General features: G+C 40.9%; 4 protein-coding genes across 7 annotated transcripts; 2 read left to right on the top strand and 2 right to left on the bottom strand.

Moving 5' to 3' along the window:
- Nucleotides 1-862: 862 nt before the first annotated feature.
- On the top strand, nt 863-57,178 carry LOC124149506 (rhophilin-2-B-like). 3 transcript variants are annotated; one of them, XM_046521322.2, is made up of 15 exons: nt 863-990; nt 35,803-35,918; nt 43,936-44,064; nt 44,866-44,941; nt 45,590-45,667; nt 46,216-46,340; nt 46,662-46,770; nt 48,024-48,173; nt 49,014-49,109; nt 49,752-49,908; nt 51,289-51,408; nt 51,820-51,940; nt 53,139-53,289; nt 53,611-53,760; nt 54,154-57,178. In XM_046521322.2, the coding sequence occupies exons 1-15, from the start codon at nt 922-924 to the stop codon at nt 54,514-54,516; spliced, it is 2,010 nt and encodes a 669-aa protein (XP_046377278.1). In that variant the 5' UTR covers nt 863-921; the 3' UTR covers nt 54,517-57,178. The 3 variants fall into 3 exon arrangements, with proteins under 3 accessions (XP_046377278.1, XP_046377360.1, XP_046377198.1); XM_046521404.2 differs by lacking the exon at nt 863-990 and adding an exon at nt 7,025-7,228; XM_046521242.2 differs by lacking the exon at nt 863-990 and adding an exon at nt 24,155-24,742.
- A 7,492-nt stretch (nt 57,179-64,670) lies between these two features.
- On the bottom strand, nt 64,671-83,037 carry LOC124149354 (GMP reductase 2-like). 2 transcript variants are annotated; one of them, XM_046520929.2, is made up of 7 exons: nt 82,762-83,037; nt 77,931-78,050; nt 76,532-76,615; nt 75,452-75,625; nt 73,624-73,812; nt 72,655-72,857; nt 64,671-67,867 (listed from the first exon to the last, which is right to left on the bottom strand). In XM_046520929.2, exons 1-7 carry the CDS (start codon nt 82,846-82,848, stop codon nt 67,669-67,671), a joined length of 1,056 nt encoding a protein of 351 aa, XP_046376885.1. In that variant the 5' UTR covers nt 82,849-83,037; the 3' UTR covers nt 64,671-67,668. The 2 variants fall into 2 exon arrangements, with proteins under 2 accessions (XP_046376885.1, XP_048253354.1); XM_048397397.1 differs by lacking the exon at nt 82,762-83,037 and adding an exon at nt 80,688-80,780.
- Nucleotides 83,038-86,823: 3,786 nt separating this feature from the next.
- LOC124149285 (cysteine desulfurase, mitochondrial-like) lies at nt 86,824-102,708 on the bottom strand. Its single transcript, XM_046520806.2, has 13 exons — nt 102,532-102,708; nt 101,980-102,077; nt 101,552-101,668; nt 101,102-101,239; nt 100,512-100,610; nt 100,121-100,214; nt 99,150-99,284; nt 97,532-97,689; nt 97,054-97,159; nt 96,858-96,939; nt 95,280-95,363; nt 94,002-94,091; nt 86,824-90,621 (listed from the first exon to the last, which is right to left on the bottom strand). The coding sequence occupies exons 1-13, from the start codon at nt 102,626-102,628 to the stop codon at nt 90,558-90,560; spliced, it is 1,362 nt and encodes a 453-aa protein (XP_046376762.1). The 5' UTR covers nt 102,629-102,708; the 3' UTR covers nt 86,824-90,557.
- A 1,921-nt stretch (nt 102,709-104,629) lies between these two features.
- Nucleotides 104,630-109,002, top strand: LOC124149205 (pyruvate dehydrogenase [acetyl-transferring]-phosphatase 1, mitochondrial-like). Its single transcript, XM_046520682.2, has one exon. The coding sequence runs from the start codon at nt 104,749-104,751 to the stop codon at nt 106,303-106,305; it is 1,557 nt and encodes a 518-aa protein (XP_046376638.2). The 5' UTR covers nt 104,630-104,748; the 3' UTR covers nt 106,306-109,002.
- The last annotated feature ends 22,580 nt before the right edge of the window (nt 109,003-131,582 follow it).

Below are 131,582 nucleotides of genomic sequence, written 5' to 3' on the forward strand. Positions count from 1 at the left end.
ACCTAGTAACATAATCGGGGCGAACCGGGATTCGAACCCACAATCATAGGTTTCTGGCGTGCCCAAGGGACGCAACTATGCACAGCGAATCGCGGCGCCTTAGACGACTGGACCACCCGTGCCCCCGGTAATGAACAAAGAAAAGAATAGGCTATACTGTCTGCATATAGATCGTTCCTTGCAAGACAATATTAATCACAGCAACAAGTGCCAGTTTTTAACCGTCTTCAGGCTCTACCACTAGAACACGGAGGCGGTATAATATATAAATAATGAGGTTATAATATATTTTCATGTGGTTATCAACTTATTCCAAGATATCATTACAATAAGACCAATATCTTATGGATAACAGTGAGTGAGTTGGGTTTTATTCCAGTTATATCACGGCGTAATATGGGAAGAAATCCCTACGTGTTACGGGCCTCGAGCGTTTATCACGAGCACGAGCATAATGCTGACAAACCTTAAAACGTAATCGGGGCGACCCTGATTCGAACCATCGTTTATAGGTTCCTGGCCCATGGGACGCAACTCTGCACAGTGAATGCGGTGCCTTAGACAACTGAGCCACCCGTTCTCCCTTATAAACAAAAAGGGGCGGTCGGGTAGCCTAGTGGTTAAAGCGTTCGCTCGTCACGCCAAAGACCCGGGTTCGATTCCCGACATGGGCACAATATGTGAAGCCCATTTCCGGTGTCCCCCGCCGTGATAGCTGGAATATTGCTAAAAGCGGCGTAAAACCATACTCACTCACTCACTTATAAAGAGAAACTATTTGCAGGACAAATGAAGTGTTGGAATATCTTGACTCAAACATACAAACATCTCATACTGTTGTATCTAAGCCGCTGTGCTATGCCCCCGACCTACATGATCAAAGAGAGCACTTTTCGCCATCTTTGAAATACTCTTTCCTGCATGAACTGGGCAGCGAATGGTGTACTAGAAATGTACTGGGGTGTACTGGGATACACCACTGACAACGAGGTAAATTGCATATATTTTCATATGTATATATCCGAGGATAGATACAGTCCTATTGTATAGTGTACTACATATTTTAGATATTCAGTTAGTCTGGTTTTTGTAGGGCCCGGTGTCCGAGTGGCGCTGTGAAGAGTTGCGGCTTCTATAGTTGTCAGGATCACCTAGTCGGGGGATCGAAACCTTGAACCTTGATCTGGCAGCACCATATCCGTCCTCCTGCATCGTTACAGAGAAAAAAAACTATATACGGTCCGTTTTCTCCAACATCAACTAAATACTGCCTACCTGCGTTATACACAACTATCACACTGTGCCATATACTTCATTGCTTTACGACCCGTGAAAACCTGGGTTGGTCTTCAGCAACCCATGCTTGCCTTAAAGGGCAACAATGCTTGTCGTAAGAGGCGACTAAGCGGATCGGGTGGTCAGGCTAGCTGACTTGGTTGATGCATGTCATCGAACCCAATTGCGTGGATCGATGCTCATGGTGTTAATCACTGGATTCTCTGCATGATGTCAATCACTGGATTGTCTGGTCCAGACTCGATTATTTACAGACCTCCGTCATATACCTGGAATATTGCTGAGTGCGGCGTTAAACAACAAACAAACAAATCATTGCTTTACAGGCAATGATAAAATATCAATGTGTGTATTTGTTAGCATTTTAGGAGATATAACATCTTAAGAACCGGTGTAAATAGTTTACAGCGCACTGATCCCTGCATACCACACATAGAGGGCCTGACTCAGGTAGGGCGGGAACAAAGGTGTGCTGCCCTCGCTGATCTAAGAAGAATGCATGTGACTCAGACATTTCTACCTGTGATTATTATGTCTCAATTTACGTGTCTAGATTACATATCGTTAAACGAGGAAATGTTGATTTAAAAGATAGATAAGTATGCTTGGTGGCGTGGCTTAAGATAACCTTCCTTATAAGGATTAAATTGACCCACGGTCGTGAAATAAGGGCACTTTGTGTGAAAGTCCCCGCTCTATACCTAACATATACAGTGATATGCACAAGACACATGCATACGTACAGCTGGACCCGCGTGGAGCCATTGGTGACATGCATGTACAGATAACACACACGTACCCATGTCTTCACATATGTGTTCACATATCCTTCCATCCATCCACCCTTCCACCCATCCATCCTTCCATCCATCCACCCTTCCTTCCATCATCCACCCTTCCTTTCATCATCCACCCTTCCATTCATCCACCCTTCCACCCATCCTTCCTTCCATTCATCCACCCTTCCACCCATCCGTCCTTCCATTCATCCACCCTTCCACCCATCCTTCCTTCCATCATCCACCCTTCCACCCATCCACCCTTCCATCCATCCATCCATCCTTCCATCATCCACCCTTCCTTTCATCATCCACCCTTCCACCCTTCCATTCATCCACCCTTCCACCCATCCTTCCTTCCATTCATCCACCCTTCCTTCCATCATCCACCCTTCCACCCATCCATCCTTCCATTCATCCACCCTTCCACCCATCCTTCCTTCCATTCATCCACCCTTCCTTCCATCATCCACCCTTCCACCCATCCACCCTTCCATCCATCCATCCATCCTTCCATCATCCACCCTTCCATTCATCCATCCACCCTTCCATTCATCCATCCACCCTTCCACCCATCCATCCTTCCATCATCCATCCATCCTTCCAACAATCCATCCACCCTTCCATCATCCACCCTTCCACCCATCCATCCTTCCATTCATCCACCCTTCCTTCCATCATCCACCCTTCCTTCCATCATCCATCCATCCTTCCAACCATCCATCCGTTTATCCACCCTTACACCCATCCTTCCATTCACCAACCCTTCCATTCATCCACCCACCCTTCCATCCGCCCATCCATCCTTCCATTCAACCGCCCATTCGTCCGCCCATCCACCCATCTATCCATCCATCCTTCCATCCATCCACCCTTCCTTCTATCCACCCATCATCTACCCTTCCACACATCTTTCCATCCATCCATCCTTCCACCCACCTTTCCGACCATCCATCCATCCACCCTTCCATCCACCCATCATCTACCCTTCCACACATCTTTCCATCCATCCATCCTTCCACCCACCTTTCCGACCATCCACCCTTCCACCCACCTTTCCGACCATCCATCCTTCCACCCTTCCATCCACCCATCATCTACCCTTCCACACATCTTTCCATCCATCCATCCTTCCACCCACCTTTCCGACCATCCACCCTTCCACCCACCTTTCCGACCATCCATCCATCCACCCTTCAATCCGTCCATCCACCCACCCTTCCATCATCCACCCATTATTCACCCACCCTTCCTTCCATCCATCCACCCACCTTTCCACCCATCCATCCATCCATTCACTCACCCATCCATCCGCCCATCCATCCACCCACCCAACCACCTTTCCACCCATCTATCCATCCATCCAAACTTCCATCCAACTATCATCCACCCATCTTTCCATCCATCCATCCACCCACCCACCCACCTTTCCATTCATCCGTCCATCATCCATCCATCCATCCATCATCCACACTTCCATCCACCCATTCATCCATCCTTTCATCCATCATCCACCCATCTTTCCATCATCCATCCATCCATCCACCCACCTTTCCATCCATCCACCCATCCTTCCATCCCTCCCTCCACCCTTCCATCCATCATCCACCCTTCCATGCACCCATCCATCCGTCCTTCCATCCATCATCCACCCATCTTTCCATCCATCCCTCCATCCATCCATCCACCCACCCACCCACCTTTCCATTCATCCGTCCATCCCTCCACCCTTCCATCCATCATCCACCCTTCCATCCACCCATCCATCCATCCTTCCATCCATCATCCACCCATCTTTCCATCCATCCATCCATCCACCCAATCCACCTTTCCATCCACCCACCCACCTTTCCATTCATCCGTCCATCCATCCACCCTTCCATCCATCATCCACCCTTCCATCCACCCATCCTTTCATCCATCATCCACCCATCTTTCCATCATCCATCCACCCACCCACCTTTCCATCCATCCACCCATCCTTCCATCCATCCCTCCACCCTTCCATCCATCATCCACCCTTCCATCCACCCATCCATCCATCATCTATCCAATCCTCCGTCTATCTATGAAGCCACCCCTCCATCTGCCTAATAATACACCGTGCATGCATAGAGGTCAATGTACAGGCACAACGCGAGTTCATATGCAGCTTGAAGTATAACTGTATAATGTTAACATGGCATATAGAGTCAGCTATATGACAGGAGCTATATGCACGACCCGTTCCCCACCACACACACGTAAGTGCAGGCTTCATTTTCAGGAATATGATGATGAGTAATGCATAAAGAAAAGAAAAAGTTGGAAAAACGTATATCTTGCTTTTTTCCAATATATGCACAGCTGATGGACCCGATCAATAATGCCTGTATCCCACACGCGGCAGGAAATTGTGACGCACAACATAGTAAATATTGTGTTCTACGTCAATCACGCTCTTTAACGCTGTCTGTAACAAAGTTACAACAATGTTGTGAAAAAGGAATTAAAATGTGGAAACATTTTTTACAATGCTTTTTTCGTACTCACAACATCCTGTCGATTTGTCGCCTCTTCTCTAGTTATTTAATTTGCGACTTGTCTGTGTATTTTTTTTGTTTCAGTGACTTAGGTCATTGTCCTAGCCAAACAGGAATCAACAGGAAAAAGCAAAGTTTGTTTTGGAGTTTCTGTCTTACGAAATAAAAACAACTTCGACGTTTACTCGACACACTACTGATAGCTTATACGAGCTCAAGTCGAAAGTAATGTAAGAATTAACAGGAAAACATTCCTAGGTGAAAAAATCAGGTTGCGGTTTTAACTTCGGCGTGGTTGTAAGCCGTAGTTAAACACACACTATTTAGCGTGGACCGACGTGTTACGGGGAATAAACTGGTCCACTGCCCTTGGTGCGCGCGCTCGTTCAGAGCGAGGAGTATCAAGGGATCGGAACCAGTCTACAGAGGAAATAAACAACTGGGCGAGGTTTATCCCTACATTCCAACCTATTAAACTGTAGTTTTTTATGTCGTAAGTGAAACATAAATTCATGAATTTGGTTTCCGGAAAATTCTGTTCATTTATAAAAGGTTACTAACTCGTATAGAGAAAAATATAAACAGTTTTAAAAAAAATACGATCACATACAAATGTTTACGGCTAAAGAAACGTATTTAACCAAGGACACCAATGTTAGTAAAACCCACGCGGTAAGCTGTGAAAAATCGTTAAAGTACTTTAGGCCTGTGATTACGTCAGTGTTGCTTGGTATTAATGATGACTACTGACTAATATTAGGTGACCTTATCAGAACAGTATACGACTGTCAGTACAGGTATGTTTGAACATGTATTTATGATAATTCCAGCACATGTATCTCAGGCAATGATGTCCACGGTGGTGTTTAAGATATAAGGATTATCTGTTGGCAAATATACCTCCTAGTTCGAAGCCCGCAGCTGGGTGTTAAAGTAAATAGTTGCACTATTGTGTTCCGCCGAGGAGGTGAATCAATTGACCTAATCACACCTATATGTCTATTTATCTTTGCGCCAAATTAAACACAATATAGGACAAAAAGAGTGTAAAAAGATTTACATTTTAAGTCATGGGAATACAAAAAGGTTTATAGGTTAAAAAACACCTGGGATATTTTTGTTTTTTCATTAATAATTAAAAACTTCTGAAATATTCATTGCACGTCCCTATAGCCAAATAAGTTAATTCCAACTCACGCAACGAAATCTTATATGTCTCAACGGCCCGATCGAACATAAAATGGTCTAATTAATAATGCATGGTCACAACAGTAAATATATTTTAATTCAGCTCAGGCTCCAAGTGGGATTAATTTCAGACGACACATTGTCTGTGTATAAATATCGGAATTCGCAGAATTCGAATGGAACTCGTTTTTTGATTGATTGTGTTTGAGACAGGTTTCCGTACACATGTTCTCAATGTTTAATCAGTGTATACCAACACAATGGTGTTGCGTTGCTCGTACAGATGATTTTTCAATGATGTACAGAAACCAAGAGCATTTTTGTTACACCATGTGAAGAGTACATACTTCGAAACAAGTATAACGAGCATAGTTATTTCACACCCTAGTTTACGAAAACAGGTCCCCGTCATTCATTGTTGATTTCACCTCATATCCGTGCATATCTTCCGTCTATCCCCGGCGATGAACGTTGTTATCAATGAAAACACGACCCCGGGCAAAGAGGACCTAGCGAAATGTACGAGCACCTATTTCAAGTATGTGGGGATATTGTGACAAGTTTGAAGGCCGCTATTCAACAAGCTCTCGGAGTGCCGATGACATAGCTTCCGCGTTTGTCATTCAACAATATTGGGATAAGTTAGTCTTAACTTTTATGCTTATGTCATTGGGGCGTGAATTTATCAACACTCAATTCTCGTAAAACTCGTTTTATGAAGTAAAGTTAACTGACTTTGTTGGTAACGCGCAGATAGAAAATCTCAGTCCAATTTGATGTCCTTATACACATAAACAATTATGTCTATTTCACACGCCAGAGGTATATAATGAATTCATGTTTCTGTCATGCCTATCACACATTTCCTAAGATGAATTCAGTGTGAGATCCTTTAACACCACTTTATGAGATATTTACTACATATAATAAGCCATTTTATTCAGCATGGATGTAAACATCTTGTTAAAACTACTAAAGCATCGTACACAGTTTTTGTGTGGTACATGTTTTATGCAGTACGACAATGGTGCGTTGAGATATCGGAATACACAAACCTACGCGCAATACATTCCCAAGATACAACACACCCCGCTATGTTTTCCTTGTTAGCCAGTCTCATGCATGTGTATTATTAAAATAATACCTGTGCATCGTACGATTGCGTGTTTTATAAAGGAGAATTGTAATCTAAAGCGGACACCTGTTACAATAACGTCACGAAGCGAGCCGGTGCGTGACGTCACACAGGTCAGAGGTCAGATCAAGACGAAGCAGACATTTTACGCAGCCATGTATATTTAGTGTGGAGAGGAACGGTGTTGAAAATGGTGTAGAATTCGTGTGTTTTTCGACAGTGACAGTTATCTCAATAGCTACAGGATGAGTTTACCACACAAGAGTGTTCTACATGTGATGAACAACTATGAAAGACACAATAGAAAGGTCAGTGTTTTGAAAATTCTCTCCTTCTCGCAGGATGAAGACTGTCAAACGTTCATATCAAGTGATAGTATGCCCTGGCCTCTCGGGGTTGGATGGTGGTGAAGAGGTGTGCGTATTTTGATGCTCACCCCCACATCTCTTGTGTATGTGCTATTATGGTGACAGTTTGCTTGCCTATGTTATTGGTGTATTGTTATTGTTAGATCTAGGTCAATATTCCATCAACGAATTTTAGTGTTTATGAAATACGCATTGTTCCGTTTGAAAACATTTTGAATGATGCATTTCTTGAGCTCGTGTGTTGAATTTGCTTCTCAGACGACCCATAAGATTAATGTGTGTTGTGTTAATAAGAAATGATCCTCGATAATTTAGACTATTCTGGTTTTGTTTAGCCAATGTGTAACATTGTGTTATTACTTCGGGGGGGGGGGGGGGGGGGGGGCACATGAACTTGTTATTGGTCAGTAAATAAGATATGTACTCCCTATAAGTAATCAAAGAAATTAGAAGGTACATATTTTATTACTGACCAATAGGTTCCTGTGATGCAGGGATACTAGGGGATTAGCTTGATAAACCAACCCCAAGTGATATCTTCTATGTTTCCCCCTTAGAAAGCCTATCTCTTCCTTAGGCCTAATTCTTATCTGTACGGGCGATAGAAACTAAAAGTTTAGCCCACTAGTATTTATAATGATAACTGTTTTTCATATAGCAAATTTCTACTAGTCCTTATGATAATGTGATAACTTAACTATTAGGCAGTTTGGCAAGGACTGTGGGACTAGTGTCAATTTCTAACACAGTGTATGCATAAATTAATGGCCTTTAAATGCATATTTCTATGATAATGACAGTGAATTGTGTAAAAAATATCAGTGTTAAGATTAAGGGGGAGTGAGTGGGGGCATTGATGTTTTTTGTCATAGTATTTATGTCAGGGACCGCTTAAACATGCCAGATCTTTAAATAACGCATCGTATCCCAGTAGTGAGAAGAAACCAGTGACATTTCTTCCTAATATTGACACAGATTATGTACCCCATTAGTTAACTACCTGCTTTCTGTCCTTGATCAAAGAGGTAAAAGTGAGAAAATATAAAATGTGTATGCAAAGTAATTCATATTAAGTTGGAAGAATCATATGAAAGCAAAGGCGTGTCTAAATATACACAGGAATGTCGTCTGCTGATAGCAACCCACTGAACCGGAACAATTGCCCAATTATGTTGAAAATAAGGACATGTTATACAATGGTACGCGGTCATGATAGGGTGTGATATTTGAGATCAGTGGGTGAACAAGTGCATGTGTTTGTGTTGAGATAGTCGTTAAAACTTGATGATCTGTGTTTAACTTACACAAGAGGAACAGTCTTGACATGAATCATAATTTCAGTATTACTGCTGCAGCAATTGTAGGACATGACAGGTGTATAACATCCAAGCGGGATGTCGCTGTCTAGGAAATAGAGTTAACTGATTTTGATACAAGAAGGGACAACTTTGCATGTCAGTTAAGTCAGGGTATGAAACTTGAAATAAAGTTTCTTTCACCAATATCTGTCATGTTTATAGATTATAAATTTATAACCATTACATTATTTTGTGTTGTGTTAATAAGAAATGATCCCCGTTAATTAAAACTATTCTGGTTTCGTTTTGCCTATTTGTTACATTGTGTCATGATGTGTTTTTACTTCATGGGAGGGGGGAGGGGTCACATAGGGTAGGTGGTAGAAGCAGGCCATAGGAACTTGTTATTGGTCAGTAAATAAAATATGTACCCCCTATATGTAAGCAGAGAATCAGGAGGTACATGTTTTATTCACTGACCAAGAATGAGTTCCTGTGATGGGATACCAGCAATGTTAGAAATTGGCACTAGTCCTATAGTCCTTGCCAAACTGCTCAATGGTAAAGGTATCATAAGGACTAGTAAAAATTTGCCCTTTTTAAGGGTTTTGCTATATGTTATCATTATAAGGACTAGTGGACGAAAACTGCTAGTTTCTAACCCTGACTAGGGGATTGGCTTGTTAAACAAACCTCAAGTGATGTCACCTTTGTGCCCCTTCATGTTGAGAGATTATAATTTTAAAACCATTGAGCAGAATTAAGTTGTGACAAATTTGTACACATGTAACCTACCTTCATGTTATTTCCAATCAGAGAGTGACATGAACTCTTATGACTGTCAAGCTGACACGCCATGATAAAACTAGAATACTGTTAAAAAGGTGTTAAACCTAACTCACTCACTCACTCTTATGACTATCACTCAGTCTATCAATGAACACGTCTGTGGAAAGGGTGTACCTGGAACCTTTCGTATGTAAAGTGGGGACTTGGATGGCCCAGTCGTCTAAGGCGCTGCGATTTGCTGTGCACAGTTGCGTCCCTTGGGCATGCCAGAAACCTATGATTGTGGGTTCGAATCCCGGTTCACCCCAATTATGTTTCTAGGTTTGTCAGCACCATACCCGTGCTCATGGGTTTCACCGAAGTGGTAAACATCTAAGACCTGCATCCCTTCGGGCTTTCCTCCCACATTAAGCTGACATGCCGCGATATAACTGGAATACTGTTAAAAGCGGCGTTAAACCCAACTCACTCACCCACTCACTCACTCACATGTAAAGTCATTGAGTTGTCAGTCTTTCAATGTAAATATTGCAGGACATTATTTTCCAATCTGGAAATGTTGCTTGTGCATTGATTATATTTAGACTCTTAATCGCGTACTAAGTATTCACCTGATTATGTGGTAACCCTGAAATGTTTAAAAAAAATAAAGAAGTTGTTATCCACAATGTTTCTTGTCTTGATCATGTTCGGTGTGTAACATATTAAACACGTTGAAGTCTTCAGGCTGCTAACATGGTCTGTCCGCAATGCATGATTGTAATTATTGTAGGCATCAAATTACTGTTAATGCATCAGTTCTTAACAAGCCATCATGGTCAAACATTATTTTAAAAATTTAAAGGAGAAAAAACCCTCCCCACCGACCCATATCTGTTAGGTCTGTAAAAGGTATTCTTTTTCAGCTAATAGTAATGGTTGCCTGATGTACATAAACGACTAACACTCTTTCACTCATTTGCACTGAATGTTCACTTACATTGACTTTAGCATGTTTAATGCTGAAGAGGAGTGTTATACAACTCTGGAGTTGCAAGCTCTTTGAAATACCCCCAAGAGTTCTCTCAGAGCAATTTTCATGCATGGGTGGTCAGCTGACCGCGCGACATGGCTATTGTTAGGGGCACCTGTCTACACCTGCAGGTTATTGTGTCCAGGGAGCGAGTGGGAGTCACCACGCATACCACCACTGACCTCTGTCTGTCACCGGAGGCGTGTTGGGTTACCTCAACAGGTAGCATTTAGCTACCTGGCAAAATCCGTGAAGATTCCTGTTAAGAATCTGGCGACTTAGTAGATTCGGTAGTAGGGTCAGTGACTTGGTTGGGTAGCCTATTGGTTAAAGTGTTCGCTCGTCACACCGAAGACCCGGGTTCGATTCCCGACATGGGTACAATGTGTGAAGCCCATTTCTGGTCTCCGCCCCCCGTGATAGTGATGGAATGTTGCTAAAAGGGGCGTAAAACTATACTCACTCACACACTTGGTTGATTGGATGTCACCGTATCCAAATTGTGTGGATTGAGGCTCATGATGTAAATCACTGGATTGTCTGGTCCAGATTTCAGTATTTCCAGACCGCCATCATATAGCTGGAAAATTGCTGAGAACAGTGTTGAGGAAACAAACAAGCAAAACTTGGCTACAGGGTTACATCGACTGGTAGTTCGTTACCTGTTGGCGTGAATCGGTGATGGCACCTATTACCATTAACTGTAAATAAATGCTTCAATAACACATCCATTATGATAGAGATACAGGTATTTTCATGTGAGGATTACCTGAGGGGATGTGATGCACAATGTGACAGCTAATTGACAGATGTTACATTGATATTTTTAGACTGTTACAAGTTGTATGATTTTGAATGGAGTGAGATAGTTGTAACATGCACAGTTGCCAGTAGTGATCCGTAGTGGTCTGACGTTCATGTAGCAATTTATTGCAGTAATGATTCATGTATTGAGATTTGAACCACAATCTGTTGCATGCATTCTTTCATTAGTAATTTAAGAACCTAAATAAATATAATCCGTAATTTTGACAACTACGTTATCATGCATATAGGAAATCGATCGTGAATAGTTTCTCTTACATAAGACTCAGTTCCTAATTTTGAGTTTCATCCTTTCAGTTTTGACTTGTCACTTACATAAACTTGGCCAACTGAATGAAATATGCATGATTTTGAAAAACGCAATCACTTCAAGCTTTTCTCCTTCCTTAAACTGACATGCTGTGATGTGCCTGGAATACTGTTCAAAACGGCATTAAACCCTACTCACTCACTCACCCAAATATATTGTGATATGTATTAAATAGTATTACAATTCATGGTTTACTGGTAATACCGTGCACCTCTTGTTGCCAGTATGGTCTCAGTTGATTAATGCTTGATGTTTTATTTCAAGTAAGTCATTGATTTCATAAAAAAAGTTGCATATAATGAAATCAAAATATCTTTTACATAAACATGATCAAGATGGTGTAGATTTTATTTAAACATGACAGTTCAAAATGCAGCGATCGATCCCATTGTCAGAGCTACAGATAAGCAGCGTATTTGTGTAAAATACCCCCACAAAATATTTAAAACCCAATTACTTCCAATTAACTTGCATACAGAAATGCATGCAGAAACTCAAATGTATATAAACAGCTCGTGTAAATACCCAATGAACCTTTTTCAGCATCCGTACAAAGGAGCTTATTTCCAAAACACAATTACGAGCTAATTTACTTTCCAAGTCAAGCCTGTATATTTAGAACCGTTATATACATCTAAAACATTATTTCATTTTTTTTAAATCTTAAAATGTTCACTCATTTTGGGAAAATCCAAAGAGTGATGAATAGATGATTGAAAAAATATTGGTTATTCAATGAAAAATGTAATAACCCAATTAAAATAGAAACATTTGATTTAAATCTCAATTGCTCAAAAGGTCTGGAGCTCTGCATTGTACAACATAGTGCAGTGCGATACTGTGACAATTTGTAAGTTAAGGCCCTCTGTTCATCCATGTATGTGGTATATGTATTCTCATGGCCGGATACAGAGAGGGGGGGGGGGGGGGGGGGGGGGTGTGTGTGTGTGTGTGCTTATTTCTGTATAAATTACCACCAAAGACAATAAATAGATCTTAATTGTGCACCCCCCTTTTCAAAAAAGCTGTATCCGCCCATGATTCTAATTGATAAAATAAGTAAAATTAAGATTTGAGCACTTAAAAATTTAATTTTAGGACTAGCGTGACTAGTTTGTACCAACATTATGACTATGTTAACATGGGGGCACCAGCTGTCTGAGGTGCTGTGATTCGCTGTGCAGAGTTGCATCCCTAAGGCACGGCTGAAACCTATGATTGTGAGTTCGAATCCTGGTTCGCCCCGATTACATTTCTAGGTTTGTCAGCACCATACCCATGCTTGTAGGTTTCACGAAAGTGGTAAACGTCTGAGACCTGCATTGCTTCGGGCTTTTCTCACACATTAATCTGACATGCTATGATATAACTGGAATACTGTTAAAAGTGGCATTAAACCCAACTGGCTCACTCACTTTCTTAACACACTATTGACTGACAGCATGGTCACCAAATTCAGATGTATCAATGATTTATTTTGCAGAATACAAACTTTCTGTTTAGCACTCTAGTAATATCTCCTGTTTTCTACTACATGTATTTCGACCTCCCCCTCCCCAGCATACGCCAGGTATTGCAGGTACATGGACGTGTGTGAGGGTATTGAACAGGTGACTCCCCCTCCCTAACATACACAAGGTATTGCAGGTAAGGGGATATGTGTGAGTTGTAGCCCCAGCATAATGAAGGTATCGGACAGGTAACACCCCTCCCCAACATACACCAGGTACTGCAGGTACGTGGCCCCGGGGTGTGTTGTGAGGGCTGACCCCAGCATAATGAGGGTATCAGACAAGAACTGTGCCAACAATACTGTAGTTGCCTTAAACTCCCAAATGAATGCTGAGCCCCTAACTGCCCAGAGCTAATTCTTTCATTCCAACCATATTTTCCCTTTCATGGAATAACACAGCCTCTTGAACTGTTAGCATGCTTGAGTATTTCAGTCATTGTTGCCTTGTTGATTGTATGTGATGAAGGATTACGCAGTAGATTTCACATGGACCTATTGCTAGTGATATTATATAAAAGAGTTTTTATCTTTTATCACCTGACATGTTTGTCTTTAGCTAAATCAACGTGAGACTGATTGTGGTCCCAAAAAAATAATTTCTGCTCATCATGCCTTCTGATTTGAAGATCATCATTAAAGTAACATGTTACCATGGTTACTGCAAGATGCAACAGTAGATGTCTGTATTTAAACCACACATGACTCATTGACTTTTTAACTTAATCTGCACTTTTTGAGGTTGTTTTGAGTCAGCACAAAGAAGAATGCTTGTTCAGTTTATGTGATTTGAATCTGCAGTATACAGGCTGTTTGGCTGATGAGTCGCGTGACACTTAAGGACCTGCATAAATCGCCCCTATTCAATCTGCCTGGAACTTGAATGTCAGTCTTCAGGGTCAAGGGTCATGGGGCTTCCAGAGCAATTGTGTCATGTATCAATATGTCAGAAAGAGTTGTCAGGAACCATGCATCAACATGATTCATCGTACTCTATTTTATACATGGTATTAAGACTATTTTGATGGAGCTGTTATTCCCTAGATAGCAAAATATACAGTTATATGTTTACCAGGCAGTAACAGGTGTTAGAAATCATTATTCAAATTTCAATATTTGTAACACCTATCATGCTTACAAGATTAAATATATTTAACCATCTTGCATTGGATGTGATGCAGAGAGATTGACCTTGGGGGTTGACCTTGGGAGTCACCTGTCACAATATCATGAGTTTCATCCCAATTATATTTCCTGACTTCATTCTGTGGGAGAGCAGCCTCTTCAGTAAATACCAAGCTCAACAAAGAGTGTTGTACACTGTTTATGCCACTTCTGCCAGAGTCAGGGGAGACTACTTCGCAACTATGTATCCTAGATTCATCTTTGTTCTGGCGACAGCACCAATTCCATTTTGCATATTGAGTTTGCTATTCCATGTATTATTAATAAAAGCTGAGCATGCTTCATCCATTTGCACCTTAGACATCTCAGACCAGATTTCAACTTATTATTCTCTCATATAAAAATGCTTTTTCCCAGAGCCTTTCCTAATGGAAAAAAATGGTAATCCACCTTATTTTAATTTCAAACCCTGTTGTGAGGTTGTAGTCTTGAACACAATTTTCCTCGCCACAATGGTAACCATGGTAACTAAAAAAAGGTAAATAAATGTCTCCCTATGTTAAACAAACAGCAGCATGAACAGATGCTTAGAGACAGCAGTGTTGACGGCAGGATTGTAATGTAACAGTATGCAATATTTGAACAGCTGTATCTTTACCATCTGTTTTATCTAGTTTCCACCATATGCACCTTACTAACTGACATGGGTGGTAGGGTAGCCTAGTGGGGAGAGTGTTTGCTTGTCAACCCGAAGGCCCAAGTTTGAACCCCCACATGGGTACAAAGTGTAAAAAGCATTTCTGGTGTTCCCTTCCATGATGTTACTGAACATTTGGTATCAGCAGCTTAGAACAATACACTCACTCACTCACTCACTCACTCACTCACTCACTCACTCACCCGCTCACTCACTCACTCACACACTCACTCTGTGGGAAACTGGACCAAACTGTTGGACTTTCTCAGACTTCATATCACAGAGGGTCTTTTTCCTTTCTTTCCCTTTCTTTTCTTCTTTTCCCCTCTTTCTGAAACCTCCATTCTTCAAAGTATGTCTCCCACAAAAGATTCCCAAACATTGTCCATGCTTGAACTTCGGTCCTCAGAACCTTCTTTGTGCTTTACAAAGTGATCAAAGCAAAGGAGAAATGTGAAGACTGAAGAATTTCATGCTTGGCACATTCCCATGTTTATCATCTACCTGGATGAGACACTTACAGCATTGAGTAGAATTCTAATGGACACGGAGCACTTAGGATGCTTCAGGCTGATGTGGCTGATTTGTGCTGTTTGCTAAGGAACTTCATATTGGAGAGTTAATATGTGTACTTGATTCTAGACACCAAGCCACCAACACCATTAGAACAATGGTTATGTAGCACCTGTAAGATCCTTGAGGATGAAGAGCATTACATCATGTATTGCTACAGAAATGATGAGAGAAAAGTGACAATAATATTTTTTTTCTTTGTAACATCTCTCTCTCTCTCTCTCTCTCTATCTCTCTCTCTCTCTCTCTCTCTTTCCCTCCCTGTCTCAATCTCCCTAGTCTCTCTATATATTTCTATATATCCCTCCTTTCTATATATATTAAATTGCATATTTTACATACGTTGCTGGTTTTGAAGTGACTTGCACTGACATGCTGTTGATGAATTGGAGTTGACGCTGTGAAATACCTGGAAAATAGTCTACATTTCTCTCAGCAGTGTCTTGTCAGCTGTGTCGGGCATCAGGACAGGCTGTCTGATGAAAAACAATGTCGTGATATGAGGGTAAACAGTGAATCAAACAAAAATTCCCCACACTCAAGCATGTTTATTTAACAACTTTTACAAATCATTGCATTTTTTCAAATTAAAAGTAATGTTGAACACATATTTTACCATATTTGAGTATGGTAAAAAGTGGCCAATTTGTACCCTGATTTGTTTACGGACCTCACGTGAGTTGCCCTCATTCTATTAGAATTTATTCTTGAACAAATTTGAGTTGCATTAGCCATCGTAAAAAGTTTGCCACTGGTTACTTGTGAAAGAACTCTGTCTTGGAGCAGGTCGGTTTGCGTTTACTCAATAAACACATTGGGTAAACAAGAGGGGTACAGCAGGGAGACACTCTGCCACCTTCTTTATTAATATGATGCTCTGAAAGAGCTTGACAGTGTTTTTAGAAATGAAGAATTTTCAGCAGTTTGATATGAAGAAATTCTAAGCATTCATTGCATTGTCATTCATTCATTTTTACTTGACATGAGGCACTGTCCTGGAATGTAACCGCTTGTCTGTTTCTAACTTTGGAAATGAGTGTGTCTGTTTGGTCATGAATTTTAAGTAAATGAAACATCATTTCATGGGTAGGATTGCCCCTCAGGTTTGTTTAGACAACATTGCTCCTGAGTTCAGACATTGTTTCAGATTAGACATGTATGAAGGAACCGTTTAAACGAAACACTTGTCTACTAAGTGTGCCTGAAAACCCCACAGAATCTTATTATTGCCTTCTGTATTGGACAGTAGTGGATGTGCTCATCTGAATATTTTGAAAATATTAAAAATATATCATATATTTGTCATGGTTATAAATAACTAAAACTTCAAAATCATTTAACAGATGTTTTGCAATGTTATGTTAATTCTTAAAAGGCCAAGGTAGGGTAAGGAAACTTTTTGGAACATGAGACATAATTGATTTAAGAAGTGAGGTAAACCTCTACAAGATTTATCACAATTATCAGATGTGGACACATGAATGAGAATTACACTAAACGTTTTTTTGTACTATTGCATGTTTGGGATTTATGATGACATTAAAAGCACAGGTAAGGCGAGAATGTGTCAATATTAAAGGCTGATTTTAGAGGTTTTCGCGAAGTGTCTTTCTGATATTTGAACATAAGCAAGTCTTTGACCCATGCTGAATTTCTTAGGAGACAAAATGTATGGTAAAACTTCTTCTTGGGTCAAGAAGGACTCATTCCTCGATTTTCTCCTGAAGTTCGATAAATTAGCATTTGTCACTCAGTTTAGCCATTATGTAATTGATCATGCTAGAATTCCAAACATGTATGAGGTAGATAGAAGAAAAGGCAAGATGTCAGCCATTTGAACATGTCCGAAAATGTTCATACCAATATTTCAAAACGTTCCAGGTCTTTATGATATGACATTTACAGGGTCTCCATCCTTTCCCTCCAAGTATTGTTTGTTGGCAACTTCCCAAAAGCTCAGACAGGACCTCACAAATATATCTCTTCAAGGAAATATATTCAGCTATAAACCTCTGTTCCAAATTGCCAAGTAATGCACAACTGCAATAAAACAGACCTAGAAAGGTGGATGAACATAACTTGTCAAATATGCAGCCTTTGAACTCCGGATCCAGTTCTGCAGTTGATCAATTTATGGCCATCTTTATGGGAATAAATATGACTGAGATTGTGATAAGAATAAACTACCGGTATGTTCCATCAGTCCATTTATGATTATAACATTGCTGGAGGGTGGTCACTTTGACATGTGTGATATCATTCATACCAGGTACATACTTCATCTTGGTCTTTGATAGGGACAATATTGTCTATATCACCTGACCCATGGAGATTCTGGGTCAGGCCCAGACTGATTATTTACAGGTCTATATATCCTGTGGGGATTTGGACTAAGAATATAGGTCCTCGGCTACCTATGCTTGTCGTAGGAGGCAAGTAATTTGATCGGCTGGTCAGGCTCGCTGACTTGGTTGATTGCATGTCATGATATCCAACCCGTGTAGATAGATGCTAAAATGATGTCAATCTCTGGTGCAGACTGAATTATTTACAGACTTCCGTCATATAACTGGAATATTGCTGAGTGTGGCGTTATACAACTAATTGTAGTATAAAACATCTACTTTTATACTCTGAGGCCTAAAATTCAATGTAGTGGTCGCGAAAAAACTTCAAGATTCATATGGCTACTAATGAATGAAAATCAAACAGGTTTTAACAAGGCAAGATACCAAAACATTGTTGAACAGTGATGATAAGGTCTCATATTTTTTTCACATTTCACTTACAAAGTCGGATGAAATAATAAAAAATATTTATTCATTTTAAGGAGGGAATATGCTCCGATGCCTATTCTAGGTTTTCATGATCTGTGACTTGTGTCAACCTGAGATGTAATCTTTGTCAAATTAGGGTAATCACACACAGTTAGATTAATACACATCAGAACTATTTCGTGTACAGAGTAACAAAGTGTTTTTGTTATCACTCGACTCAAACTTGTTAGGGGGCGGTCGGGTAGCCTAGTGGTTAAAGCGTTTGCTTGTCATGCCGAAGATCCAGGTTTTATTCCCAACATGGGTACAATGTGTGAAGCCCATTTCTGGTGTCCCCTGCCGTGATATTGCTTTAATATTGCTACAAAGAGTGTAAAATCTCACTCACTCACTCAAACTTGCTAGGCCTGCCAAATTTGCCCGAGCTGAGCCCCACTTTAATTAAGGACCTTTTCAAAATGATAGCATAACTTCAGTACTGTTCTCAGCTTGACAGCGGAGTCTGTCAGGGACATGGGCACACAGTTCAATCCCGATTGATTCACTTACCCTAGCCTATATCCAACATGGCATTTAAATGTCAGGATGGGGATGAATGTTTTTTCACTCTCTGTTTGCTCAACTCATTACCAGGCAGTGCGGGACTGGTCTCGCCAGCAGGATGGCAGGAAGTGGGACTTAACACGCACTTCTGTAGACGACCAACAAGAGTCGGACAAATTAACTTCTGGCTACTACGGGAAAAGTAATACTGGGGATTTTCAAGTCTTTTCAAGGCGTTTGGAAGTGATACACATAAGGAAGAGAATTTATGGACGTCAACTTCTTTATTATGAGGAACACAATCTTTCCGAGTATATACTTACTACTTCATCATGTGAATGAAGGAGTAAGTATATACTCCGAAACGTGATCCTCATAATAAAGAAGTTGACATCCATAAATTGTCTTCCTTTTGGGGATTTTCAGTTGAAAAAATCAGGCAGAACGGCTTTAATCTGTTAGGAATTAATATTGAATTGGAAATTGATATCATATTTGAAATTGTTTGAAAGAAGTTTTGGGTGACCTGCCATTTTAGATGTGTCCATATGGAGGCCTGTGCCTGTTCATGATGATGTCCCTAATAGAAATAATAACAAGGCCATTTGTATATTGCGCTGTATTTCCACACCACACAGGAGCATGCTCACAGCATGACAGTATTATTATCTCACTGGGGGCACGGGTGGCCCAGTCGTCCAAGGCGCCGCGATTCGCTGTGCAGAGTTGCATCCCTTGGGCACGCCAGAAACCTATGATTGTGGGTTCGAATCCCGGTTTGCCCCAATTATGTTTCTAGGTTTGTCAGCACCATACCCGTGCTCGTGGGTTTCACTGAAGTGGTAAACGTCTGAGACCTGCATCACTTCGGGCTTTCCTCCCACATCAAGCTGACATGCCGTGGTATAACTGGAATACTGTTAAAAGCGGCGTAGAACCCAACTCACTCACTCACTCACTCACTCACTATTGTCTCACTCGATTTTCATTCTCAGCTTCCTGGGTAGTATACATCCCAAGCGGCCTGAGGCGCTATTAGGTGGGGACAACTTTTTAAAAATCCTCATCACAATAACATTACATTGAAAAGTTCATGTTAGTTCAGACCTAGTCCTGCACCATGACTGGAATATATTTATTTTATTGATTTTTTTTTTATCTAGAAACGTATACAAAAGCAAGTCTAGCCAGTTTTAGCTAGCTCTATTCCACATGATATAAGCACAGGGAAAATTATTTCGAGTCGAGAAGGGTATTGTATAATGTAAGATTTCATAGACTATGTTAGTCTAGTCAGACCATATGTTTTAAGATAGGTATGCACTTATTGCTCATTTTCTCTTTTTGTCATTTCAAGGAAATTCCAACGGAAATTCAGATACCACAAACTGAATGTATCATGTATATGTTAGGAATGTCAGTATCAGAACTAGTTGAGAACTAGTAAGCAGGTGAGCGTGAGAGGCAGTCGGAATGACAGCAACTGTATCTTAGTGCAAAGGAATTAGAGAAAGGCAGATGGCAGATAGCGTAGCTTCTGTCCTAGATTGTCGGGTGTGTGGGATATATGTGGGGACGGTGTATTGTATACAGCCAGAGGGATCTATTGTTGTCAGTGTGTTTAAGTTCTTGGCAAGGAGGTGACAAGATGGAGTGGTATTTGCCTTGGGGAACCGCTTAGATCCAGGCCCTATCACCTGGAGACAAAACCCACCCCCTCGATCCAGTGTAGCGCTGTTAGCCTGGGGGGAGCTTCCTATATTCAGGCCCTATCACCTGGAAACTAAACCTCTCTATCAGACTTATAACACAGCACATTCCTACCTCGAGGTGCTAGGGAGTCACCTTGCTGCCTGTAGATATACCATTCTCCAGAAGTTTGTAAAATGGTACAAGACTCTTGTATTGTATGAAGACAAATGTATTTTTGTTCAGTGTTGTGTTTAATGTATAGTGTTTAATGGGAGACAGGGTACCTTTTTTAGGTGTGTGTATACATTTTACATGTTCTGTTGTAATACACATCTCAAAAGGACCTGTGAAGATACGGGATAGAATAGATTTTCAGCACCCCATGCTAGCCGTAAAAGGTGTCTATGCTTGTCGTAAGAGGTGACTGACTTGGTTGATGCATGTTATCGTATCTGAATTGCAAGAATCGATACTCATGATGGATTGTCTGGTCCATACTCAATTATCTACAAACTGCCTTCATATAGTTGGAATATTGCTGAGTTGGGCATTAAACAACAAACAAACAAACTACTCAAAAGTAGCGAAGGAAGACCTGACAACATGACAGTTTAACTATGGTAATATGAAAGAATCGGGTATTGTTTAACTTCTGTTGACTGGTATATATCTTCAAGCACCTGCTGAACATGTCCAGGACCTAAGTTTGTTTGCTTGTTGTTTAACGCCGCGCTCAGCAATATTCCAGCTTTATGACGGCCGTCTGTAATTAATCGAGTCTGGACCAGACATTCCAGTGATTGACTTCATGAGCATCGATACACGCAATTGGGATACGATAACATGCATCAACCATGTCAGAGCCTGACCACCTGATCCTGTTAGTCGCCTCTTACGGCAAGCATGGGTTGCTGAAGACCTACTCTACCCCGGATCTTCACGGGTCAGGACCTAAGTGCTCTAACAAGCTAAGCTCATGACGAGGAGTGTGACATACTGAAAGAGATGTAGCATCTTCCTGAGGCAAGGGCATTAACTGACTATAATAGTCCTGTTCCCACCCTTGCCGAAGTAGGCTGGAATTCCGGAGTTACATTTTGGCTGGACTAACGAGTCTATGCATAGTCCAATCAAGATCGCTTAACAAAGTAGACATCCTACTCGTAAACAACATGGATTTCTACATGCAGATTTCGACTGCAGGAATTGCAAAGCATGTGAACTGCCAACTGGGCGTCGACAGATATTTTGCAAATCTTTTCATGTTGATCATCCATGTGCTCAAATGATCTGATGCACTTTGAGGGGTAAAACCTGTTTAATTACAATATACATATTGATTATCGATCAGATTGTTTTGACTGGGCGCCTTCATTTGAAGCAAATGCAAGTGATGTAAAGGATGGAATCTGATTGGTCAGTAGGAGGGACATAGAAGGGACATAACTCGTAATAGCCACTTGCGGGACCTCGATCAAGGCTGGAAATTCCAGCCTAGTTCGGCATGGTCGGAATTGGACTTTTGTAGTCTGTTCATGCCCTTGCCTCAGGAAGATGGAGTTGTAGAAGTGCAGATCAAGCTTTATCCCTGTTGGCATTCTGAGTTAGAGCTGATCCCAAACAACCCATGCTTTGATGGATCGGTGGTCAGATTCAGTGACTTGATTGTATGTTATTGTAACCCAATGGCATTTTATCATTTTATCAATGCTCATAATATCAATCACTATATTGTCTGGTCTGAACTATTTTCAGTCTGACATATATTGCTGAGTGCAATTCTAATCATTGTTAATCAACAAACAAACAAAAGTCTCAAATGTGTTTATTTCCTGTTTATCTTTGTAAACTATGTTTATAATGAACACGCTTAAAACAAACTGATGGATATAGCATGCTGTTTTTTGGTCCTGGGCATTTGCTGTGTATGTCCTTTATAAATGCTTATAACGAACTATGGTTATAACATGTATAACAAACTAAAATTAGTGGCCCCTTTGAGTTCGTTATACATGTTACTGTATCGCGAAATTAAAGTTCAAAAGCTGATGTAGGTGAGACCAGTGTGAGACTACAAGTACATGTACTTCAGTGGACTTGTGGCCGATTCCTTGCCTCATGTTGATGTTTAACATACCTTCTTCTCCAAGTGTACTTGATGTCCAGTTATTTGCCAGTGTTAAATCATTAATCTTACTGGAAGCTCCATGTTTGAAACCATGCTGAATACATTTACTTGAACCACAATTCAATCCTACATATTTACTCCTTAAATAGTGTTGTTATTTACCTTGATTAATGCTTTCTGAGGTGTGTGCAATATTACTGGTACATGTATATTGTATGTATACTGAACCGAAACAGTTAGGGATCATGAATATATTTGGTGATATATTTTTGTAGTGAGACTGATGACACAAGTTCAGATGCAATATCCCCCCAAATATGTTTGGTTCAGTATGCATACAATATACCAGTAATATTGCATTTGATTTACCGGTAGTAGTTCAGTGGCTAACAAAAAATATCAATTCATACAAAATGTTATTTTTGAAAGCAGTTGCCATTCCTTTGGCAATGCCAACATTTTACCACTCACACAAAACAAATACTTGTCTCTACATGATATGTGCTGATCTATGTGTACAGTAACTAAATGGTTGATGCATGTGATCGTATAACAATTGCGTGGATCGATGCTTATATCAGTCACTGGATTGTCTTGTCCAGACTTGATTATTTACAGACCGCCGTCATATAGGTGTAATATTACCGAGTGCGTCATTAAACAACAGACAATCAATGAATCAATATATACAGTCTTCCGTTGAACTTGACAAGTACTGTTCAGGGTTTGAAGAGCACAGTCAATAGGATAAATGATGCAGCATTGCAATAGACATAAAATGCAAGTGATTCAATGAGATATGATTGGCTTAGCAAGCAATATTATTTGCATTTGTTTCCATAAGCCAAAAATTAACTAGCTTCGGAGAGAAGCTGTCTATTGTTGGTAATCGAGGGGTCATCTCAACATGGCAGTTCGCAAAAATATCTCGTCGCAGTATTTTCTTTGGTGTGATATTCGCAATATTTTAACGGCGCAGAAATAAAGCTGTTTACAATAATTGTATAATACTACTACTGTTTCCTGATTGGCTTATGATAGAGTGGGTGGCACTTGGGTTGCATCATCATTGCTTTGAACAATTTCATTGATTTCGTACTGTTGTCTACATTGTTTGTGTGTTGATTAAAAAGCAGTCTGTTAAGTGACTGCTTATGTGTATATTTTTAAGAATTAATTATATAATCTTTTACATTTATACATAAATACTACAAATATTGAAGTCAGTTCTTAATTATTTGAAAACAAAGAGATTGGAAAAACATCTTCTATTAAACGATTAAGCTCTATGCATATTTAAAAAACAAAACATTTGCAATCTTGTTGTCCTGCTTGTACAGGGTTAGAAATAAATTTATTTTTCACTAGTCTACAGAAATTATATGCTACAAAGATGCCATCTACCTAATACCTGGTGGTCCACAAGGAAACGTGACTGGTCCTTCCTGAATCTTTCTGGACTCAGATTTAATTTCGAACACTGTATTCTAATAACATTATCAGTTGCTTACATCAGCTCGTGCAGAGGGCCTTGTTTACATATACCAGCTAACTTCCGTCTACCTTCCTTCGACCCCTGTACTAGGACCCTAAATCTTCAGCCGGCAGAGTATTGGCAAATTGTGAGCACTTGAAAGCTTAAATGTTATTCCGTTACGTGGGAGGACCTTCAGATAGTTTGCTGAAGTGATTTCTGTCTACAGAACGGCTCATATACCGGGAAGGAGTGTTTCGGCAGGGTGGCTACTTCTGATGGATGATATCTAGGTGTCAGAACTGACGTACCCGACACACGGAACGGTTAACGCTGCATAGTTCCGTCTCCATGGTTCTAGTTTGTGATAGCTTAGTCGGGGATCTACCCTGGGTTTTGTTGTCCTGCTGACTCGAGGATCAACGTGTCATGTGGACCTTTGGTATTGTTTCCTACCTGGAACTGTTGTGAGACGAGTGTGTGCGAGTCAGGCCATTGTGGAAGTGCTTCCTGGTCGTCGTAGTTCCTGCTAGACCTGGTTGGTGATGGTCGAATGCGTGTGAAGTCCTTGTCTGCATCGAGTGTCTGGTACTCTGGAGCAGGTCATGGAGGAGCTGATCCCCTATAATGTTTGTGATACGTTCATGGAGTGTGAAGGGAACACCATACATGAACCCTATGACAGATCAAGACGGTTTATGGTAAGGCAAGCATGAGTCTTCCCCAGTTACCAGCAGCGATGCACAATATGATGCAACAAGACTTTCCAATAGACTAAGGATAATTTTCCTGTCTACTACTATGAATTGTGTAGTACTACTATGTATGTAGTACTACTGACTCTCAAGACTGCCTCTGTGGTCTGGTGGAAGAGCGTACGCCAGGAGAGCGGAAGGTCCGGGGTTTGATCCCCGTCTGCGTCATACCAAAATATGTTAAGACATGGTACTTGTTGTTACCCTGTCTGTCTGTTACAAGGACTGGTCGGCTTGGAGTTGGTATACTGTGTCTGAGCAGGGTATTCATGTTAAAACTGCGGCATCAATAGCACTATAAATCGACATCAGTCCAGACTAGTACATCTTAGCAGCCACACACACACGCACGCGCGCGCACATGTGCATGCACGCCGCTATGTAAGTGCAATAATCTTGGACGCGACGTTAAAAACCATTTCACCTCACCTCACCTCACCAACTCTTAAACAATGTGATCTAGACAACAAGTTGTCTGACTTTAACTCTTAAACAATGTGATCTAGACAACAAGTTGTCTGACTTTAACTCTTAAACAATGTGATCTAGACAACAAGTTGTCTGACTTTAACTCTTAAACAATGAGATCTAGACAACAAGTTGTCTGACTTTAACTCTTAAACAATGTGATCTAGACAACAAGTTGTCTGACTTTCATTTTTTTTACAGTCCACCGTGATAGCTGCTGTGTTAAAAAAACAAATAAAGAAAACAAACTGATGTGTTTTCATTATAAAGCAGCACTGTATGTTGCCTGTGTATGGTTGTGTGGAGATTTCGAGTTAGAATAGGTCCCCAGCAACCGAAGCTGGTCGTAAGAGGTAACCAAATGGTGCAGGTGGTCAGGCTAGGTGACAGCCTGTCACATCAAACCGTGATGGTGTGGATTGTTGTTGACAATATCAATCACTGGATTATCTGGTCCAGACTCGATTCTTTACAGGTGGGCATCATATGATAAATTGTGTGAATATTGCTGAGTGCAGCGTTAAACAAGAAACAGAACTGTGAAGAGCCGTGGTAGAATAGGTCTTCAGCAACCCATGCCTTAAAAGGCGACTATGCTTGTCGTAAGAGGCGATCGGTCGGTCAGGCTCGCTTACTTGGTTGATGCATGTCACCCTTGCCAAATTGCGTGGATCGATGCTCATGATGTCAATCACTGAATTGTCTGGTCCAGACTCGATTATTTACAGACCGCCGTCATATAGCTGGAATATTGCTGAGTGCAGCGTTAAACAAGACACAGAACTGTGAAGAGTCGGGGTAGAATAGGTCTTCGGCAACCCATGCTTGCCATAAAGGGTGACTATGCTTGTCGTAAGAGGCGACTAACGGGATTGGGTGGTCAGGCTCGCTGACTTGGTTGATGCATGTCATCGTGGCCCAATTGTGTTGATCGATGCTCATGATGTCAATTACTGGATTGTCTGGTCCAGACTCGATTATTTACAGACCGCCGTCATATAGCTGGAATATTGCTGAGTGCGGCGTTAAACAACAAACAAACAACAAGAAAGAAAGAAACAAAAAGTGTGTTTGTACCACATATTGTAATGTCCGAGACAACATCAGGCGCCTGAACAGAACAGACTAATTCAATACAACAGTACTAATGAAATATCTCTCATTTACATGTTTTCTTCTAATACTACATGATCATTCATTATCTAAGCTTTTAGAATTACAGAGGTTATTTATGTTCGAGCTGGAGTGAATTACATTCAATCAAATCCCATCAAGACTTCACTTCCTCAAGGCTGATATCAGCTCACTCCATTGTTAACAAATTAATCTTCATTGTAAGCCAGTTACCTTGTACATGTCTGAGGTCACCTCCCACATTTAAGTATGATTCATCATGATTAGGAAAATTAGGTGTTCCTTTGAAATATTACACATGGGGAAATTGGGAAATTGGGCAATAAGGCGTAGGCTCAATTATCAATACAGAAGTCAAGTCTTTGAAAAGCATTTAGAAGTGATACTCATAAGGAAGAGAAATTATGGATGTCAACTTCTTTATTATGAGGAACACAATGTCACAACACCTTTTGTAGTCTTATCACTTTTGTTGTTCTTACATGTACATATATATGCTCTGTGTCTCATAGCTTTCATTCACCTCATGAAGGAGTAAGCATATATTCTGAAACGTTGTGTTCCTCATAATAAAGAAGTTGACATCCATAAATTCTCTTCCTTTATACAGAAGTCTTTGTGATCAGGAAAGTCTTGTTTGATCAGCCCTAAATGGCTGATATAATGCTGATTTGAGTTTAGATTTAATCACTAGTTTGTTCAGGGTATGTGCAGTATCTAGACACACAGTATTATCTTTTGAATGAATTTAACACTAAATAAATACAGGTATGATCATATAAATTTCAAAATGACTTCAACTTTATTTGGTCAGCAAACAATCTGTTATTCATGCTGTAAGTACGACAAGGCGTTGCCCATTGTGTAGCTCCAATCACCCAGTTTAAACACGCTATCGGTGGAGAGGTCTCGGCTAGGGGTAGACACAAACCCTTGAAGTCTGTACGATGATAAGCCAGGTATGTTGACTGCCATGTCAGATGCAGGACTGATTGTCAGCCAATGTAATCAATACAGGTATGTCATAATCCGCAGTAACATGCTGAACCTCAGGCCAAACAATGTACTTATGTTTCAGGAAACTAAATAGCCCTTCTAGATAGATAGCCCTTCTAGATAGATAGTCCTTCTAGATAAATAGTCCTTCAGATTGACAGGAGGTCAGCGACCCCGGAATAAAACAAAAAATGGTCCGCAATTTCTGAGCGACATTGGTCCTATTATTGCTGTTACGTGTTGCCATGAATACCTGACCCATAATTTTCCAAGCAGTCCTGCATCATGACTGGAATATGTGTATTCTATGAAAACAAAACCAATCTAGATTTATAAGACAACAACTTTAGCCAGATGTATTCCACAATCAGCGTCGGGAATTATTATTATTTTTTTTATGTTTTAGAGGAGAGTAATGTATTGTATCGACCATATGTTACTCTAATTTCCAAAGTGCGTGGTCATTTGACCAATATTCGATTCCCGACATGGGTACAATGTGTGAAGCCCATTTCTGGTGTCCCCCGCCTTGATATTGCTGGAATATTGCTAAAAGCGGCGTAAAACCATACTCACTCACTCACTCACTTGACCAATATTAATTCACATCAGTACATGGAGCATGTCAATCTGGCTGGTAGCATTCCACCAGATATTGTCCGGAGTAATGAATTACTGTAATTGCTGGTGCACATGACACGTATTAAAACCATACACTAGTTAAGTTTGTTTTCAGATAACGAGCGTGAGTGAACAAATTTTGTTCAACATGTGTGTTCAAACGTTGATGAAACTAAAATGTTTTTGATAATAGTTCCTGGGTAATAATTTATCCCTTCTATTCTGCTTTTTTCTGTAATATATGCTGGAAATCTTTGTCTGTCTTGTAAATTTTCGTACGAGAAGGGGATGCTTATATCATGTATTAAGATTCCTTACAGATTGTTTGGGTATTTTGTCAGGGGATGCTTATTGAAGCAAAGCGCTTATTGAAGCAAAGCACTTATTGAAGCAGAGCACTTATTGAAGCAGAACTCTTATTGAAGCAGAGCGCTTATTGAAACAGAGCGCTTATTGAAACAGAGCCCTTATTGAAGCAGAGCGCTTATTGAAGCAGAGCCCTTATTGAAGCAGAGCGCTTATTGAAGCAGAGCGCTTATTGAAACAGAGCGCTTATTGAAGCAGAGCGCTTATTGAAACAGAGCGCTTACTGAAGCAGAGCGCTTATTGAAACAGCGCTTATTGAAGCAGAGCGCTTATTGAAACAGAGCGCTTATTGAAGCAGAGCGCTTATTGAAACAGAGCACTTATTGAAGCAGAACTCTTATTGAAGCAGAGCGCTTATTGAAACAGAGCGCTTATTGAAACAGAGCCCTTATTGAAGCAGAGCGCTTATTGAAGCAGAGCGCTTATTGAAACAGCGCTTATTGAAGCAGAGCGCTTATTGAAGCAGAGCGCTTATTGAAACAGAGCACTTATTGAAGCACAGCGCTTATTGAAACAGAGCGCTTATTGAAGCACAGCGCTTATTGAAGCAGAGCGCTTATTGAAACAGAGCGCTTATTGAAACGAAGCTCTTGTTGAAGCTGAGTGCTTTTTGAAGTTGAGCACTTATTGAAACGGAGCGCTTAATGAAACGAAGCTCTTGTTGAAGCTGAGTGCTTATTGAAGTAGAGCACTTATTGAAACAGAGAGCTTATTGAAACAGAGAGCTTATTGAAACGAAGCTCTTGTTGAAGCTGAGTGCTTATTGAAGTAGAGCACTTATTGAAACACAGAGCTTATTGAAACAGAGAGCTTATTGAAACGAAGCTCTTGTTGAAGCTGAGTGCTTATTGAAGTAGAGCACTTATTGAAACAGAGAGCTTATTGAAGCTAAGTTCTTGGTGAAGCTGAGTGCTTATTGTGGCGAGTAAAGTATGGGTGGTATGATGTAATGTTACTTTGTATGCATTTTTCCAGTGATAATCGTCTGAATGTTGGTGTGTCTGGATTAACAGGGTCTGGTTTGATGAGGGTTCATCGTGTAAAGCTTTGTATATTAAGTGACAGTTAAAAATAATTAAATATATGCTTTTTGATGAGTTTTTCATGTTGAATCTGTACATGTGAAATGTCAGGCCATTCATAAAATGATGGGCTGGTCGGGTTAAATAATTTGGTGTGGATAGTCAGAGCCAATTCCATTCTACTATCATCATGTGATGTCTAATCGATACGGATTATAATGTTTAGCAATTTGAGTATGTTTGGTGTAGGTATGGGATATATATTCTTTTGTGATGTAATTTCAATAAACATGACAATAATCTGATTGTAGCAGTTGTCATAGTTGTAATCAACTTGTTTTTATTACGAAGTGGACGTTCATATTATTTTATGCTTAGATCGTCTCAGTAAACTGGGCTCTGTCTTCATATCAGCCTCAATCATTTCAAAAGAAGCATATTCCAATTGTCACATTTTTAAGTTGTGTTTTGGAATGTAAAGATGGGAATTTGAAACGATTACGATCGTTTACTGTTCAATGTGAGAGCTCCAGTAATTGTATGAATTTTCAGTGTGATAACCAGCATTAGAAACTGTTCATTTTTCTCGTTATGGTCTCACAGTCATATGTATATCACTGGGTCATGCACCCTGAGGGTCTGGCCTGGATCACTTTCATTCAGTATTAGTGATCTCTGTACAGACGTTATGTATGGAATGTGGATGGGTTGATCGGTTGATAAGAGCACGAGAGCTTTTAGTAGATATTGGCAATGTTGAACATGTTTTATGTCCATACAAGGTAGTTTCAGTAAGATGTATGGTTTGACTAGGCAAATAATGTTTGTTGGATGAGAATGGGGAAATTAAGCTCAATCACGATTATACAGGAAGGGATCTGTCAGTGGACTTGTCATTGGGATTTATAAATAAATTATGAAAGATTACTTTGTGATAATTAGATCATGCACATAAAGTAATTACCGGAAGGAAATAAAATGATGTGAGAAAAATTGTTTTCTAATATCTGAAAATATCCATATTGAGCATCATGGTTCAGCTCTAGTCCTGAGTAATATTTGTAGGTTCAGCTAGTAATCATGGTAATAGTCAATCTATCAACAATAATAATCACTGACGTCAGGCAGAAAAACAAGTTCAGCCTAGTAGTATAGATTTATAGATATTCCACCTCAAGTCTGCAGCAAATGTTGGTAAAAATTCAAAATTTGTGATTACAAATTTCCCATTTCATGTTATGCATTAATAACTAATGCTGTGTCTTTGTAGAAGTAACTTGCATTTCACTGACCAATTTGAGCAAAATAAATATTTATTCACAAATTGCCTACCAAGGGCACTTAGTATCCTGTCTTAATCCCTGAGTAGACAAAATATTTGAAATTGGATTTAAAAAATTGACCACCAACCTAAATGTTTTAGGAAAAAAATTGGTAAACCCAAAATAGGAAAGAGTCTGACCTAAGGTAGAGCCCATTGTCTACATTTGCTTTGTCAGATCTTCAGTGGTGACAGAGGAGGGTCCACCATGACACTATTGTGTCTCCATCCTACCTGTTTAACTGTGTTATCACCCACCTACAGAGTGGAATATGAATATACTGTGTTACAATGTAGCTGGTAGGGCTTGGATATTAAAACCTTGAGAAAAGCTGATAGGCGGTGAAGGCTTATTGTGATAAACCAGAAAGGATGCATTGTGGTGAAGAGGGGTTATTATCATGATTATGGGTATTCCAGGATGAAGAGGTGTGTAGGTAGACAAACACCGACATCGTGCAGCTGTGTGTAAAGATTCTCCAAGTCCAAGTCAGTTTAGCTTGTTGCTTGACAGATTTTCTCCGTCAAAATACAAGGGGAGGCAAAATAAGATATGAAAGATAGTAAATGTTGATTTGAGGATAATTTCATGAAAATATCTTGAGCAGTTTTAAAAGAATACAAACAAAAATGTTGACATGTTAAAAAAAATAACATTTTGCAAAAGATGCTGTAATTGTAATTATTTTTTTAATTTTGCAAAATATAGGTTAGCCTCATCTTAAAGATAAAATAGTAATAGGTCTGTCTTAATGAAGAAAATAACCTCAGGTTCTGATGTAAATATTCAGCATAATGGGTAAATGAATTTTTGTTTGTTTTCAGTGACACAGATTGTTTCCATTAAATCTGTAACAGTACCATAGGACATTTATAATGATGGCTCATGATCAGGTCTATTCATAGCGGTTCAGGTTGTGAATATTGGACTGCAACAGGTGCCAAATTGGTCTGGCACTTACATACGTGTGAATGCTCTTTATAGACAATTGACATATTCAGCAGCAAGGAAACTGTAGAGTGATGCATCCTGAAGCTGGACAAAGACACCACAGTAATGTCCTTGTCGCTGTGTGCCTGACAACTGTCTCCTGTTCGGCAGTAATGTGACACTAAAGGTTATAAGCTGCTTGTAGTTGAGGGACTATGACACATGCCCTGTGTTGCAGGTATACGGTTGACTGCAGTGTGGACGTATAACTAAAGTATTACAGCGTTAGAAATTGGCACTAGTCCTGTAGTCCTTGCCAAACTGCCCAATAGTTAAGGTATCATAAGGACTAGTAGAAATTTGCCATTTTTAGGGTTTGCTATAATGTTATCATAATAAGGACTAGTAGACGAAACATTTTAGTTTCTACTGCTGTATTACAGCATGTCTTAACTAGAGCTGTAATGATATCAACGATACCTATGATATCATCGATACTAAGGTACAGATGATATGAAATCGTCAGTTTGTGAGATCGTTATTCACTATAAATAGAACAGAAACTGATAGAGTTACCTCCCATAATGGCAGAAGTAGCACAGTGCAACTTTAAGCTTGGCAGGACACGAGGACGTGGTAATGAGGGCGTGCCCACTAGTAAACTATTGTGTTTTATAACCATCGCATAATTTAAAGATGTTTTGTTTTTGTTTTTGAGATAATAAGTAAATGTATGAAACTAGAGGTTTTAGAGTTAAATTTCAGTGATTTCATCATTTTGTACATTTTGTTGGTGTATCGTGATACCAGTGGTATCGTCAGTCTGTATCGTGATACATATTATATTGAAAGATACCAGGCGATACTCAGCTCTAGTTTTGACAGGGGTAGGCACAATTGGTCATATCCAACCAGTCCACAGCTCAATTCAGACTAGACAGGTTTATGTAAACTAACTTTATTTTGGATGAAAACAGCTAGTCTCTAAATTTAACTAGTCTTGGACTGACAGACTAGTGGCCATGTGTATGCCTTTTTTAAGAATACTAGTGCATTGCATATTATTTTTTCTGATTCCTTATAAAATTTCTTATTTTTGTAATGTTTTCAGCATGTAATAGCTGCCATTTCATACAAAACCCAAACTTTGTGCTGTTACCATGGTTACAGTTAGGGAATTGATATTTTCCAGTATTTATGTAAATAAGTCTGTAAATACAAAGACATGTTGAGTGTCATTGTGACAATGTGCAACTCATATATATGTCTGTACTCATGAAAACAGTCATACAGCCTGGAGTCTGAGCCTTTATTGAAGTCTGTTCCATGACAAGAGTTACTATAGTCTGGAAGGTAATTTAAGGTACCGACGTTTACTACAATATCTGAAAAACTATTGGACCTACTCCAGTCAAAGTTGGTATGGAATCACGCACGCACGAATACGGTGTTAGCGTTGGGCGTCTCAACGTGCATGATTCCCGTGCACCCTTTTGAGTTGATTTGATTGGTTCAACTGTGTCATATGGCCTTGTGACGCAGGGGTAGCATTATGCAGATGGCTGTTTCAATGAATGCTCATTCCACCCATGACGAACAGGTCTGGGTGTTGATGAAATATAGTGATAGCTAAATAGACAGATTTTTTATTCATGCACCGATTGTCTTTAAATGTAATATCCAGTTATGTATGACTGTTTAATAATCTCATACCAACTTTGACTGGAGTAGGTCCGATAGTTTTTCAGATATTGTAGTAAACGTCGGTACCTTAAATTACCTTCCAGACTATACCTACCGTTTGATGATGCAAAGTGAAAAGTATCACTGTTCAAACTTTAAGCCAACTCACCCACTATCTCAGATTGTTGCAATTCTTTGGCAATATGGATCTGGACTGTGGTCAACTGCCTACCATTAAACTGGTTGCACACAGGTCTATCGGGTTTTCCATGCCCCAGGGCACACTGATCCCTGCCCTCTCAGCTGGCAGTTAGTGTGCTTTATGGGATTACAAGCCCTCGTACTGCCCACAGCTCAACATGGGATACATCTCGTAACGCATTGTTGTGTTATATGGGATTCCAGAGGCCAGTCTTGAATAGGACATGCAGATACACCTTGTCGCTCAATACTTGTGAAACATTTATACAGCCTTTGCCTGTATCCTGTTCTTAGACATGGTGATTAATAACCCCATATTTAGAGGGATGTGTTTTTGTTGATTGTTGTTGGGAGACATTTATTTGAGGCTGACGTGTTGCCACATTAATCATGAGATCTTGTGTTTCATGTTGGCTTCAAGGAGTTTTTGTCCATTGCCGTGTAGTTGGTAATTGCTGTGAAGTATTGACCATTATGGTTACCTTGATGAAGTATGGCACAGTAGTTTATCATGTCAAGTCGAGTAACTAAAAAGGATTAAGGAGCAATTGTAATTGCTGAGTTGCCATGGTAACGGCTGACATATTGTTACATGATGAATTGATTGTTTGGTTTTATAGTTAGTTTTATGATTAAGTCTAAATTTGGTGAACTCTAAAGGCACCCTAAAAAAACAAGAAAAAACAAGATCAAATTAGTTCAATCTAAGTATTTAGACACCTAATAAGGTGACAGTGGAATAGGGTAGTGGTTAAAGTGTTCACTTGGCATGCTGAAGCCCTGGGTTCATTTCCCACATCGGTACAATGTGTGAAGCCCAATTCTGGTGTCCCTGAAGGAATATTGCTGGAATACTGATGGAATGGTTTCAAAAGCAGTATTAACCTGTACTCACTCACCCTTTCAAAATAAGGGGGTGGGGGTGAAGTGCTCTAATAGGGTCCTTGACGATTGCTGCCATAGTATTTGAACAAATTTAAACCTTTTGAATTGCATTCTCAGTGTTGAACTCTTCATACTGGCACGTCAACTGTAAGTGTGTCCTTTCTTGAGATGTTGTTATGACATGATTAGTGCAGAAACAGGTTCTAGAACAGGAGTATTGATGGATGTTATCTCAAGTATTTTATCAGATTGAGTTAGGCGTACAACTATGATTGGCACTCTAATGATGGTGTAATCGTGATGAAGTTATCACCGTGTGATCTGCACCACCACCAGGGGGCGTTCTGTGAGATTGATGACTGTATTATGATGTATAGACTCTCGTCACATCATCTGTGATTTATGTCGGATGTGACCTGCACTTCCAGTACGACGGCACGTGACAGCTTCGACACTACAGTGTTATTGCATCAAGAGTAGACTCTTTGTTACTTGTGTTATGCAAGTTATGCGTAGTTTTTGACAATTCAGTCATAGATGAATTATTGGTGAAGACGACAATGACTTATGGTCGCTGATAGAAGCATGTCTTGATCATTTTGTCTGTGTTCATTTAGAGTATCTCAGCATTGAAGATGAAGTTTCTTATTCAAAGGGTCAGTATGTTGTTAGTAGCTGATACCAGCTTTGGTGCCATCGTGAATGTTTCTAGTGGGATTAGAAGATGTTGCATTTAGGCAGCAGTCTCAGTGAATGACTTGTTTCAGTGGTGTAGATACATTGAGTTTGACCTTTCTTGTCCAAGGATCATGCAAGACTAGTTGTTTGGGTAGCTTCATGAGATTTTTACACTTCTTGATTTTTATTGGTCAAGGACTGGCAGATTCGCAGACATGTTTAACAGTGTTTCCATTTTCAGCTGCTTCTCCATGTGTATCTCATCAGTTTTCATCGAGAGTTCTTTGTGAATCCTGACCTGCATGTTTTGATCTACTTGTGTATTTTTAAGATTTATCTGAACAGCATGTTGTAACGTGTATGTGTTCAATCACTGATCTCTTAGGAGACATTTAGATAAGGCATGTAGATCTTATATTTAGCAAATTTTCTTGATATTTTGAGAATACATTTAGCATATTTACATTATACATTTGGCATCTTTTTATCATATATTTAGCATATTTTCCTCATATTTTGACAATACATTTGGCGTATTTTGATAATACATTTAGCATATTTTGATAATACATTTGGCATATTTTGATAATACATTTACATATTTTCATCATAAAGTTAGACTCCTACATTTCGATTGTGTAGACTGAAGTGCACAGATAGTGTGAGTTCCAGTATGTGACGTGTTGTGATGGTGTTCCAGGGTTCCGATCCGTTGATTCAGACGGCACGAGGCAAGCTGCAGTCACGCCGCTCAAAGCTGAATGACCAGATCAACAAGGAGCTCCGGATGCGGTCCGGGGCGGAGAACCTCTACAGGTAAGACTGAGTTCAGTGTTGAAAACATGCTACAAGCTGTGGGCATGGTGCAGCCATAGAAACTAGCAGGTTTAGTCCACTAGTCCTTATAATGATAACATATAGCAAAACACTTGAAAGGGGCAAATTTTTGATAGTCCTTATGGTACCTTAACTACTGGGCAGTTTGGCAAGGACTAAAGGACTAGTGTCAAATTCTATTGCTGTACTGTGAGGATGCTGAGCAGTTGATGGTGAGCGAGTAGATTGAGAGTGAGAGAGAGTGAGTGAGTGAGTGAGTGAGTGAGTGAGTATGGTTTTACGCCGCTTTTAGCAATATTCCAGCAATATCACGTCAGGGGACACCAGAAATCGGCTTCACATAATGTACCCATGTCTGGAATCGAACCTGGGTTCTGGCGTGACGAGCGGGCACTTTAACCACTAGGCTACCTGACCGCCTCTGAGAGAGTGAAGGAGGGAGGCGTGAAAATATGAAACACTGTCTGTGTGACAAGTCCACAGCAGAGTCCAATGGGCAGCGTTTGAAATTTATATAAGTCTGCAAGTTCAATTGAGGACATATCCTAGTGGATTACCACATTCACCATTAGGTAGATGACTTACATAGATATAAATTTATTTCTAACCAGGATTGAGACTGAAATGTATTTCTTACATTGTACCCAGCAAATGGGGAAGGAGTGAGTGAGTTTGGTTTTACGCCGCTTTTAGCAATATTCCAGCAATATCACGGCAGGAGACATCAGAAATGGGCTTCACACATTGTACCCATGTTGGGAATCAAACCCGGGTCTTCGGCGTGGCGAGCGAACGCTTTAACCACTAGGCTACCTGACCGCCCCACATGGGGAAGGAAAGCTAGGATGTAGACAGAAACCATTGGAGCACAGTTTTTAATATGACCACCGTCCTGAGGCTAGCGTCAAGTATTAGTTCACTACTAGCTTGTAAGGCCAGTTCCTGATGCATGTCATAAGACATTCAATAAACTAAAAGCTACTGAAACAATTATGCCTATGTGCCATACTTATGGCTAGTACTCAGCATGCTCAGTAGTTTTAAAAACTTGGAACATGGTGAGGTTAAGCCAACCATATGGAGACTTGAACTAGTCTCTAAGGAAATGGGTATTAGTTTTAATCGTAATTCCTAGATTATATAAATACAAAGAACAAGTTGTTCCTATAAAAGACTGGTATCCATATCTAGACTTGCTGATTATTAGAATAGAATTATGATACATCCATGCACTTATCATTCAGTAAAGACTTGAGCAAGGCTACCACATCCACTACATATGATGAAAGTGTATTTGATAATGAGTAATCATACTGCAACCAGGTCAACCAAAACACAATAGCTATGTTGTAATTAGTCCCATTTGATATCGGACTCATCAGCAGCACATCCTGTGCAGAGCTAGCAGCCAACAGGTGCCCCCTGCTCACCGAACCTCACACTGTTCCTCATGTTATGGTAATATACAGGTCCTGAAGCCTGTTGATCATGTTGGTTATTGCTTGTCATATTGGTGTTTAAATTGTAAGGGGCATGGGTGACCTAGTCATCAATTCACTGTGCAGAGTTATGTCCCTTGGGCACACCAGAAACGTAAAAAAATAAAATAATAATTGATCAAATACATAAGCCTGGCTAAATTGTATGAAAATTGTGAAGAGAAAGTCAAACTCTGAGCAAGACCTTGTCCCAAGATGATTTCTTTTGCTCTTATGTTCATGTCTTGTACCCATACATTGCTTCATGATAAACTAGTATTGAGTCTTGTAATGGATGACAACGTTTGAGAATCAGAACAGCAACGGTACTCTGTGTGCTTGGAGCTGAAGACTTCGGTTCAGTGGTTTTGTTGTTGTTTGGGTCATGTTCAGCCTTCAAAAATTAACGCGAGTCCCCTAGCCCGAAACTACTAAATTGTGCTGAGGACATGTAGACTTCCAAGTATTTAGCTGCCCTCTAAGGCAGTGCTTTATCGGCACCTAAAAACAGCTGGATGAACAAGAGTGAATTGGATTTGTCTGTTTGTTGTTTAATGTCACACTCAGATATATTCCAGCTATATGACAGTAGTCTGTAAATAATTGAGTCTGGACCAGACAATCCAGTGATTCACACCATCTTACGACAAGCATGAGTTGCTGAAGACCAGTTGATGACCCGGAGAGGCAGTCGGGTAGCCTAGTGGTTAAAGCATTCGCTTGTCACGACGAAGACCCGGGTTCGATTCCTGACATGGGTATAATGTCTGAAGCCTATTTCTGGTGTCTCCCGCCGTGATATTGCTGGAATACTTCTAAAAGCGGTGTTAAATCATACTCACTCACTCACTCACTCGCTCACTCATGACCCTGATGTTCACACATGTAACTGCACCTTGTGATGTGTTACTGTCACTTGCCCCTATCAGTCACATCAAATTAAGAGAATGAAGGACAACAACGTCAGGACAATGTGATCTATTCCTGCACACCAGATGTTCATGTACCGCAGACCCAATCCATAGGTTTAACCGGATACCTAGACTTTGACTAAATTGAAAGTTCCGATAACCTTTGTGCACTACATCGATGAAAGGTCAGTCGTAGCAGACCTCGGTGTAGGCCTGGAGCAGCTTAATGATGGGACTTAGCGAGCCAGCTGTTGTAGTACATTAACATGAGATGAAGCCCTTCCTACACGTTTTGAGACATTCTCCACCAGATTATGCAAATCGTTGATATTGTAACCAGATGCAGACATGGAAACCTTTCATCTGAAAGTCTTAAGACATCAACCCAGGTTAACTGCTCCATGTGTGATCTGTATGTAGCATGTACGTGAGGTGTAGTTAACTGTATGCATTAAGTCAGGTGTATGGCTTTATTGTATTTCTAGACCAGTGAAGATCCAGGTTAGAATAGGTCTTCAGCAACCCATGCTTGCTGTAAAAGGCGACTATGCTTGTAAGAGGTGACTAATGGGATCGGGTGGTCAGGCTCGCTGACTTTGTTGATGCATGTCATTGTATCCCAATTATAGCTGGAATATTGCTGAGTGTGACGTTAAACAACAAACAATCAAAAACATTGTATTTCAAATGAATGAGTTGGTATTGGTTTATCCTGCTTCTATCATGGTAGAGGGAAACCAGAAATGGGATTCATTGTACTTTTGTGGGAATTAAACTCAGTTTAGTGGTTGGGGAGTAAATGCTTTAACCACTGAGCTACCCCAGTGCCCCTTTAAGATGAACCATGAACATCAAGCGAATTAAACATTTCGTCATGGTTGGAGGTGCGATCAAAGGCATTGCCCATTACCTAATAGATAACAGATAGTGCTCTATGTATTGTGTGAACCCCATGTGAAAGATCAGATGAATTAACTTAACGGTATTCAGGTCACTGTGTCAGGGCTACTGTGGGATCTACGGAGTCTTGATACATATGACATAGTTACTGTGCCTGGTCACATGAATTATCATAGTGTAGTAACATGCTACAGCTTGTTTTATGAAGACAACTGACAGTAGGTATACATAAAGGTATGCCACTAGCTGCTACATTCTTAAGTTAGCTGAATAGCCCTGTTTGTGGTCATGTAATAGTCATCACATTTATAGTCTATTCAAATGAGTTATGACAATACAGACAATAACAGAATTGTAACGAAATGATTCTAGGCATTGTCTGGGGATGGGACATATCCCCATATATTTTCTCAAGTCATGCTTGAAGAAAATGTCACCAACAAGTTTGCCCCATGATTTGTTTAAGAAAGACAGTTTGCTGTCCCCCGTGTACAAAATACAAAATTAATTCTTTCAGTGCTCGATCCTTCTCTCATGCTGGTGACTCTCTATGGAACTTCCTTCCTTTCAGCCACAGTATCACTGTGTTTATGTCTAGACTTAAAACGTACCTTTTTGAACGCTGCAACTGAATGTGTATATTTTTACTATCTTACTGTCACGGGGCGGTCGGGTAGCCTAGTGGTTAAAGCATTTCATTGTCACGCCGAAGACCCGGGTTCGATTCCCGACGTGTACAATGTGTGAAGCCCATATCTGGTGTCCCTCGCCGTGATATTGCTGAAATATTGCTAAAAGCGGTGTAAAACCATACTCACACACATTCACTCTTACTGTTGTATATATATGTACAGATGCTGTGTTTTTGCGCATTGAACATGGCCCTCAGTGATGTGGAGGGAATTTTGTGCTATAGAAATAGCAATATTATTAATTATAATGATGACGACGACGATGACAATGATGACGATGATGATGATGTGAAGTATAGGTTTGCTCTGTATTAGTTTTGTCTAAGCACAAGGAGGATTACCTAAAAGACCATTAATGTCAGCAGACTGCATCACCTGCAGGCCATGAAATGGAGTGCTTACCGAGCTGCATGCACCATGTATCTGCCGTGAGTCGATGGCTTGGGGCGAGGTGACCTGCCGGGAAATGGTGTATGCAGTATATTGTTATTTGCCCTACACTGAGGAGGTGTGATTATGTAACGTTCCATGGATTGCCCATTCCTGTGGCCAGTGGCAGGCCAAATTCCTAGAGCACTGACTTTATCATGTTTGCAGCTGTTATGGCAAGGTCACAGTGGTTTATGTATGTTTGGGGTAACCCATGGTGTGGGAGTTGGTTGACACAATCTTTTAAAACTGTTTCACCCATGGATGCTGAGGATACCAACAACACGACTTTGGAGTCGAAAGGGATGTAGAAAGAAAGCATTGGGCCTAGGCTATTGTTTTGATTTTGTTAAGGAGGTAGACTTAGAAACTTTTAACAGGGCAATTGTCACCATTAAATTTTATTTGATAGATTTTGTTTTTTCTTCTTGTCAACACCATGGTGTGTTTGATCTGATTCATGGTGAGAAACTATTTAACTGAAAGATAAATGGGGCCACACCATCTGATTAGTCCTGCACCATGACTGTGGAATATATTTATTTTATGAAAAAAACCCAATCAAGATATGTATACAAAAGCAAGTCTAGCCAGCTCTAGCTAGCTCCATTCCACTTATGAAATCAGAAATGGAAAATTATTTTAAAAATGTTTAAATCGAGGAGGGTATTGTGTAATATAAGATTTCATAGACAACATGTTAGTCTACATCTTGATTGACTGGAATGATATGGAAGTATGTTAGATGGTAGATCACACGGGGGAGGTAATTTAAACAGCGTCAGACCGCAGGCATATAGCAGGTATATTGCTGAGTGCGACGTTAAACAACAAATAAACAAAACAAATCATATTAAAACACTAAGATCTACTGAAAGTGATATTCATGCTAGCAGACTCAAATGCTTTCAGCAGACTGATTTGGTCACAGGCTTGCTTGGTGTTGTTATCACTACATGAAGTTGTAGCAATATTCCAGCTATATGATTGGTTGGTTGGTTTGTTGTTTAACGCCGCACTCAGCAATATTCCAGCTATATGACGGCGGTCTGTAAAAAGTTGAGTCTGGACCAGACAATCCAGTGATTAATATCATGAGCATCAATCCACGCAATTGGGATCGATGACATGCATCAACCAAGTCAGCGAGCCTGACCACCCGATCCCGTCAGTCGCCTCTTACGACAAGCATGGTCGCCTTTTACGGCAAGCATGGGTTGCTGAAGACCTACTCTACCCGGGATTCCAGCTATATGAAGGCGGTCTGTAAATAATTGAGTCTGGACCAGACAATCCAGTGATTAATGTGATGAGCATCGATCCAATCGATTGGGATACGAAGCCAGTGAGGCTGATCACTCGATCCTGTTAGGCAATCACAGGTTGCTGAAGACCTATTCCACCCCGGATCTTCACTGATCCACTACATGAAGAGTAGTTGAGTGGCTTAGGTTTATGCACGGGGATGCAATAGTTGGCTTCACTTTAAAGCGAACATGCTCCTCTATTACTGCCTATCATCACAAGATATAGAGTTATATTCTGGAAGGTAATTTAAGGTACCGACGTTTACTGCAGTATCTGAAAAACTATCGGACCTACTCCAGTCAAAGTTGGTATGAGATTAATAAACAGTCATACATAACTGGATATTACATTTAAGACAATCGGTGCATGAATAAAAAATCTGTCTATTTAGCTATCACTATATTTCATCAACAACCAGACCTGTTCGTCACGGGTGTAACAAACATTCATTGTAACAGCCATCTGCATAATGCTACCACTGCGTCATAAGGCCATATGACACAGTTGAACCAATCAACTCAACTCGAAAGGTGCACGGGAATCACGCACGTTGAGACACCGAACGCTAACACCGTATTGGCGCGTGCGTGATTCCAGTACAACCTTTCGATCCAATAGTTATTCAGATATTGTAGTAAACGTTGGTACCTTAAATTACCTTCCAGACTATAACATTATTGAAATTCCATGATGTAGTGGTACAGTTGCCATGGAATCTGTTTAAAAACCAGAGTTTTAGTTTTAGCCCATTTTCATCACTCTGTAAGATTTCTATGCCGTTGATGATTCTTACAAACTATTTAATTAAATCTGCTGCAAAACTTGAGTCACGTAAGAGAGATAGCATGTATCGTGTATATATGAGACAGTCTGATAGAAATGGTTTATCCCTCTGCTAGTTCATTTGTGCCTGAGCATTCCGTCTGCTCATCTCATCCCCAAGCATGCTGAGAAATATGACAGAGTATTCTTGTCACCGTGGACCGTCTGCTCGTCATTCACGTTGACATTGGGGTTCATTATTTGTGGCTAATTCATGATACGTAGGCTGGGCTTCCAACCATAGCCACAGGTGGGCCACTTTGTGGGGAGATGGTGTGTAACACTCGTCTCGGTTACCAAGGTTACCAAGTTCTACTGTATGACTGAATACAAGGCAACCATGTTTTCATGATTCACAAATGTTAGTATGAGACATGGAATGACCCCATGGTGATTCAAGGTTAGAATTGCACCCAGCAACCTTAGATGCATGTCAAATAAGAGGTGACAGATGGGATGGGCTGGTCAGGTTGGTCGACTTGGTTCATAGCATACTATCGTGCTCCAACATTACCGATTATTGCTCACAATATCAATCGGGGGCACGGGTGGCCCAGTTGTCTAAGGTGCCGTGATTCGCTGTGCAGAGTTGCATCCCTTGGGCACGCCAGAAACCTATGATTGTGGGTTCGAATCCCGGTTCGCCCCGATTATGTTTCTAGGTGTGTCGGCACCATACCCGTGCTCGTGGGTTTCACCGAAGTGGTAAACGTCTGAGACCTGCATCACTTCGTGCTTTCCTCCCACATTAAGCTGACACGCCGTGATATAACTGGAATACTGTTAAAAGCAGCGTTAAACCCAACTCACTCACTCACAATATCAATCACTGGCTTGTCTTGTCCAGATTTGATATTTTACAGGCCACCATATAGCTGGAATATTGCAGAGCACAACACAACACTTAACAACAAATAAAGAAATGTTTTTTGACAGATATCTAAGTGGTTGGTTGTCACCATGGTCGCAGTTGTGAATGCAACTTGTGGTAAATGATAATCCAATTTGTCCACAGTTGGTTTTCAGACTAGAATTTGTAAGAAAACAAATAGATTTTGGCAAGTCTTGGAACTAGCCGACTAGACATGCTATGGGCCATGTCTCCCCCTGACATTATCAGGATGTCCCAGTCCACGCTATACTTGAACTATACGCAAGAAAGCCACAGCCAGCATGGGGTGTGACAGGTGTCATGGCTGCTGAACATGTTTTGTGCCTTGAAAGCAACTGAAAATAGTCGCCCTTCTTTTTTGCAAATAACTCCCAAAGTTAACTGCCAAGGTGTTTTTTGTTCATGGCTGGAGTAAGATAGAGTCATATAGATTTTCTTCGTTTTGTTTAGGTGCATTGTTTTTCATCGATAGAAACTGACAGTTTTAGTTCACTAGTCGTTATAATGACAACATGTAGTAAGACCCTTAGACCCTCTAACACTGTTTTTGCTATGATGTTTCAGAGCCACGGACAACAAGAAACTAAGAGAGCAGGTCGCTGTGGAGCTGTCATTCTTCAATTCGAACATCCAGCTGTTGAAAGAGGAACTGTGTGGCCTCAACAGCAGCGTAGAGATCTACCAGCATGACAAGTGAGTCGCCCCAGGAACAAGGCACAAAATGGGCACCCTTCCCCTTTAACATGGTTAAAGCCCAGTCTCTGAAATAACTGCCTGCCTGCCAGCCTGTGGCTGGTAACTTTTCTGTCGGGCTGCATGAAATTTTCCTCCACCTGCCCGACTGTCTGGCAGATAATTTTTTAATTTTTTTATAATTCCTTGTAGATTCTCAAGTAACTGTTTGCATTATTATATAGTTATACCAAGGTTCCGTCCAGCCGTCTGTCCGTCTGTCCGTCTGAAAACTTTGTCCGCGCGATCTCTGTTCAGTGGATTCATCTCAAACTTAGTACATATAATCTGTGTCATATTGAGGGGTGCAGTCAAAAGAAAAAATTTCTTTTCATTAATTTTCCATTTTTTTATGAATTTTTCAAACCCTAACCCTATCCATTATTTAATTTGAAACTACTGACACACTAGGTGGGTCGGGGGTATTAGTAAGCCACGCTCACTTTTGCCCTTGTTTCAACTGAATCAAGACATGATTTGTCTCTTATTTTTTGCCATTTTAGAATAATAATGATGTCAATGCAATCAGGTAACTTTGAAGATGGGAAGGCAACATTTGTGGGTCACCTGTCCTTCTGTCTTGTTGGGGTTTAAAATTATTTCAAATTGTGTGAAAGCCTAACACTCCACATTGTTAGCTCATCTGTGTAATTGTGGATCTTGAAACAATTCTTTGAAAGACTCTCAATCAATAGATGTACATTTAGTTGTATTATTCTGCATGTACCTCAACAACAGTATCAACAAGTGTTTGTGTTTCAGCTGTTCCCGATGCGTGCCGATGATACCCCTCGGTCTAAAGGAAACGAAGGATGTTGAATTCAGGGTGCCGTTTATGGTGAGTACATTGCTAAAGCAATATTCCTTGTGAGGAACATAGAACGCTTCCAGAAGAGACCCGTGAAGACCCAGGGTAGAATTGGTCTTCAGCAACCCATGCTTGTCGTAAGAGGCAACTAACGGGATAACGTAGTCAGGCTCGCTGACTTGGTTGATGCATGTCATTGATCCCAATTGTGTGGATCGATGCTCATGATGTCAATCACTGGATTGTCTGGTCCATACTCGATTATTTACAGACCACCATCATATACCCCCCGGTAGCTAGAATATTTCTGAGTGGTGCGTTAAACAACAAAGAAACAAACAAACTATCTTCCAGAAGAACCTAGGATTCCTATTAAGTGCCTACAGTGGGCAGTTGGAAAAGAAGTGTTCAATTTTTTCAAAATTGCCATTTTCTTCAACAGTTCTTATTGTTTGAATTTCAAAGGTATATTAGCATTATATATAGACATTGCATGGAAAGAGAGCCTGGAAATATTTAGGGAACATGTGCTCAAGATTTGTCTGATCTGTGTAGTAGCAGATGAAGGTGTTCATGGTTTGGTAAGGGGACTGAGGTAAGTCAACACGGGTCATGGGTGGCCGAGTTGTCTAAGGCACTGTGCAGAGCAGAGGTTGTACTGGGTGTTGTGTGTTGCAGGATGTGATACTGGAGCACTACAGCGAGGACGGTCGGCTGTTTGACAAGGAGATACAGGAACTGCTGGACCTCAGACAGGTAACTTCCACTTGAGGAGGGGTGGTTGGGTAGCCTAGTGGTTAAAGCGTTCGCTCGTCGCGCCGAAGACCCGGGTTCGATTCCCGACATGGGTACAATGTGTGAAGCCCATTTCTGGTGTCACCCGCTGTGATATTGCTGGAATATTGCTAAAAGCGGCGTAAAACCATACTCACTCACTCACTCACTCCACTTGAGGAGCAATCATTTGCAAAATAGTCGACCATGTGGCATCCCTGCTTCAATGTATGATAAAGTAGACACAATTTAGCTCGTGCTTGACAACGGTATAAGGATCTATACCAAAACGTCACCTTTACAGTAAATAAAGAAGTTGTTATCCCAAAATTGTGTCTACTTTGTCATCTGTTAACTTCTAAGTAATGCTTATAAAACAATTGAATGTATTATTGTGGGCACCAATAGCCCTGGTTCAGTTATCTGTGTATTACGTCTGCATTTTGTGATCTACTACCCAGTTCACTCTCTCACTCTCGACATCGGGGGTATCCTGGAGTACGTGTTTATGCTTGTGTTTTGTGTTGCAGGCCATTCGGACGCCGCTGAGGGACTGGTCTGGCGTAGAGCTACTCACTGAGTACTTCAACCAGCTGTATTACGTGGAGAGGCGGTTCTTCCCTGAAGAGGGAAACCTGGCCATACACTTTCACTGGTATGTTTGCCAGGATAGCAATTGCTTGTCGTAAGAGGCGACTAACAAGATCGGTTGGTCAGGCTCGCTGACTTGGTTGATGCACATCATCGAATTCCAGCTGGTAGCTCATGATGTCAATCACTGTATTGTCTGGTCTAGATTTAATTTACAGACCGCCGTCATATAGATGGAATATTGCTGAGTGCGGCGTTAAACGACAAACAAACAATCTATGATGACAGACAGTAAGAAAGTGTAGCATCTGCCTTGTTTGTTGCCTGGCTATTTGGTCTTGACCTATTTGTGAGTATTTGTCCAGTAAATGCTTCATGTTGACAGGTATGACTCCCTGACTGGCGTCCCCAACACACAGAAGGCTATAGGCTTTGAGAAGGGGAGTGTGTTGTTCAACATTGCGGCTCTCTGTACACAGATTGCATGTAAACAGGTCAGTTGGTATTATGTCACATCGTGACACTGGGAAGCCCCGGAACGTGGTGAAGGTCTCTATTGACCTTGGGGTCAAGACGAGTCTTAGAATGTAGCCATAAGGGGGCGGTGGGGTGGCATGGTGGCTAAAGCATTCGCTCTTCATGCTGAAGACCAGGGTTTGATTCCCCACACCGGTACAATGTGTGAGGCCAAATCATGTGTCCCCCACTGTGCAAGTATTTCTTTTGCAAGTATTTTCTATTTCCATTTCCATAAACCATAGAGAAATTAGGCCACGCCTGACTGCTGTTTCCTGATTGGCTGATGATAGAATGTGTTGGGGTTGTTATTGTGTTGAATAATGTCACTGATTTCATGTTCTTGTCCATAGTTATTTTTGTGTTAATGATTAAATAAGCTCAAGTCTTTGAAAGGCATTTAGAAGTGATACACATAAGGAAGAAAGTTTTTGGATGTCAACTTCTTTATTATCAGGAATGCAACGTTTCGGAGTAAATGTTTACTCCTTTATCAGCTGAATGAAGGAGTAAGCATATACTCCGAAACGTTGTGTTCCTCATTAAGTTTTGATTATCCCCGTGTTATGGGTAATCGGACTCTTAAGAAGCATTCATAGTTTTCTCTCTAATCACATGAACAACTGTAATATATCTCACTCACATATAATAAAAAACTTGCTCTTATAAACACGCCATCATCTAAGTATTTACAATGTCTCTGTGATGCTACACTCTCCCATTATAGCGCGATAAAAATGGACGTCCCGAAAACCTATGATATATGACACACAAGCAATTTGATATGTTCGAGGCTGAGAAAAGTGGAGCATTCATTAAAGGGATGAAAATTATCCAAGAAAGTCTACTAGGCTGAACAGTGATAATCCCCCCCCCCCTTTCCTAATCTAACTCCCGGTTCGCCCCGATTATGTTTCTAGGTTTGTCAGCACCATACCCGTGCTCGTGGGTTTCACCGAAGTGGTAAACATCTAAGACCTGCATCACTTCGGGCTTTCCTCCCACATTAAGCTGACCTGCCGTGATATAACTGGAATACTGTTAAAAGTGGCGTTTAACCCAACTCACTCACTCACTCACTCCTAATCTAACTGGTCTTGGTTACCTGGCTAGTGCTATATTCTATACCTGCATCTTTTTTTAAGGAATTATCAGTCAATACAATACCGGTTCAATCTAAAAATTGTCTAGCAGCAGGTCACTTAGATAGAAGTAATCTTGTGGGTTGCAGGATCGAATGTCCACGGCAGGTTCAGAAGAAGCGATTCGATCATTTGAGAAAGCAGCAGGGTACTTCCGCCATCTGGAAACCCACTTCAAACATGCCCCGAGCATGGACATGCGGCCGGAGACCCTCACCATGCTGGTGGAACTACTGCAGGTAGGGAACTCCCTTAACTCACCCAGTCTCTGTCAGGATGGCTGCTGGCCTTCGTTTCACTTTTTATAGATAATTGTTTTTGAAATTTAGATGTACTCTTAAGTTTCCAATCGGCAAAGATGGCCCAGTTGTCTAAGGTGCTGCAATTTGTGTGCAGAGTTGCATCCCTTGGGCACACCAGACACCTATGATCGTGTTTTTAACTCTGGTTCTAGGTTTGTCAGCACCATACCCGTGCTTGTGGGTTTCACCGAAGTGGTAAACGTCTGAGACCTGCATCACTGTGGACTTGCCTACCACATTAAGCTGACATGCCGTGATAAAACGGGAATACTGTTAAAAGCGACATTAGACCAAACTCACTCCAATTGAAAATATGAGGAGGTTCATGTACTGATCATTGACTTTAGACGTTAGCAATACTTCAGTATTTTCCAGACATGTATATATTATGTTATGAATTTCAAAAATCTTTAAATAATGTATGACTTACTGATTGTTGCTAATAAATGTGTAATTATCTATAACTATAATGAGTTATTGAACATCTGAATTAAATTATATTAAATATTTTTCTCAAGAATTGACATTCAAAGTATCAGTATCAGGGGATAAAGATTTGTTTTGCATCATCCAAACATCAAATCTAGGACAATTTGGAATGATGATAATTATGTGACATAACAGTGCCAGTTCAGTAACTTTCAAACATAATGACAATGCATAATTTTTCAAATAAATCATTGAGCTGCTTGATGGTGATAGAGTCCCGGGTGAGTGTCAGCCATGATTCCAGTACCGGCACATTCACAGTGGCCTACACATTGATGTGTGTTTCAGGCTCAGGCGCAGGAGTGTGTGTTCGAGAGTAAGACCGTCCACGGCCTCATGGACGGGGTGCTGTCCTTGGTGAAGGTCGCCCAGGAAGCTGCATATGTGAGTGGATTTTCCCCTTAAAGTGGGCTGGACTCAAAATGGCAGTCCCTGCCAGTTTCTTTCAATCCCTTGAAAGTAAACATGTTTTGTGTGGCTTCTCAAATATTCTGAGGGAAATATATCCATGACAAGGAATATTATGGATAATAACTTCTTTAATATATATACAACGTTACAGGGCTACTTCTTTCCCCTTCATTCACCTTTTATACGATGTTGTGTATGTATTATTAGGAGATAAACATCCTCGGTTTTCAATGTAGGGCTAGGTTACCTGGAGATTTTAGATTGTATTTGGAACCGAACATGCAGCTTGAGGTTTCAGTGTTAGATTTAGTGCAGTTATATTTCCAAATTCACAGTAGAATAAAGAAGTTGTTATCTGTAATATTCTTTGTCATAATATTATCCTGCTTCTATATGCCAATAAAGATATGAATCTTGTGGTTTATCATTGCCCTATTTATGAAAAATTGTAAAATTTCACAAATGTCACTAATTTCAACATCTAGATATAGACTGGAAATGGTTACAGACTATCAACAATGGTCTTCCTCAGATATTTAGGTTGATAAAAACACACAAGATTATGAATCCAAATTTTGCTGCATTTATAATCACAATTATTTCTCTGGATGATAGGTCTCTGAAAGATTCAGAGTCACTCATAGACTAATGTCTGCTGAACCCGTCAAGAGTTATCTCCCCTTCACGTGGACAGCCATGGCACAGACCAAACACTACTACTACAAGGGACTTGCTCATTCAATAGTCGCCACGGCACTCATGGACCAGAAAGGTAAGATTGAAGTGATAGACAAGTGATGTGGATAGCCTGCCTCATTTCAGATGTTTGTTGACGATGAATACACCCCCATCAGGATTCCGGGCTATAATTGTCCCCCAACCTACGCTCGTCATAAGAGGCGACTTATGACTTGAGTCAGACTCCGTGACTTGGTGGATTGTGTGTCATTGTACCCTGATGCATGGATCATTACTCATCATATCAATCACTGGATTATCTGCTCAAAGCTAGGCTATTAACAAGCCATTTTTACCCATAAAGATCCAGGTTAGAATAGATCTTCAGCAACCGATGCTTGTTGTAAGAGGTGATTAACAGGATCGGGGGATCAGACTCGGTGACTTGGTTGATGCATGTCATCGTATCCCATTTGCATAGATCATGATGTTATCCCTGGATTGTCTAGTCCAGACACGATTATTTACAGACCGACGTCAAATAGCTTGAATATTCTTAAGTGCGGCATTAACAAACAAACAATTACACAAGCTGCTGTCATAGCTGGAATTTTGTGGAGTGCGGTGGTAATCAAAAGAATTATAAGATCAAAACATGTCTTCACACCTGTAATAACATGGCCTGTTGAAAGGTATGCGACATAGGCAGAGTGGAGAATGAGTGAGTGAGTGAGTGAGTTTGGTTTAACGCCGCTTTTTTAACAGTATTACAGTTATATCGCGGCATGTCAGCTTAATGTGGGAGGAAAGCCCGAAGTGATGCAGGTCTCAGACGTTTACCACTTCGGTGAAACCCACGAGCACGGGTATGGTGCTGACAAACCTAGAAACATAATCGGGGCGAACCGGGATTCGAACCCACAATCATAGGTTTCTGGCGTGCCCAAGGGACACAACTCTGCACAGCGAATCGCGGCGCCTTAGACGACTGGGGGAGTAACAGGGCATCAGCGGATCCCAATGATTTGTCAGCTGTACATGGAACTAGTGGTCAAAGAAATGGTGACTCAAAAACCCACAGTTTGTCTACAAATTAATTAATCTTCAACGTTGACCCTTTTTTTAATCCAGTCAGATGTTACCATGTACACGGACAATCAGTCTGTTACCAATTGTTTGTTTGTTTTTGTTGTTTTATGCCACACTCAGCAATATTCCAGCTGTATGATGGCAGTCTGTAAATAAGTCTGGACCAGGCAATCCAGTGATTGACATCATGAGCATCAATCTACACAATTGGGATACGATGACAGCGAGTCTGACCACCCGATCACGTTAGTAGCCACTTATGACAAGCATAGTTACCTTTTATGGCAAGCATGGGTTGCTGAAGACCTACTCTAACCCGGAACTTCACGGGTCGTGTTACCAATTGTACAAGTATTAACTGAGTTGACTGAACTGTGACTTGCAGACAGTGGAGACCTGGACAAGCTGAAACAGATGATGGAGAAGCTGCATGTTGGTGCCGACATTCGAGATGAAAACAACGGCCTCAAGATCCCAACAAATGACAACGACAGAAAGATTCTAGGTGAGTCCCGTGATGGGTTATCAGTAGGGGCTCACTTGGAGAATTTTCTTAAAAAGTTGTTTTTGTTAAAACTCCATAGGAACCCTTCCTTCACTGGTCTTCAAGAATTTGTAGCCAGTCCTGCTTGAACGAGACAAACCTGTTTAACATAGTTCCATTTTCTATCAGATTTATTCCATTCCAGTTTGTAGCAAAATTGAACCCTTGGGAACTGGTTCAGAATTATAGCCCTCAAATGCTACTAGTCAATGAGGACTACCATAATTGGATTTTTATGTAGTTCAGCACAAATTAAAGGCCTTGGGATCGCAGACAAGTGTGAACTTTGAAAGCTGATTAGTTTTGGGGGGCTCATGACTGAAGTACTGTTCCACGCGTGGTTCAACTCACTGACTGACCGCTGTGTTGCAGGCAAGGCTCATCTGCGGGAGTCGGTGCTGAGCCACGAGGAGGCCCTGCGTGTTCACGACCTCTGTAAACAGCTGCGGAAGATTGACACCTTCCGGGACCTGCTGCAGAAGGCTCACGAAAGGTAGGCTACAAAAGTTGTGTCATTACCAGCGTTAAACAAGTGATTAAAAAACCCATATGTGACTCGCAAGGAGAAAAGGGACCTTATGCTAGAATACAATTGTGCCATGAAGTAATAAGACTTTGGACGTCAACTTACTTCAGTGAAGATCGCCATGTGTGAATACTATACGAAAACATCTTATTTTCCCTTCTTAGTTTGTAATGTAATAAAAACATTATTTCAAAACCATTCTACTTTCAAATCATCAGACTTTATGTCTAAAAACTGCAATTATTACATAAACAGTTATAAGTCGGAAAATGAGTCTAAATGTTTGATGTCATGTATGTCTGTAATAAATATGAATTGAATCTTGCGATTGTATTTTTGAGTTCTGAAGATACTGTAGTTTTAAAATATAATGAAAAGTCAAAATGTGATTTTCACTAACAAGGTCTCTTATGTCATGGTTGGTCACATGTATTTTCATGTGAAAACACTTTGATATATTGCACATGTTTGGAAATGAAAAGACCCTCAACATTTTGTTATTTTGTAAGCGGTGACTTAAATGGGGGTCAGGTGGACAATATGTCTTCAGAATATGAATAATAGCACTGGGATGGACCACTTACAGCTGTGACAGCTAAAGGAGGGAGGTGTGAAGGCAAGGGTATTGCTGGTCAAGTTGATTGAAATAATAGTCCAATGAGAGTGACCTCCCTTGGGTCAGACTACATGTTTTGAACCTGTCTGGAATAACACAGAGCTGTTACACTGGATTTGGGTATTTTATCACCCTTGTCCGTCAAATGCTTGGATTGATTTTCACATCATCAAGCTATGGTTTTCCTGTTCCGAACAGCCACAGAATCCCTTGACAGAGGTGCACTATTGTAACGAAACTCGTTCACGCCCTTTGAAAGGTTAGAGTTATATCTCTTAGCTGCCAGTGATATAACTGAAGTAGCGGCTGTTAAAATCTGTTAACCTATGGGCTCAGCACAGTGAACCGCACTCACTCTTATCTGCAGTGATATTGCTGGAATATTGCTAAACTGATGTGAAACCAAACACACTCATTCACTCACTCACTTTGTAGTGATATTGCTGAAATATTGGTAACGTGACTTAAAATCAACTCACTCTGTCTGCAGTGATATTACTGGAATATTGCTAAAGTGACATAAAATCAACTCACTCACTCTATGCACAGGACGCTGGAGAAGTTTGAGGGCCTGGAGGAAGAAGACGATTTCTCGGAGCTGCTGACCGTGCCTCGCATCGAGGGAAAGGCAGAAAGGGAAACAAACCCAATGCCTCCTGAGTTCTCCAAGGTCAAGGTCTTGGACATCTTTGCCACACTGGTGAGACATTTTATTCCTTATGTAATGGCATTGAGATTGTATCAAATGGACACAACATATTAAATAAAATGATTGGTTAGTGTGATGTGTCACTAGAGGGTTGTACAGGTTTTATACAAGACTGTGTCACCTTGATGCTGCCACATGTGACCATGGTCACAAATACTACTGTTCCGTGAAATATGTTTGTGTCACGTGAAGATCTACAATATGCCCGCCTTTGGACTTGTATGGTGAGGTGTGGTAAGTGGGGCAATTGTGATGTAGTTGATGTATTTGGGAGTTATCATTAAATAGTTTTAACGTTCTGTTGCCTTTCAGGGTCCGATCACAATATTCAATTCACGGAATGAATGGTCAGCAGCCCGGAGAGTACAACTAGATCGCAGTGAGGATGAAGGTTTTGGCTTCAGCGTGCGTGGAGATTCGCCTGTGATGGTTGCTGAGATTGAACCAGACAGTGTAGCAGGCGTAAGTGTTCCTTGTGTTGGTTGGTTGAATAATTACAGTAATATGTAATAATTGGGCATTCTTTTACTTCTATTGAGTGGGACTCGTGAAGATCCGGTTTAGAATAGGTCTTCAGCAACCCATGCTTGCCGTAAGAGGCGACTTTGCTTGTCGTAAAAGTCGACTAACAGGATCAGGTGATCAGGCTCGCTGACTTGGTTGATGCATGCCATCAATCCCAATTGCGTGGATCCATGCTCATGATATCAATCACTGGATTGTCTGGTCCAGACTCGATTATTTACAGACCGCTGTCATATGGCCGGAATATTGTTGAGTGCAGCGTAAAACAACAAACAAACTATTGAGTAGTATACACTGCCTCCTAACTGGTATTGGTATGTTTCCTTGCAGAGGAGCTCCATGAAGGTTGGGGATTTCGTTGTGGGAGTCGGAACCATGGATACGAAGTGGGCCAAGCATGAACAAGTGGTTCAGCTGGTTCGACAGGCTGGGAGCTCGCTGGAACTCCGATTGATTACTCCCATGGGCCAGAGCTTTTTGGAAAGACTTAATGCAGATCGACCATATTCAACCGTCAGCTTACCTGCGTCACCTGTGAGAATGCAGAGTCCGAAGAGCAGTGTCTCTAGCGAGAAGAGCAACAAAAGTCGCCTCAGTGCACCGTGGATTTTCATGAGGCGGAACTCTTCAAAGGAAAAGTCAGAAAAAAGAAAGTCATCGGATGAGTTTGATGATGATATCGTGTCCAGGTAGACTCATTGTTGAAGTGTTCAACGTAGTTGCTTCATAAAAGGCCATGTTTACAAAAGGCTGTGTTCATGAAAGGCTTTGTTCATGAAAGGCGGTGTTTGATTTTGTTGGTATGTGAGACACACCAAGAAATGTCTGCATTGACAGTGCTGTGTTTCCATGGAAACTAATTCATGTTTAAGTGCTGAGGTGCAACCATTGTGTTCAGTGTTTGGGATTATGACATAGCGCTTAGCTGTCCTCACAAGATCAATTGTTGACTTTTAGGAGGTTATAAGTCGAAAGGTACAGCTGAAATATGTACATTCCCTTGTGAGAGAAAAATGGATTCCATCTTCCTCTGGCTATAACTAGCGTATCCTTGTTTGAAGGTTTTTGTTCTTCCCAGTTTGTGCTGAGGATTGTGTTAAAGATAGCCAGCCAGCTGACAATTGTGTTCATAGTATCCAGCTGACAATTGTGTTCACGGTAGGCAGCTGACAATTGTGTTCATGGTAGTCTGCTGATGATTGTGTTAAAGATAGCCAGCTGATGATTGTGTTAAAGATAGCCAGCTGATGATTGTGTTAAAGATAGCCAGCTGATGATTGTGTTCATGGTAGCCAGCAGTACTGAATGTGCCACCAGTATTATAGGTTTACAAGACTTGCTTGCCCTGTAACGACTTTCTATTACTTATATAGCTAGGGCTATGTGTTGACTGGAGTCAGGGAGGCTGGCTGCTGCTTTGTGGAGAGGAGACTGAAGACACACCCCGAGACATCCCAGTGTGGCAGTCACTGGGGTGTGGTGTGGGGATCACATAAGAAGATGAATGTGTTTGTTCCAAGTGTTGAAGTGAAAATTTGGGAAAGTCTACTATCAAATGTTTTATTTGATGCTAATTTTCTTGCTTTTCTAGCAGTTGTTACTTATACTTGTTTTGAAACTGATGTAGATGTCACCCAAATTTGAGTTTGCTACTTATGCTAACCTGACAGTGAGAACCAGCTACTACGTGTTATGGATGGGAACAACTGGACCGAGTTTCTTGAAACATAAGTTAAACAGTAACTTATAAACTAACGTGTAACTTAAGAAATATCTATACTTAAATGCAAGTTCAGGGTACCTGATTTACGTTCTTTGACTTTGATGTTTCAGATTGTAATAATATGAAATCGATGCTCATGATGTCAATCACTGGATTGTCTGGTCCAGACTTGATTATTTACAGACCACACTCATACAGCTGCAATATTGCTGAGTGTGGCATTAAACAACAAACAAACAAACAAAAGCTAAATGAAGCAGTGGGTTAGTGCAACCATGGACCAACAGAGTTGTTTTGAGGTTGCATTTACGTGGGTGGTTGATGGGGAAGTTATTTGAGGCAGTGTTTAGGTTTTGTACTTAACTATAGGATAACCGTTACATCCATTACTGTTTAACAGGGTCCTTTAGGGGTGTCACGATGCACTAAGTTACCCCTGACGATACGTCATTTATACACCTACCCGTGTATTGATTCATATTGTAATTCTGTGTGAATTTACAAAGTTATGTTCAAACAGTTTTACAATAACCTGTCCTGATAGTCAGGCTACTGTTACCTTACAGCCCATCCTGAAACATGTGGCTAAATCTGACAGCTTGATGATATTAGTGTGAACCTATATTGACCAGTTGTTTAATTGTAACAAGAGTTACTTCATGACCACAACCTGATGCGCAGTGTACATGCAACATGAAGAATTCCATGTGCGTTTTATATATCGGAAACGTATCATACCTTGACTCTAAGATAATGGTACGTATCGTATCTAACTCGACTAGTGTGACATGTATCATTACACGTAACTCTGTTAGGATCGAAGTATGGGTGTTAAGCTTCATACAGAAATGCTTTTGTTCGTTGACAGGAGACTCATATAGTCCTACATTCCACACACTTGAGCAAACATGAAATACATCTAAATGTAGTGTTAAATGTAGTGATGAGTTGTATCATTCCAGACTGAACTGTGGCTTAATTATCAACTCCACACAACCACCCACACACCCACCCACCCACTCACTCACTCACTCACTCACCCACTCATTCATGGTTGTCCTAAGTACAGAGAGACAGTGTCTCAGTTTGACACAAGCCATCGATTACATGTACTGATAATAGACGCCACACTATGGAGCACAGTCCCTTCACATAACTACAGTACGTGGGTGTGTTGTGAAACCCTTCCTTGACAGCGAGGGAAATTTAGATTGTAAGCAAACTTGCTGCAGTACTTTTTATAAACACTTGTAACACATGTCTTAAACAGCCCTAACACAAGCAGGCCATTGCTGTGGATCTAACACAGTGATATCACAAACATATTGCCATACTACTTTCTGGACAACACATTGTAGAACAGTCTGAATCATTGTGACCAAACCAGGCGCTTTCAACAACTACAACAAGCAAATTTAACAATATCCAACCCACTAATCAACGACAAGTTTGAAATTGTGGCTAGCTAGTTATTTTGTTGTAACGATTTCTATGTGTAAGGTTGCGTGTTTGCTAAGTTCTAGCTACGTCACTATTGGAGATATGTTGGTGTTGACATGGTTCAGATGCAAACCGGAATGTGATGGGTTTGTTGTGAACTTGGTGGATTGTGAGGTAGATTCCAAGTCTTCATAAATGGAGAATCTCACCGAAGTGTCTTTTGATATCAAATATATCTACACGAGATGATATGTTTGATATCAAAAGATAAGGTTGAGATTCCATTTATCATGCAACATCATTCTTCCAACTTTTTCAGTTTGTAGACAGTAAAAGCAGTAAAAAGTACTGCTAACAGCTTCAGTAGCATTAGTGATGTCATTTGATTGTGACGTCATGGTAACCAATGATGTCACAATGGTCTGCAAAGCATTGTGTTGCAATTTCATTGCAGCGATATCTACAATGTAGATATTGCTTGATCTCACCCAGGGGATATCTCCAGTTTGGGATGATGACTAGCCATACGTACATTGCCAAGATTAGCCTACTCTTCCATGATGAACTTATAACATCATACCCTTCCAGTCAACCATTAGTATCTAGACAACCATGTTTGCTGTTCCCCGCACATCGATGATAAGGGTGCCAGGGTACAACGTTACCATTGCTTGCCCCCCTTTATGTATCACGATGCTTGCCTCATGAACATCATAGGTTCAGTATCATGATGCAGATTTGTACCATTGCACTATATTTAGAAATTTCCATTCCAACTTTTTAATCTATTAAGGTCTACACTCAAATCATAAAAAAGAAAAATGATTGAAACATTTCTTTCTTTGTATTGATTTGAGAAAACAAACTGCATTGATACCTTTGAAGATCTGGATAAATCATTGGATTGTCTGGTCCAGACTTTATTATTTACAGACCGCCGTCATATGGCTGGAATATTGCTGAGTGTGGCGTTAAAACCGCCAGCAAACAAACAAACATGAATTGCATTGTAATATCATGAATTGTAAGACCATGTATCTAGGTGACAAATTGACTGCATTGTGGCACCTCTGTCTTTAACGAATGGCATAAACTCATGTTTACTAATGTGAAGTATTTGTTTACTATGTTTACTGTGTTTACTAACTTGGTTTAACATTAACAGCATTGTGAGTACAGACCCTACTCGGAGGATGAATACTGTCAGTACAGGCGAGATTATGGCATCCATTACCTGCTGTAGTATATCTGCATTCCACTGTCATAAATACTCCAGACCTATCTGCTACCATAGCTTTGTTCTAGAGGTGACGTCACCGCTCATGACCTTGAAATCAACAACAATTCAAACTGCCTCTTCCGACAAAAATCATCATCCAAACTCACAGCCCCGATGATGATACTTTGATATGCTTCATCAAATTGGAAGGCTAAACAAAGGGGAGGGAACTCCATATGCTACACGAAGCACCTAGTTGTATTTAAGATGAACGATTAGATGAGTTAAGCACTGGTGAAACCGCTGCTTGTTTTACTTATGAAAGAACAATGCCATTTGATTGGCTTGCTAATTTTATCTGACTGAAACTGAAGCTATGGTGGCAAATGGGTGGAGGGTATTTATCAACATGGATATATGATACGCTACATTAAGAAGGATGGAGATTAGTGCTGTCTAGTATGGGCCTGCCTCGTCCCCATCTCCCATGGTGCATGTTTATGACTTGTTCCTCTGAAAGGAACAAATGCAGTTTTTCCATACGTGTGTTGTCGGTTCGATATTTAATGGTAGGAAGGTTGGCAGCTTAATTGTCAAATTGTGACTATTTATTTGTGAAATATCAAATTGTGTCCTTCTAGTCTGCCAGTGCATATTGATAAACAATCATTGTCTACGTGTATTAATGAACTCATTTATCTTTTTGTCATTTTTTTTACATTTTTATGAAATATAATCTTGAGTTAGATGATAGTTATGGCAGTTAACATAGACACATATTTGTCACTTATAAGCCTATGTAGATCAGTGATTAAACACTGGTAGTAAAGAGATGGTTTGAAAAGATGAAAGGTAGAGATGAGAGTGATGCACTACATGCCTAGGCGCGTTCCACACAGCGATATTAGCACCTTGACAATCGTAACTCACATGCTCTAATATAGACTTACGATCATCGTAGCTGAGATGGCTTTGTGGAACTGGCCCCTGATGGTATTTTGGTTGAATTATTATGATGTTAATAAGTCATGGACTTTGATAATCTTTTAAGAATGTGATGTAATTTCTGTTTTTTGTCCATTGACGTGATTTACTGGCCAGATTCTGTAGTAATGGAGGTAGATTATCACTAACCATGGTATCTGTCCCCTGTTTACTGCATAGCCTGATACCTCCCCACTTGGTGTAGAAGTCCCTAGTACTGGTCAGTATTGTAGAAGTCCCAAGTATTGGTCAGTATTGTACCCATCCCAGCAGACACCTCCAGCATAAACATGTTGTCATAATACGCCCCGAAAAGATGTGTTTCCTGTTTCAGCCCATCCAAAGGCCGCAGTTTAATTGTATTGTTTCCCAATTGTCATATTTTCTCCTTGGAAAACAGTAATTTGCAGTACTTGTCAAGACCTGGTTTCAAATGAGTATAATTATTCGGTTATCTATACTAAGGTGCAACAAGTTTATGCTAGTTGCATGTAGTACAGGCAATGCCAGGATTGTCCAATTGAGAAAACAAGCTTAGTGTTGGGAGCTCCAGATTTGGATCTGTCGGGAAACTTGAAACACACATATTTTTGCCGAGTGTACAGTCTGCCAGTGTCACCAGTGGCTGTCGCAGAGACAGACTTAAGTATCTGGAAGCACTGATCACAGTCCATTTATTCCATCTTCAGGGAATATTTTTGTAGATTCAAACTGTTTGGGATTCTATTCTCAAAAATCAATTCATGGTCAAATGTTATATGTGTACTAATTTACGAAAAAATACAACAGTTTTGGATCTGCTTTTGATGTGTTTCACATCAGGTACCCCAATATGAACTTTGAGGTGTGTTCATGGCCAGTTGGACATGTTAGAGGTTCTTGTGAATCATAATACAGTAGAACATGGATATTACGAACTACGAGGGACTCGAGAAATCATTTCGTTATATCAGTTTTCACTTGGGAACGTCCACCATCTTGCACGTAATTGCAGCATTACACTGAGTGAGTTTTCTCAATTCGCTATACAAGTCACTAATTAGTGGTATTTGGCCTTTGATCAGATATCAGTACGTTAGGTTGAGAGTTTGTTATATATGTATATTTTTATATGACAATATAGAGGAGATGAACCAGGGATTTTGTAACAGTTCGTTGTATCTGTTTGTTCGCGCTATCCGTGTTCTACTGTACTTGTGCTCTGTGGCACGCCCGGTGGACACTGCTCGGCTTTAGTCAATGGATTCTGCAGGCAGAATTCACATTGTACAGACAGATGTGTCTATTTATTCATAATACACTAACCACTCATATGTCTGTAATCAAATGTATTTTTCCATAGCATGTGTTCGCCCACCTGTGTTGTATATAGTTGTAGCGCAAAGGCAGGGAGGAGAGCCTCGACCGTTTGTTCTGTTCAAGTGGTCTGTTTATGAGGATATGGTGTATGTTAGTTGGAGATTGTAGCAGTGTTCTGTAAACCATTTCTGTAGATTTCTATGTTCAGATTTCAAGCTCTGGTATGACTATGTTACAACAGCTAGCACATTTTGGGGGATAAAAGATGTGATTTTATTTAATAATGAAATATACAGGTTATCCTTGTTGCAGGTCTTTCCTAGCTGTGTGTACCGGTAGTTTATGTAGGTTTTTACATGTGGTGCCTCAAATATGTGGCTCCCATCCACACAGAGTAGGACATCCTTATGATAATAAAGCTGGAGATGTTTAGACGTTTGTCTGCCCACAGTCTTGCCAATGATGGACCAACGCAACCTGTATGTGTTGCTCTTAGTTACAGTGGGTCTTTGTTAATCCAGAAACCTTGCTAACATGACCGTTAGAGGAAATATACCTAAAGAGAAGTGTTGATGCAGTTGCCCACAAATTGGATATTATTGTCATTATTGACATTCTATTTTCGGGACTGATTCCTGTGATGTTATAAAGGTTGGACTTAGTTATTCTGATGTTTTGATCCCGAAAGTGATATCTGTGATTTGTAAGTTTAAATTATCGAACCAGCTCCATTGATGGTATGCTATTCAACTATTGACAGAAACAGTCTGTATATCAACAAATAATACAAACATCAAACAATATTGTTGTCAGCATCTCAGCTGATGTGCTACTCAGTACAACTAACTATGTTGCTACCAGACCTGAAAAGAACTTGTGTTGTATTGAGGAGAAAATATTTTTGTCAGACCCTATACTTTAATAACTGACCAATCACTGTCGACAGTCTAGGAAAAAAATAACCAGTCAGTGTGTTTTTGTGATCCCAATTACATTATTTACTTAATATACGTCATATATGCTACAACTTATGCAAGTGCTGATCCCTCCACACCATGTTGTTCTTACTGAATACATCTGTCCAATTATCACCACGGTCTGTCCTTCATTAGCTGATAATGTGCCTTGTATATGTCGATATGCATACTTTGTCTCTCCAGCATGTGATTTTTATGAGATTATGTAAACCTATAAAATATTACAGCAATGTTTGAAAACACTTGTTGCAGTTACTTCAGTGTTTGTGAATACATTTCACAAGATTGGCATGTTATATTTTCAGTTTTATGTAGATGAAGTATATTCCTAGCTAATAATCGATGATATACTACTCAAAACAAGTTGATAGGAAGGCTGTGTTGCAATATCCACCAGCCCTGACAGATTAACGATAGTCATATGAAAAAATCAGGTGTTCTTGAACTTTTTTTGAGTAGTATGCTATAATTTGTCAGACTTTGTCCTCATATTTGTGAATCTGCAATGTTAAGTTCTATTCTCATCAGCAGGTTCCTGACATGGCAATCTGTGGTGTAATTGCTGAAGTAGTGTAGCGTCCAATCAAAATGCAATTATGAAGTGGCCTCACGTCAGACATTTAAACTAAGACTTACAGCATTTCCCTTGATGTGCAATGTGTTGAGTTGAGTACTAGTGATATTGATGCCAGTATTACACTTTGCATATGAGGATATTCTAGTCAGGCTTGGCTAGACAACTCATGTCATACTTTAGTCACACTGTGTATATTTGAATGGCTTCCCGCTTAATGCTACGTCTTTAGAGTGTATTGAGTGAGTGAGTTGGGTTTAACACCGCTTTTAACATTATTCCAGTTATATCACGGCGTGTCAGCTCGATGTGGGAGGAAAGCCCGAAGTGATGTAGGTCTCAGACGTTTACCACTTCGGTGAAACCCACAAGCACGGTTATGGTGCTGACAAACCTAGAAACATAATCGGGGCGAACCGGGATGCGAACCCACAATCATAGGTTTCATAGGCCCAAGGGACGCAACTCTGCACAGCGAATCACGGCGCCTTAGATGACTGGGCCACCCGTGCCCCCTTTAGTGTATTGAAATACTCACCACTTTCACAAATACCATCAATCATCTATACTACTGAAAAGAAGTTAAGGCCCACCAAATTCCTTCATTTTACTATAGTTAATCTGTTCGAACATGACAGATTAACTATAGTAATATGAAAGAATCAGCTTAGATTTTTCAGTAGTATATGATTAGTTCACAGGAATTTTGAAATACAAGAAATGCGCTGATCACTTGAAACAAGAGTGTAAATACCGCTGCTGGTGAAACAAATTTAGGATTTGCTATTTTGTATCCCAATTGAGCCTTATAGTCCTATCTGAATGTTTTGTAACACTCCATCTTGTTTAAGAGGACATAGGTATACATGATTGTTAGAAACATTACTTTTCATTGATCTGCTTGTACATGTTACTCCATGAAGTGCTAGCTTGCTCTCTGCCTTACTAACAATTTGCCAGTGAGATCACTAGATATATTATTTTCTATTATCTACGTATGGGTCAGTATGTGGCCATGTATATTGTACCAAGAGTATTATTTTCCACTACGCATGTTGTAACAGTTTGTACATGTGTAAAGACTGTCCTCACTTTGTTCGTTGTCACGTTCATAATGAAGACAATTTTAGCAATATGGACGCTCCTCCTCATGGTAGCTTGTAGTTGTTTGTTTTTTCGGTTTGCGTCATGTTTGTTTAGTTGTTCATATTCAACACAGCATAATTATAATGTGTTCTCTCCACCTGTCAATATTAACTCTCGTGTAGTCTTCCCATTGTGTCCAGAGTTGTCTCCCCTTGACCACTTCACCAGTGCCTTTGTTTTGAGATGGTTAAGATGCTATTCTGTTTTGTAATGTAAATTATTTCATATAAGAATATAATATGTATACCATGATCTATTGGGAGATTTGTTAATATGCCAGCCACTATTTCAATATTTGACGGCAAATATGAGTGTAACAAATTGATTATTCAAAAACAGGAGATGTGAAGTAACCTAGTGGTTAAAGTGTTTTGATTCGATTCCCACATTGGTACAATTTGTGAATATTGCTAAAAAAAAAGGAAAAATTCACTCAGGCCCGAAATAGAAAATTGCTCACTAGAAATATGCCATTACCCCTTAAACATGTGAGGAAATAGTAAAATAACATTTAAGTTTTTGGTTAAATGTACATTTTTAAACGGCCTCCCTTATGAAGTCATGTTCCTGCTCCAAACTGTCTGTTCCTCAGAAACAAACACTCTCGTTTCTGTATTGTGTGGAGAAAGCTGGCACAGGAGTAGTCAAGGGGAGATAAGTGGTGTGGTCCACCTGCAGTGTTACTTTTTGAAGGGGGCTTTTGCAAAGCTTGTGAATAGATACTTACATTATTGCGATAGTTTCATACAGTGTTATATTATATTTTTGACAGTTGATGAGTTAATAAAAGCAATATAATGAAATTTCTGGCTTTTCTTTTCATGGGGATTGAGAACAGCTGGTCTCGTGTTCAGGGTCTTGTGATGACCGACTTCAGACCTCTAGGCCAGCATGCTTCTTGTTGTAGGTAAGGGCGGGCCGGCCATTCCAGTGATCTGGCCCAGGCTTATATGCAGGCTGCCGAGACACAGCCGGAACAGATCCGCCTCAGCATGTTTCAAATAAATCTGATATAAGTTACAAAAAAAGGGAAAATCTCTTTCGTGATAGCCGGTTGAGTTAAATATCTTCAGAGGGTCGAATCTTAAAATTCATAAATAAATGAAGACTGCCTTCAATCACAATGGGCTCTTTCATTTTCAAAGAACAATTTTTACCAAATTCAATAGAAATGATCAAAACCCGATTCATTTTAAACATTTAGAAATCAATCTTTCTCATAATACTTAACTTTACATTGTAAGTCATTTATAATTTAAAATTCATTATTCGTAATCAAAATGGGTTCGAGAAGGAAATGCTTTCATGGCGATGAAGTCACACATGAATTGTGATATGTGTGCAGAACATTGAAAAATGTCATGGTTAATCAAATTAATCAAACCCAAAACTAGTGGATCCGGACACAGCTAAGGGGCACAGAGAAATGCAGCAGCTTTGCCAACTGGGCCACCTGTGCCCATCATAAAGAGACAAACAACTCGGCAGCATTCAGGTTTTAATGCAAGTCCAACAGACAAAACAATACTAACACTCTCATAACAAACCAGTAACATGTTGCCGTGGAAACAGCCATCCACTATCATTCAAGGAAGTATATTCACACTTCATCCCTCCTTAGAAAGCTGTAATTTGATTGGCCAGAACGTTATCTGACAGTCTTTGCAGTGAACTAAATGGTCTTACGTGAATCACTTCTAAATGCCTTTCAAATTAAGACTTAGTCCTTATCTGGATATTTTCAGATGTATATCATGTCCACCGTCTCAACCGTTCTGAAACATTCAACGCATATGGCACTGTATACAGGGCTGGGCTGGGAATGCTGGAGAATGAACTCGTGGAACTTTCCTATACCTCTGGAACACAACAAAGGACATCAAGATCGAAACACTTGCTGGGTTTTCAAACCTCCGACTGTCATCCAAAATGTCCTCATGATATTTTTCAAATTTTATCAAGATAAAGAAGAATGTCCCAAGTTGACATGTGATGAATATATCCCTCTGTGTTTTGTCTTGGGCAAAATCACTGCTTTCTGATTCACATGCTCAACACTGTTAACTAACACCATAAATAGAAGTCTGTGAGATCCCTAGTGCCTCTTCATAATGATTTATCAGTCATTGTTAATTTGTGGAAATAATGACTGTATTAGCATGTGTTTATGAATCACTATCCAATAGTGATGATACCAGGTGTTTATGAATTGTTATCCAATAGTGATGATACCAAGTGTTTATGAATCGCTATCCAATAGTGATGATACCAAGTGTTTATGAATCACTATCCAATAGTGATGATACCAGGTGTTTATAAATCGCTATCCAATAGTGATGATACCAGGTGTTTACAAAACAACTTGCTACCACTTGTACTTGGGTACAAACCATTCAACATTAAAGAAGATTGAGGTTAGATATGTCAGAAAAAGGTTCCCAAAAATAATTACTCTATAATTATCACAACACAGGAGTCGCCTCTAAATGTGGAATAAAATGACCCCAAAAAATATATTTTACCCTCAGATTTTGCTTCCCTTGTTTATATACCCATACACCTAAAAATCTATCACAGTGAGTAGCTCTCTCCATATCCCATCATTTTTCACCATTTCAACACAATCTGAAGAGATAAAACAACAAATACACACCCAAAACACAAATACATATATATATCCAAACTGTAAGTTCGCAAGGTCAACGGCTAATGAACATTAAACAAAACGTCCCGCCCACTGTAGCAGTTGTAGAGCCCACAATAAACATGTATAGCTAACAGGAAGTAAAGGTTATACAATAGGATGAAACTCAAGACTACCAGTTGGGAGTGTCACCGGTCTACATCAACAAATACAAGTGTTCAGAAATCATCTTGGTTACTGTGCCATTAAAATGGTGTACAAAGTTTTCCAAAATGCATTAGCATTTTCAGATGTCTACAAAGCAACTACTTCTGGTTGCCCTGGGATTCCCAGCTGTCTACAGGATAACAGTCATCTTCTTATTCTTGGATCGTAATGCTGGGAAATGATCACAAAAATGCTGGGACTTCAATGAAGATGTCATCTGTGAAGACCCAGGTTAGAAATGGTCTTGTGCAACCCATGCTTGTAAGAGGCGACTAATGGGATCGGGTGGTCAGGCTTGCTGACTTGGTTGATGCATGTCATCAATCCCAATTGCATTGATCGATGCTCATGATATCAATCACTGGATTGTCAGGTCCAGACTTGATTATTTACACACACCCGTCATATAGCTGGAATATTGCTGAGTGCGGCGTTAAACAACAAACCAACCAACCAACCACAAGTTCCATCAGGCCATAACTGCTAAAAAGAGCTGTGGACTGACTAGCTGGCAAACACTACCCGAGTCTACCTGTGATTATCTTACAATTCGTCATATACTGGACATGCAAAAGCACCTGTCATCTTGTTGTCAGAACACATTAACACCATCAACAAAGCCACGAACATGACCACCTGATCGTTTCAGCATAGGTTGCGGAAACCAATTTTACCAGGGTAACCCAAAATATCCATGGGCTTCTCAAAAATGGCAACAGCATACATGACAAAGATGTTTCCTATACATGTTTTGATAAATATTTCAGCAGTCCTTCCATATCAAAGATTGAATACACAAAATATAAAGTAAACAAAATTTAGAAATTATCCCCAAATACGGAAATCTTTAGTTATGTGTGAGTTAATCAATAAAATGGTTATGGTTCATAAATGCTATAAAATGATTTTGGAGCCATGTTGAAGATGGTTTCTCGGACAAAGAAACAAAATATAAGCTCTAGTTAACATTCTTGTGTATATTAAGATGGTGGAAACATTGAGATAGAAACATAAAGATTGTATATGAATGAAAAGATTGATAATTGACATGGTTTGTTCTGGTCATAATACCTCAGTAATACTTGTGTACATTGAGATGCTCACCCAAGATTTCTTTCAACTTTGTTTCATTATTTGTTCATATTATGCTTCACCAAATACGTAAATTCACAGTTTAATAAATAATTCCCCAAACCTATTTTTGAGCTTGCCAGACAATTTAAATGTCATTTACAAAGAGTAAAGGTATTCATACAAACAAGTAAATGCTATCAAAAGGTGCCAAGCTTCCAGACAAGTCATCCAAACTATCTTCACTCCCCACACAGCCCTCTGACACATGGCACAGGACAATAAATTGTCACATGCCAGAATAGTCAAGGGAAGCAACCCATAACCAGCAAATATCAGTGGTCTCCCCTTGCCTACTACTGTAGATGTTAAAGGATGCAAAATATATTCACTTGTATAAGCACAGATATTACCATACATGAAATATAATCTAATTGTCCACTTAGCTTACAAAAACAAATAATTTAACCCAGAGATGGCTTGTTAGCAGCAATCAACACCACTATTGTGCCATGTTTTTAAACAAGGGGAGATCACTCTAAGCTGGATGGATTGAAGCAGCTAATGTTGGGTGGTAAAGGCTGTGAAGACTTCATTTATCTGTTGTGTACAGCGTATAAATGTTGTCCTGCGACTCAACTCCTTCAGCTTGGATGCCCCGACATATGTGCAGGTGGACCGGATACCCCCAAGAATGTCCTGAATTGTAGCTTCGACCTCTCCACGGTACTCGATCTCAACTGTCTTCCCTTCAGAGGCCCTGGAATAACAACAACAATATTCACTTCACTGTTCAATTCTTTAGGAATCCTCTGAACACTTAAGTGCAGATTTATGATTAGAATTGAAGTACATATCAGTGTATTAAATTCATGAAGTCAATGGAGTTGACAAACATTAATTTGAATGATAGTGTTGACCTTATACTGTTTTGAATGAAAACGAAAATACTGAAACATATGAAATATACCAGGAGACCACTAGCACACATACCAAGACACATCCAGCACATATACAGGAGACTTCTAGCACACATACCAGGAGACTTCTAGCACATATACCAGGAGACTTCTAGCACATATACCAGGAGACTTCTAGCACATATACCAGGAGACTTCTAGCACATATACCATTAGAGATCTAGCATATATACCAGGAGACATCTAGCACATATACCAGGAGACCTCTTGCACATATACCATGACACATCTAGCACATATACCAGGAAACTTCTAGCACATATACCAGGAGACTTCTAGCACATATACCAAAAAACATCTAGCACATATACCAGGAGACCTCTTGCACATATACCAAGAGACCTCTAGCTCATGTACCATGACACATCTAGCACACATACCAAGACACATCTAGCACATATACCATGATGCATCTAGCACATATACCAAGAGACCTCTAGCACATATACCATGACACATCTAGCACATATACCATGACACATCTAGCACATATACCATGACGCATCTAGCACAAATACCATGAGACCTCTTGCACATATACCATGATGCATCTAGCACATATACCATGACGCATCTAGCACAAATACCATGAGACCTCTTGCACAAATACCATGACACATCTAGCACATATACCATGAGACATCTAGCACATATATCATGACACATGTAGCACATATACCATGACATATCTAGCAGATATACCATGACACATCTAGCACATATACCAAGAGACCTCTAGCACATATACCATGACACATCTAGCACATATACCATGACAAATCTAGCACATATACTGAAGACCTCTCTCACATATACCATAAACATCTAGCACATATACCATGAGACATCTAGCACATATACCATGACACATCTAGCACATATACCATGAGACCTCTAGCATATATACTGAAGAGTTTTAGTACATATACCACAGAGCTCCAGATAACTTTTTTAGCAACTGAGTTTTAACTCAAAGGTTTCTATTTTAATTGGGTTATTACATTTTTCATTGGGTGACCAATATTTTTTCATTCATCTATTCATCACTCTTTTGGGGTTTTCCCAAAATGAGCTAACATTTTGAGATTTAAAAAAAAATGAAATAATGTTTTAGATGTATATAAGGGTTCTGACTAAATCTTGACTCGGAAAGTAAATTAGCTCGTAATTGTGTTTTGGATATTAGCTCCATTGTACGCATGCTGTTAAAGCTTCATTGGGTATTTACGCATGCTGTTTTTATACATTTGAGTTTTTCACTTAACATACTTAATGCATGGGTTTCTTTACACAAGCGAATTGAAAGTAATTGGGTTTTGAATATTTTTGGGGGGTATTTTACGCAAATCGTTGCTTATCTGTAGCTCTGCACCATAAGACCTCTAGTATATTGGACCCTTTAGTGCATATACCATGAGACCTTTAGTGGATATACCTGGGACCCTTTAGTGCATATACCATGAGACCTTTAGTGGATATACCTGGACCCTTTAGTGCATATACCATGAGACCTTTAGTGGATATACCTGGGGCCCTTTAGTGCATATACCATGAGACCTTTAGTGCATATACCTGGACCCTTTAGCACATATACCAGGAGACTTCTAGCACATATACCAGGAGACTTCTAGCACATATACCATTAGAGATCTAGCATATATACCAGGAGACATCTAGCACATATACCAGGAGACCTCTTGCACATATACCATGACACATCTAGCACATATACCAGGAAACTTCTAGCACATATACCAGGAGACTTCTAGCACATATACCAAAAAACATCTAGCACATATACCAGGAGACCTCTTGCACATATACCAAGAGACCTCTAGCTCATGTACCATGACACATCTAGCACACATACCAAGACACATCTAGCACATATACCATGACGCATCTAGCACATATACCAAGAGACCTCTAGCACATATACCATGACACATCTAGCACATATACCATGACACATCTAGCACATATACCATGACGCATCTAGCACAAATACCATGAGACCTCTTGCACATATACCATGATGCATCTAGCACATATACCATGACGCATCTAGCACAAATACCATGAGACCTCTTGCACAAATACCATGACACATCTAGCACATATACCATGAGACATCTAGCACATATATCATGACACATGTAGCACATATACCATGACATATCTAGCAGATATACCATGACACATCTAGCACATATACCAAGAGACCTCTAGCACATATACCATGACACATCTAGCACATATACCATGACAAATCTAGCACATATACTGAAGACCTCTCTCACATATACCATAAACATCTAGCACATATACCATGAGACATCTAGCACATATACCATGACACATCTAGCACATATACCATGAGACCTCTAGCATATATACTGAAGAGTTTTAGTACATATACCACAGAGCTCCAGATAACTTTTTTAGCAACTGAGTTTTAACTCAAAGGTTTCTATTTTAATTGGGTTATTACATTTTTCATTGGGTGACCAATATTTTTTCATTCATCTATTCATCACTCTTTTGGGGTTTTCCCAAAATGAGCTAACATTTTGAGATTTAAAAAAAAATGAAAGAATGTTTTAGATGTATATAAGGGTTCTGACTAAATCTTGACTCGGAAAGTAAATTAGCTCGTAATTGTGTTTTGGATATTAGCTCCATTGTACGCATGCTGTTAAAGCTTCATTGGGTATTTACGCATGCTGTTTTTATACATTTGAGTTTTTCACTTAACATACTTAATGCATGGGTTTCTTTACACAAGCGAATTGAAAGTAATTGGGTTTTGAATATTTTTGGGGGGTATTTTACGCAAATCGTTGCTTATCTGTAGCTCTGCACCATAAGACCTCTAGTATATTGGACCCTTTAGTGCATATACCATGAGACCTTTAGTGGATATACCTGGGACCCTTTAGTGCATATACCATGAGACCTTTAGTGGATATACCTGGACCCTTTAGTGCATATACCATGAGACCTTTAGTGGATATACCTGGGGCCCTTTAGTGCATATACCATGAGACCTTTAGTGCATATACCTGGACCCTTTAGCACATATACCATGAGACCTTTAGTGGATATACCTGGACCCTTTAGAACATATACCATGAGACCTTTAGTGGATATACCTGAGCCCATTAGCACATATACCATGAGACCTTTAGTGGATATACCTGGACCCTTTAGTGCATATACCATGAGACCTTTAGTGGATATACCTGAGCCCATTAGCACATATACCATGAGACCTTTAGTGGATATACCTGGGGCCCTTTAGTGCATATACCATGAGACCTTTAGTGGATATATCTGGAGCCCTTAAGTGCATATACCATGAGACCTTTAGTGGATATACCAGGACCCTTTAGCACATATACCATGAGACCTTTAGTGGATATACCTGGAGCCCTTAAGTGCATATACCATGAGACCTTTAGTGGATATACCTGAGCCCATAAGTGCATATACCATGGCCTTTAGTGGATATACCTGGACCCTTTAGCACATATACCATGAGACCTTTAGTGGATATACCTGGAGCCCTTAAGTGCATATACCATGAGACCTTTAGTGGATATACCTGGAGCCCTTAAGTGCATATACCATGAGACCTTTAGTGGATATACCTGAGCCCATAAGTGCATATACCATGGCATTTAGTGGATATACTTGGACCCTTTAGTGCACATACCATGGCCTTTAGTGGATATATCTGGACCCTTTAGTGCATATACCATGAGACCTTTAGTGGATATATCTGGACCCTTTAGTGAATATACCATGAGACCTTTAGTGGATATACCTGGAGCCCTTAAGTGCATATACCATGGCCTTTAGTGGATATACCTGGAGCCCTTAAGTGCATATACCATGAGACCTTTAGTGGATATACCTGAGCCCATAAGTGCATATACCATGGCATTTAGTGGATATACTTGGACCCTTTAGTGCACATACCATGGCCTTTAGTGGATATATCTGGACCCTTTAGTGCATATACCATGAGACCTTTAGTGGATATATCTGGACCCTTTAGTGAATATACCATGAGACCTTTAGTGGATATACCTGGAGCCCTTAAGTGCATATACCATGGCCTTTAGTGGATATACCTGAGCCCATTAGCACATATACCAGGAGACCTTTAGTGGATATACCTGAGCCCATTAGCACATATACCATGAGACCTTTAGTGGATATACCTGGGGCCCTTTAGTGCATATACCATGAGACCTCTAGTGGATATATCTGGAGCAGTTTAGTATATATACCATGACCTTTAGTGGATATACCTGGAGCCCTTAAGTGCATATACCATGACCTTTAGTAGATATATCTGGAGCCCTTTAGCACATATACCATGACCTTTAGTGGATATACCTTGAGCCCTTTAGCACATATACCATGACCTTTAGTGGATATACCTTGAGCCCTTTAGCACATATACCAGGAGACTCTATTGGCATATACCTCAAGCCCTCTAGCACATATACCTGGAGCCCCTTAGTGCCTATACCCATGGAGAGAACATGGAGAGACCTACCTGTACTCAGCGACCCCTCCAGAATGTTTCTTCATCGCAGTGGCTGAGCTCATCCCATAGAACAGTTTAATCTTCTTGCCATTCTTCTCGATCATTTCCCCTCCCGACTCGTTGTGTCCAGCCAGCATGCCCCCCAACATCACGTAGTCCGCACCTGCTCCGAACGCCTTCGCCACATCACCAGGACACGTGCAGCCCCCATCCTGTGGAGAAGAGGGGAGAGACGCACTGATCATCAACCAGGTGCATGTCTTTATGTCGTCGTTCAACCATGGCAAGAATTATACTTATAAAGGAACAAGTTAATCGACCAAAAAGGAATAGAACACAGGATATTTCTGTTTTCCTTTCAAGTAAAACAATTCAAATAAGAATTGAAAAAACTTACAGGATGTGCCTCTAGCTACTCTAAAAGATCTATTCTAACAAAATTGGGGTTGGAACCTATTGTCAATCATTCATATTAGGGTTTCTAGTCTTTAGATGTCTCGTGGGATGGTCGAGTAGCCTAGTGGTTTAAGCGTTCGCTCGTCACGCCGAAGACCCGGGTTCGATTCCCGACATGGGTACAATGTGTGAAGCCCATTTCTGGTGTCCCCCGCCGTGATATTGCTGGAATATTGCTAAAAGCGGCGTAAAACCATACTCACTCACTTTAGATGTCTCAGGCATATTCTCAAGTACTTGGTTGAAATCAACAAAAAACATGTACAGCAAATCCAGAAGGTACCATTTCGACTAAACTTGTCCCGGTTAACAAGTTTCCAGATGAACTTGTGGTACCTAGTAAGATCCAGCAGCTAATACTTAAGACTCAGTAGTAATTGTCGGGGATCCTGGGCTGACATGGGATGGACTTATGAGGATTTCACAAACATCACTGCATTGGAAAAGAAAGACATAAGCTAAATATCTTAAATCCAATATAAAAAAAAGAATAAACCCAGAGAAGCCTGTCTTGTTACTCACCGATATGATATGTCCCCCGAGGCCATGGGCGGCGTCGGCACATTCCATGACGGCACTGAGCTGTGGGTAGCCGACGCCAGTCTTCTTCCTGGTGGTGCACACGGAGCCGGGGCCAATCCCGACCTTGATGATGTCTGCCCCCGACAGGATCAGCTCCTCCACCATCTCCCCCGTCACCACGTTACCTGCCTGCAACAACAGACTCACATTACCTGGCTGTAATAACACTGACTCACATTACCTGACTGTATTAACACTGACTCACATTACCTGACTGTAATAACAGACTCACGTTACCTGGCTGTTATAACAGACTCACATTACCTGGCTGTAATAACAGACTCACATTACCTGGCTGTAATAACAAACTCACGTTACCTGCCTGTAACAACACCGACTCACATTAACTGCCCGTAACAACAAAGACTCACGTTAACTGCCTACAAGAACATGGACTCACATTAACTGCCTGTAACAACAAAGACTCACGTTACCTGCCTACAAGAACATGGACTCACATTAACTGCCTGTAACAACATGGACTCACATTACCTGCCTGTAACAACATGGACTCACATTACCTGCCTGTAACAACAAAGACTCACATTACCTGCCTGTAACAACATAGACTCACATTACCTGCCTGTAACAACATAGACTCACATTACCTGCCTGTAACAACATAGACTCACGTTACCTGCCTGTAACAACAAAGACTCACGTTACCTGCCTGTAACAACATAGACTCACATTACCTGCCTGTAACAACATAGACTCACGTTACCTGCCTGTAACAACAAAGACTCACATTACCTGCCTGTAACAACAAAGACTCACGTTAACTGCCTACAAGAACATGGACTCACATCACCTGCCTGCAACAACACTGACTCACATTACCTGGCTGTAACAACACTGACTCACATTACCTGCCTGTAACAACGCTGACTCACATTACCTGCCTGTAACAACATGGACTCACATTACTTGCCTGTAACAACAAAGACTCACATTACCTGCCTGTAACAACACTGACTCACGTTACCTGCCTGTCACAACACTGACTCACATTACCTGCCTGTAACAACAAAGACTCACATTACCTGCCTGTAACATCACTGACTCACGTTACCTGCCTGTCATAAGTTTGGATGACCTTCGAAATGTCCTTGTACATCTTTTTAATGACCATCCCAGAAAAGATATGCAAAATCATATTTATCATAAAATGTCCACTTTTTACACGACCCTCCCTAAAAATAGGCATTATTTTTTATGACCCTCCCCTTGAGACTGACATTTGTGGTGACCCTCCCCTGATTCAACTAAACCCTATTATGAATGACCAGTCCTCAAATAATACATGCCAAGCAAACCTGCATCCCGTACATTGGTGCAAAGTGCTGGGTGAACAGTCTCATCTTTGTTACCAAACTCATGAATGAAAACCCCCACCCGCCCTACATAAAATGAGCAGAGTGTAATTAATAGTGAGTGAGTGAGTTTGATTTTACGCTGCTTTTAGCAATATTCCAGCAATATCATGGCGGGGGACACCAGAAATGGGCTTCACACATTGTACCCATGTAGGGAATCGAACCCGGGTCTTCGGCGTGACGAGCGAACGCTTTAACCACTGGGCTACCCGACCGCCCCTGTAATTAAGACTTCCAAAAGTTCTCACTTCTAACCCAACATTAGACATTGGCACTAGTCCAAAAGTCTTTGCCAAACTGCCCAAAAGTTAAGGTATCATAAGGACTAGCAGAAATTTGTCCTTTATGTTATCATCAGTGGACTAAAAATGTTAGTTTCTACTGCTACTTACCATGATTGTCTTTTTGGGAAACTTCTTGCGGACATCCCTGACGAACTGCACAAAGTGTTCCGAGTAACCGTTAGCAACATCCAGACAGATGAACTTGATCTGTGGTGCCAGTTCCAGAATGTCACTTAGTTTCTGCATGTCCCCCTCAGCAATACCGGCGCTCACGGCAATGTGCTGCAGACAAACAAACTGCCGACTTGACAATCTTGGCACATCTCAGAGGTCCTTTATGAACCTTGTGTTACTTTCATAAACCTATACCTTTCAAGTCATACACATATCACACTCTACAGAATAATACTTGATACTTAATATTTTCACATCACGTGAGAAATACTTCACTTTGTCTGAAACATGAAACATGAGCTGAGACCTGTCTACAGACACTGTGGGACAGGGGTCAATTTAGCTACTGGCCCGTTGGCCCGGGGGCAGTTAAAAAGACAAAAGGCTTTCTGAAATATAAAGTAGATGGCCGTCTGGCTAGTCAAATTTCACCTCTTCTCTGTGTATGTTTATTTTTTCTAATTGGACACTGCTAACGATTCATGTAATTTTGATGAGAAAATATTTCAAAGGGGGGTTGAGGTTGTGTGAATGGTTAACTCATAGATCATCTCGGTAGGTTGACCCAACCGGCCGACATTTTGTAATGCTCTGTAAAACTACATCTTTATTTGCTAAAAAAAATCACAATGAGGCAAATGGAAGCTAAGATTTAGTCTCAGAGTGAGTGAGTGAGGATGGTTTTACGCCACTTTTAGCAATATTCCAGCAATATCATGGCGGGGCACACCAGAAATGGGCTTCACACATTGTACCCATGTTGGGAATAGAACCCGGGTCTTCGGCGTGACGAGTGAACGCTTTAACCACTAGGCTACCTGACCGCCCCTTTAATCTCACAGTGCAGGACATGACATTTTAGGGGTGAGAAGTTAAAAAAAATTCGGATCCCTCTGGGTAACGCAGTCGTAGACAAACATTTAGTTTTTGGCCAGTTAGTTTGGAGAAGGGCCAGTTACTTTTGAAAGCAGCAAGCCCTGCTGGCTCCTTACAAATTTGTGGGATATCACTGACCTCAAGTGTTTCGGTGTTGTTGTCCACAAACTCCTTCCAGGCTGCAGGCGAGTAGTGTTTGTGGATGGTAGTGAACATCTTGTGCTGGAACACAACAAATTAGTGTTGACCAGGGCAGCACTTCCGGACTGGTGGGCCACCCTGGACTCAGAGGTCACAGCCATCGGGTATCTACTCCCGGTATCATTCAAACTTGATAGTCTTCATTTAGTAATCAACATATTTTACTCCCTTGGGTTGACTGTTAGGTGAGGTGAGGTGAAATTGGGTTTAACGTCGCGTCCAAGATTATTGCACTTATATAGCGACGTGCATGCACGTGTATGTGTGTGTGTAGCTGCTTGTACTAGTCCGGACTGATGCCGATTTATAGTGCTAGCTCACTGAGATACCATGCTGCAGTTTAACATGAATACCCCACTCAGACACAGTATACTGACTCCGAGCTGACCAGTCCTTGTTTTAGCCCCTTAATGTCGAGCGCCAGACAGGGTAACAACAAGTACCATCTTTTAACGTCTTTTTGTATGACGCGGCCGGGGATCGAACCCCGGACCTTCCGCTCTCCGGGCGGATGCTCTACCACTAGACCACGGAGGCGGTCGTTGACTGTTAGGGAAATCATGAGTAGACATTTAGAGCATGTGTTGACAGAGAAACACATTGAGGATATGCAGTAGTCTTTCCACTTTTCATTTTTTGTGGTTCGATGGTCAGCAAGTTTTATTGAAGTGAGTGAGTGAATATGGTTTTACGCCGCTTTTAGCAATATTCCAGCAATATCATGGCGGGGGACACCAGAAATGGGCTTCATACATTGTACCCACGTCGGGAATCAAACCCGGGTCTTCGGCGTGACGAGCGAATGCTTTAACCACTAGGCTACCCGACTGTCCCAAGTTTTATCGGAATTAACAACAGTCCAAATATTACCTTTGCAAATGCCTTGGCAAGTTTTATCGAAGTGAGTGAGTGAATATGGTTTTACGCCGCTTTTAGCAATATTCCAGCAATATCATGGCGGGGGACACAAGAAATGGGCTTCATATATTGTACCCACGTCGGGAATCAAACCCGGGCCTTCGGCGTGACGAGCGAATGCTTTAACCACTAGGCTACCCGACTGTCCCAAGTTTTATCGGAATTAACAACAGTCCAAATATTACCTTTGCAAATGCCTTGGCAAGTTTTATCGAAGTGAGTGAGTGAATATGGTTTTACGCCGCTTTTAGCAATATTCCAGCAATATCATGGCGGGGGACACAAGAAATGGGCTTCATACATTGTACCCACGTCGGGAATCGAACCCGGGTCTTCAGCGTGACGAGCGAATGCTTTAACCACTAGGCTACCCGACCGCCCCAAGTTTTATCGGAATTGTGTACAGTCCAAATATTACCTTTGCAAATGCCTTGGCCATCTCGAAGGTGCCAACTGTGTCCATGTTGGCTGCCATGACAGGAATTCCGGTGTATGTGAGGCCGGAGTTGCGGAAGATGAACGACCTTGTGAGGTCAACCTGTAACCATGGTAACACAACATAGGTCAATGAGAGATCTAGTGGTTGACGGTGCGAGAACCCTACCATCTGTGTAACATATAGCCAGGTGAGTGAGTTAGTGAGTGAGTGAGTATGATTCTATGCCGCTTTTAGCAATATTCCAGCAATATCATGGTGGGGAACACAAGAAATGGGCTTCACACATTGTACCCCTGTGGGGGATCGAACCCAGACCTTCGGCATGGCTAGCAAATGCTTTAACTACTAGGCTACCCCACCGTCCCCAGGCCTACAGCAAACATCATTAAAAATTAACAAATCAGAATAAAAAAGTCACAAATTCATCATGTTCATGTTAATATATATAATAGGGATGTCACGGTTCACCAATATATCAATGCATCTATAATATTCTCGGGCGAGGAGATACTCAATCACACATACCTGTTGAAACACTTCAAACAGCAATGGAAAGACTTTGATGGCAAATGGTTCTGACCTACATTTTAGTGAACGATGTTGTCATTTCTAGTTAATGCTAAATGATTTTTTCCCCAGTTTGCCTGTCAGGGGCACTTTGATCAGAATCCGAGATAAATTCCTGCACGCATGCTTATCTAACATTGTGACCCCCTCGTACAGAAATCTTTTATTTATCAACAAACATAATTACAGATTGCCTTGCCCCAGTGCAAAAATGTTGCAAGTCACTTGTCTAGACTCAAGATTTACAAGTCCCGTGAAGCTGGAATATTGCTGAGTGCAGCGTTAAACAAAATAACAAAACAATTCCACGATTTACAAAACTAATTAACTGTGGACAGACAATCTGTAATTCATTGTAGTGTGTGGGTTATTGTCCAACTGCATAATGGATTGACCAGAGCTCCAGATAAGCTTTTGGTGTTGTGGGTATTTTACCCTTCCATTTTAAAATCATTGGGTATCAGTAATTCCATATGGGTATTCAAATTTCTGTTACCCACTAGTTTTTACACATGTGGGTATTTAAGTTAAATATTTAAAAACACTATTCATCTAGTCCCTACAAACTGGTGTTGTGTGGGTTCGAGAGCTTTATAGGACTCAAAAATACCACGATACTTCCACAAGAAAGTGTGATGGCAAATGATCATGATGTAACTGTCATCGTGGAGTTTGGCAAGGTTGACGGAATGCCCGTTTATAATTTCAAAATAACTTGCTGATTTGCTAATCGAATACGCAGTATTACTTCACAATATTTTGATGATACCCACAAGTTTTGTTTTTGTAGCGTATCTGTAACGTTCGTTGCGTATTTGATACGCTTGGATTTTATTTTACTGCGTATTTCTGCATTTCTGATGCGTATTTTACGCAGATACGCAGCTTATCTGGAGCTCTGATTGACACATTCACACAATGTGGTATTTACACAATGTTCTCATTGTTTAATGTTCATTTACTTCAAGTTCCACTATTGTGGAGTGAGTGAGTGAGTGAGTGAGTGAGAGAGGGTACATTATTCTCTAAATGTACAAGTTAAACCCATGTTCTCACTGTGAAGGGTTCACATAATCCATGATACAGTCAAGGACTACAAGCATCTCCAAGTTCATTTCTAACACTGCTTGATGACGATTGGGCAATTGGACACCCCACATTTCACTCTCTGTTTATAGCGATCTTTTTGATATCACCATGATATCTTTTGTACATGTTTACTATGTTACACACCGTTACACAAATATAACTGAATATTTCAATTTCATATTCACATCTTTGTCTTTCATGGAATTGGAAATAATGGAAATAGAATTAGTGCATCTTTGAGAAGTAAAACTTCTTGTTTCTGGCTGGTTTCAAAAACAAAACCACATTATCTTGTCAGACATGTTTGTACTGTTAACTTATCATTGTATGAAAAGAGCTTCCCATATATCATGTATATATAATTAGAAACACGACACCAACAATCAATAATAAATTTACATTAATTAATTTCCTGTTCAAGCCATGTGCTGCACATGGCCTAGTGTGTTTGTGTCATCCCAGCTGGTGGCCAGTGTCAGACAGGAGTCTCCAGTAGATGTAGGAAGGCTGCAGTTTAACCACATGTCTGGTGTAATATATCTGGGACTACAGCAAGTGTCAGACAGGAGTCTCCAGTAGATGTAGGAAGGCTGCAGTTTAACCACGTCTGGTGTAATATATCTGGGACTACAGCAAGTGTCAGACAGGAGTCTCCAGTAGATGTAGGAAGGCTGCAGTTTAACCACATGTCTGGTGTTATATATCTGGGACTTCAGCAAGTGTCAGATAGGAGTCTCCAGTAGATGTAGGAAGGCTGCAGCTTTAACCACATGTCTGGTGTAATATATCTGGGACTTCAGCCAATGTCAGATAGGAGTCTCCAGTAGATGTAGGAAGCCTGCAGTTTAACCACATGTCTAGTGTAATATATCTGGGACTACAGCCAGTGTCAGACAGGAGTCTCCAGTAGACGTAGGAAGCCTGCAGTTTAACCACATGTCTGGTGTAATATATCTGGGACTTCAGCAAGTGTCCGAAATAACTGCCTGCCTGCTGGCAGCTGGTAACTTTTTTGTCGGGCCCCATGACAATCTCTTCCACCTGCCCAATTGTCTGGCAGATAATCTTAAGACTACTTACGTATTCCGTTTGATCATAACTCCTCCTTGTTTAGATTACTTCAACAGAGGCAAATTGGCAATTGTTTCTCGCAATTTTTAAAAATTTAAAATGTCTGAATGCGGGAAGGTAACCTTGAAGATAGGCAGGCAACATTTATGGGTCACCTGCCTGACTGTGTTGTTGGGTTTTAAAATTATTTCAAGCACTGACTTCAGCCACTTGTCCATAGTCTGAGTCGAGTAAAACGTCTTTCAGTCGAGTAAGGTTTGCTGAAGACCATACATTGAGACTATTATCTACCGACAATGATGTCAAGAGACAGATGCAGCTGGTAGACTTGGGCTAGTTTCAACACAGACTGATATATTGACAGTCAAAATATACTTATTTCCACTACAACGTACAAGGCAATCTCCATTTTCATGATACCACTATCAACTGCACAATATCAAGTGATATCTGATTCTGAATAATTTAGTCAAATTATCCTATAAGCCACAAACCACTTTCAGTGTTTCAATATTTTGTTAATTAGACACAATTTCAGCTACCATCATGTCCTATTGGTTATGATGGTGGTGTTGTTTAGTTGTAGGTCATACATAACATGGTACTTGAAAAAGCTGAGAAAATATGCAGCTATTATGTGTCTGTGAGAGAGTGAGTTGGGCTTAACAGTATTTCAATTATATCATGGCGTGTCAGCTTCATGTGGGAGGAAAGCCTGAAGTGATGTGGTCTCAGACATTTACCACTTTTGTAAAACCCATGAGCAAGGGTATGGTGACAAACCTAGAATTTATTGAGAACTCATTTACTGGGCTAATTGCAAACATACTACACTAGGTCTTTCGATCTGGACCCAGTTGAATGAAACTAAAAGGATGCTTTATCATGTCATTAAACCTTCATTATATAATCTAGTCATACATTGTAGAAACCTGCTTAGAATTCTGAGTGGTCTCCCAGCGGTAATCAAATGGAAGTTAGACTATGATTTTGCTGACTGCTGCATTGATTACTGCCAAAAATATTTATTCAGAAGCACTTCTTTGCAAATCACTTGTTTCCCAATTTCAAATACTGATCCTTTTTTCATTAACATTGCTAAATAACATGCTGAGGTTCCAACATTATATACAGCAAGAGAGGCGAAAATCTTGATGAACAAATACGAAGGTATTGTAAAATTCAGAAACATCAACACACAGAACATTTGTTGCTACTCTGTGACAAACTGTAGCATCATGTCTACTGTGTCACAATGCTTGGACTTCCCATCTGTAGAACTTAAGTCAAAATAGTGGTGAGTACATTAGAAACATTGCTTCGTTTTGTCTAGGGATGTCATTTTGAAAACAAAAACGAATACAGGATATCTGCCTGCTTGACTTTATTATATCTCACTGAAGTGGAACAAGTATTAAGGTGAAATTTATGATTTTGGTAAATAAAGCAAAATATATGCAGATTACAACCAGTCTTCACTACTGATCCCTGAACATTCCTGAACGATCCTGAATGCGCCCGTTAAACATGTTAAACCTACTGAAAATATTAATTATGCTCAATCAATTCCACATCACCAATCACATAACGAAACAGTTTGCATTTGTTTGGTCATTACAGTGTCATTGTGTTTTGAACGTAGTATTAGAAAATATTGCAGGTATTGTTTCAATTTATATTGAACTAAATATATATAACTAAAACAATTTTCATATTTTATCATGACTTTCTACATGTTCTAGGTACTGTTGTTCGTCTTAGGGCCAGAGGAATGAGCTATTCTTGTCTGTCTGACAGTGATTAGGCTAACATTGAGCTCTACATCTTGGGTTATTTGCAACCACATTAGAATAGAAGGCTTTAGGTGTCATAGACTTCGTAAGCTTTCATAAAGAATCGAGATTTTAGTTTTCACCACAGGACTGCAAGGATATGTAAGTAAATTAATAACTAAGCAAAAAATGATGACACGGAAGGGCATAATATTGAGAAGTGACGATGAAACCTGCAAGCCCGATTCTCCATGACGAGACATGTACTGATATAATTAGCCTCATGTCACAAGAGTAGATCTGAAACTTACATCTGCGCGGCTCCTGATTGTGCTGCGCTTTGGACGCACTAGGACATCCTTGAAATCCAACTTGATATCATTGTCGATTCTCGGCATGTTGGAAAACGCTTGATCTGCTACTGGCTACTCTCTCCGGTCACTGACAAAGTCACTTGTTAGAGCGCGATCTCGCGTGGTCTATTAATTCTTCCTCTGCAAATTATTATATTCGTGCCATCTTACTGGACTCCTAACCTTGTCTTCCTGCTGTAATCCAATAGTATAAGCACTGTATGGATCTCTGGTGGCACTCCTCACAGCGATACCGAATCCCCTTCTACAAATCGGAGTATATCGATGTCGTCACGCGTTGGGATGGAGCTTGTAGACACGGGTTAACTTGCACCGAAATAGGGAATGGTGTGGGATTTCATTTTCAAAGGCAGATGATTTGCATGACATAATTATGATATTGTGTAACTTGATATAAAATTTTGCAAGATGTAATGTGATCTTTCTTTGGATTACTTTTTGAGATTGCTTATTGGATATATTTGGAAAACAGTCATTTTGTTGCAGTGAAAATGCCACATTTACCAACTGATATCGTCGGATCATATGTCTTCGGACGGCTATTTTTATCGCGAGTACTCCCGCTATAACGAGGATCGTGGCGTCAAATAGACATTGTAAATACTCAGATGATGGCTTGATGTTGAGATAAAGTTGTCTGTTATAATTAAGTCAGATGTTTTACGGTTGTTCTTGTGATTAGCGGAAAACAATGAATGTTTCTTAGCGTCCGAAAACCCATAACACGGGGTTATGTCAAATGTGTCCTAATTAAAACAGAGACCATATAGATCTACCGGTATATGGTCTCTGATTAAAATAACCTTTTTGATGTTTCTCCACATTTTAAGACATAATGTATTTAATAACTCTTCTTACACAATGGTGTTATGAATCACGAGTTGATATATCTAGCCTGTATATCCCCGTGTTATGGGTTTTCGGACGCTTAACCACATTCATATTTTTCTTTCTATTCACATGAACAACTGTTAAACATCTCATTCATTTTTAAAAGACAACTTTCTCTTAAAAACAAGCTATCATCTGAGTATTTACAATGTCTGTGTGATGCTACTCCCCCTTTATTGCACGAATAATCGTGATAAACATGGCTGTCTGAAAACGTATAATGTCCGAAGATCTATGAGCCGAAGATATATCGATATATCCGACGATATAGGTAATGCTTAAGTGACCAACTGCTCAACCTTTTCTAAGGACTAAACTAGTCAATATATAGTATTATCCCAATGTTATAGATTTTCGTCTGAGTATTTACAATGTCTGTTTGACGCCATATCCCTTGTTATGGATTGAGTAACCGCCATATGAAAACATATGATGTCCGAAAACCTATGATCTAACAATATATTGTTTGTTGAGTTATCTTTCACAATTTGGTGTGCTTCAGTCCTGAGTCTTACTGATAACTGACTTGGACTATGAGGTCCTCTTTTCCTTAGCATTGAAAATACACAAAACTGAGTATAGAGCAGTTCTTTAAGTGTCGCTTAGCAGTTGGTATTATGTAAATGGGAGAGAGTTCTATGAACATTGTTATCAAGCATGTGATGTGTTGTTTGATAACGGTGGTAGTATCTACACTGAAACATCACATTCATTGTACTAAAGAAGATGTATATCCATAGAACTCTCTCCCTTGTTGAGTTTTGAGCAGTCATTAAATATTTTACCCTTGAAGGTCAGTCACCAGAATACTGGTTGGTTGGTTTGTTTGTTGTTTAACGCCGCACTCAGCAATATTCCAGCTATATGACGGCAGTCTGTAAATAATTGAATCTGGACCAGACAATCCAGTGATTGACATCATGAGCATCGATCCACGCAATTGGGATCGATGACATGCATCAACCAAGTCAGCGAGCCTGACCACCCGATCCCGTTAGTCGCCTTTTACGGCAAGCATGGGTTGCTGAAGACCTATTCTAACCTGGATCTTCACGGGTCCCAGAATATTGGGGAACTATTGCAATCTAAATGAAACGTTTGTGAAGGATTACAGGTAATGTCTAGAAGGTGACATCCACTCTGGTTGCCCCACCACCAGTAACACACAAGAAAACATTAATGCCATTCCATCCACAACCTGGCACTGAACGATAGGTGCATTTCACTCTTTGTTGTTTGTTGTTTAACGCCACACTCAGCAATATTACACCTATATGGCGGCAATCTGTAAATAATTGAGTCTGGACCAGACAATCCAGTGATTGACATGAACATCAACCCACGCAATTGGGATCGATGACATGCATCAACCAAGTCAGCGAGCATGACCACCCAAACCCGTTAGTTGCCTCTTACGACAAGCAGTCACCTTTTCGGCATTACACTCAATGAGTTAGAGGTGAGTTGAAGTGAAATGGGGCTTAACGCCGCGTCCAAGATTATTGCAGTTCTATAGTGACGTGCATGCATGTGTGTGTGTGTGCATGCTTGTACTAGTCTGGAATGATGCCGATTTATAGTGCTAGCCCACTGAGACACCATGCTGCAGTTTATCATGAATACCCCACTCAGACACAGTATACTGACTCCGATACAGTCCTTGTTTTAGCCCCTTAATGCCGAGCCCCAGACAGGGTAACAACAAATGCCATCTTTTAACGTCTTTTGGTATGACACAGCCGGAGATTGAACCCTGGACCTTCAGCTGTCTGCGTGGACGCTCTACCACTAGACCACAGAGGCGGTCCAAGGAGTTGATGGAGACCACAGGACTCTTGTGTGGGTCAATAGAAACAATCCTTCATGAACATCTACATGTGTTAATTATTTTTGCCCAATGGGTTCCTGGAATGCTATCGGATGAAGTAAGGCTCCACCACCTCTAATGCCCTGTAAGAAATGTTCATTTTAGCAGGGTATGAAACTCCCAAAAATTTCAGCCAGACCACAGGACTGGCTAGCTGAAATACTTGCCAGCCCTGACCAAAACCTGCCTGCCCACTATAATCATATGTTTCTCAGGATAAGCTAACGGGGTTTCTTTTTGGTTACATTTTATCATTCATCTTTACATGTGAATTAATGCTTATCATCGGGAAATATTTTGAATATTTTCACATATGAAATATAACCCGACCGTCGGGCAGGGGGATTTGAAAATCTGGCAACCCGAGTTGAAATCAACCCGTCACGGACGGTCGGGCAGGCAGGTATTTCGAACACTGATTTTAGGCTAGTGACGAGTGATGAGACCTGGATCCAGCACTAACGGGATTGGGTGGTCAGACTCGCTGACTTGGTTGATGCATGTCATCGATCCCAAGTGTGTGGATCGATGCTCATGATGTCAATCACTGGATTGTCTGGTCCAGACTCGATTATATACAGGCTGCCATCATATAGCTGGAATGTTGCCGAGTGTGGCGTTAAACAACAAACAAACAAACACTATGAACCTGGCAGCAAACAAAATCCATTGAGTGGAAACACTTCAGGTCTCCCCTAACCAACAGTCACCAATTCCAATTGTGTGGATTGATGCTCATGATGTTAATCACTAGATTGTCTGGTCCAGACTTGATTATTTACAGACCGCCGTCAAGTAGCTGGAACATTGCTGAGTGCGGCGATAAACAACAAACCAACCAACGGATCAATTGAGAAAGTTATGCCCCCCTTCTTTGGGGACAGTCATGGCATAATACACATTGATTACTTACCACAGGGAACAACCGTGAAAGGTGAATAGTATGCTAAACTATTAAACAGACCTATCAGAGAGGCGTTGCGGAAGACTTGGCTGTGGAGTTCTCCATCAGGACAATGCTCCAGTTCACACCAGTCATGTTGCAATGGCTGCTGTAAGGAGATTCTACATATCTACCTTGTTCCCCAGTGCCATTGTACTACGGATCTTAGCGCTAAGGTGATCGTAACTCCCATACCATAACATAGACTTACGACTGTCATATGGCTAAGGTTGTTCTGTACAACGGCACCCTGATCCCTAGTGACGATATTGTAAAGAAAAAAAGAAGAGACAATATGTAGATTTCTCATAAAGTTGTATTCACGATCAAACAGACTATATATATATCCTGTACATGTTGCATGTCCTGGTCATAACAGACATGCAACTATTTACAGACCACTGTACACATGGTGCTGGCCAAATGGTCGGTAGCAGTTACTTCACAAATGTACATGGTAGCGAGAAAATAAAGTGAAATCACCTGCCACTTCTCAAACTCACGTCCTGGACTTACACGTCCTATTCTAGTAACCGCGTCCACTGTCTGTCTGACATTTGTCACTGTGGTCACAAATTTCAAGAAACAAGAAACATTGTACATCATATCACTGACACAAGTACTCCCATGAATCGATACCAGGATGGAATGCGACATCCATAGTATTTTAGGGTTTAAGGTGAGATTTTTCAAATTAATACTGATTTACACATTCCTCACTCTAAAATAAGGAATAATAAAATAGTGAAAAAAATCAAATCTGAAAATCATTTGTTTTATTGCTCCAGTTGGAAACTTGCACGTTCAACACACAATCACTGTGCAAGCACTTGGCTAAACTGCAAAACCCAACAGGAAACGGATAACACGGCTCCAAAGGAATCATATTCAGATAGCATTTTGAAGAACAAAATCCAAAACCCTTTGATCTAGGTTTATCCTCCTTCCTCCTTTCATCACAAAATCTGTAAACCTGGCAATGAAAAAGTCTGTCCTAATGAGGTTAAACAAGCAACCCAACTGTTAGGGCTGTGACGACTTTCCGAACCGGGTACCCGACTCCCTACTACCCGTCCCAACAAGGGGCCCCACAATACACCGGCCTGCACATTGGGTTACTGTACTCACATTCCGATTCTAAATATATGCCCTAATTTTTAGTGTATAATGTGCATGTTTTTTCCCCAAGAAAATACAGCTGTGTAGGCGAGGGGTTTAACAAATGATTTTTCATACTGTTACAGCCATTAAGCAATATATCATGTGGCTAACCACAGGTCCGGGTAGTCCTATGGGTACCCGGGTCCGACTCAGGATCCACCCAACCTGGATACCCGAGTTACCCGTCCCAGCCCTAGTAACCGTTACATCATATTTCAAGGATGTAAGTGGAACCGTACATGTAATATACACACTGGACATTGCTTCCAGTTAGCAATACAGTAAGTACCCTGTGTCTTACATGTCAACATTTTGATTTTGAAAGTTTTCAGTACAACCAACTAAGCAATACAAACCAGCAGTAATGCCCTTCCTCAGACAGCAATGCCCTTCCTCAGACAGCAATGCCCTTAGACAGCTATGCCCTTCCTCAGACAGCAATGCCCTTAGACAGCTATGCCTTTCCTCAGACAGCAATGCCCTTAGACAGCTATGCCCGTCCTCAGACAGCAATGCCCTTCCTCAGACAGCAATGCCCTTAGACAGCTATGCCCTTCCTCAGACAGCAATGCCCTTAGACAGCTATGCCCTTCCTCAGACAGCAATGCCCTTAGACAGCTATGCCTTTCCTCAGACAGCTATGCCCGTCCTCAGACAGCAATGCCCTTCCTCAGACAGCAATGCCCTTAGACAGCAATGCCCTTCCTCAGACAGCAATGCCCTTCCTCAGACAGCTATGCCCTTCCTCAGACAGCAATGCCCTTAGACAGCAATGCCCTTCCTCAGACAGCAATGCCCTTCCTCAGACAGCAATGCCCTTCCTCAGACAGCAATGCCCTTCCTCAGATAGCAATGCCCTTAGACTGCAATAGCTATTGGAATATTTCCAAGTCAAATCAGTTTAGGAAATGTTTTTGAAAATGCAGCAATCCCTGAGATCAACTAATGAAAATTTACACTAGAGAAAAGCTATATGTTCCAGATAAAGTTGCCATTCCTGCTGACATGTCTTTGAACAGCATATTGACTGTTCCCATGATCCCCCAAACAATATAATCTCTGTTGGTAACTATGGCGATGGACATACAATATCAGCTTTATTTAAAGTCAACAAATAACAAACATTACTACTACCGACACCTTTGCATAGCAACTCCACAACAAATCTATGTGTACATTGCAAGAATATGCCACATACAGGGCTGAGGCAAACTCTTATTAGTGAAATTCACTGAGGTTTCTCACAACCAAGCTTATAAGGGACTGAATAAAAGTCAATGGACCACAGAGTCAAACTATTCAAAATGTTAAGCAAGGAATGAAATCTAGAACTCCAGGTCATGCTATGTTAGGTTATCGGAAACAAGCCAGGCACTGATTATAGAGATTATATCCTCACAGTTGATTAACATTAATTCGTACATTCTGGTTACCATGGTTACAGTACTGACCTCGAATCTGTCAAAATCACAATGTGTCAAAATTTAGAAAAAAATTCTTCACATAAAATAATAATGTGCATATTGATAACACTGCCAAAGCCACTCTAAGGGCTACATTATTACCCCGGTCAATGGACCAGTGTGCTCCAGACTTTCATTCTCGTCCTCGCGGGGAGTATACAACCCAAGCTGCATTGTAAGGAGCAAGAAGGTTACCAGTCAAATTACCATCTCATCCTACCGGGTACCCATTTACTGCTAGGTGAAAAAGAGGCATATTTCGAACAAAGTCACTTGCCCAAGGAGACACCACATGTAACATGTGCTTCAGTGTGGGGCAGGACCGAAGCCCTAGAAACTCTCAGGAGTCGAGTAGCTGAACGTGGTCACCCAAATAATTACTCTGTGACCACCATTGCTTGACTTCACCTTATTTCTGACCTGTGAGCGGTACACAGGACAACTTAGCTAACATGACGTGGACCCAAGTTCAGTATACCTATCATTAAAGGAGGACTCCACTCTGCTAAACATGGCAGTCCCAGCCAATATTCAAGTCCCTGAACACTTTCCTGGTTGTGTCTATAAGCATTTACTGATCACTCTCATTTCTGTAACTACACAAAGGCACTGTCTCAGTTTGTCACATGGATTTAATTACAATGCCTACACCTGGGCAGAAAATGGACACCAGATCATGGATCAGAGTCCCCCTTTAAGGGCTGTCATCTGAATTCTATCTTAATGTATACCACTGAAAACAAGAACACCCATAATTGGAGAGAGAAAATGAGTATGGTTGTACACCATGTTTAGCAATATTCCAGCAATATCACATCGGGGGACGCCAGAAATGGGCTTCACACATTGTACCAAAATGGGGACTTGAATCCAGGCATGAATGACGAGTCAACGCTTTAACCACTAGGCTACCCAACTGCCCCACCAGTAATTGGAAGATTGTGTTGCAATACCCAACAACCATGACAATTTAACTGTAGACATATGACAAAAATGGAGTTTTCTTTAACTTCTTTTGAGTAGTGAATGTTGCACATACTACAAGAAAAGTAATTTTGCTAAGATTATTTTTGTACTTGGAGACACCGCATAAATACACAGTAACACACCTACAGATTTCACACAGATGGCATTCTAGTAATTACATTCACACAAAACATTGCATGGAGCAGAAACATAACACAATAGGATAATAATGATTGTCTTGTCAAAACTCCAGTGAGACTTCTGATTAAATGACAGCCCAGCATCATGTCTTGTTGCCAACTCATTACATGTAGAGAACCTGGCAATGTTTGCGGGCGTCGATGGTTGGTGTCACCACATCACACCCACTTAGTGGAAGCTGCTTGCATGTATGGCACACAGATACTGGTGGCTGTACAAGGCCGTGTTTCGGTGCTGTGTTTCAGTGCTGTGTCCACTTGATGGACTTGAGATCAACACCCTCCTGAAACATCTCCCACAGGGGGCTGAAATAACAAAAGATCAGGTTCTTGGAGTGAAAACAGGTAAGAGAAATGCACAACAATGACTAAACTACTGCAACAATGACTAAACTACTGCAACAATGACTAAACTACTGCAACAATGACTAAACTACTGCAACAATGACTAAACTACTGCAACAATGAACAATGACTAAACTACTGCAACAATGACTAAACTACTGCAACAATGACTAAACTACTGCAACAATGACTAAACTACTGCAACAATGACTAAACTACTGCAGTCAGAAAGGAGGCAGGGAGAGGAAATAGCTTACACGAGATCTACCTGGCCCTGTGTTCACATCAGAGACGAATCTGGCTTACTTGGTGCCTTGTCAGCCCTGGGATCAATTCTACCCTGGTACACTTTGTTTTGTTTGCTTGTTGTTTAACGCCGCACTCAGCAATATTCCAGCTATATGACGGCGGTCTGTAAATAATCGAGTCTGGACCAGACAATCCAGTGATTGACATCATGAGCATCGATCCACGCAATTGGGATCGATGACATGACAATCCAGTGAACCAGTATACCACAGGGAGACAAGCATGGTATACTGGGATGTACTGTACCCTGGTATACCCACAGGGAGACAAGCATGGTGCCGTATTCGACCCAATAAGCGCCCAGGGCGCTTAAAAATAGACAGAAGGGGTGGGCGCTTATTTGGACCAATTCAGAGTCAAATTGGCGTAAATTCATCAGTAAGCCTTACCGTATTTTCTTGAGAATAGTGCACACTTTTTTTCCAAAAAACACAGCTGTGTAGAAGGGGGTGCGCATTATACACAAATTAATGAGTTTTGATGTTTTTTCCCCAATGGAAAGACATTACTGTGAGCATGTAACACCGGAAATACCATGTCAACAAATCCATACTGAAGTTCGCAAATTATTCATGTAATTACACTGTCTGGCTATAAAAAGTATTCTTTGTATATCTGGACTTATGTTTGTAACTTATTTCATTAATTTTATTCAAAATTCCTTTTAATATTGTTTTAAATAATTTTGGCGAAATCGTGTGTGAAGCGATCGGAAGATCGCACAACTCACCATTATTAACAGCAACCAGGGTCAGATTACCGCTATTGACGACTTGAAACAAACTTTAGTTGACAGAGAAGGGATACATATATCATAATGGCCATACTTTGATTCATTAAAAGTCATATTTGTTTTTGTTGGACGATTCTATGTCAACGCCTAATTCTCGCAATCACGTGCACGGGAGCCTTGACGGTGACTGGTCAGACTGGTTCCATGTTAAAAATAATACCCGGAAATAGCGATCAGCTGCTTCGCTTAGGGTTATTATTATTTTAAATATGTTTAGTAAAAGCTGCATCTGAATTAACAAGATGTTGGAATATATTATTCCTGATAAGAAAATAGCTTCAGATACAACTTTTGCCGATCCTTGCATTTAAAATCCTGTAAAGTTATATCATTGGGTGTGTCTTGACCGAATCACCGGTAGATTCCAAGAAAACGTGTGTACAGCTGATTGCTGTGTCCGGCTTAGTTTACGAGAAAATACACAAGGTAATCTTAATCCCTGGATATAAAGCAATGCCTAGCTGAACAAAAAATACAATTTAAACGGTAAATCAACATGTCTGGTGATTTTTTATCTCAAATTTCGAATTTGTACTGACGAAGTTTCTCATCACCCGTTCGTTTGCTGGACTTGGCTGAAGGGGTACGGTGTAATTTTTTTCTGCGCATAATATTCAAAGTCACAAATATCTAAAATAACCGGTTAAAAGACTTCAAATATCCGGAAACCTCGGTTCCCAGACGATTTTCATTTAGAACGAAATAATTACTATTGGGTCGGATACTGGGAAGTATTGTACCCTGGTACACCCACAGGGAGACAAGCATGGTATACTTGGACCTATTTTACCCTGATATACTCACAGGGAGACAAGCATGGTATACTGGTATGTATTGTACACTGGTACACCCACGGGGAGACAAGCATAGTATACTGGTATGTATTCTCCCCTGGTATACCCACAGGGAGACAAGCAGGGTATACTGGGATGTATTGTACCCTGGTATATCCACAGGGAGACAAGCATGGTATACTTGGACCTATTCTACCCTGATATCCTCACAGGGAGACAAGCATGGCATACTTGGACCTATTTTACCCTGATATACTCACAGGGAGACAAGCATGGTATACTGCGATGTATTGTACACTGGTACACCCATGGGGAGACAAGCATAGTATACTGGGTCGATTGTACCCGGGTATACCCACAGGGAGACAAGCATGGTATACTTGGACCTATTTTACCCTGATATATTCACAGGGAGACAAGCATGGTATACTGCGATGTATTGTACACTGGTACACCCATGGGGAGACAAGCATAGTATACTGGGTCGATTGTACCCGGGTATACCCACAGGGAGACAAGCATGGTATACTTGGACCTATTTTACCCTGATATATTCACAGGGAGACAAGCATGGTATACTGCGATGTATTGTACACTGGTACACCCATGGGGAGACAAGCATGGTATACTTGGACCTATTTTGCCCTGATATTCTCACAGGGAGACAAGCATGGTATACTTGGACCTATTTTACCCTGATATACTCACAGGGAGACAAGCATGGTATACTTGGACCTATTTTACCCTGATATACTCACAGGGAGACAAGCATGGTATACTGCGATGTATTTTACCCTGATATACCCAAAGAGACAAGCATGGTATACTGCAATGTATTTAACCCTGGAATACTCACAGGGAGACAAGCATGGTATACTTGGACGTATTGTATCCTGGTATACCCACAGGGAGACAAGCATGGTATACTGGGATGTATTGTACCCTGGTATACCCCCAGGGAGACAAGCATGGTATACTGGGATGTATTTTACCCTGATATACCCAAAGAGACAAGCATGGTATACTGGATTGTATTTAACCCTGGAATACTCACAGGGACACAGACAGGGTTTACTGCGATGTATTGTACCCTGGTGTACCCACAGGGAGACAAGCATGGTATACTGGTATGTATTCTCCCCTGGTATACCCACAGGGAGACAAGCATGGTATACTTGGATGTATTCTACCCTGGTATACCCACAGGGAGACAAGCATGGTATACTGGGATGTATTGTACCCTGGTGTACCCAAAGGGAGACAAGCATGGTATACTGGGATGTATTCTACCCTGGTACGCCCATAAGGAGACAAGCATGGTATACTGGGGATCTTCACAACATGGAATCCCCAAAGGGAATGTATTGATAAAAAGGTTTTACTCCCTGGTCAAAACTAGCCTCCCTGAATGTCCCTGAAGTTTAGAAAGTTGCCTTGAATCTCACCTCATCTCACGGAGTCTCTTGACGTGTTGGACACAGCGGTCAGCTGTGTAATCGATCTCCTCCTCTGTAGTGAACCGGCCAATCCCAAACCTGCAGTAGTTGTTACAATGAAACATGTCAATATCATTTCTATCACGAGAGGCAAGGTAGGTTTTTTTGTTTGTTGGTATTTTGTTATCACTGCATTCAGCAATATTTCAGCTATATGACGGTAGTCTGTAAATAATCTGGACCAGACAATCCAGTGATTGACATCATGAGTGTTGATCCACGTAATTGGGATATGATGACATGCATCAGCCAAGTCAGCAAGCCTGACCACTCAATCCCGTTAGTCACCTCATATGACAAGCATGGGCTGCTGAAGACCTATTCTTACCTGGATCTTCACGACAAAGGCATGATAGGAGCAGGTAACTTTATAAACATTGTTACAAATAAAAAATAACACTGGGAATATTTAGGACATGTTATGTATGTTCATAATGCTCTTGAATTTATTATTGAAAACTTAGGTCTTTAGTAACCATGCTTGCGGCACGAGGCGACTATGTTTGTCAAAAGAGGCGACTAATGGGATCAGGTGGTCAGGCTTGCTAACTTGGTTGATGCATGTCATCAAATCCAAATTGTGTGGATCGATGCTCATGATATCAATCCCTAGATTATCTGGTCCAGACTCAATTATTTACAGACCTCCATCATATAGTTGGAATAATGCTGAGTGTGGCGTACGAAGTATGAAATCTGTGGTAATGGTTACTTCTGGTTACTGTAATCTTGCTGAAATCTGATCTCAGCCAAAACCAGACAGATTGACATCGCACCAATCCATTCAGTACATCATACAAATCACTCTGGTTTCAGGTGATGTTCACATATGTATGACACTGGTTTGAGACACTATAAAGATAACATTTAGTTCTGTTGTATATATTGTTTGTTGATGTTAATTAGACAGAACAGATGTCAAATTACACGAGGTTTCGGTTTGTTCGTTGTTTAACGCCACACTCCGCAATATTCCAGCCATACGACGGCAATCTGTAAATAATCTAGTCTAGACCGGACAATCCAGTGATTGACATCATGAGCATTGATCCACACAATTGGGATACAATGACATGCATCAACCAAGTCAGTAAGCCTGACCACCCGATCCCAAAAGTTGCCTCTTCCGACAAGCATAGTCACCTATTCTACCCCGGATCTTCACTTGATAGTACACGAGGGAAAAGTATGTCCCTTTTGAGACCTGTGACCCCTGACTCTGCCTACCTGATAGACGAGTGGGCAAGATCTTCATCGGCTCCTATAGCTCTCAGCACATACGACGGCTCCAACGACGCTGATGTACATGCACTGTGAACACAAGAACCATACATACAGCTCCTGGAACCAGGGTGTCATATACGTTCTGTGTTACATACTTCCTGTCAGCCATACCACACTAGTATACCCACTTGAGATCCAAACTTGTGCAGCAAACAAGGATGATACGAGGGCAGTAAACAAGGATGATACGAGTGCAGTAAACAAGGATGATATGAGTGAGTAAACAAGAATGATACGAGTGCAGTAAACAAGGATGATACGAATGCAGTAAACAAAGATGATACGAGTGCAGTAAACAAGGACGCGAGTGCAGTAAACAAGGATGATAAGAATGAGTAAACAAGGATGATACTAGTGCAGTAAACAAGGATGATACGAGGGCAGTAAACAAGGATGATACAAGTGCAGTAAACAAGGATGATACGAGTGAAGTGAACAACGATGATACGAATGAGCTAAAAAAGGATGATACAAGGGCAGTAAACAAGGATAATACAAGTGCAGTAAACAAGGATGATACAAGTGCAGTAAACAAGAATGATACGAGTGCATGATACTAGTGCAGTAAACAAGGATGATACGAGTACAGTAAACAAGGATGATAAGAGTGTAGTAAACAAGGATGATACGAGTGAGTAAACAAGGATGATACGAGTGCAGTAAACAAGGATGTTACGAGTGCATGATACTAGTGCAGTAAACAAGGATGATACGAGTGCAGTAAACAAGGATGATACGAGTGCAGTAAACAAGGATGATACGAGTGCAGTAAACAAGGATGATACAAGTGCAGTAAACAAGGATGATATGAGTGCAGTAAACAAGCATGATACTAGTGCTGTAAACAAGGATGATACGAGTGCAGGAAACAAGGGTGATACTAGTGCAGTAAACAAAGATGCTACGAATGCATGATACTAGTGCAGTAAAAAAGGATGATACAAGTACAGTAAAGAAGGATGATACGACTGTAGTAAACAAGGTTGATACGAGTGAGTAAACAAGGATGATACGAGTGCAGTAAACAAAGATGATACGAGTGCATGATACTAGTGCAGTAAACAAGGATGATACGAGTGCAGTAAACAAGGATGATACGAGTGCAGTAAACAAGGATGATACGAGTGCAGTAAACAAGCATGATATGAATGCAGTTAACAAGGATGATACTAGTGCAGTAAACAAGGATGATACAAGTGCAGTAAACAAGAATGATATGAATGCAGTTAACAAGGATGATACTAGTGCAGTAAACAAGGATGATACAAGTGCAGTAAACAAGGATGATACGAGTGCAGTAAACACGGGTGATACGATGGCAGTAAATAAAGATGATACGAGTGCATGATACTAGTGCAGTAAACAAGGATGATACTAGTGCAGTGAACAAGGATGATACGAGTGCAGTAAACAAGGATGATACAAGGGCAGTAAACAAAGATGATACGAGTGCAGTAAACAAGCATGGGAGAAGATGTGTTAGTAAATGTGGCAATAATTAACTAGAAGTGCAGTTCTCACCTTCCTGATGACAATGCCACATCTTTGAGGGCCATCAGCAAACTCTCCCCTTCCACAAAGGCAAAGGACAGATTAACACAACCTGCAACACAAAACAAAACAAAAGTTCATGCATTACCTCCTGGATGAAGATACCAGGTAAACATACATGGGAAACGGACCACAACTTGAGAGAACTACAACAATCCACTGGTACCTGGGTAGGTTTGGTCCGCATCCCCATTCCTGATGACCTGCGGCACCTGGGCTGTGATGCGATCTATCAGCCTCTGGGACAGCATGTTGATCCTCTCCGTGTCGTACTGTCAACAACACACACAAAACTCAACAGGGGTCCGCTCCACAATCATAGCGCTAAAGTCATCGTAACTCCCATACTTTAACATAGACTTGCGACAGGTTTATTGTTTGTCATGATCCGCTCTGTGAGTGAGGTCGCTCCAAAACATGACCTCCATCACTGAATTTTACACTCAAATAGTTGGTTCTGCTTATGAGTACCGGGACCACCTGGTGATCATATCTATCCAACTACACATATGCTAATGAAGTCATTGCCATTCAGATGTTCCATTCTAAAAGAAGCTTAAAATGTTGAAAGGAAGTTTCTCTGAACATGCTGAAATGGTTAGCATCGTTATGTCCTTCCCAATAAATAACTATACTCAACTCACTTCCATTTCTTTGACTGCAACCTCACACGCAGCCCCAAACCCGACCACGAGGGGGGTGGGGACAGTGCCGCTCCTCATCCCCCTCTCCTGTCCTCCTCCACTCTGAGGGGCCTCAACACGCACCCTTGGGCGTCGCCGCACATACAGGGCACCCACACCTGCAACATAAAGTGTATGTGATAAGAGGGGCGTCGCCACACACACAGGGCACCCACACCTGCAACATAAAGTGTATGTGATAAGAGGGGCGTCGCCACACACACAGGGCACCCACACCTGCAACATAAAGTGTATGTGATAAGAGGGGCGTCGCCACACACACACGGCAACCCCACCTGCAACATAAAGTGTATGTGATAAGAGGGCCGTCGCCACACACACAGGGCACCCACACCTGCAACATAAAGTGTATGTGATAAGAGGGGCGTCGCCACACACACAGGGCACCCACACCTGCAACATAAAGTGTATGTGATAAGAGGGGCGTCGCCACGCACACAGGGCACCCACACCTGCACATAAAGTCAGCATATTTGACCTGAGCAGGTCGAGATACATCTCCTGGGTGTACAGTGGAATGCTGTGACACCATTACTCAGATGTGTTATACTAAAGTGAGTGCTCAATATTTCAAATATATCATTACAAATCCTTAATAAACATTGGCAAATAACATTCATGAATACGAAATGTTCAAAATAGCCCACTCATCACAGATCTCTTGGTAAGAGAGTATGGTTTTACGCTGCTTTTAGCAATATTCGGGTAATATCATGGCGGGGACACCAGAAATGGGCTTCACACACAGATCTCTTAGTGAGTGAGTATGGTTTTACGCTGCTTTTAGCAATATTCGGGTAATATCATGGCGGGGGACACCAGAAATGGGCTTCACACACAGATCTCTTAGTGAGTGAGTACGGTTTTACGCTGCTTTTAGGAATATTCTGGTAATATCATGGCGCGGGACACCAGAAATGGGCTCACACACAGATCTCTTAGTGAGTATGATTTTATGCTGCTTTTAGCAATATTCTGGTAATATCATGGCGCGGGACACCAGAAATGGGCTCACACACAGATCTCTTAGTGAGTGAGTATGATTTTATGCTGCTTTTAGCAATATTCTGGTAATATCATGGCGGGGAACACCAGAAATGGGCTTCACACACAGATCTCTTAGACAAGTTTGAGGTATTTCAGCCCTTTTCCATCATGAAATCCTCACTGGGACAAGTGAGCCTTCACTTTAATACACCGATATCAGCCGTTAGGAATGTTACATGGTTACACCACTAGCCAATTATTTATTTGTCACGCAGAGTAATTTGTGTAAATGGTGTGGGGCTCATTAGTAGTTATGCATATTTGTGCATTCAGAAAGTTTTTATGTAAACATTGAAATAAGGATTTCATAGATTTAAATATATTCCTAAACAACTAAAAAAACCATAAGGACGACCCGATTCCATAGTATTTCTGTCATGCCATCACATATCAACTATAGTGATATGAAAGAATCGTGTCGTCCTTTTTGAGTAGTATGTGATGGAATTACACCTTTTTACTGGTTAATGCATTTCATATGGTAATACTTCAAGTCTAGTTGTCCACTGACCTTTAGGGCCATACACCTTGTGTCCACTGATGGACATCAGGTCAATCTTCATGTCGTTGACGTCCACTGGAACCTTTCCCACAGCCTGGGCTGCGTCCGTGTGGAAGAACGCCTTCCTTGACCTGCAGAGTTCACCTGCAGCAGCACAAGGTCAAGGTCACAAAACTTTCCACATCTCAAGGTCAAGGTCACAAACATTCCATATGTCCATGTGTATGTTTCAGATGGATGGGTGACATTGAGTATTTGATACCCAGAAATTTCATTTGAAAGCAGCGGTGAAATTTTTGGACATCAAATACACAATAGAATCTGAAAACACACAAAGTTTATCACCATTGTAAAATACAAAAGTTATCAGTAATATTCTGTAGGACTCTCCACATGAACTCAAATGTTTCTGTTTGGCAGAATGTGGAGAACAACCAACTCAGAGAAAACTGTCCCAACTCAATACTATTTTTGCCAAGTCCAACCACACGTTATTTACCAAATTGAAAAATACTTTTCAAGAAAAAGTCCTTAACATTTCTGTTTTCCGATCACATTTCATAGACTGCATCCATTCTGCAATCAGTGTTACAAGTAACTAACACAATAAATTAGGCTGAGACCAACAGGCACATTACTTAGGACCTTGTACATAATTACAGGCATTTACTAAAGGCAACTAACAGGATCAGGTGGTCAGGCTCGCCGACTTGGTTGATGCATGTCATCGATCCCAAGTGTGTGGATCGATGCTCATAATATCAATCACTAGATTGTCTGGTCCAGATTTGATTATTTACAGACTGCCGTCATATAGCTGGAATATTGCTGAGTGCGGCGTTAAACAACAAACCAACCAACGAACCAACCAAACAAACAACAAATTGGGAAAAGCTTGTTATTTCGATGAAAATTGAGAAATATTTTTTAAAGTTCTTATGTTGCATTTTAACACTGAGGTTTGATAGCTGATGACCTACCGATCTCGTTGACAGGCTGCCGGACACCAATCTCGTTGTTAATGAACATGACGGACACCAAGACTGTATCAGGTCTCATGGACTCCTCCAACAGCTGGGAAAACAAGGAAATCTAGCTATATTGCAGAGACAAAGTAGGTGGTATTTTTGGCACTACTTCCGCGAGCAGTTCCATGACAACTCTTGGGGGGTGAGCGGTAGCCTAGTGGTTAAAGTGTTCGCTTGTCACGGCAAAGACCTGGGTTCGATTCCCCATATGGGTACAATGTGGAGGAAGCCCATTTCTGGTGTCTACCGCCATGATATTGCTGGAATAGTGCTAAAGGCTGCACAAAACCATACTCACTCACTCACTCACTCACTCACTCACTCACTCAGTACAGAGCCCTACCTTCATGTCGATGATGCCGTTGGTCTGTACAGGAAGGTACGTCACATCAAAACCTTCTGCCTCCAGCGCCCGACACGAGTCTAATACACACTTGTGCTCCTGAAAGACATGGAGTCAGAATCTGACATATCCTGTTCTATCTCATAACTCTTCCACTTTAGACTCTTGTCGGAAACCTGACTCTAGCAAAACATATGTCAGTCAAGTAATATCTGATAAAATAAAGTTTTCACTAAATTCTACTGAAAGAGACAAATTTGGGCTAGAAGACAAAAACGTTTTTCATAAAGAGACTGCAGAATGAGTATTTGGATGTGTGACTGATCTGATATGCTTACATAGCTAGTACTAATAAACATTCAGTTAAAATAAATAAATGTATAAAATTAGCAGTCAATCACTACACTGTACATTTCAGGTGATGAGAACTCGAAACTCGCATCATGGTTTATCTTTCCCTCAGGAATTAATGTCAAAGAGATCCATGACATGAACTGTAATTCCTAGTAGCTTGTTATTTATTCTCATAGTAAACTATCAAGTATGATCTGGTTGTACTAGAATTGAACAATGAAATACTGGCTACTGACGGTTTGTGTTGTGATCACATGCCTCTTCTTCTCCTTGTAGAATCTGGCCACCCCCTTCACTGCAATATTGTTTGACTCAGTGGCTCCACTTGTAAAGATTATCTCCCTTGGATCAGCACCAATTGCTGATGCAACTTGCTGTGGAAACAGAGTGCAAAAAGTTTCATCAGATTGTACAGGTGCACCGGACTACAACAATGTCAATGTACAATAACTACATAGAAAAAAAACACAGCAGTAACAACCCAGTCAATACAAAGTCTTTGACAGGCATTTAGAATTTGGAAGAACATAAATACATGACACTTTGTTTTTATGGATAGCATCTTTTGTTATGTTATTTCATGACGTTTCAGAGCTACTTCTTGCTCCTTCATCAGGTGATTGATCTTCTGAAGACCAGTGTTGGGAAATATATGGGAAAACACTGACAACGTTAAGGTGAATTACCTTTCTTGCCTTCTCCATCGCGGCCTCACTCTCCCAGCCATAAGCATGTGTGCGCGAGTGGGGGTTGCCGTACAAGCTCACCATGTATGGTAGCATTGCATCCAACACGCGGGGATCCTGCAGTTCAGTGGAGAAACAACAATAACAAATAATGAATTTTTAAACTTCATTTATCAACAAAGCATTGACAGGGGCAGGGTGTGAGGTATGTGCTTAGCCATAATCTGCTTGTCATGGGTTTTACAGTTGCTCCTTGGTCTGTTGGCAATATATACCTGCTTGTGCATTACATACACTTGCCTCAGGGATTTCACCAAAGTTATTTATGTCTGTGACATGCATCCTTTTGGGCTTTGCTCCCACATGGAGCAGACATGCCGTGATACTGTTCAAAGCGGAATAAAACCCTAAACTCACTCACACCTTACCATTGGTGTTGTTGCCTGGGCATCTAGATAAAGGGGACGCTGGTCAGCTGATGGCATGTCCTTTCGAAATCCTTCCTGTTTCTCTGTCTTCTTTAATGCTGTAAAAAGATTAAATGATAACAGTTTCAACCGTGCAAATCCACTTACTCTGTAATTCAGAAACTGACCTGCAGGCATGGTGGGGGAGTCGGTCCTTAACATTTGGGCAATGACAAGGACCCCTTGACGTCCATGGTTAACTTAAAAAAAACAGGACTTCAACCAGACAAAAAACAATGTTGACTGAAGGACGTGAGAACTCTTGGCGTGTATGATGTTTCGCTGGAGGCAAGAGCTGGATTTTATGAACGCATCTCTAAATATGAAAAACAGTGGGTAAATAAAGACCAAGAACTTAGTAAAAATGTAATTGAAAACTGTGATGGATATTAAGGGGTTGAAGAAAAGAAATCCAGTTCTGAAGTGTATTTTATCCACGGAAGGTCTAATCAGAACATACCATGACAAATGCTTGAAAAAAATCATTGTGTCAACAAAATGTTTCTCCTTTACCTGTTAAACACGGTGATGAATGCAATCCCCTTGTGTAGCTTATCAAGCCATTGTGTTTGGAGAGTAGTCTCACACATGGTACAACCCTCGTCAACATCGTGATGAGAAAGGAAACGGGTATATACGAAAACTAAATATTCGCAAGCACTAGCTTCTTGGGCGCTGCCATTACTTATATAAATAATAGTACTTTTCTCTTTACAAGTTTACCGGCACCATCACCCTTATCCGAACAGGCGTAAGGCTTTCTGCGTGATGTGGTTTGAGCTTTATAACTTGTGGGGTATAAATGTAGTGTTCATTCCACGCTCCATAGTCGGCCGCGGCCCAAACAATTACAACATAAAGCAAATAATACAAACAGATCGTTTGCATATCTTTGGAAGTCGTTGATTTAAATGGGGCCAGCATCTACCCCTGAAACAAAACACTAATATACTAAAGACAAAATAGAAGAAGTTTTATTCAAGTGTCATACATTACATAAATCAAATCCCATGTTATGATCATTGTTGAAATATAATATACCAGGCTACGAAGTCCTAAAAGCCACTCGAACAAACAAATATAAACATTTAAAAGTATAAATTCACATATGATTGTTGGTGTATAAAGTTTCGTCTTCTCTCATTTAGCCCAGGATGTTGGTAAGCCTGGCAGGCAGACGTTGCCTCGGGTTGTAAATATTACAATAATGATATGACATTCTTGGTTGCAATAGTTATTCTATTTTGATATTTCTTGACGAAAGTATCTTGAAGACAAGTAAGAAAGTAATATGAAAGTCCCCTTGTCAGGCCTTGTGATAAAGGGATGCATGACAAACTTCTTATTTACATATAACATATACCGACGTCCTGAGCCCTACACTGAAACAAAAAAACTCTATACTAAAAGTCCGGAAGGACGCATCTCTGATCAAATTGAATTTTAGGTAAGGATAAGATTCATGAATGACCAACTTCTATATTACAATTAGGAGCGACGTTTCAGTGTAGGTTCTAACATCGTGATCATTTGATTGATAACAGTAATTGTAGACTTGATATCAAGCAAGTGATAACGGTGGCTGCTTGTACTCGTCCGGACTGATGCCGATTTATAGTGCTAGCTCATTGAGGTACCATGCCGCAGTTTAACATGAATACCCCACTCAGACATAGTATACTGACTCCGAGCCGACCAGTCCTTGTTTAGCCCCATAATGCTGAGCGCAAGACAGGGTAACAACAAGTACCATCTTTTAACGTCTTTTGGTATGACGCGGCCGGGGATCGAACCTTCCGGGCGGACGCTCTACCACTAGACCACGGAGGCGGTCAACGAAGAAACGAAGCCAGTCACTGAAGGTGGCAACACGACAAAGTTGGGGTGTTGTTGTTTTGTTGATAATGAACATAGAAAATTTGTTAATTTAGATTACTGAAATCTGAATGTAAACGAGTTTCAAAACTTTTGTTGACTGGTTTACAAACAATTTCTATACGTATTTACGACAATGCACGGACGTATATATATATATATGTTCTATATACGTCTTTGGACAGTGTAATGTTTATAAATGATCAAGCGAAACCGTTCATTGTTCATTGAATGTAAGTGTTTGTAGGTATGATTACTTACTGAAATATAAACCTTACACCTAGCTGATACACAGAAGATGTCAATGACAATCTGTTCTATTATAATGATTACACTTTCATTATGACTTTAAACTATCGCGAAGTTTATACTCTGCGAACGTGAAAACAAGCACCAACGCATCCCCACGAACACTAAAAATACGTGACCCGCACACACAAATCCCCCTGTCCCCACACAACTATTTTCAAGAGCATTTATCCGTTTAATAACTGGTAGGTACAGTGATTATTATTAGTCCTACTGCTATACACATCTGTTACAAGACTATTAGCACATTATGTACATCCTTATCCATAATTAGTATGTATGTAGCTTAGTATATGACAATCCTTAAACACCAGTGTCAAATCATGACACCAAATATTTGTCAAAACACCTTTGGAGCATGCGGGATACACATTGTACGTCTGACGTTTGTAGCACCAATATTATATCCGTGCGTAAATACTTTATAGAGCGCCACCTGGGAAGGTTACTCATGTCATTGACAGCAAGTGTGCAAGTCAAGTGTGTTTTTCACCTGTAAAATGAGAGTGCCGAACAATATAACAAGACTGTTTACTTAATCAGGTCATGTATACGCGACTAAAGCTTGTGTGTAGTGGCTGTGAGTTTAAATGGTCAAAGATCAGTAGGCCTACATTGTCAAGGTGTCAGAAAACGCGAGTGTGGTGCTATGATATCAAGAACATTGGACAAATTTCAACGCGAGGGACATTGAATATCGGTCAAATTCGATGGTACACACTCAGAAGTTTCCGTGGCCCTGATCCAGTGAAGTTTCCACGACTGACCCCACAGCATGTCACAGCGATATTACAAGCCAATGAAACGTCCGTGGAAGAAACATACGGACCTGTCAAAGGATTTGAGACAAACCAACTACAGTCAAATAACCCCATAGAAGACCGTCGCGGTGAAGCAAGGTTATTGACGAGCCATAGTAAGTGGGGGGTTGGCGGCCGGTATTTGTTTGGCATGTTTGATGGCCATGCAGGTAATTCTTGTGCTCAATCTGTCCGTGAACGTCTATTTCACTACATAGCGGTGACTTTATCTTCACCTGAAATTCTGCATCAAATCAAGGATGATAAGATGAATTTGGATGAAGAACTTATGCATCAGTATAGGAGTGGTTTGGACTATTACAATGAAAATCTAGGAGCTGTTCAACAGAGAAGTCTGGCAAAGTTTGCAAGTGAAACCCTAGCAGTACACGGAGAAGAAGACACGCTTGTAGACAATTTGACAAATGCTTTTGTCAGGTTAGATCAAGATATTTGTACAGAAGCTTTACCCGAACAAAACTCTAATTTGAACTTTCACTGTCTGCAATCAGCCTTCTCTGGTGCTGTGGGTTGTGTGGCTTTTGTGGATGGACTAGATTTGTATATAGCCAATGCTGGTGACGCTCAGGCAGTGCTTGGTGTTAATACTCATGGAGACGAGTGGGAGGCAGTTGCTCTCAGCAATTTACACAATGCTGATAATGAATCGGAAGTGAACCGTTTGTTCAGACATCACCCGAATGAATCAGGAAATATTTTAAAGAATGGGCGTTTGTTTGGTGACTTAGCGCCACTGCGTGCATTTGGCGATGTTCGATACAAGTGGGCTTCTAAAGATCTGAAACATATAGCAAATACGGTACGGTCACCACAGTCTGCCATCAGTATCTATGGCAACCGACTCATTCCGAGGAATTACCACACCCCACCATATCTGACTGCTGAACCGGAAATAATCCACCATCGTCTTACACCCAGAGACAAATTTCTTGTGCTAGCCTCAGACGGGCTGTGGGACACGTTATCACCCGAGAAGGTCGTTCAACTCGTTGCAGGGCACTTGGATGGTCGGCAGGTATGGGTCAACTTCCATCCCCCTCAGGGCACGACCTTGAAAGATATCAATGAGATGCTCAAACGACGGAAATCCAGTCTTGCCAATATCACTGTGGATGCAAATGTTGCTACACATTTGATTCGGAACTCCTTGGGCCCCGATCATGGACAACTTTCTGCACAGCTAACCCTTCCGGACAGTATTGTGAGATTCTACAGAGATGATATTTCTGTAACTGTGATTTACTTCGATACCGACTACATCATTGATAAGGCTTCTGTGTGATTGCTGTGCTGGGAAACTTGTTAACTGTTGTTGAACCTTTTGTTATTGCTGTGGAAAGACTTTGAACTGAAACCTCTGTTGTTAGTTGTTTACTGCATAATAGGATTATGATGATAGTTGTCGAGACAAATTTCTTCACAGTATAGGCCTGATAGTGCTATTCCATATCATACCCTCATCACAAAGGATATACAACGATTAGACTAATCAATGAATACCACTGTTAGCATGGCAAGGCCACAATATATGAATTATTAGATTTAGGTTTATAAAAACATTGTGGCCAGAAGTATTTTAGTGATATTTTACTTATTTAAACAAACTGGTCATGGCTTCTGTGTACCATGGTGTACAATAACAGTTGATGGATGTGATTTACCTGATGCAGTTATCTTTGTTTTAATACCTATGTTGTATTTCATCAAACAAAGAAAGAAATCCAACAAATGATTATTTTCTTCATCCGTAGCTACATGGGGACAATAACAAAATGCGGGACTGGGTGTTCAATAGTGAGGCAGGTGGGGTGGAAAATGTAACGATTAATTTATTGTGGCCTTAGTGTCAACACTCAACAGTGTCATTCAAATACAGGAAGCCATCATGGTCAGTTCCATGGGAAAATCACACAACATTTACATCTAGTCCCTTATCATAGGAATTTTCACATCTTTGTATCACAGATGTTCTGGGGTCATGGTTGCTCAGTTTTGAAGGTGCTGCATTTCGCTGTGCTGAGTTGTATCCCTTAGGCGTTCCAGAAACCTATGATCATGGTTTGAAGCACACTTCTTCACCCAGATTGCATCTAGACGTGTCTGCACCGTACACGTGGGTTTCACGAAAGCGATAAAAATCTGAGACCCACATCACTTTCAGCTTTCCTCCATCAGGCTTACATGCCGTGATATTACTAAAACACTGTTCAAAGCAACAGTCCCATCTCACTCACTCAAACAAATATTCTAGCAGTTCATTTTGTTAAGTTGCTGAAAATAAAAATACTTACGATTTGTTTTGTTTCCACTGGACTGCTGGACCACCTTGATTATGATGTGATCCTGATTTGGTTCGTGGCAATGTATTTATCAAACCCTGCACCCTAATGATGAAATGATGCACCAGTTACCCACAGTATTAATCTCAATGATATGATACACAACACGCTGTGTATAGATACATGTGTTATATACCTTACATGAATTAATGCTTCAATGAAGATTCTCTCGATCTCATTAAAATCAGATCTTTGTACTTGCTACTGCTAAGCAAAGATCTGAGGACAAACTGTTATGGATCTTGTCAGAATGACCTTTCATCCAACTAATAAGAGTATCACTTACCAAATCGGGAGAGTGCTGCTTGGAATGTGTTTTCTAGTCATTCCAAATGATAGTTACTGTCTTTACGACTGATTCCGTCAAAATCATCATCTATCTCTCGCTTCAGTGGGATAAAAAAATTAAAAGGAAGAGACTTTCCACAGCATGTGGGAGGTACGGTCGTACAATTATGGCAACCTGTTAGACATTCTGGAATATTCTACTCTTCAGTATTGTTCAAAGCATATAGTTGAAACTGGTGCTGCAAAGATCAAGAAAGCTGCTTTCTGATTGGCTAATCATGGCTAATGTCGACCTCTTGTTAGTCTTTTCATTGGGGACATGATGGGATGTCCTCAGATCTTTGTTTAGTGATAGCGAGAACTAAGATCTGATTTTAATGAGATTGGGATTGTATATAAGTAAAATGGGTAAGGTCAAGAAAGAAATACCTGCATTTCTGGTAACATGTACCCAATAGATTTGGGTCGTTAGGAATTAATATACGAATTTGATAATGCTGAACACAAATGTATTGTTTAAGTGAGATGATAGCTTAATTTTATTTTAGTTTGAAGGTCAAAATAGCTACAGCAACAATAATAGGCAAAAAAACACAATTTTTTCTCAATATATAAATATGTGTTTCTTCGTTTCTGTTTTCAGCAATATAAAAAATATTTGGGTGGCACGTGAAACAGTGGGTCTGTTGTTTTAACGGAAGCACAAGAAATGTTTGTGGCCTAATGATCTGCAGTTGGGCTTGATTATATTAATCGACCGCCTCCATGGTCTAGTGGTAGTGCTTGCCTCCCTGGAGAGTGGAAGGTCCGGGGTTCGATCCCCAGATGCGTAAAAAAATGGTACTTGTTGTTACCCTGTCTGGCGCTCAGCATCAGGGGTTAAAACAAGGACTGGTCCTCTCAGAGTCAGTATACTGTGACTGAGTGGGGTATTCATGTTAAACCGTGGCATGGAATCTTGGTGGGCTAGCACTATTAACATGATTAAATCACGATACGATATGAGTACAATGATCTTATTTCACCTCATCTTATTATATTATTCAAGGTCAATTCAATCTCATATAATGGCTTAGTCTAAACATGCATTAATAATATGTCCATTCGATGTGTCAGTTCTTTGAAAATATTCAGCTTTTGTTTCCTGTGATTTGTGCATTGTGAACAGTTTTGCAGTATATAGTATATTGTGTCGTGACATCAGGGTATCGTACTGCGCATAGTCCTTATCTACTATCATTATTTTCAGGGGAACCTCCAGTAGACCTGTAAGAGTTAAGTTTGGATGTATTGTGATGCTTTGAGTGTTATAATCAGATGAATTATTGAAAGTAAATACCTTTTTCTCAGAACATGGAGTGGTTTTGTCAGAGGTTTCAATCAACAAATATAGAGGACAAGGAAGATAAGGACTCTGATGTGTTTCTCATGTTGTTTTTTAGTGAGAGGATACATTAATTTTTCACCACTTACATTTGTAGCTCACCTGACTGAAAGTCAAGGGAGCTTGTGTCATTGCCTGTTTGTCAGTCGCGTCGTTCATCATAAATATCTTCTCCTAAAACACACTGGCCGATAAAGTTGAAACTAAGTGAACAAACATTTTTCAGTTACCCATCAAGTTTTGAATAAAATGAAATTTGGTATTTGTAGTTAGTTATGGGGCTCGACCTATGTTCTGTTTAGAATATGATACATTTTTACTTTGTTTTGATCTCGATAATAAATTCTCTCAAAGTGTATATATGCCTCCATAATATTTTCTGGAATTGCCAGACTAAGGGAGCTGAATTTCGACATTTTTTTATATCTCCTTATGGAGCCATCCTACTTTGTCAGGTTTGTTACAGAGTTGAGCTGGTTATTATTATTTATGCAGAAACTACTTGAATGAATATCAACGACAGTGGCTGTCTTTGTTACAGAGTTGTGTTATTTATTTATGCAGAACATATTTGTATGAATATGTGGCCTGAGTGGCTGTCATGATCTTTTAGACTGTTGACATGTTTAACTGTAGACAACATACGGGGCGGTCGGGTAGCCTAGTGGTTAAAGCGTTCGCTCGTCACGCCGAAGACCCGGGTTCGATTCCTGACATGGGTACAATGTGTGAAGCCCATTTCTGGTGTCCCCCGCCGTGATATTGCTGGAATATTGCTAAAAGCGGCGTAAAACCATACTCACTCACTCACTCACTGTAGACAACATACAGGTGAGCTACAGTTACCAAGAGGTGAGCCTAATGTGTCAATACAGTTGACTTCAGCAGGGATGTATCTAGACCAGATCAGAGGTTGATCTTCTGTCTGCAGCAAATGTCATTAAAAATTCACAATTTGGAACTTAAATTTCCCACTTTATGGTCCTATGTAAAAATATATTTTACTGATTAATTTTGTGGCTTTGTAGAAGTAACCTGTATTCACTTATAACAAGACCAATAAATAGGAACAGGTTTTAATGATTAGTTTTACATTGTTGCATTGAATGCAGTCTCGAAATACTCTGAATTTATGAAATAATCTAATTTAAAAAAATCCCATTTTTGAACATAAGTAATACTATTTCCCAATTTGCATGTCAGGGGCACTTACATGTAGTTAAGAGTCCTAGATGAATCCCTGTTCAGAGGTTTCCAGGAAGCTGTTTTGTTAATATTGAACATGAGCAAGATTTACACTTGTACCCAAGCTGATCTTGATAGATGTATGTGATGACCTTTTATATGAATATGTGATAAATGTTCACCTGGGGACACAAGGATCACAGACTTGTTCATGTTTTGATTTTCTTTGCAGTTTCAAAATCAATGTTTTTCATGCATTTTAGTTTACTATGTATTAAGCATACTTCCATACTTTATCAAGTTTATTGGGCAGCATATCACATTTCTCAGTATTAACGTGACAACATGTTGCCATGGTTACAACATTATCAGCAAGACAAGCATTATGAGATGGGATATTGTGTTACCTGGTGTCCAGGTGTGATGGGAGATGTGGTTTCATGATCCTACTCAAAAGATGCTGTACACAAAGCCCTTCATTTGATAGTTTTATTTTGTATTTTTGCACGTTAAATTAATATCAATAACTTGTTTGTCTGGTCCTGTCCTAATTGTATGCAGGCCATCATTTGCCGATATGGCCGGAATATTGAGGAGTGCTGCATGCATAAACAAACAAACTAACAAGCTTATTCAGTTCATGTATTGTTAGTGAGTGAGTATGGTTTTATGCTGCTTCAGCAATATTCCAGCGGCGGTGGAGACCAGAAATGGGCTTCACACAGTGCACCCCTCTGGGGAATGGAACCCAGGTCTTCAGCGTGACCAGAGACACGCTTTAACCACTATGCTACCCCACCGCCCCTGTTCTATTCTGGGGGCGGTGGGGTAGCCCATTGGTTAAAGCGTTCTCTTGTCACACCGAAGTCCCCGGTTCGATTCCCCACATGGGCACAATGTGTGAAGCCCATTACTGGTGTCCCCTGCTGTGATTTTGCTGGAATATTGCTAAAAGTGGCGTACAACCATACTCACTCACTCACTGTTCTATTCTGACTACAGATTGTCGATTCAGCCCGGGATGTTTCTAGAGTTGTACGTCATGTAACATTCGATTATCAAGACAAGTCCAGCTGGTATTTATGTTAAGTGGACACCAAATACTTATATATATTTACTATCTCAGGCCATATGTAAGAATGCATGGCAACAGTGAAATTCTTGTTTTAAAAAAAAATAATGTTTTAAATTACAGTTGTTGAAATGTCCTGAGGTCAGGCAGACAATTTTTCTTGTTTCATTATGGAGTTGATTTTCAATTTTGAGGCCAATGTTGCAGAGGGGAGGAGGTCTCCAAAAACTATTAATGTTTTATAGAATATAGGATATTGTTTGCATGTTTTGAAACTGTTTTTCATTTGCAAGGCTTGAATTGACAATTAGAACACATTTCCAAACATCATAAACAAGTAGCTTACTTTCCTTTCAACATGGCACATTTTGAAACATTTTTTGTTATTGGAAGTCTTCTAAGAAGATAAGAAAATCATCGGTCTGTCCTAAATCTGTTGTGATGTGCTTTTGCAACACCTGTCAGTTTCATGGATTAGCATTTTGTTTTGTTGCTAGAAATGAAGTTTCAGCTTGATTTTCCAAAGTGTTTTTTGGTGAAATCTATTTTTGTAGTAGCTACACGAGGTTTTGAAGATGACGCAGATCGTGTGATAACTTAGCTGGCTGGCTGATTCGGTCCAATGTCAAAAATGAAAAAATTAAAATGTCCCATTGTAGCAGGACATGGAGTCATCCCACAGATGACATCCTTGCCTTGTCAGCTTGCTGACGGGGTTAACGTCTTTGGTCATATGGACAAGGCGTTCTGATCAGAAGGTCCGTGGTTCAAATCCCATCACAGGACTCGAAAATTTTACGGTCGCTACACCATTACAGTTTATTGTTGATGTTAAAGCTTTGCCAGGACGACCTTGACATAAACATGATAACGTAGCCAACATTGAGAAGAAGGCCTTATTACTTAGCTTTAGTCGTTTACATTTTTCTCTTGAATACAAATCTTGAACCTCGTACATGTATGTGTTACCCCGTGAAGTGTTTTTGGAATGGCTGATTTCCCCCATAGAGCGCACTTGTTTAGATGTAATCACTTGCAGTCTGGTTTACAATGATTGTAAACCCTCCTACAAGGAGTTTCTAATACAAATTATACTTCTATACATATAAATTTGTACTTGGCATTTTAAACGTCCAATGTTCTAAAATGGAAGGCAAGAAATGAAAGGCTTCATCATGGATGATGGGGATGGAACCTGCAACCTCATACATCGTGTTTAGTTTTGTGACCCACTGTTTTCCCACTGAGCTACTGGGGCAGGTGATGAGAAGTTGTTGAATTTTACGTCATGAATCTGTTTGGTCCATGGTGCATGTGTTTTTTGTCCTACACGCTTTGATCGAATTCCTTTTTATAGCGTGACATGCTGTATTGTTTCACTATAAGGTATCTCAAAGTTTTCTTATTTTTTCTGGTATTTCGTGCATTTAGACCGTTCATAAGTTGCACGAAACACCACTCCTTGGTTTTGGTTGAAAATATGAAACAACACACAAAATAATTACCTATGTGATTAGCCACTTAATGAGTTGGATTACTTGAGATTGTAAACCCTGACTTTCAGGAACATGGTCCAATGGTCCATGGGTATGTACCCTCCCGTCAGGGTTTACAATCTCAAGTAATCCCGAGAAGTGGTTTCTCCTTTACTTATAATATTAAATGCCTCTGAATTTAAGAAAATAAGAACTCTGAACAAGTTTGTTATTTTGGACGAATAAAGTTCCCTAATTTGCATACCACAGGCATTTGTTTTACCTCTGGATAATCCCTGATTCACCACTGTTGCTCTGTAGAAAGTGTGTGTTCTAACGTCACAGTATACAACTAATTTTAGTGATTACAGTGGCACATTGGCCTCAGTCCGGCAGACCCCCTCAGGGGTCAGGTCCTCCGGTTTTTGTTTGCATATTGACTCATCAAGAGTATTTATTAGTTTTGTTATACTAAATTCACTTTTAAGTTTATGAAGCCTTTAAACCGTCATCAACACATTTACATATTGACACATCAACACATTTACATATTGACACATCAACACATTTACATATTGACACATCAACACATTTACATAGTGACACATCAACACATTTACATATTGACACATCAACAAATTTACATATTGACACATCAACACATTTACATAATGACACATCAACACATTTACATATTGACACAACACATTTACATATTGACACATCAACACATTTACATATTGACAACACATTTACATATTGACACATCAACAAATTTACATATTGACACATCAACACATTTACATCATGACTCATCAACACATTTACATAATGACACATCAACACATTTACATATTGACACAACACATTTACATATTGACACATCAACACATTTACATATTGACACATCAACACATTTACATAGTGACACATCAACACATTTACATAGTGACACATCAACACATTTACATAGTGACACATCAACACATTTACATATTGATACATTTACATATTGACACATCAACACATTTACATAATGACACATCAACACATTTACATAATGACACATCAACACATTTACATATTGACACATCAACACATTTTCATATTGACACATCAACACATTTACATATTGACACATCAACACATTTACATATTGACACATCAACACATTTACATATTGACATCAACACATTTACATAGTGACACATCAACACATTGACATATTGACACATCAACACATTTACATATTGACATCAACACATTTACATATTGACACATCAACACATTTACATAATGACATCAACACATTTACATAATGACATCAACACATTTACATATTGACACATCAACACATTTACATATTGACACATTTACATATTGACACATCAACACATTTACATAGTGACACATCAACACATTTACATATTGACACATCAACACATTTACATAGTGACACATCAACACATTTACATATTGACACATCAACACATTTACATAGTGACACATCAACACATTTACATATTGACACATCAACACATTTACATATTGACACATCAACACATTTACATATTGACACATCAACACATTTACATATTGCCACATCAACACATTAATATAATATTGCCACATCAACACATTTACATATTGACCCATCAACATATTTACATATTGACACATCAACACATTTACATATTGACACATCAACACATTTACATATTGACACATCAACACATTTACATATTGACACATCAACATATTTACATATTGACACAACACATTTACATATTGACACATCAACACATTTACATATTGACACATCAACACATTTACATATTGACACATCAACACATTTACATATTGACACATCAACATATTTACATATTAACACATCAACACATTTACATATTGACACAACACATTTACATATTGACACATCAAACATTTACATATTGACACATCAACACATTTACATATTGACACATCAACACATTTACATATTGACACATCAACACATTTACATATTGACACATCAACACATTTACATATTTACACATCAACACATTTACATATTGACACATCAACACATTTCAAAACACATTGGCACAACAAATAATGACACAACTACACCTCAACATATTTACATTTCAACACATTTGCACATGAACACATTTTGGCGCATAAAAAAAATATTGACACATCAACACGGGCAAATCAAGATGTTGAAACATTGGCACATCAACGCAGACACATCGACACATTGACACATCAATACACAATTACACAACATATTGGCATATCCACTCACATTGACATATTGGCACATGAACACATTGACACATTGGAACATGAACAAATATTGGCACATCAACATATATTGGAACATGAACAAATATTGGCACATCAACATATATTTGAACATGAACAAATATTGGCACATCAACATATATTGGAACATGAACAAATATTGGCACATGAACACATTGACACATTGGAACATGAACAAATATTGGCACATCAACATATATTGGAACATGAACAAATATTGGCACATCAACATATATTGGAACATGAACAAATATTGGCACATCAACATATATTGGAACATGAACAAATATTGACACATCAACATATATTGGAACATGAACAAATATTGGCACATCAACATATATTGGAAAATGAACAAATATTGGCACATGAACACATTGACACATCCATATTGGCACATCAACACATTGACAAACAAATTGGCACATGAACAAACATTGGCACATCAAATATTGGCACATCAATACATTGACCCAACAGATATTAGCACATCAACACATGTTGACTTTTACTTTCACATTTGTCCTCTGTACATATTTCATGAATATGGTGGAGATTTGATCATGCACAATGAAGTGAGCTACAAGTTGGCAAATTGCTGCAAAACTGCTGCTGATAGCAATCATCAGTCACTTTCTACGGATACACATCTTGTCTGACAGACTCGCAAAATGAGTAAACGCTTGCCTTCAGCGTGACAAAACACTCTCCACAAGACTGTATGACAAGACGGATGACTTCAACTTTCCAATAGTCAACTTTCCCTTCATGTCGGGCAATATTCAAGCAGCTCCAGCCTATGGTGTTTACAACCTTTGAGATACAATCGAGCATGCTCTTTCTACCAAGAGTGTGTCTTACGACTCTTGCTCAGAAGTTGTTTGATCAAGGATACAGCATTCAAGGCCTCAGTAAAGCTTTCAAAAAGTTTTATGGTAGACATGTGGAGGACATTTCCAAATTTGTCGCATCAGTGACAAAAATGATGTCTAATGCAATTCCCTATTTTGACTTGTACCATGTTTTTTTCAGGTGAACAAATGACTTGCCTTTCCTTGTGTTTGTGATGGGTGCCCCCGATGGGGTAGGATACGCTCACCTTTTCGCGAGCACCTGGTATCATTACCATTTGATAGTGAATCATAAAGACATGCTCATGATATAGTCGAAATCGCACTCGACTGCTTTATGCAGAGATGTCTACTGGATATGGAAAGGGTTTTGTCGCTTTATTGAACAGACGCCGGGTCAGCATATTTAAATATTGGTAATTCTTGAGTCACATTAAAAGGAAAGCTGCTGTCATACAAAATGCAAACCTCAAACCTTTTATTACAATCCCCATCTGCTTGGTATTAGGAGTGCTTACTGTCTTAAAAAAATAGACACTTGCCTTGAATAGGTGAATGGACACTGGGCGTCTACTCAAGGACTTATTGGTTCATTTGAATAGCGTGCTTCCTTTCATTGTATGGGGCTGGACTGTAAGGGGTCCAGTATGCTGGCGGCGTTCCATTTGTCACAAGACTAGTTCCCTCCGTGTATACACGACTATTTCCAAATAGTTGCATGTTGTTTCAGGGGCACTGTGGCTTAGTGTAGTTTCAGGGGCACTATGGCTTAGTGTAGTTTCAGGGGCACTTTGGCTTAGTGTAGTTTCAGGGGCACTATGTCTTAGTGTAGTTTCAGGGGTGCTTTGGCTAAGTGTGGTTTCAGGGTCACTATGGCTTACTGTAGTTTCAGGGGCACTATGGCTTAATGTAGTTTCAGGGGCACTACGTCTTAGTGTAGTTTCAGGGGTACTATGGCTTATTGTGGTTTCAGGGGCACTATGACGTAGTGTGGTTTCAGGGGCAACATGTCTTAGTGTAGTTTCAGGAACACAATGGCTCAGTGTAGTTTCAGGGGCACTATGGCTTAGTGTAGTTTCAGGGGCACTATGGCTTAGAGTGGTTTCAGGGGCGCTATCGCTTAGTGTTGTTTCAGGTGCACTATGGCTTAGTGTAGTTTCAGGGGCACTATGGCTTAATGTAGTTTCTGGGGCACTATGGCTTAGTGTTGTTTCAGGAGCGCTATGGCTTAGTGTAGTTTCAGGGGCACTATGGCTTAGTATGGTTTCAGGGGCACTATGGCTTAATGTAGTTTCAGGGGCACTATGTCTTAGTGTAGTTTCAGGGGCACTATGGCTTAATGTAGTTTCAGGGACATTATGGCTTAGTGTAGTTTCAGGGGCGCTATGGCTTAGTGTATTTTCAGGGGCACTATGGCATAGTGTAGTTTCAGGGGCACTATGGCTTAGTGTAGTTTCAGGGGCACTATGGCTTAGTGTGGTTTCAGGGGCGCTATCGCTTAGTGTTGTTTCAGGTGCACTATGGCATAGTGTAGTTTCAGGGGCACTTTGGCTTAGTATGGTTTCAGGGGCACTCTGGCTTAATGTAGTTTCAGGGGCACTATGTCTTAGTGTAGTTTCAGGGGCACTATGTCTTAGTGTAGTTTCAGGGGCACTATGGCTTAATGTAGTTTCAGGGGCACTATGTCTTAGTGTAGTTTCAGGAGCACTATGGCTTCTTGTAGTTTCAGGGGCACTATAGCTTAATGTAGTTTCTGGGGCACCATGGCTTAGTGTGGTTTCAGGGGCGCTATGGCTTAGTGTAGTTTCAGGGGCACTATGTCTTAGTGTAGTTTCAGGGGCAGTATGGCTTAGTGTAGTTTCAGGAACACAATGGCTCAGTGTAGTTTCAGGGGCACTATGTCTTAGTGTAGTTTCAGGGACACTATGGCTTAGTGTAGTTTCAGGGGCACTATGTCTTAGTGTAGTTTCAGGGGCACTGTGGCTTAGTGTAGTTTCAGGAACACAATGGCTCAGTGTAGTTTCAGGGGCACTATAACTTAGTGTTGTTTCAGGGGCACTCTGGCTTAGTGTAGTTTCAGGGGCACTATGTCTTAGTGTAGTTTCAGGGGCACTATGGCTTATTATGGTTTCAGGGGCTTAGTGTAGTTTCAGGAACACAATGGCTCAGTGTAGTTTCAGGGGCACTATAACTTAGTGTTGTTTCAGGGGCACTCTGGCTTAGTGTAGTTTGAGGGGCACTATGTCTTAGTGTAGTTTCAGGGGCACTATGGCTTAATGTAGTTTCTGGGGCACTATGGCTTAGTGTGGTTTCAGGGGCGCTATGGCTTAGTGTAGTTTCAGGGGTACTATGGCTAAGTGTAGTTTCAGGGGCACTCTGGCTTAGTGTAGTTTCAGGGACATTATGGCTTAGTGTAGTTTCAGGGGCGCTATGGCTTAGTGTATTTTCAGGGGCACTATGGCATAGTGTAGTTTCAGGGGCACTATGGCTTAGTGTAGTTTCAGGGGCACTATGGCTTAGTGTAGTTTCAGGGACATTATGGCTTAGTGTAGTTTCAGGGGTGCTATGGCTTAGTCTATTTTCAGGGGCACTATGGCATAGTGTAGTTTCAGGGGCACTATAGCTTAGTGTAGTTTCAGGGGCACTATGGCTTAGTGTAGTTCCAGGGGCACTATAACTAAGTGTTGTTTCAGGGGCACCATGGCTTAGTGTAGTTTCAGGGGCACTATGGCTTAATGTAGTTTCTGGGGCACCATGGCTTAGTGTGGTTTCAGGGACATTATGGCTTAGTGTAGTTTCAGGGGCACTATGGCCTAGTGTATTTTCAGGGGCACTATGGCATAGTGTAGTTTCAGGGGCACTATAGCTTAGTGTAGTTTCAGGGGCACTATGGCTTAGTGTAGTTCCAGGGGCACTATAACTTAGTGTTGTTTCAGGGGCACCATGGCTTAGTGTAGTTTCAGGGGCACTGTGGCTTAATGTAGTTTCAGGGGCACTATAGCTTAATGTAGTTTCTGGGGCACCATGGCTTAGTGTGGTTTCAGGGGCGCTATGGCTTAGTGTAGTTTCAGAGGCACTATGGCTTAGTGTAGTTTCAGGGGTACTATGGCTTAGTGTAGTTTCAGGGGCACTATGTCTTAGTGTAGTTTCAGGGGCACTATGGCTTAGTGTAGTTTCAGGAACACAATGGCTCAGTGTAGTTTCAGGGGCACTATAACTTAGTGCTGTTTCAGGGGCACTATGGCTTAGTGTAGTTTCAGGGGCACTATGTCTTAGTGTAGTTTCAGGGGCACTATGGCCTAATGTAGTTTCTGGGGCACTATGGCTTAGTGTGGTTTCAGGAGCGCTGTGGCTTAGTGTAGTTTCAGGGGTACTATGGCTTAGTGTAGTTTCAGGGGCACTATGGCTTAGTGTAGTTTCAGGGACATTATGGCTTAGTGTAGTTTCAGGGGCGCTATGGCTTAGTGTATTTTCAGGTGCACTATGGCATAGTGTAGTTTCAGAGGCACTATAGCTTAGTGTAGTTTCAGGGGCACTATGGCTTAGTGTGGTTTCAGGGGCGCTATCGCTTAGTGTTGTTTCAGGTGCACTATGGCATAGTGTAGTTTCAGGGGCACTTTGGCTTAGTATGGTTTCAGGGGCACTCTGGCTTAATGTAGTTTCAGGGGCACTATGTCTTAGTGTAGTTTCAGGGGCACTATGTCTTAGTGTAGTTTCAGGGGCACTATGGCTTAATGTAGTTTCAGGGGCACTATGTCTTAGTGTAGTTTCAGGAGCACTATGGCTTAATGTAGTTTCTGGGGCACTATAGCTTAATGTAGTTTCTGGGGCACCATGGCTTAGTGTGGTTTCAGGGGCGCTATGGCTTAGTGTAGTTTCAGGGACACTATGTCTTAGTGTAGTTTCAGGGGCAGTATGGCTTAGTGTAGTTTCAGGAACACAATGGGTCAGTGTAGTTTCAGGGGCACTATGTCTTAGTGTAGTTTCAGGGGCGCTATGGCTTAGTTTAGTTTCAGGGGTACTATGGCTTAGTGTAGTTTCAGGGGCACTCTGGCTAAGTGTGTTTTTAGGGACATTATGGCTTAGTGTAGTTTAAGGGGTGCTATGGCTTAGTGTATTTTCAGGGGCACTATGGCATAGTGTAGTTTCAGGGGCACTATGGCTTAGTGTAGTTTCAGGGGGACTATGGCTTCGTGTGGTTTCAGGGGCGCTATTGCTTAGTGTTGTTTCAGGTGCACTATGGCATAGTGTAGTTTCAGGGGCACTATGGCTTAGTATGGTTTCAGGGGCACTCTGGCTTAATGTAGTTTCAGGGGCACTATGTCTTAGTGTAGTTTCAGGGGCACTATGTCTTAGTGGAGTTTCAGGGGCACTATGGCTTAATGTAGTTTCAGGGGCACTATGTCTTAGTGTAGTTTCAGGAGCACTATGGCTTAATGTAGTTTCTGGGGCACCATGGCTTAGTGTGGTTTCAGGGGCGCTATGGCTTAGTGTAGTTTCAGGGGCACTATGTCTTAGTGTAGTTTCAGGGGCACTCTGGCTTAGTGTAGTTTCAGGGACGTTATGGCTTAGTGTACTTTCAGGGGCACTATGGCTTAGTGTATTTTCAGGGGCACTATGGCATAGTGTAGTTTCAGGGGCACTATGGCTTAGTGTTGTTTCAGGGGCGCTTTGGCTTAGTCTATTTTCAGGGGCACTATGGCATAGTGTAGTTTCAGGGGCACTATAGCTAAGTGTAGTTTCAGGGGCACTATGGCTTAGTGTAGTTTCAGGGGCACTATAAGTTAGTGTTGTTTCAGGGGCACCATGGCTTATTGTAGTTTCTGGGGCACCATGGCTTAGTGAAGTTTCAGGGGCACTATGGCTTAATGTAGTTTCAGGGGCATTATGGCTTAATGTAGTTTTAGGGGCATTATGGCTTTGTGTAGTTTCAGGGGTACTATAGCTTAGTGTAGTTTCTGGGGCACCATGGCTTAATGTAGTTTCTGTGGCACTATGGCTTAATGAAGTTTCAGGGGCACTATGGCTTAGTGTAGTTTCAGGGGTACTATGGCTTAGTGTAGTTTCAGGGGCACCATTGCTTAGTGTAGTTTCAGGGGCACTATGGCTTAATGTAGTTTCTGGGGCACCATGGCTTAGTGTAGTTTCAGGGACATTATGGCTTCATGTAGTTTCAGGGGCGCTATGGCTTAGTGTAGTTTCAGGGACATTATGGCTTAGTGTCGTTTCAGGGGCACTATAACAGTGTGATTTCAGGGTCACTATGGCTTAGTGTGGTTTCAGGGGCACCATGGCTTAGTGTAGTTTCAGGAACACAATGGCTTAGTGTAGTTTCAGGGGCACTGTGGCTTAGTGTGATTTCAGGGGCACTATGGTTTAGTGTTGTTTCAGGGGCACCATGGCTTAGTGTAGTTTCAGGAACACAATGGCTTAGTGTAGTTTCAGGGGCACTGTGGCTTCATGTGGTTTCAGGAACACAATGGCATAGTGTAGATTCAGGGGCACCGTGGCTTAGTGTAGTTTCAGGGGCACTATGGCTTAGTGTAGTTTCAGGAACACAATGGCTTAGTGTAGTTTCAGGGGCACTATAACTTAGTGTTGTTTCAGGGGCACTATGGCTTAGTGTAGTTTCAGGGGCACCATGGCTTAGTGTAGTTTCAGGAACACAATGGCTTAATGTAGTTTCAGGGGCACTATAGCTAAGTGTAGTTTCAGGGGCATTATGGCTTAGTGTAGTTTCAGGGGCACTATGGCTTAATGTAGTTTCAGGGGCGCTATGGCTTAGTGTTGTTTCTGGGGCACTGTGGCTTTATGTAGTTTCAGAAACACAATGGCTTAGTGTAGTTTCAGGGGCACTATGGCTTAGTGTAGTTTCAGGGGCACTATGGCTAAGTGTTGTTTCTGGGGCACTATGGCTTAGTGTAGTTTCAGGGGCGCTATGGCTTAGTGTAGTTTCAGGGGCGCTATGGCTAAGTGTTGTTTCTGGGGCACTATGGCTTAGTGTAGTTTCAGGGGCGCTATGGCTTAGTGTAGTTTCAGGGGCGCTATGGCTTAGTGTAGTTTCAGGGGCACTATGGCTTAGTGTAGTTTCAGGGGCACTATGGCTTAATGTCGTTTCAGGGGCACTATGGCTTAGTGTAGTTTCAGGGGCACTATGGCTTAATGTCGTTTCAGGGGCGCTATGGCTTAGTGTAGTTTCAGGGGCACTATGGCTAAGTGTTGTTTCTGGGGCACTATGGCTTAGTGTAGTTTCAGGGGCGCTATGGCTTAGTGTAGTTTCAGGTGCACTATGGCTTAGTGTAGTTTCAGGGGCGCTATGGCTTAGTGTAGTTTCAGGGGCGCTATGGCTTAATGTAGTTTCAGGGGCACTATGGCTTAGTGTAGTTTCAGGGGCACTATGGCTAAGTGTAGTTTCAGGGTCACTATGGCTTAGTGTAGTTTCAGGGGCGCTATGGCTTAGTGTAGTTTCAGGGGCACTATGGCTTAGTGTAGTTTCAGGGGCACTATGGCTTATTGTGGTTTCAGGGGCACTATGGCTTAGTGTAGTTTCAGGGGCACTATGGCTAAGTGTTGTTTCTGGGGCACTATGGCTTAGTGTAGTTTCAGGGGCACTATGGCTTAATGTCGTTTCACTCCTCAAGCTGGTGTCCGGATTCACATTGCATGTGCAGTGTGAGACCCAGTCTCGATGTCCCATGCCATGAACACTGGACTCACTCGCGTGTTTCAGTAAAATTAATTTTCATGATTTCATCCACCGACACAAATAAAAATGGGCATTAATATAGAGGAACTATCAAGGCAGATGTGTAGACTAATATTTACTGAATAAAACAGTAGCTGGAAAAACAAACAAATTCATTCCCAGCTGTCGTTTCCTTTTCATCATAATAATAGCTATTTAGTGTTCAGCAACGTTAACCCACATTCACTGAATCTGTACTAGCACCATACGTGCATTGGTATGAAAAGTAATATTTCATTGAAATCGATCAATTCTTTAGCCCTGAACGTTTCATGGGTATTATTAAATTTTATTAAAGGCTAAGAATTCATATGCTGCATGAAATGAGATATCTTGTGAATAAATTAATGAATAAACTTCCACATTGTATACAACACTGACAAAACAAGAAATGGAAGCTGGGGTGTTCTTTGTTTGTTTGTTTGTTACTAGTATTTGTTTAACGCCACACTCAGCAATATGTCTTGGCTAGTCAATCCAGTGATTGACATGAGCATCGATCTACGCAATCGGGATACGATGGCATGCATCAACCAAGTCAGCGAGCCTGACCACTCGATCCATTTAGGCGCCTCTTACGGTAAGCAGGGGTTGCTGAAGACCTATTCTCTACCCGGGTCTTCACGGGTCTGGGGCTTTTCACAGGTGTTGAACAAACATGTCCTTGTGGTTAAAGCGTTCGCTCGCCACGCCGAAGACCCTGGTTCGATTCCCCACAAGGGTATAATGAGTGAAGCCCATTCCGGTGTCCTCCGCGGTGATATTGCTGGACTAGTGCTATGAGTAGCGTTAAACCATTCTGATTACTGAAGTAATGACACCTAATGATTTAATATTCTGAGGGGGCCTGGGATGTTTGTTCAGATATTTATTCGCTCACTGAAAACGATCTATTGCACTGAAAGGGGATCTTGTTTTCACCAAATATTTTGTCAGGAAATTCATTGAACAGTTATTTTGTGTTTGTAAAACCAAAGTTTTACCAAAGTTATTTTATTTCAGTATTATCTTAAAAATTATTTCCATAGCTTTTCTGCTTTGTTTCAGAACCAAAACGTTCGTGTATTTACACATCTTCCCGAGGGCGTTAACTGACTCAAATCAAGTTTCCACCCTTGCCGAACTAGGCTGCAATTTCTAGACTCGATCGAGCTATGTCCTTCCTATTGACCAATCAGATTCCATCTCTCATGTCACTTTGCATTTGCATGGCGGCGTCACGTCATGGCGAACTGATCGATAATCAAGATATATATTGTAATAAAACGGGTCTCATCGCGCCATGTGCATCAAATAACGTGAACTCCTTTATTAAAAACATGGAGAGATTTGCAAAATATCTGTCGATGTGCAGCTGGTAGTACACACGCTTTGCAAATCCTGCAGTCGACCGAAATCTGCACGTTGAAATCCATGTTGTTTGCGAACCGGGTGTCTAGTTCGTAAAACGATTTTAATTGGACTATGCATAGGCTCGTTTGTCCAGCCAAAATGTAACTCCAGCTTAGGCAAGGGTGGAAACTGGGCTTTTATAGTCAGTTAACGCCCTGTCGTGATACTGCGGGAATATTGCATGGCGTGAAACCCTAGACTCTCCCCAGCAACCTATGCTTGTCTCCCCGTCAGGATTTGTCCCCAGCAACCTATGCTTGTCTCCCCATCAGGATTTGTCCCCAGCAACCTATGCTTGTCTCCCCGTCAGGATTTGTCCCCAGCAACCTATGCTGGTCTCCCCGTCAGGATTTGTCTCTAGCAACCCATGCCTGTCTCCCCGTCAGGATTTGTCCCATACAACCTATGCAGGTCTCCCCGTCAGGATTTGTCTCTAGCAACCCATGCCTGTCTCCCCGTCAGGATTTGTCCCATACAACCTATGCTGGTCTCCCCGTCAGGATTTGTCTCTAGCAACCTATGCTGGTCTCCCCGTCAGGATTTGTCTCTAGCAACCCATGCCTGTCTCCCCGTCAGGATTTGTCCCATACAACCTATGCAGGTCTCCCCGTCAGGATTTGTCCCATACAACCTATGCTGGTCTCCCCGTCAGGATTTGTCTGGTCTTGCCGTCAGGATTTGTCCCCAGCAACCTATGCTTGTCTCCCCGTGAGGATTTGTCTCTAGCAACCCATGCCTGTCTCCCGTCAGGATTTGTCTGGTCTTGCCGTCAGGATTTGTCCCCAGCAACCTATGCTTGTCTCCCCGTGAGGATTTGTCTCTAGCAACCCATGCCTGTCTCCCCGTCAGGATTTGTCTCTAGCAACCTATGCTTGTCTCCCCATCAGGATTTGTCCCCAGCAACCTATGCTTGTCTCCCCGTCAGGATTTGTCCCCAGCAACCTATGCTGGTCTCCCCGTCAGGATTTGTCTCTAGCAACCCATGCCTGTCTCCCCGTCAGGATTTGTCCCATACAACCTATGCTTGTCTCCCCGTCAGGATTTGTCTCTAGCAACCTATGCTGGTCTCCCCGTCAGGATTTGTCCCCAGCAACCTATGCTGGTCTCCCCGTCAGGATTTGTCTCTAGCAACCCATGCCTGTCTCCCCGTCAGGATTTGTCCCATACAACCTATGCTTGTCTCCCCGTCAGGATTTGTCTCTAGCAACCTATGCTGGTCTCCCCGTCAGGATTTGTCCCCAGCAACCTATGCTGGTCTCCCCGTCAGGATTTGTCTCTAGCAACCCATGCCTGTCTCCCCGTCAGGATTTGTCCCATACAACCTATGCTTGTCTCCCCGTTAGGATTTGTCTGGTCTTGCCGTCAGGATTTGTCCCCAGCAACCTATGCTTGTCTCCCCGTGAGGATTTGTCTCTAGCAACCCATGCCTGTCTCCCCGTCAGGATTTGTCTCTAGCAACCCATGCCTGTCTCGCCGTCAGGATTTGTCCCCAGCAATCTATGCCTGTCTCCCCGTCAGGATTTGTCTCTAGCAACCCATGCCTGTCTCCCGTCAGGATTTGTCTGGTCTCCCCGTCAGGATTTGTCCCCAGCAACCTATGCTTGTCTCCCCGTGAGGATTTGTCTCTAGCAACCCATGCCTGTCTCCCCGTGAGGATTTGCCTCTAGCAACCCATGCCTGTCTCGCCGTCAGGATTTGTCCCCAGCAACCCATGCTTGTCTCCCCGTCAGGATTTGTCTCTAACAACCTATGCTTGTCTCATCGTCAGGATTTGTCTCTAGCAACCTATGCTTGTCTCATCGTCAGGATTTGTCTCTAGCAACCTATGCTTGTCTCATCGTCAGGATTTGTCTCTAGCAACCTATGCTTGTCTCATCGTCAGGATTTGTCTCTAACAACCTATGCTTGTCTCCCCGTCAGGATTTGTCTCTAACAACCTATGCTTGTCTCATCGTGAGGATTTGTCCCATACAACCTATGCTTGTCTCATCGTCAGGATTTGTCCCATACAACCTATGCTTGTCTCATCGTCAGGATTTGTCTCTAGCAACCCATGCCTGTCTCCCCGTCAGGATTTGTCTCTAACAACCTATGCTTGTCTCCCCGTCAGGATTTGTCCCATACAACCTATGCTGGTCTCCCCGTCAGGATTTGTCTCTAGCAACCTATGCTGGTCTCCCCGTCAGGATTTGTCCCATACAACCTATGCTGGTCTCCCCGTCAGGATTTGTCTCTAGCAACCCATGCCTGTCTCCCCGTCAGGATTTGTCTCTAACAACCTATGCTGGTCTCCCCGTCAGGATTTGTCCCATACAACCTATGCTTGTCTCCCCGTCAGGATTTGTCCCATACAACCTATGCTGGTCTCCCCGTCAGGATTTGTCTCTAGCAACCCATGCCTGTCTCCCCGTCAGGATTTGTCCCATACAACCTATGCTGGTCTCCCCGTCAGGATTTGTCCCATACAACCTATGCTGGTCTCCCCGTCAGGATTTGTCCCATACAATCTATGCTGGTCTCCTCGTGAGGATTTGTCCCCAGTATTTGTGTAGCTGGAATGTAGCAGTAGCATCACACAACATGCTCACATTGGTTTCATGGTCATTTATCGTTTCATACGCAGATGTGACAAAACTGTGACAGTGCACAGACTGAACAAGAGAGCAGAAGGGACTTCTCCCAGGAAGCGAAACCCACCCTGAACCTTTCGGAGAATGTGAAGACTCTCCAACACTGCAGCCCTCTGCATTACCCAGATTGTCCGGAGGGCTGTATTCCTGGCAGCAAACCCGGGTACTCTCCCAGTGTCAGTCAACAGATTGGGAGGTAGCAAACCTAAGGCACCGAGAACAATGGAGAGTCGGACAACTTGGTACTTGGTATGCAAGCGCGACATTGTGAAAGCGAGATCCGCATAGTTCACGTTTTTCCTGAATCCTGTCGATCACATTCGTGTCAAAAGGGACAGAAAACTCAATAATATTAATGATTTTATTGGATTTATCAAAAAGGACAAGATCAGGTTCGTTGGCCTGGATAGGTCTGAGGCTGTAAAAGTTCTGTAAAATGGGGTGAAATAGGGTGTAATGTCGTGTTCATTATTACTGTACTTCTATACTCTCTTCTGCCTCGGTCTGTCTGCTTGTAGCTGGACCGAGTCTAGACGAGAACATTGTCATGTTGTAGATTACCAATGTATATATTCATAAGGATTAGTGTTTGTTGTGTTGTATGTTAACTCGGTTTATTACATATTAAATTTTCAGAATCACATATTAATTTTTAAAACAAAAATCAAGGCTTATTGTAAATGTTAAAAAAAGATAATATTGAGTAACGCATATGTATTTTCAAAGATATCTAAACCTACCCTAGCTAATAGGATAGCAACAACATCTGTTAACAATAAAATAGAATTAAACACATTCTATTTTATAGTTTACAGATGTTATTGCTACTCAATTAGATAGGGTAGGTTCTGTCTCATCAAAGAGAAAGAGTGTGTCGTTTAGGAAAATATTATCAAAGCTTGAGTGAGTGAGTGAGTGAATGGATGGGTGAATAAGTGAGTGAGTGAATGAGTGGATTTTACCACGGTTTTACGCTCCTTTTGCAATATTCCAGCATGTCACGACGGGGACACTAGGCATGGGCTTCACACACTGTGGGGAATCATTTGTTTGATTGTTTGTTTGTTGTTTAACGCCGCAGTCAGCAATATTCCAGCTTTATGACGGCGGTCTATAAAATAATCGGGTCTGGACCATACAATCCAGTGGTTGACATCATGAGCATCGATCTACGCAACTCGGATACGATGGCATGCATCAGCCAATTCAGCGAGCCTGACCACCCGATCCCGTTAGTCGCCTCTTACAAAAGCATAGTCGCCTTTTACGGCAAGCATGGGTTGCTGAAGACCTATTCTACCCCGGATCTTCACAGCTAGGCTACCCTACGGCCTGGTAGTGTAGAAGGGCATGGTTGGTTATACCTATTGAAACTCCTACTTTATTGATGTATAAACCCATGGAGAACTGCAATGCATTTCTAGTTCAATAATAGATACACTTCTATTCATGACTCAGTTAGCATGTTTGATTTTAGGATACTATTACAGCCAAATGTTTTCGACAATCCACAAGGACACATAAGCTTTCGACATTCTCGTGATAAGACAAGAACTCACAGCACACAGCCAGCCACTGATATCTACACTGAGTTTTTAAATAACTTATCTCTTCGGTAGCAATGTGTGGAATGCAGGGAGGTAGGACCTATTCTACCCTGGATCATCACTGGTCGAGTGAGTGGGTGGGTGGGTGGGTGGGTGAGTGAGTATTGCATTCGAAAAGTATTTTTAGTTATATTCCGATGCGTCAGTTCAATGTGGGAGGAGGTGATGCAGGCACTGGACGTTCGCCGACTTAACACAGCAAGTATGGGTGTGGTGTGACAAACAGTCACAAAGTCAGGTGTGGATTAGAGCACACGACCACAAGTTTCAGCACACCTACAGGGTACTACTGAGCAAGTCAAGGGATATAACAGAAGTATTAATTTAGTCTGTGCACATAAACATGTTGAATAAGTATAGATTTGAATAATCAAGTGGAATTAGTATTCAAACTAGATGTATCAATGTGTCCCTCAGCAGTTTTTTGTTTAATTGATATACACTGCACTCAGTAATATTGTGGCTGCACGTGGACAGAGTAATGAGTAATGTTGATATCAAATACAATTTTGAAACAAGAATCATCAGGATTTTTAGTTTGTTTGTTGTTTAACGCCGCACTCAGCAATATTCCAGCTATGTGACGGCGGTCAGTAAATAATCGAGTCTGGACAAGACTGGATTGATATCATGAGCATCGATCCACGCAACTGGGATCGATGACATGCATCAACCAAGTCAGCGAGCCTGACCACCCGATCCCGTTAGTCGCCCCTTACGACAAGCTTAGTCGCCTTTTACGGCAAGCATGGGTTGCTGAAGATCTATTCTACCCCGGATCTTCAGGAGGTGAAATATGCAATACGGACATTCAGTTATACCCCACTTTGGATCACTGCCATTGCACGAAAATAATAATGCTGTTCAGTATATTTCAATATCCAAATCATCAAAAGGCACCAGTTTATCACAAGACCGATCTGTATAGCATGTTTCATCAAGAGCTATTAAACGATTAAGGAGTTCTGCTCCTGAAACGGAAAACGTACATCCGACGGACGGACGGACATACGGAAACCTGGGGGATAATGAACAAAACATATTCTCTTACATATGAACACATCTGATACCTTTCATAGTTTTCTAGGGCATCCTCGAGTTATACAGTGTATATGCATCTTCATTCTGTTACAATATATACCTAATTACCGGATCGGAAGTAACCTCACAAGCACTAGCGTCCTATCGCTAATCTAGCACAGACTTCCTGTCTATCCTGAGAATAATTCCTTTTGGATGGCTATGTTGAGTGTTGTGATATTTGAACCACCTCATGGTCTAGTGAATACATCGTCTTTCCGGAGAGCGGGAGGTTGGTGGTTCGATCCCAAGCCTCACGTCATAACAAAAATACGGTAGAAGATGGTACTTGTTGTTACCCTGCCTGGCGCTCGGCATAATGGGGATAAAACAACGACTGCTCGGTATACTGTGTCTGAGTGGGGTATTCACGTTAACTGGGACACACACACACACGTCGCTATGTAAGTGCCATTATCTTGAACAGAGGAGGTTAAGCTCCATTTCACCTCACCTCGAATTTGGCTCATAAGGAAAAAGGGGGGTGGGTGGATTTCAATGGCTTGTTAAAGTGAAAACTGAAATACACAACAGGTGAGGTGAAATGGGGTTTAAACCGACCAGCGCCAGACAGGGTAACAACAAGTACCATCGTGTAACGTCTTTTGGTATGATGCGGCTTGGGATCTAACCCACTCCCCGTGCAGACGCTCTATCCATCGGACCATGGAGGCGGTCGAAATACACAAAAATAGAGTACTGAAAACAGGATGCAATAAATATCTACTCCTGAGTATACTGAATGGTAGCCGACAAACTGATAACAGCATGACATAGCGGATAGACCGATATCAGCTTTACATATATCAGACAGTGAGGCGGACATACTGGACTGCGAGTGAGTGAGTTGTATTTAACGCTGCTTTTAACATGATACATTATTCCAGTTGTATCACTGCGTGTCAGCTTAATGTGGGAGGAAAGCCCGAAGTGATGCAGGTCTCAGACGTTTACCACTTCGGTGAAACCCACGAGCATGGGTGTGGTGCTGACAAACCTAGAAACATAATCGGGGCGAACAGGGATTCGAACCCACAATCATAGGTTTCTGGCTTGCCCAAGGGACGCTACTCTGCACAGCGAACAGCGGCGCCTTAGACGAATGGGCCACCCGTGCCCCCCACTGGAGTGCGAGAAGCTTCAGAATGTCATGTTCAGAAACCAAGTGTTTGGTACTCGTTACAGATACTCCCTCTTTACCTCAGCTTTGATAAAAGTCATCTACCATGCTAATTAACACATTTTAATTAATGCAAATACATGCATTGACATGAAGCAATCACTTCCAATGTGATTCCATAATGACTATTAGTGTCGTTCAAAAATTACAACACCGATGCTTGTGTGTTGATTTCTGTGTTGCTGGTTTTATTTAACTATGGCAAACAAACATTCACAAAGCCAAAACTCCAACGCTTAATCAACTGTTATCTTTGTGTGAGGAGGCCAGGTGTTCCCAGTTAGAGGAATATCCTATAAAAAAAATATCAAGTTACTAAGGTCAAGAGCACCGAACACGCCAATATCGTAAGGAGTTACGTTGACCTTTTAAGTCAACCTATCAAAAGCCAGAATAACCCTCAACGTGTTTCTGAAGAGTACATAAATTCTGCCAAGTACATATTGTATATTGAACTTACTAAAAACACCCTATTTGCAACAAACGCCATTCTTTAATTTCATGAAATTAAAAAGCCTTACTTCATGGTATGGTAGGGTCTTGTGAACATACCCTGAAAATATGAACAACATGTCCAGTGGTTTCCCAGACAAAGCAAATTTGGTTCACTAAATTGAGCTGCTGCATAAAAATATTGGTCTGTTCAGTAGATTTGGAGAGATGATTATAGGTTGGACAGACTGACGACTTAAGAAGGCCCATAAAGGCTCATATTGACACGTTTGCTTAATTTTTCCAAATCCGAATGGTCAGTGCACTGCCACCATCTTTCAATACCCGAGTGGGGTGGTCCAGTAGCCTTGTGGTTAAAGCGTTCGCCCCTCACGCCCAAGGCACGGTTTCGATTCCCGACATGGGTACAATGTGTGAAGCCCATTTCTGGTGTCCCCGCCGTGATATTGCTGGAATATTGCTAAAAGCGGCGTAAAACCAAACTCACTCACTCTCCAAGTAGGAGATATGGTTCCAGAAATACCGAGAGGATGCTTGTCACAGCAAGATG

This window comes from Haliotis rufescens, unplaced genomic scaffold, assembly GCF_023055435.1.
Source record: "Haliotis rufescens isolate VD_foot unplaced genomic scaffold, xgHalRufe1.0.p SCAF_17, whole genome shotgun sequence".
Lineage (NCBI taxonomy): Eukaryota > Metazoa > Mollusca > Gastropoda > Lepetellida > Haliotidae > Haliotis > Haliotis rufescens.

Bases quoted from the DNA above. Each gene is read 5' to 3' on its own strand.
- LOC124149506 (XM_046521242.2), top strand. From the start codon at position 24,647: ATGGAGGAGCTGATCCCCTATAATGTTTGTGATACGTTCATGGAGTGT. The intron at 44,065-44,865 runs GTGAGTCGCCCC...TTTGTGTTTCAG, and splicing joins GAGATCTACCAGCATGACAA to CTGTTCCCGATGCGTGCCGA. The intron at 49,110-49,751 runs GTGAGTGGATTT...TCTGGATGATAG, and splicing joins TCGCCCAGGAAGCTGCATAT to GTCTCTGAAAGATTCAGAGT.
- LOC124149285 (XM_046520806.2), bottom strand. From the start codon at position 102,628: ATGTTGACGAGGGTTGTACCATGTGTGAGACTACTCTCCAAACACAAT. The intron at 97,690-99,149 runs GTCAGTGGACAA...TTTATGTTGCAG, and splicing joins CAAGGTGTATGGCCCTAAAG to GTGTGGGTGCCCTGTATGTG. The intron at 90,622-94,001 runs GTGAGATTCAAG...TTGTTATTTCAG, and splicing joins AAGAGACTCCGTGAGATGAG to CCCCCTGTGGGAGATGTTTC.
- LOC124149354 (XM_046520929.2), bottom strand. From the start codon at position 82,848: ATGCCGAGAATCGACAATGATATCAAGTTGGATTTCAAGGATGTCCTA. The intron at 76,616-77,930 runs GTAATATTTGGA...GTTGTGTTCCAG, and splicing joins TGGCCAAGGCATTTGCAAAG to CACAAGATGTTCACTACCAT. The intron at 67,868-72,654 runs GTAGGTCTCTCC...TTGTTATTCCAG, and splicing joins GGAGGGGTCGCTGAGTACAG to GGCCTCTGAAGGGAAGACAG.
- LOC124149205 (XM_046520682.2), top strand. From the start codon at position 104,749: ATGTATACGCGACTAAAGCTTGTGTGTAGTGGCTGTGAGTTTAAATGG.